Source organism: Aphelocoma coerulescens (genome assembly GCF_041296385.1).
Source record: "Aphelocoma coerulescens isolate FSJ_1873_10779 chromosome Z unlocalized genomic scaffold, UR_Acoe_1.0 ChrZ, whole genome shotgun sequence".
Classification (NCBI taxonomy): Eukaryota; Metazoa; Chordata; class Aves; order Passeriformes; family Corvidae; genus Aphelocoma; species Aphelocoma coerulescens.
The window spans coordinates 61,797,979-61,942,157 of record NW_027184085.1 but is presented as its reverse complement, the minus strand read 5'-3'; the positions used below and the strand labels follow the sequence as shown (position 1 = coordinate 61,942,157).

Below are 144,179 nucleotides of genomic sequence, written 5' to 3'. Positions count from 1 at the left end.
ATTCTCTATCCAATAATTCCAAACTACTTTTACTGCAGAATATGGAGTAGTAGAAGAAGGAGAAGAAGGTTTAGAGAACAACAGTCCTTCATTTTGATATGTTTTACTCTTATCTATTTACTATAAAGAGAAGCCTAAAACCTCTAAATTTTTCACCCTGTGACAATCTTACATAGTAGTCTATCACCTAATTCACACCACTGTATTTTCTAGTTCTTGTCTGACTGTTGGTAATTTTTTCCAAGGTTTGAAGCTAAAACAGTGTTGTTCAGGGGGGTAAGGACCCTTAAAAACAGGCAGAGAAATATTCTCGTCACTCTGGGTTCCTACAGGGAGCACATCTCTATCCTAAACAATTTGTGAGATGGACAGCTGGTTTTACCACATGCAAATCCAGTGATCTACACTGGCTTTGCCGTGCAATGTCATTCACTGCCTTTGTGCCTCTTTGAGGCCACACATCAGCCACAGTGATCTGAGCTGAACAATTGCCCACAAGGTAGCATTTACTATCGGCTACTATCCCAAGGTGAAAGGCAACTATAGCTGTTTCCAAAAATTGAAATCTCATGACTCAGCAGTTCTTTCCCATATCCCTCATGGGCATTTATACCTATTTCTATCCTGTATCTCCAAAGCTCTAACCCTTAGCTGAGATAGTTTGCCTTCACTGCTCAGTCCTGCTGTGCTTGCACTTTCTCTTCTAGTTTACATCTCAATTAAACCATATCATATTTGGTATCCAACTGACCTTGTGTGAAAATAACAGAACTTTGTGACAGCTGTAGAAAAATCAAGTAAAAATTAATTTAGTGTTACAAAGATAAACTTCAAATTGTGCAAGGTTCTAAAGCAAACACATCAATATTCAGAAAAAAATTGGACAAGAACAAGTTATTTGATTCACAAAATCATAATTGAGTTAGTGAAACTCCAGTACAACAAAGACAAACTAAGCTGTTTACCTGAAGTGCTTTTATTTGCATCAGGAAGATGGCAACATTAGGAGAAGAAGGGTAAAGTTACTAGGCTGCTAAATGTCAGAGTTCCTGCAAATTGAGAACAAACAGTGTAAGGAAAAAGAGAAGCAGAGAGACGGAGAAAGAAACTATTGTGACTCGACATGGAAACAAAATTCAAAAATAGAAATTCATAAAGTTATGCCTTCTTAAATGGTAAGAATTATCAGTGACAGAGATATAACTCTCAGAATTAGCCACATGTTTTGTCCTTGCTATTTATTGTAAAATCCTCTCAAGTCAAAATAAGAGAAGTACAAGTTATGCTCATAAGCTCTAGGTAATATCAGTTTTAAAGTCAGTAAAAGTCAATAGTTTGAGTACTGTCTTTTTAAAATACTGGAATTTATGTGCACTAAAATTATTTTGTTATTGGTAAGTTTTTATGTTCTTTTAATTAATTGCTTTCACTGTCCAGCCATTTGAGCATCCATGAATTTCAGTAAGGCTGAATGCAGAAAAATCTTTATTTCTTGAATGCATCTTATAGCTGAAACAGGTAATGAACCACAAATTCAGGTAATGGTATCTTACAAAAGCATTTATAGAGCTCTAGTTCTTTCTAAAACATGCTGTTACAAGAGGAATTTTTACCATAATATTATGAAGTTTTATGTTTTAATCAAATCATGTCAGTACTGTCATTAATAATTACTGACAGATCTAACTACCATTCTGTAGTTAAATATATTACTTATTTACATTAAGTGAGTAGAGTATCATTTTACCTGACAGATCAAAGTAGAACACTGTTGTGGAGACAGCAATGGGAACAACATACTTAAAATTTTGTTTCATTTGACACTTGAGTTAACATGTCAATATCTGACTTCTCCAGAAAAGCCTCTGTTTTTAATCCACACAAGTGAAACTACTGGAAAGCAACCATTGATTTAAACTAGTTAAATGCATTTGTCTAAATAGGGCTCTACAAAGTAAGCGTTCCATTTTGCCTTTCTGCATGTTCATTTAAAATGTCACCAAGTCAAAACAGAGTTTTCCTGTGTGTTTAAAATACTGGTGAGCATATGCTTTGTAAATATTTTTCAAATAAACACATTGTTACTAAATATTTTAATTATATTTGCTAGTTATGTATGTATTCACCATTGCAGACAGGGAAAAGTTTTCTGCTTTACATTCTACTGATACCTGGTTTGTTTAGCAAAATTTAAAAAAATTTAATTACTATTAAGAAGGCATTTTGATAATAAATAGAAATGTGTGGCAATAAACGGTGAATAAGGTGAAAAGCTGAATAAGAATCAGTTGTTTTTCAGAGCCTGAAATAGCTGGAAATCTTGGCCATGATAAGAAATTTGTAACTTAGCTGTCTGGAGTATATAGCGAGAATAAAGTGTTTCGTATGTTCCTATTCCGTGCTACAACACCTCTGGATTTCAGATAACAGATCTTTCAGTTGATGCCAAGAAAATGAGAAGCACAGGGTGGCTAACCAGGGACTTTTTGAGTGATTGCTCATTGTCCAGCTTGGCAGGCAACTGCTTGGCAGAGGCACAGTGGAATTAAGTTCTTCACTGTATTATCCTCATCATGGCTACATCACAGAGGACATCCAGTATTTGCACTGATTAGAAGTTCAACAATGTGTGTTCTACAGCATCAGCAATCTGGTAAAAACTGAAAGTCCTTTAAAAATTGGTTGAATTTTGACAGGATTTTCAGTCTTAGCATTCCTTTAGCCCGATTTTCTGAGTTCAGTTTACAGATATAATAGAAATACTTAAACACGCTCATAAATTTTCCTAATTGATCTTTCTCTTAGAATGTGTACATTGAGTGGTTGGAAAACACATTTTATCTTACAGTTTGTTTTTGCTCTGTAATGCAGGATAGAAAGACAGGGATCTTTGAACAGGATACAGCACAAATGCGAACCTTCCCAATGAACTAATTTTGTTGTTTCCTCACCTGAAGTAAAGAAAAAACAGTTTCCTTTAGGAGATAGTGCTCCAGATTGTGCTAATTGTTATCCACCCTTAAAACTTCTGGAGCAGTTGGATGGATAGATGGACACAATTGCTTTGTAGACATATTCATTTGGTGATGAGTTTGCAAGCAAGCAAGTTTGCAGACAAATTTGCATGGATTTGTTTATATATGCATCTCCTAATTGACATTAAAAAAAATTAACAGACTAGGACCTGTGGCCCAAATTTATTTGCTAATTGTAGGGACAGTCTCAGACAGAAAGGAATGTTTTCTCTTCTGCCTCACATACCTCAGCTGGTAGCAACACTCAACCTTAAGATAGTAATAAGTCAATTATCAAAAATCACTTGAAGATGTTTTGTGTAATCAAGAGCTTCAATATAAACATTTTGATTAGTTTTCAGTAAAATACATGTTTATTTCTGCTACCTGGCAAGCTGACACTGATAAATTTCATAATTACTCTTCAGTTTTCAGCTATAAATACAATAGGGATTGCATTCATCCCAGTGCAATCCAAAAATTTCTAGCTGTTTTTCTGTGTGTAAACATAAGATGTGCCTGACATAATCACAAAAAAAGAAATTACTGATTAATAGTAACTTTTGTTCTATATTCAAAAAACATTCCTGAATGATGATATAATTCTAACATATATGCTATTTTCGTATTTTGGGAAAATGATTGCATGCATACATTGCATACATACTGAGTGCAAAATACTTCTGTACTCCTTCTGTAGGAGAGCTGAGGGTGCATGGTGAGCTGATAAGTCCTGTGCTGTTCTCTGGCTGCTGATTGGATGCGTTTGTGTTAACAAAAGCGTATCCCTAACATTTTTTTATACAAACAAGATCAATTTACACAAGCTTACAGAAACAATAAGAAAGAGTATGAGTCAGCTGAACTAAGGAACTTTTGATACCAGATCAACCACGGTTTAAGTGCTCTTTCAGTAAGTTCAAGACATACATACTCAAAATTCCATTACTTGAAAATTAGTAGTATGCTATGGAGATTTCCCTCCTGAATCCTTAATTTTAAACCACTGTAATTTTGTCTCATCATTGTATTTTTCTGTTATTCACTGCTGACACAGGCTAGGGTTTATTTTGTTTTGTTGTTTTGTTTTGTTTTGTTTTAATAGCATGACTCCTAGCTAACTGACTTCCAGTAGAAATAACATTTTTTGTCCTCCTTGACATCAGTGTTGCAGAAACCAGAAACCCTTGCTGTTGGGTTGCAAAACATCATTAATGTAGAAATAGCTATAGACAATTATGCTTCATATGACAAGGATATCTTATTCAAGTTGAGAAATGAAAGCAGATAAAAAAATGCAGCTCTTCTCAATTACTCTAAATCAAGCATTACATTTTAGAAAATGTGATTTAATGAAATAAATGTTATTCTTACATGAATTATAAAATACATCTACTTGACTTCTGCCAAATTCTATCCCAGCATGTTTATCACTTTTTCTCTTTATTGAAAATATGCAGTGCATCAAACGGATCAGAATTTTGTTTGAACAGATGAAGGAATGAGAATTTGCTTTATTATTTTTTATTTACCTTAGTAAAATTGTATCATTATTTCAATCATGCACTAGTCTTGAGTGTATGAACTCTTCCATGGAACTCATTATTTCCAAAGTTATTTTCAAAGTTAACTTATTTTCATCTGTTCTGTGCACTTACACCAAATCCTACCTGTTTATAATGTGTATGCAAAGAGAAGTTTAGCGAGATGCCTTATCAAACTTAAATAGAAAACCTGATTGCAAAGAACTGCTGTAACTTCTTAGAAAGTCAGTTAAGTATTTGAAAGACAGCTGTTAGTAAACCTCTATTGCCTTCCTTACCTTACATTCACTTCTAGGTGTTTTTCGATATAATCCACATAAAAATCCTAGATATGAAGATCCATGTGAGGGTTCACATTTGTCAATGAGACAGCCTAGCCTGCCTGCCGACTGTCTGCCTTGGACTTAATGAAAGCCCACAAAACAAATGTATCTTCCAATATTATTTCAGACTCCTGCTCCGTTTTCCTGTCCTTTCAACTACTCACTCCCTGATAAGGAGCATTCCTCGATGCATATTTTTCATCTTCAGTAACTGCCAATCTATTATTTTCTCAAGGTAGTTATTACTATGAATATCATAGTCTTCTACCTGGCAAAAAAAGTCTGGGAGTGAGGTCACTTGAAGGGGAACCTGGAAAAGGCTCTGACATGGGGAACCTGAAGCTGTTCAGATGGATGAAGTCAAGGCTCAAGAAAAGACAACTTCTAAGTAACAATGTAAGTCACAGAACAAACATGTTTAGTTGTTTAGTTACTTGAGGCTGGTTAACCTAGAGTGACCTAATCAAAGAAGACAGCAATTACTTAAATATTTCTTCTCTATTATTGCCTTTCTATCATCACATGTTTGATTCCTGCTAACTTAGTTCACCAGGCTTCCAATTTTCTTGCATGAATGTCAATGAAGGGAAATTTAATAGAGCTAATAAAGTACATAAGAAATAATTACAAGAAATTATTTTCCTGTAAATAACTTTTTGTATATATTGTAATTTTTTTTTTAGGTCAAATGTTGATATCTTCCAATATTTGATATCTAGCTTTATAATTTTTACCAAGAATTTCAGAATTTGCTAATGTAAATATTTGGTAATTATTTAGACATTGCTAAAAGCAACCAAATTACATTGCAGATATGGCATATATGATTCTTCATGGTCTTACAAAAAAGGCTTTTTAAAAAAGTGTTCCTTGAAACGCACTTTTCAGATACCAAGAACAACCCCAGTTATACATGTTCATCATGTGAGGGAGCAAGGGAGGAGGTGGGTCTGTTTGGGCTTTTTTCCTGGTTAGTATTGGTCCCACATTAGTCTACCAATATTAATGGGACAGCATCAGTGAGCTTCCATGCCCTTCTAGTTGAATCTTTCCTGCTTACAATTCCTGCCTGCACAATGTTAAAACTCATCAATTTATACTTTTCCTTGGTATTTAGCTTCTGGAGGAGAGATGTCATGTACAGATTTATACCAACAAACCTGTAGTCATAATTAGATTTGGAAGCACTTGATTGATGTCTGAACTTGGATGCATGCACTATGGTTCAAAATGTTCCCAGACCACTTCTATATTGCACAGTTGCTGAGTGTATTGTACAGATCAGAGAGGTGTCTGGAGAGCATGTCAGCCTACTGCAGTTCTCATTTCTAACTCCTTCACATGCAGGAGGAAAGGAAGGTAAAGGTGGGTCAAGGAGGATGCAAAGCAAAGGATAAAAAGGTACTTTGCTGAGGAATTGGGAGCTGTTAAGAAGCTCAAAATTATTCTTGGTCCACTTGCAAAACCTGGCACCTCTGTAGTCCTGGTGAAAGCTTGGCTGCCTCCACTCTAGAAGAGCCATCCCATGAACACTCTACATCAGGAAAGATTAGTATACTAGAAAAATCAAATAGCATATTTATTTCAAACAGTGATCATACAGGAACTGCTCCACCTTCACACAGAACTTTCTCTGTTGTTTGGTTATAAAGTACTAAGAAGTTCAGAGTTACAGCCTCCAAAAGTTGGTCATGAGTAGCTGGCATTCATACAGATGGAAAACACTGACCTGTGGGGATTTCATACCTTCACAGAAACACAAGATAGATAATGAAACCATAAAACCAATGGTATGCATTCAGAACAAATAAAACATATTAATTTTATTATGCTATGAAAGGTAAAAGAACCACTTGGAATTAATTTAATGATTGGCATTAAATATACTCATTTATTCATATGGCCCTCAAGCTCAGATTATTAAAGCAACAATGAAGGGAATATTTTTCAGGAAAATGAAGTAAAATTCTTCAAAAGAGCATGTAGAGTGCATTTTTTTCACATCCCAGCATAAAAATTCCTGTATTTAGGCAGTGATAAAAGCAGAATAGCTGCAAGGATGTGCCTAGGGATAGTTTTTGGACTGAGCTGCATGGAACAGTAGCTCAGTAACACATTCTCACTGCATATGTCATATGTGAATAAATAAATCTTATAATCTGGTTAATGGACAAAATTATCGTTTATTTTGTACCATGGTTTCCAAGAATTTTAAGCATGTAACAAAACTTCACAAGGTTGACATCCAGCGTATGCTAAATAATTTCTCTGACACTTAAGGTTTTTTACAAGAATCTAACTCTGGTACTTACATAATTTCCTTCAAGATATCTGAAATTGGTGCTTTTCTTAAAAGACAATAATAAGCATATGAGTCAATAAGTTGCTGCAATTTATCATAATTCATTTCAGTAATGTGTGGAGAAAATATGCAAAACTCCGTGTCATCTGGTGATCTGATAAAACTAATATTTTTGATTGTTATACTTTTGATAGTATTCACGTTTTACTCCACTTAGGGCATCACCACAGTCTTTTCCATATTCTACCTTCTAAAAGGCCTATATGAATATAGAGCTTTCAAGACTTTACAGACTGTAGTTTGAAATTGGCATACAAGGATAATTAATTGAACCTTGCAGCTTCAATGAATATGCTCTTGTACCTCAAACATATTGCATGGGAGTGTTCTTGATCTCCTTTGGTCTTCTGAAAATACTGCATTTTCTATTTTGCTCAACCAGATATGGCAGTCCTTCCGGTTCACTTTTGTATGATTTTGATCAGGATCTGAATGTCCTGATTGTAAATTTTCATTGAAAACATTTCATCCATTTATAAACAAGTACATGTATACTCAGATAGATTTTCACTTACGACCAAAATGCTGTGACATGAGTGTTGTCTCTAAAACATAAAACAGAGAGGCCACTGTGCCTGTCTCTGACCTGCAGTTGTCATTTCATAGGCTGTAGCTTATCTAGTCTGTGATTGTTTTCAAAGCAATTTTAATTTCATTTTCCTTGTAGGACTTCATATCAAATATTTTATTTTAAAACATCTAGGCTCTATACCATTGAATTAATTTTAGTCAAGCATTAATTTATAAATATTGACCCACCTAAATTCAAGTGGAGAAAGTCTGAATGCCACCAATAAAGTCAATGTGAGTCTCAAATAAAGCAGAAATCTCATAATTTGCTTAGAGGATTTTGCTTGTTCGGCTCTCGGTTTTTTTGTTTGTTTTTTTTTTCTGACCAGTATTTGCAGCTTTTGGAAAATGAAGGAAGGCATCTGGTTCTTAAAAGGTCTTATGGTCTTTTAGCAGTGATTCCCTGGGCACTTGGTGTTTGCTGACCTGTGACGGTCTACCTGGCTGAGTAACACCGCTTTAAGTGCTCTGGATTTTTAGCTCCTCTTTAAAGATAAAAAAAACTCTTTAACATTTTTAATGCTGTGTAAAGACTTCCTTGCTTCAGATGTGAGGGTCTTTTATCTAGGTGCAGAATAGAGACCATGCAGTCCCACATAGTGAGCTATTAACGTCTTTCTTACTTTTTTTTCATTTCCTTTGCTTTTTGTCATCAAATGGAGAAGACACTAGTCACCAGGATACCATCTGAATCCCAAGTATCCTTTAAGCTTATTAGCTACTATTTCCCAGCAAGGTGTCTCAGCTATCCATGTATTACAACAACCCTACAGCAAGGAAAGAATTATGTAAGTCAGTCAAATAAAAAATAGTCAGCTGAGGTTAATTGCAAGTAAATGCCATGATTTTCATGTCAACATTATCTAAAGAGGGGTTTTGGGGAAAAAAATCTGAAGAAACATCGACCACAAATTATTATTTTCATATGAATCTGTACCAATTTTTATTTTATGGTGGTCATGAAAATCATACACATATTCTCATTTATGAAGAAGTTTTTTAAAAAAAATACTGTTTTTAAGGGATATTAATTTGACATGTACCAAATAAAAAAAATCAACTAAGAAACAAGGAATAACCATTATAAAGTGTATTATAGTCCTGAGCCTTTAGAAAGCTTACCACTTTACTTTGATAAAAACATGTAAGGATTAAAGCACTCCCATTTGCTTTAGTCCTAACAATCAAATTATGTAAGCAAATGCATTGCTTTATTCAGCAGTACGCAGTGCATGTTATGTTATGATAAAACACAGGTTTATCATCTCCTTAACAGATTTGAGTGTCATCAGCACCAACATGCAAATGAAGTTTGTTGACTGGTTTAATATTATGTCCCTGTCTACACTGAAAGTGTATCCCAATTATATGCTTATGTTGGCAGAGCTATAGTGAAAAACCTGAAAATGCAAGTGCAGTGGATATTGTCTTTCCTAGTCCATAAATTGCTTAATACATACTTAGAGGCTGGCATTTTCATATTACTGGAGAGATATTCCAAAGCTCACACATCATGTCCTCTTTTTCATTTGCAATGGTTTTCAGCAGATGTTTTTTCTAACATTGCATTAATTTGCAGGAACTCTGACTCTCTGGATGGTAAGAGTACATGTAGCTCTGTGTCTCTTCATCTGTAGATGTAGAAGAAATAGGAGACTATGAGAAATACAGAATTTTGTTTGCTTGTTTCCAGTGTGTTATTATCACATGAAACTCATTACGTGTTGTGCAATAAATAAAATTTTAGGATAATTCTTTCTGAAAATGCTTAATAGTCATTATTTAAAATACATGATGGAAAACTTCCGGTTTTGAACTGAGAGCCTCAATGAAACAGTGAGAGGACAACAGCAGCAGTAATGTCCTAAGATGTATAGCAAACTGTCATTCTGAGGTAGTAATATAAAACTGTCACTCCAATAAAATAAATATTTTTGATGTCTAAAGGGTTTAATCTCAATTAGATGTTGCAACAAATGTTATACTTTATTTGAATTATTTTTCTTTTTGTCTCTCTATTATCCCTTTCCTCACTCCTAATTTCTTTCCCCTCTTACTCCTGATACCCATCTGCCCTACAATGAAAGTATCATTCTTCAAGATCAGGATTATTAGAAGCATTAATCCTTACAGATGTCTGTGAGTAACACAGCCATGTCTGTGTTTCAGAGTCATTAGTAGGATTAGTCATTAGCAGTAACTTAATGGTTTATCCAATGTTATTAGGATAACTCCTTAACAGTTTTGACTTCTGTCTTTCTGAGAAAAAAGTGTTCAGCAAAAGTGAGTAGCAAAGTGTTAGCAGAACACAACTTTTCAATAGGAAGGATGAAAAAAAGATTATTCCGAACAGTGTGGGAAATGTAAAAGGTGACAATTAGCTGTGGAGAGTGACAGAAAAACCACAAAACACAGAACCAAGACAAGGAATGGAGAGAAAGAGAAAAAGAGTAAGTCAGGAAAATACAGAAGGTTGCAGTAAATGCATTATTTTGAAGAATGAGAGCGATTTTAAATTAGCTTCTGAAATGAATACAAATTCAGTCAAAGGGGTAGTGAATGAAGGTAGAAGATTCTTATCTCGTAAAGCTTAAGAATAGCCTGGTCACACATGAAGATCAGAAATACAAATATCATGAATATTGAAATTATAATAGCTGGCATGCGACATGATAAAATATATTAAATACAGAATTCTAAGGTGAAAATGAGAAAAGTATCTATAAACCAAATATGTAGGCAGAGATTGCTGATCCCAAGTAGTTAGAGCAATATAGTATTTGTATCAAATTAAAGAAAAAGATAAAAAAACCTTCTTTTTAGAAGTAAATTTAGAATATAAATAGAAGAAAATAAAAAAAATTAATCATTATTATTAAAAAAGCAGTAATATATAGAGCTCCAGCTAAATTACTTTCAGTGACTTTCTGCAAACAAAAAAACCTGAACAGGTTTTGGTTGGGTTTGTTTGGTTTGCGGTTTTTGTTGTTTGTTGGTGTTTTGCTTTTTTTTTTAATTACTACAAAATGCAAGTAGAATCAGGTGGTTTTGTAAAGCATGACGAGTGTAAAAATTATTAAACTTTATTTGTGTGATAGAAAATCTTGATATGCTTAAGGTTTCATTTTTGTCATCACAGAGGGATTTACTGTGGTAATTTTCACTGTGGCACTCTATTAGATGAAATCCCTAATGTGTATTAAGCATTGTAAAGAATGCAGTTAGAAAGGTTGAGGATTTCAATGTCAAATGTATATTTGTGTAACTATTGAAAGCACTGGATGAGAAAAAAAGAGAACTCTGCCAATTAAATACTCAGCTATACTTTCAGACAGAATAGAATGAAAATGGGAATCGTTATTTGTAAAAGGCTTCAGGATTTGTCCAGGCAAGTATAGTGATGTTTTCCTTCATTTGACAGAGCATGTCTGTTTCTGTAGTGAGAAGAACTTGCAAATTTTAGGTTTTGTATTTATTCATGAAACTCAAATGATTAATGCAAAACCTACTCTGAAGAACCATGAGGTTTCTTACGAGGACTTCAGTTTGTCAGTAACAATCCTTTTCAATCAGTAGGAACTCAATCTGTATATTCTTTTCGTAATACACTATATATTCATGTTTATGTTATTTTATATACTATTAGAAAGTAGTTGTTCTATTCAAATTAACAGTTATATTTTTCAACTCTTAAAGAATTTACTTACTCTATCTCACAGCACTAGATGATTAAGAAGCACAAAGCTGCCCAGTTTTAAAGAATTTCTTTTCCTGGAGCAGTGGTGGTTGCACTTCTTCCTGGCAGATGCTGCTGCTGGTTGGGTCAGTACTGAGTGGATAACAGACCTGCAGCTGTTCACTGATCTGAACTCACAAAGCAGCTCACAGTGACAGAGAGGTCATGTGAATGACATCTAAGGGACATCTTACAGATCCTGGTTTTGCTGGACAAAGATGCCAGAGTCATCCTGATGAGAAAATACTGTAGCATCCAAGGACATAGTAAAATACACTTTTTGTAAGTTTCAGCTCTGTTTCACTGATTCCTTTTAAAGTCCTGAAGAAGATTGCCACCATGAATTAATCATTTTAGGGCCCTCTTCCAACATTGTCACAGAAGTTTCAAAATGTGTCCCCCTGGACAGAGTCTGAGCTGTCTACCAGCAGTCTGGTACAGGCACATAAATTATCAAACCTTGTTATTAGATGCCTCTCTGCCCCACCTGTGCTTCCATTTTCAGGCTTCAGGATAGCCTTAAAGATTATTTATGTTGTCTTCAATTTCAGAAAGAAGCAGGAGAGTTCCGTGTCATTCAGGACAGCCGTGGATCAGGATGTTCTTATGAGCATCTTTGTGAGTCAGAATACAAATGCATGTGCTTAGACTCCCAACAGCTACAGCAAAAGCTTCCTCCACGAGTGACACAAGGGAGCTCCGAAATCCTTAGCTGGAAAAAAAAGTCTTATTCTTGCAACCACTCTCTGTCCCTTTGTAAAACAGTTCTTTTTTTTTTTCCTAAATAGCTTTATACTGGGAAGGGAAGGGAAGGGAAGGGAAGGGAAGGGAAGGGAAGGGAAGGGAAGGGAAGGGAAGGGAAGGGAAGGGAAGGGAAGGGAAGGGAAGGGAAGGGAAGGGAAGGGAAGGGAAGGGAAGGGAAGGGAAGGGAAGGGAAGGGAAGGGAAGGGAAGGGAAGGGAAGGGAAGGGAAGGGAAGGGAAGGGAAGGGAAGGGAAGGGAAGGGAAGGGAAGGGAAGGGTTTCAAATTAGCAGAAAGAGCTAACCAAAGGTTAGGACAGCCTAGAAAATACGTCCTGTGCTGATAGAACTGAGGTTGAGTCAATTGTAACAGAAAAAAGTAAAGAAGAAACAGATTTTATATGGCAGAATCTCTCAGCATAACAACAGGCACTGCTTGGGTAGGCAAAGTTAGATGGACAGAAGCAAAATAGAAAATACGGTGCAAATTCTTCACAGTTAGTGTATTTAAATATTGGAATAAATTAAGAAGGAACATGATAGATTCTGCAACTGCAATACTTTAAATAAAGCTACATGTCTTTCTAAATCGTATGTTCTAGTTCTGGACAGAGCTATAGGCCCATGTTAAGCAGGTCAAACAGGATGACCACGATGGCCTATTTGAGCCTTGCATTCTACAAACAGATGAAAATGAAGTCATTAATTTCTCTGTCATAATAGACTTACACTCTCAAACATGTCCTTTTACCTGTCAGTTGTTCCTTATTTATTTATTTATTTGGTTGGTTTTGGTTTTTTTTCCTCTCCATAGTTATCTTTTTTGGAGCCTCATTGAACAGAATGGTCATTAACTGTGATGGAAATGCCAATGTTTCCATGGAAACCTCTGTCCACTACAGAATATACTAGAGCAATATTTGAACCATTTGTCCATTTGATTAATTATGTCTTTGTGCTGAAGGTGGCTTGGCTTGATTGTCTCATCATGTATTAGAGAAGCTACTGCTCTAACAAATGGAGCTATTGTTTTGGGTCTATTCATCTTGGTACATCCCTGAGAGCTGATAGACATGTCAACAAAACGACTGTCCCTTAATGAGCTGCAGCTTGTCAGAACTGTTTAGGGCTTCATGCTAGGCACAAACTACTGTCATGACAGCTTCAGTTATTATGGCAATGAGTAGGATGTCTATAAAAGAGTCTATAGAAAAGAATGACCCTGGTTTTGATATCACATAGTTCGCAATTATCAGCTATATATACGCTATGTGATAGATTAATAATAGATTCCAAAGCTTTGAGACAATTTACTGATGAACTAGTTCTTCAGTCACAAAGAAAGAAGGTATAAAATATTTTCCCTAATCTCTTTATCTGCTTTTTAGTAAATACAGGAAACAAAACCCACAAAACAAAACAGAACAAAACAAAATCTCACAGAAAATATCAGCTAGTAATTGTTTGCAATTTTGCTTTGTGGGTAAATCACAGACATTGTGGCTTTCTGTAATGAGGTAATTTCCATCTCAATAATATATTTTTAACTTTCATTTTACTTATTGCCTGTACTGAAAATTTACTAGGAATGACAAACAGTTTAAATGCCATATGCATAGCCTAAAAGGAATATATTTTCTAAAAAAAAAAAATATGTAAATCTACACAGAATTTACTCTGGTTCCTTCTCAATTTGCATCAACATTTTTGCAATTTTTGTGGACGCATCTGTCACTGTGTTGTTTACATTAGTGCATATCCAGCTCTAAAATGTAAGCAGCTTTGGTGGCATGGGATAATGTCATACACATACCTGCTTATTTTTGGCAACAGGTTTCACATATTTTGAGTAATAATGGAAATATTAGAAATCTGCATTGATTTTCACAGTGGTCTAGAATTTCGCCTCATAAATGTGCACTTCTCAATTGAGAAACACACTCAGAATCAACAAAACAGGAACTAAGCTTACTCAAACCAGAAGCTAATTATGAAAATCAAGGTAGACTTTCTACATATTTTAAAAATGTAGATTTATAATTTTCATTCTTAGATGTTACATTCAATTAACAAGCATTAAGAGTCACTGTATATGACATTTGCTTTAAATATTTCCCTGTGCAGCATCAGTGATTAAGCTGTGTCCCTAATAATCACAGATGGAAGTCAGCACCCTGTAGCTACCAACAGCCACATTTAATCAGTTAATAACTGTGGATTAAACTTAATTCAGATTAATTTGTATTAGTATAGAATTTGTAACTCAATTGCTTTCATATTAATTTACATGTTGTCTAGACATGACATCATATTGACTCTTTGTTTGGCCCAAACACTAATTATGAACCATGTAGCTAATGGATGCGAAACTTGCAGTTTAAAAGCAAAACAGAATTTCTGTCTACACCATACTGAGGACCGTTCAATATTACAGTTTAGTGTTGTAGGCTGGGCATTGCCTGGGAATTGCAGTTCTTCATTTGCACTTCAACCTTCTTAACAAAGTATTTTGTTCCTATGTGAAGAATAAGGCTACTGGACAATGAAATTACTATCCTCCATCAAAAATTGTTAGCCTCAAATTTTTCTGGGAAAAGTTCATGGGGAAAATGAGTGATTTAAAAAACCAAACCAAGCCAAATCAGACCAAAGCAAACCAAACCAAACCAACCAACCAAAGGAAAAAAACAAAACAAGCTGCCCCAAAAGACCCACATCGGAAGAAGGGGAAAAACCTCACCTGCTAGCGTTAATAACTGTTGTGGTACAAATTGGACTGAACCACTGCCAAGATTATTTTATCATTTTTAATTGTCTCTGTTCTGCGGTGCCTTTCACACAAAGCTGAGCTCAGTTACCATTTCTTGTCATAGTGCTTGACCCACTAACTTTCAAAGCACATTTTCTGGTAAGAGAAAAACAGTAGAAAACATCCTCGGAATTCATTAGCATGATATGTAATGATTTTCAATTATTTTGGCTTAACTAGATTATGTGTTTATATATACACACACACAAGGTTGAAGTTTACTTAAGATAGACTTTACAGACAGAGTGTATTCATGATTATTTTTGTGCCCATTTGTAAAACAACATTTTTTAAAAGTATATTAAAAAAAAAAAAAAGATAATCTCTCATTTATTGCATTGAAAGTTTCATTAGTAATATTGGGAATAGTAAAAATATCTATTTTTAAAAAGTGATTTATATTACTCTGAAAATTTTACTTTCTTTAAATTTTAGTCTGTCTGTAATACCTTCATAAAACCCACCCTGGATTAATGTTTCAAACAAACAGCAAAAAAACCGTCAGAATAAGAGGCTGAGTTTACAACTCTGAGCTGAAACTTTGTTATTCCCATCTACCCATTTATTTCAATGGTGGTCAACAAAAGTAATAACTGAGCAATAAAATAGGGCCAAACACATTTTGATTTGGTTTTTGATTTATTTCTTTAGAATCTGAATATTCTACACGTAGTTTACATGGTTTGAAAAAAGGAAATAAACACAATCTTTTTGGTTTAAAATGGCTCTGATGGATGCTATCCGCTATAGGGAAATCTACTACTCTGACATATTTTTTAACCTGCTGTATAAATAATGTTTGGCTGGCTCATCTGTGGGGTCGTAGTGTCACCTAGTGGCCTCTCCTGGCCTCGCCACTGATTCCTTTTCCCAGGCTGTGCGCTCACAGCAAATCTCCCATCCATACAAAACCAACGCCCGTTGCAGCACTCACTACCCTTGATGCCGCCGTAAATCATTCAGCAGTCTGACACCTCTCTTTGCGCAGAGAATGGCAGGGATACACCTTCATACAAACCCTCCCACAATCAATGCTGCAGTTGGGTGTCGGTGGCACAGCTGAGAGGCAGCGCTTTCAGTCTGTGCCTGCATAAACCGCGTTCTGTAGGCGCAGGTTGCACACACGCAGACTGAGGAGATGCACTTCCACGAAACACACCTTAGCGTTGAGCTATTTGAACTTGAAATAGCAAAGGACATTTACCATTTATGACTTGCTGTCAGACACATGTTCTGAAAGTATATAGAGGGTGAGCAAGATACACAGATAAGCTGGCAAGGTAATTCTGACATGTAAGGTCTGTCGTTATATTTTATTTACATAAGTAAATGACTAAATTAGTATCTACTAATGAAGTAGTTACAAGATTATAGAGCTAAATTCAGATATTAAAGAAATATATTTTATCTCCTTTGTAGACATAATGAAAAAAAATCTTTAAAAAATTATAAGATGAACTAATTATTTTAATATAAAATGCTTTTATTATCTGTGAACCCCAAGAAATAGAAATTTTTTAGGACAGATGAGTGAAAATTCTTGAATCTTCTTTCTTCATATCATAAATGAGCTAAGCAAGTGTCAATTAAGCTTTTGTAAATTCATAATGACTCATTCAAAAGTTCTACAAAAAGTGACAGAAAATACTGGAACTCAAAATTATTTCAATGAATATCTGTAATCAAGGCCAATGTTAAGCATTTTTTTTAAAAAGCAGAAACAAATAAAGTGGCCTCTGTAAAATTAAGACCAACAAAGCCAGAATGACATTTTAGCACAGTGGCATTTTTTAATTTCTTTTTCTAAACAAATAAAACTTTACATCATTGTTCCATTCAAAACACTTATATATTTCTAACAAAGTAGATCATGCTCCCTCCCCTTCCCCCCTGGATTTTTAAATTAAAAAACACCAATCACCTGGGACAAAACCAATCAGAAATTTTTAGACCTATACAGAAGACAGATATTGCAAACCACAATGTTCTGCAGACTGAAAAATGCCAATTTCCCCTCGTATTAAGAGTTCCTGAAGTTTTTTAAAGAGGTTATTTACAACTAACAGTGCATATTGACTTTAAAGCTAAACTCCATAAAGCAATTTCTAAATTAGTACTAATAAAAGGTCTTAATGCTGCCAGCCTCGATCTTGGTGAGTTAACTAAATACTTCAGCAGCCTCAGTAGTTTCAGAAGCATGGTAACATTGGAACTCTTCTTAGCATCCTGCTTCTTTGTTGCATAGGGTCAACACAACAGGAGAGTAAGCAGTTTCTACATGATTAATTAAATGTGAGAAAAGACTTCCCCAGATGCTACTGAACTGCTCTGAAAACATAATTTATTTACTGTCTTTACTTCTGCTTTTTATATGGATTATATTAAATTTCTCTCTTTGCAGTTGTCTGCTCTTAGCATCTGCTAATGGTTTAGTATAAATATAATGATTTACATTAAAACACGTGTATTTCTTGAACAAATTTATAAATTAAAGGTATGATGATAACATTTAGGTTGGCATTGACGTAGTCTGGAGATTTTTTTTTTTTTTTTTTTTTTTCCCATGCCTTCATCAAAAATAAATGAAATAAATGAATTCTCATACTCCCATTTTCCCTCAGATCTCATTGCTACAGGTATTGGCAGTGATCAAGATATGGTAAGTCATACCCAGCTGTTAAGGCCAGGCTGAGGTCAGAAAACACAGCCTGTGCTAGCCAAGGGAAGCAGTGGATCAAAGGGCAAAGCTAAGGACATTGTGTAATAGCAGGCTTATGCTTGGAAGCCCATGAATCACAATGGAAGCAGTACGAGGGAAGGGACTACAAAGTGAGGATCCAAACTGAATATATTGGACATTGGAATTCTTTGAATTCTCTCCAAACAAATCCTTACAAAACCAAAGCCTTGAAAAGACCAGCGCTTTGATAATTTGCTTTAGTCAAAAGCAACTGGTAAGATGTTCACACAGATTCAGCAATCAGATTCACAAGGACACACCTGATCTCCTGGGAAGTTGACTGTGGGGACAACTATCTTGACTCTGCAAGAAGTGTCTGAGATGGCAATATCTCTAGTTGTCGACAAGGAATGTCCGAGGTCACAGTGTCTGTCAGTAGATTTCTTGTGAAATATTTTGAAGAGCTATGGCAGAAAAAATTGTATCTGGGAAATGTAAATCTTTATTGTAACTTTTGCTGGGATGTAAAGGATTTGTGTCTCATCATTCCAGTCTACAAGACCTATATCTTGGCTATATGGCCATCTTCAGTCTGCAGTGCCACATTCCTCAGCTGGGGAAACCTGAAAAGTGAACAAAAAAACCCACAGGCACTCATTTTGAGATAACAGGGAAGAAGTTTGCTCTTGGAGGCAGCATGGCATCTCTTCTCACTGTAAACTGTACAGACTGCCCATGATACAAGGACTTGCTTGGACAAGAAGTTTGCTCTAGGAGTGCTGCTTATTACCTTTCTTCATTCGTTTGCCATCTTTTCCGCACTATGGCAGTGGGAGTAAACACTGAGTGTATGCCCAGACTTAACTGATATTAGCATGAAGCTGAGCACTGAGACCAACTCCACCAGGGCGTCTAACTGCATCTTAGGACCTCTGTCACTGGTGTGAGACAGCTCTCACAAATGCATTTCTGATAATGCTGCCTTTGAGAGAGGAGGAACGCAAAGGAAGAAGCAGCCTTGAATGGAAGGAGCCCAACAAGTTAAGCTTTGCAGGTTCCCAGGACACAGGTTATATGATGCATGAGCTGGCACAGAGACTCTTCTGGGGCAAAGCAAACCTGATTGCAGCTAAGCACATTGTGCTGCCCAAAGCCCAGGTCTTCTCTTTTTAAGGAAGATGAATAGATGTGAAGACCTTTGGCAGGAAAGGGGGTTTTTTTGCCCTGCAGATCCCTGTCTTGATGGTCCTGCAGAGCTTCTGCCAGCCCTGCACCTCAGATCCTGCAGTGAAAACCATAAAGAAACAGAACCTCCACCGTGACGGAGAAGTTCTGCAATGAGATACAGCCACTGTCTCAGTAAGGATGGGTATCACTGGGCTCCTTTCCTAGGCTCTTCATCTGCATATCAGCAGGGGAACTGTGCACACAGTACCTGAGTTCTGCCTGTATTCCAAGAGAATAGTACATATTCAAGCAAGCAAATATTAAAAAGCAACTGCTTAGGTCCCCATGGCAGTTTAGTAACTGCACTCTTCACAGGTATCTATACTTGCTAGCTTCACTTGGAAAATTCCCCATTCTTAACATTGTTAAATCCTCATTTGTTTTCCAATCTCTCATGAAAAGAATCATCTGACATCTTTCTTTATCAGATCAGGGACTAGTTTGAAGGTCTTGTAGGACAACTCTGACTCTCTCTACAGGCTTAACTAAATCTGTACCAGAAGGCAGGGGCATTTGTCTTCTTCAAAATGAGAGTGTGATGGGGTTTGGGCTTGGATTTTGGGGTTTGGGGGTTTTGCTTGTTTGTTTTTTTGTTTTCCCTTTGGAACATGAAATCACATCATATTTTTATTTATATTTGTTTGGTATCTTTTGAAAAACAATGCTCTGGTTTCCTGTTGAAAAGAGATCTGAATTTGACTGCAGCTTCAGCCACAATATAGCTATTTGAATGCACAGAGATATGAAATACAAGATGTTTGACATCTTCTAACTGATAAATTATTTAGAGCATTATTTCCCAGGAGTCCTGTCCACCACACACTAGCTATTCTGGCATAGATGCTTCTAGTATACACGTTCTCTGTAAAATAGCACTATAAAGATGATCAGAACCTCTGACTCTGGTGATTTCCACTCCTAGATCACCCTAGATCACTCCCAACAATAAAGCAAAAAACCTTCTAGCCCTCTTTCTCTTGCTCAAGATTCACAAATGTGTTTCACTTGATAGCAAAGTTTAAAGAATTTCTCTCTGAGGATACTCAGCAGCCCAAGGGAGATGGCATTTGCTCAAACAAACAGAGGTCTGAAACCCTGCTCTGAATTACAGTGAATTTCCACTTTAATCTCCCACCTCATCTCAACTTTGTTGAACCTTTTCTGAGTACTGCTTAAGTAGCAGATTTCATTTCCATTTTTGTATACAGTACTTATCTTTTCATAATCTTTTCCCACTTAATTCCCCTCTCTACAGAAAATATGCCCTTAACTACATTTCTGTCAGCAAACAAGTCTTTACATTGTTTAGTATGCTACTAATCTTGTCCTGTAGATCTTCACTTCTTACTTGAAGTAAAAATAAAGCCCAACTTTTTTTTTTTTTTTTTTTTTTTTTTTTAACCACAATACACACATATTTACAGACATAAATGGACACAGAGACATACATTTTTGCAATGAAATTTTCATGGCTGCATCTTAAACAAAGCATGCATAAAAATGTCCCCAGATTAACCTCTTGAATTGGTGACAATTAAATTATTTTCACAGTGTGGCAAAATGCAACTCACCAAGGGGGAAAGGGTTACCTCAGTATTTAGCATTTTTTGTTCTGTTGTAAAAAGGGTGTAAAGGCTTGAACATTTTTTAAACTGTGAAAAAAAAATATATATATGCATAATACACATATTACATGTATTATCTGTTATATACACATATTATCTGTTATAGATTTTTTTCTGAGGAAGCTGCATGGCAACCACAATTTTAACTCTGTGTAAAAAGTGTTTTTATCACTTTCTACTCTGATACTGCAGAAGGGTATTTCAGGGAGACTAATCTGTATTTATGTGCCTGACTTTCTGCAGCCAAATGTCCTACTTTCAAATTCAATATATGACCAGCCTAACCAAAGAAATCCTCTGGGATTTACACCTGATAGTAGATTAGTACTTTGACTGATTTTCAAACAAATGTACAATGAATAAGAAGACTGAATGAAGCTTTCCTTTACAGTTCTGGGAAAGGGGGTGGGAAGCCATGGGGGGAGAGAGGGAGGAAGGACCACAGACTCTGTGTTTGGAATTTATCTTTCACCAGTAAGTAGCTGGAAAAGCAATAGGGGAAAAGACTTTAAATGCCCTTCAGCTGAAACCGGCAGGTATGGGAGACACAGGATCCTTTTGTTCACATCTTGCACAGTAAGATGTCTGTTATCTCTTTCCCATACTTGTCAGTGTCAACTTTGATCATTAATATATTATCTTGGCAGAGAAATAATCTAACCTCAATGCTTGAAACTTTGTGCTTACCCTGTGCACATTTTCCTAATGCTGTCTCAATATACTAACCCAGCTTCACTGTGTTTAATAAGTAAATTAATTAAATCAGCTCTTCTTCTGACAGAAATGTTAAGAATCAATCAAGAGCCATTTGATTTTCCTTATATTAACATATCATTTTCTCATATGATATCTTGCAGCAGAATTTCTAAAGAGTTTTCATCTACTTTGAAATTATGATTAAAATATTTCACTTACAGGAGCATTCTGCTGTTGGTTTGTTGATAGATTTTCAAGGCTATTCTGGAAGGGTAAATGTTTATACTGATAGCATAGATGTCAAAACACAGCCAGTAATGACCATGGATTAATTCATGTAATAGGAAGCATAATCTGGTATAATTAAGGCTGTCCAATGCTTTCCGTTTAAACCTCATGATTTACATATCTTGGTCAGACTTCAGGGTTTTGGGTTAAAAAAGACTGTTTGCCTTAGGCTGACCTTTTTTCAGTGTCTGCAAAACCAGATGAGTCATTTCTCAAAACAAAATTAGGAAGCTGTTTCTTCAGTTCAGACACTTTTGAAACAAAAATAGAGATATGCTTTGGAAAGGACTCAGCTACCCTTGAAAGGGTCACAGGACCACAACTGTAGCACACACCAATTTTTATCTCTATTAAACAGGTAAAAATAAGAAAATATCTTCCTCAAAATTTGGTCTCCTAGTTGGAATCGAGTCCAGTCATGTGCAGTTGAAATCCTTCATTTAAGAAATTAGGAAAAAAGTACATGCATGGCTGGTGGAAGGTTATACTGAGAAAATCTTCATCAGTTCCCTGGTGAGTAGCACTTTCCGTTTCAACATAGGGTTTTATACTGACGAATTGTATTCTTAAGAGTTGCCAGTAATAGTGAAAATTTCTTGTATTTCTCTGTTACAAATACGTTCCATGAGGTGACGAAGCTTTCAGGGATCCCTCTTCAGGAATCTCTTGCCTTATCTCAAGGTATAGGTACAATTTACACTAAGTACAGGAAAATCCCGAAATGTTGAAATATCTGTCAATTAATATACCAGAAAATTCTGTTATAAATAAATATTAAAAAGTGTAGAAAGTAACTCAGCAATTCAAAATACTCCATATGCAGTGGTTAAAGCCATCAATAGCTTGACAAAATAACTACTATTACATTGAACTGATATCAGGAAATTCAAAACATGCAATGAAAGCACTACTATCTTAGTAAAACTTAGTAAAACAAGGGATGCAATAATTTTTTTATGCAGCATTAACACAGGAATATACTCACATTCGACTTTCTTCTACAAAAGGATTCAAATGAGCCAGAAAGCATGCAAAAATTAAGAGAGGTTAACATGGCGTACTCCAAAAAATGTAACTGCAGAAAAATCTTGAAAAAGAGATATGAGGAAAAGATATCAAAATTAAGTACCAAGGAAATATGATGGTGAACTGGTCAATTGAGCAATTTTTTGCCTTAGAAGCTCTTGTCACAATGGATTTTAAAACTGGAAAATCCTTAGGTGCTGTCAGACAACCAGACCGTTTCTTACCCATTGTCAAAAAAAGGCTCTCCAAAAAAAATTCTTAGAGGTTTCCTGAGCACCAGTTCTCCAAGGTAGAAGTAATTCTCACAGTGAACTCCAGTTTATTAAACAAAACTTTCTGGTCTCTTTTATCTTAAATTGTGAAGAACTTGATAAAACTTGGGTTTGTTGCTAACTGCCATTTTTTTTTACAGATACTGCCAATGAAAGTAATAGACAAAATACTGATTTTCAAGAAGCTATAGTATCAAATGGCTCTGCAATCCCATTTACTATGAAGTTATCTAATTACATTCAGCTAGGTTTAATATTTCTGTTTTAGGAAGCTTGGTGCTCACTAATTTTACCGTAAATGTTCATTTAAAATATCCCAAAGAAACAAGGGTGGTGACGAGGGGTGTTGGTGTTCTCAGGAAGCTGGAGGCTTAAACTTGGAATTATCCCAAAAAATGATAGGTTGGCAGAAGAAATTCAGCTTTGGTCTCAATGGGTTAATGCAGTCACCAACAGGGAAGTCACTAAAGCTCCATCAGATGCGTTCAAAGAGATGGTAGATGTTACGTGAGGAAACTTAATGCATAGGTTGAATCTTGCACCAAATGACCCAGAAGCTCCCTCCAACTATAAGCTCTATGAACTGTGAAAATTGTAATAAGTGGTGGCACTTGTGGAATTCCTTCCTGCCATGAAGGATAAATTATTATATAAAGGCTGTCACAGGCGATACATCATCTACAAATTTTTTGAGTTCTTACTGCAGCTGCCATTTGGGAAAAAACCCCACTAAATCAACAAAGAACACTTCCCTAAAAATACATGAAAAAAACATAGAGCTACTTGGCATGATAGAAATTAATTCTGAGGCTCTCTCTGAGTACCATCCTCTTTGTCATATTTGCCATTGGTGATGCGAACATCCATTTGACACCAAAAGTCATGAAAGAAAAGCCATTCTACAGTTAAGTGGAAAAGTCCTGGCAAGATTTGATTCATTCTGCTTACTAAAACATAATAAAGAGGACTAGGTTAACACTAAGATGTTGGTCCATTTCTCATCACTGACAAAAGTGAAGGAGATGGTATAATCTAGATGACAAATCCTTGAATTCAGCAACATTTAAAAAATGTCAACACATTTATTGTGTATTTTCTAACAGAGTCTTGAAGAATGGAACAATATTCAGAGGCTGTATACTCTAATGTTCCATCTCACTCATTCCCAATTTTCCCCTCCTACCCCACCATCAACCCCATCCCATTCTATTTTGCAGGAAGACTACAACACAGACAAATATTTAATCAGTCTTTAGTATTTTCTCAGTTAAATATTACTTAATTAAAGAAAGACAAAGGAATTGCATACTTGATACTTCTGTAAGATTTCTTAGGAGTTGTACTGAACTGAAAATTCCTACCTGACCTTTACATTGTTATTGCAACTCCTGGTCACATATGTTCACATCATAGTGACAGAGCATTCATTACAGTCATTCTTTCTGTAATGTAATTTTCCAAATTCATTAAGAATAAGATACTGCGTAGCTGATGTCTGACAAAAGGTCAGACTTGTTATACAAGAGAGAAGCAAAAAAGTTTGTAATGGCTTATCTGCGTTCAATAAAATGTGATTTATCTGTTACTCTTGTTTAATAAAATTACATTGATAATGTAGAAAATATTCTTTAAAATATGCTTTGTCTTCACAAACTCTTTCAGCATCAGCATAATTATATAAAATTGCAAACAATTTAATTAATGTCACCATTTTAGCTGAAATTTGTATATAATATATAGTAATTGTATGTATTATGTATTATATAATATGTAATATGTATATATAATTTTGATAAAATTAGAAATTAATTTTCCAGTACTTAGAGGAAAGGAAGCTGTTCAAAAAATTATGGTCAGAATAATTCTAGTTGTTATCCATAGTTGTTGGTTGCTTTTTTTTGTACAGCATGTGCTATGGATGAGTGATAAGAAAACATGAGCTACTGACATATGTTCTTTACTTTCCTGGACAGTTGCTTTTGTATAAAATTTATAATTTTCTGTAAATAAAAAAGTTCATTTTGAATTGAGAAAAATACAGAAATGAATAAGATATTCTATTTTTAAACTGACAGGTTTAAAGCTATTTCTTTTAGCTCACATAAAAGTAGTATGAGAGAGGCATATACTGTCTTCTTCAGTTATTAAAGGGAACAGCACAACTCAAACTTTTCTGACTGAAACCGAAAGACTTAAGAGAAAATAAGGTAATTAAACTCGTGCTTAGCTTTAATGTTGTACAGCCCTCAATGGGTACCATATTGTCAGTGTTGTCATAAATTTAGTCTCTGAAGGTTATTATTTATGCAAAGAAAGGCTAAGTTTTTCACTGAGAACCAAATTTCAGTTTTTATTTTATTGCTGTTAAGCATTTTTAATACGGTTGTAGCTGTAAAAGCTATAAAATAAAATATGTAAGAAAAATTACTTGATTTTGATTGGTAGTATTAGTTCAAAGTAGTATTAACAGAAAATCCACAGAGGTATCATGGTATTTTTATCGTTGAATAAGTACTTATAAAAGTACTCCAGTGAAACATACCAGTCAGCAAAATCACAACAATGCAAGGGAATAACCGGGAATTTCACCATCTATATCAGAAATGCCATTGGCAAGCCATCACCACTTGTCCTTATTTCTCTTCATTTCATTCATTCATGCTTTGTCACTCTTATTTCTCATTAATTTAATTGAGGTTTTTTCCTTTTTCTCTACTCTTTCTACTCAAAAGAAAGAATTTTTTCTTTTTCTCTTGCTTTCCATACCTTTCGTCCCCTCACTGATTCTCTCACTCTTTGCATTCCTCTTGTTTCACATATCTGCCATTCCCTTGCCCGCTAACAGTTTTTACTACCTTGTTATGCACACACAAATACCCACATAGACATTTCAGGATTGTTGTCAGAAGTTGTCATGTTATCTTTTATTATATCCAGAGTGGAAGCACTCATGGTAAGTAATTTTAAAAGGAATTTCTTCTTGAAATAACGTAATCCAAATATGCTTTGACTCTTAACTGTGAGCCAGTGGGCAAGAAATCTTTATTGTTTATTTGACAGTGGCATCATATGGTATATCTCTCTTCACTAATGTACCTAGTAGGAAATACCAAGCTCCTTTATTCATCTCTAATTATGTAATTTGCTAATCTGTATATGAACCATGCTTTAATTTATACAAGATATATTTTTTTTCCTCTGTATATATGACCCAATCTCCCTCTCACTTTTCTAGTGGTACATAACAAAAAGCCTTCATTACAGCAAAATTATATCCTGGGTTTACAGCTCCTATTGATGCCTTAGGATTTTAGCTTTTATATTTTTCATATCCTGTAATTCTTTATTGTATAACTCTAAACTCCATATAGCCTCTTAGCTACTGTTCTCCTGTTTTGGTTAGACAAAACAAATCCTATCTTGGCCTGAAACTCAAGGACACCTTACTGACTCAGGCCCCAAGAAATGTAAACAGAAGGGGGCTAGGGGGGAGCAAACTTGGGGTAATGACTTCATTATCTGAATCTGTAATTGGAGGATTGACCCCTAATCTGCAAATGAACCAAATTTATAGAAGTGTGAAAACCTGTGACCCCATTGTCCATTTTGGGTGTAGCCCCCGGTGGGCTTTGACTGTCCTAATGTACCTGAAGGTCATTCAGTAAATATAACCACTTTTATTCTCTTAATTTTGTCTAGCCTCTGTTTTTAGGTAGCCCTAAAGGCACCATTATCATGTCACTTCACAACTAGTCATGTTCAAAAAAGGGTTTTTTTCCCTATGAACCATCTTGGAGTCCATGACCAGAAACACCAGCTGATTTTACCCACTGTTCATCTGTTGGTGGTCAACGTATCTGTGTAGTTACTGTCATACTGTGAGGTGGAAGACATTGTAAAAAAAAAGCATGCCATGTGGACAACAATAGAGCAGAAAAAAGGAATAAAGCACAAAAAAAAAAAGTATCAGATTAAACTGCCTTTTCTGACAGTATCAAATGAGTATTGCATTGTCAGTCATCCACAGCATTCAGTCATCTTTCCAGGACTGCTTATCTGTAGGAAAGCAGGATTAAAGTCTTAACATGTGGTAGAAACCATACAAAATGCATTAATTCTTTGAATCAAAATATGCCAGTATTTCACATGGTTAGATTAAAACCTGTCATTTGAAAATGAATGCAGAACTGAAGTAGAAAATTCAGCACAGATATATGGACCAGCCTTATTGCAAGACCTTGTGACATTAAGAATTTTTTTACTGAGCTAAACAGTCCTCTTTATTATGGCACACAGACCCTTTGAATTTGTCTGAGCTATATTAATGAAATTAATATTTTAAATATTCTAAAAAAAAGAAAATTCAACTTCTTATTAAGTAATAATGTTCTTTGGACCTCTACCTACTTCTTTCTGCTTTTTAGAGTATCTTTTAGGTTTCAAAGAAAGTTTGCTATTTATCTGTTGCTAGCTATTCACTGTGAACTGATGACCTACAGAAGACCAGGGCAATCTGTAGTCCCTCAGTGTAATCCACCTTCCCCTTCCTCAAGTTTCCCACTGAGGAATAATCTTCTCTTCTGGCTATATGGTTGGCCAGATGAGCTATTACAGTTACACATAAGCTACTCTCAGGCTTTTTCTTTTTCCTTATCTGTGTCAGGTTCTGTGAGTAACATTCTTTAACACAGAAGTAAGTGTTATGAAATTCTATGCTGCTCACATTATTCATACATGTGGATGGTATGGTCACTCCAGCCATATCCAGTTCAGAGAGAAAAATAACATACTCTCATCTTTAAATTTAAGAAAAGCAGCAAATAACACATGGACAAATAGTATTTAAAAATCCCTTAAATTACAGGTTTTATCTTGCCATTCCAATCAGTTCAGGTCCTGTTCTGCTAGGAAATATAAAGACAGAAATATAACGGGTTTTCTGCATCATTTTTGAATCATAAATAACATTCCATAAAATGAATAAGCCAGTGATCAATTTTATATTTTATTTTATAAATAAAAAAGAAATTATAGCATTGATTTCTTTTCAAATTCTCTGTAGACTGTCCTTTTCCACACAGGGTCTTAATAAAATACTTCAAAATATAGATATTTTTATGTATTTTTGCATTCACTTAAAGTAAAAATAAAAGGCATATATTGATATATATTGTGTGTTAGTTAAATTTTATTTGGAAAAAATAGATTTGTGGCCATAAACTCACATGAGACTATTTGAACATTAAACATTTGAAAATCAATTTTTTGTGCAAAATAGGTAGAATATTTTAAACTGCTGAAGGTATGAAATACATTGCAGAGTTACCATTACTACCATTATTTTAGCTATACTTAAGGTGTAGGGCAAGAACACCAGTATATTTTGTGCTAACCTTCCATTTTCACTTAGATAAAAAATTTAAAAGAACAGCAATTCCTAGCTCTACAAATATAAATTGGCAAATTTTTAAACTACAATTAGAAGATATGTCTAAATTTTAAAACTTGTACAAACAAGCATTTCTGGTTGTAGATCCACGTTATCAGTGTTTCTTGAAACCTGGTTAAGAAATTCAGTTTGTACTTATGTGCTCACTGAGTGCAATCCAGCTGGGTTGGATTCATTAGTGCTATAATTCAGTAAGTTTGATTCCTTCTTGACGCTTATTGAAGCCATAGTAAACTTTCAGAGAGATATTTGAACCCTGTATACTGTTGCCCCAAAGACTTTGTGAATTTGAATAATTACATAATTATAAATATTTTTAAATAAATGTAGTTATCTCTGACTCCATTTAATTCCCCATCAGAACCTTGGCTGAATGTCAATTGTAACATAAGCATATAAATTTAACTTGTATTTCTCACTGATATTACTAAAATATAATCAAGATAATTTTTAGAAATCTGGTAGAGGTATTTGCTCCCAGGCAGAATATTTTTTTTGCTTCAGCCTCAAGCAGAGTTTTCATGGCAGATTTCCGAAAACAGAAATTTCTAAGAGAACTGCTGACACAACCTTCACTCCTACATAGTAGTGTGAACTTGCCACTGTAATAATTAAGCAATTAGGCATGACAGAGAGTGTGAGTTTCCTGAGATAATCACACCCCTGGGGTATTAGAAGTCATGATCCAGAGATAAGTGGTTTTAATCCCCCAAGGGTGTGATTATCTTATGATAACCACACCCCCTGGAGGAGATTTATAAGTCACATAAAAATCTTCAGTGTAAAGTAAAAAGTGCTTGTACTGCAAGAGTAGGAAAAAGTCTGGGTATAGAGAGTGCTATGTGACTTCCTCAAAGTAAGGAAGAATTTCAATACACAATACCAATTCATACAATTACCCATCAGTCCAATCCATTTTATGGGACAGCATATCTAACAATCTGGGATGGGCCAGCCATGGGTATATGTACAGACTGGGAAAAAAGAAGTTGAAAAATGGTGCTGTGGAAAGGGACCTGGGGTTTCCCTGGGTTGAGGGAAAATTGAACACAAGTCAGCAGCGCTCTGGCAGCCAGGAGGGCCACCCGTGTCCTGGGGGGCATCAGGGACAGCATCACCAGCCAGGCAAGGGAGGGGATTGTCCCACTGTGCTCTGAGCTGGGGCAGCCTCACCTCGAGTGCTGTTTTGGGTACCACAATATAAGGAAGACATGAAACTATTAGAGAGTGTCCAAAAGAAGATCATAAAGATGGTGAAGGGCCTTAGGGGGAAGCCATATGAAGAGGGGCTGAGGTCACTTGGTTTGTTCAGCCTGGAGAAGACAAGTCTGAGGGGAGACTTCATTACAGTCTGGAACTTTCTTGTGAGGGGAAGAGAAGGAGCAGACACTGATCTCTTCTCTTTAGTGACCAGTGACAGAACCCAAGGGAATGGCTTGAAGTTGTGTCAGGAGAGGTTTAGGCTGGATATTAGGAAAAGGTTCTGCTTGTGTTTGGCCACTGGAACAGGCTGCCCAGGGAAGTGGTCCCAGCACAAAGCCTGACAGGGCTCAAAAAGCATTTGGATGATGCTCTCAGGTACATAGTGTGACTCTTGGGAATGGTGCTGCGCAGGTCTAGGTGTTGGACTCGATGATGTGTGTGGGTCTCTTTCAACTTAGCATATTCTGTAATCCATTTTAGTCTTTCTCCAACCTCTAATGTAGCAAATACCACTTTGAAACTTTTGAGATGATCTCAAATGTAATCTCTATTTGAGACTGTTTTACTTCCAGGTTATGACAAGAATGGCCTTCCCAAAAGTTATTTGTAATTCCATCCTGAAATGAATGCACTGCATAAGGTAGCAAATAATATATCATCTCATACTTACTTCTGAAAGTCATATTGGATGCTCAGGAGTGATGCTGAGCCGCAAAGGGAATAAATTCCTTCTCATGAGTTGATTTCAAGCAAAAGTGAAAAATATTGTTACTTGAAATACTGTAGTAGTCAGACATTAAAATAGCCTCATCTATTATTCACCTTGCCTTTTCCCTTTGACAGTAGGATTTGAAGACAAAGGTTGCCTCCCCTTTCTGTTGTGAAGAGACCACCACTTATTTCTAAAAGACCCCTGATGCTGACACTGCTCCCACTTACTTCCCCTGAAATGGCATTCAACATTTGTGAACACTGATGTTTGGTTAATAAAATCAAGATGTTTTGGAAATGACTTCTGCAAACAGTTCCAAACGTGCCTGCGCTTACGCTGACTGATGTATGAAAGTTCTGTGGCTTACAGGAGCCTTACACACACAGATCTTGATGGCACCTGCAGGGCATTACGCATTGATGTTTCTTCTGGTTTACATTACACTTCTACACAATGAAATGTTGTATACAGTTATCCCACTATTAATTCAAGATAATGAAAACATCATATACTCACAATCAGTTAGCAGGTACTTTTTCTTTGTAATATCTAGCATTATGGTGCTGAAATTCCAAAGACTGAAAAAAAATAACCGAAAAGTTTTGGATATTTGTCAGGTTAAATTTAATTTTATTGTTCCATCCGTGTAAATTGATACAGACAAAAGTTTCCTGCAAGGAAGATTTTTACACTTCTAGCTATTCTGGAAGTTTGCTGTCATGTATTTATTGGAGAGGTCAATATTGGTAGAAGCCTGGGCTGCAGTGATTGTGCCTTCGTGATATTCACTATTTCAAGGTAAAGCCAAGCAAAAAGTATAGTCCAGACCTTAAGCCTTGGGAAAGTAGTCGCTTAAGGAACTGGTGGATGGGACAGACCTTCTTCAAAACTGCCCTCAGGAATAAAGGAGCAGAAGAGATCTGTCAGATACTTAATGACATTTTTCTTAGAGCACAAACCTGTGCAAGAAATCAGGCAAGGATGATTGGAGACCAGCATAGATGAATAAAGATCTTTTGGTTGAGCTGAAACACAAGAGGAAAAAGGATAGGCAGTAGAAGCAGGGACCTCCTTTGAAGATTATAGGGATATGGGTTGGGAGTGTAGGCATGAGATTGGGAAAGATAAGGGACAAATTTAGCTATAACTAAATTTAGCAGGGGATAAGAAAAGTAATAAGGGTTTCATACAGGTACATGAGTGAGAAAGGGAAGACAAAAGAAATTGCACCTCCATAAGACAGGGGATCTGATGACAGCTGACATGGGGAAGCTGAAGTAGTCAACAACATTTTTTTCATTTTTCACTGGAAATTGCTCTTCTTGTATCTCTTGGGACCTTCAATCTCAGGGCAGAGACTGGAGTAAAAAAGTCCAGTCCCTCTTTGCATTACATCATGCAGTCATACGCAATATCCCTTGGATGATTTGGGGTCACCTGTCACAGCTTTGTCTGCTCCCAAAACCCTTGTACCACCCCAGCCTCATCACTGTTATTATAAGGGTATAAAATAGAAAATGCCTTGGCTCTTCGTAAGCCCTGCTCAGCAATAATGAAAGCATCCCTGAATTATCAACGCTGTTTTCACCACAAATCTGAAACACAGCCCCATCCTAGCTGCTGTGAAGAAAACTAACTCTATCCCAGCTGAAAACGGCACATCATTTTGCAATATGGAGAAAGAAAGGGCAGAGCAAACTGGGCAGTTTTCCTAAGTCATTACAGAGTTCATTAGAGTTCTGAAGCCTTTTAGCACCAGTTTTCTGTGTTTATCTTTTGTTGTCAACATTATGTTCACTTATGTTCTTGCTGAATTAGAATACAAGATTCATTATGGGATCCAAGACCATGGGTAATTACAAGCAGAACTGAAAACTCTGTAACTGATTTCCGTGGTTCTTGTGGTTTGATTTTCAATGGCATTAAAAATCCAGGGATTCTTAATCAAATCATCAAGGAAATTAAAAATTATTTGTAGAGTTTAGGCAAAGATATAGCACAGCACAGTGTCTGCTAGATTACCTCTTACTTACCACTCCATGAAAATAAAATTAGTATATCTAGACATTAATAATGATTTGGGGACCCATTGCTTTGTGTTTCTTCCATGTAGTTTTGGTAGCTTATGTACTTTCTAACAACCTTGGGATTTTGAAATTGGAATGGAGGAGAACTACCTCTTCAAAACACATCTGAGAATTTCCAATTACCATACAACTCCATTTTGTACTCCTTTGTGCAGTAAGTGAGCACAGAATAAAAGGGAAACTAGGATTCCCTGTTAATTTTAGACAAGAAATTAAATATTCACTTAGAGCTGATGAGCTCTTAGGCAGGGATTAGTACTCATTAAATAAAGTTATTCTTTCTTAACCAATTGATAGCAAGATTTTACTGGTATTTATAGACAGGATAAATTTACGTAGCTGTAGTATATTTTTAACTCCCTTATTACACCATGTTTTACACTAAAATTTCCTTTGCATCACCTTGCAAAACTTATACAGAACAACTCACTAATGTCACTGCAAAGAAGGGAAAAGACAACAAGCTGACTGATGATAAAATGAAACCCTTAATCAAATTTCATTGTAGGTATAGCTTTAGAGCTGTAGAAGCAATGCAAGCTGATCAACTTGTCAGTCAGTCAGCATTTTCATAGAAAAACAGACATGATTTAGTAGAAAGGCAGGAATCTTTTTCATATTAGTAGCTAAACAGGACAGCCTCAGAGAATTCTGAAGTGATCAAAATAGTGGTAAAGGAAACATTTTAGGAAATAATATTAAAAATTTTAATCATTTTTCATCCTTATTCTTGCAAATACTGAAAAAATTATCTACTAATTTTACTTATATAAAGAGCTCATGCTCATTTAGTTCTCTCATTTCTCATTATACATGTTTCCATAAGGTCTTCACAGTTCCCAGTGGAAATGGGACACATTTAATTAAATTTGAAGTTTTTTCTTGTGTTTGTTGGTTTGTTTTTGGTTTGATGGTTTTTAGGTTTTTCTTAGAGCTGGTCAGCCAGATGTCACATCCAGGGTTTATCTAAATCTTTCTTGCTTTCTGAACTAAAACTGTTGGGTTGCATACCTTCCTATCCACCCATTCAACTGTAAATTCCAAGAAGACTCTATATTTTCTATCCCTTCTAATGCACACATCTCTATCTTGTGCTTTCCTCTTAGCAATATAGTTGTGATCCCTACAGATTTTAATAAAGCAGATTGTCTTTCTTATCTTTTCTTAAAGATAAGAAAATTAAGTTGCTTGTTGTTTTTTGATTTTTGAATGAATTTTTTTTATCTAAACTGAAACGATGTATTTTTTTTAATTTGGAAATTGTAGTGGGAAACAGTCTTTGGCTAAAATGTTAGAGAAAGATACAGAAGTAATGTGAGAGTAACCATAGAGAAAACCAAATATTTTGACCAGCAGTATATTTATTTAAGCTTTGGAAGCCAAAGCAGAAGGAAACCATTAGCTGAAGTACAAATTTTAGAATTCAGAGACATATTTTAGAAGCATTAGAGAAATATTCAGAGATATATTTTAGAAGTATTTTTGTTTAAGCTTCAGTATAACCTGCCAGTTATCTGAAACCAGAAGGAATTAACAACAAAGGAAGACATGCCTACAAATCTTTATCATATAATTGAAATAGAGACAACTCTCACCATGCTCACAAAATGGAACAAACTGAAAAAAGTTCATTAATTTGGAATTTTTTCAGAATGACCACTCTACACTTAATGAATACAAAGTTTATTTAGTTCACAACTCTTCTCAAAGAAAATTCAAGATATGATCAAAACATAACCTTGCTTTGGGTTCCCCTTCCTTCTCTTTCCCACTTCCTATTCTGTACTTCACTAATGATAGACTTTATTATTAAATAGAGTCCAGCTCACTTTCATATACCTCTCAATCAAAAGAAATCAAACTGTTCAAATCCAGATAGTTTTTAGCATTCCTTCTGAAAGGTGGATGAAGCCTTTAAAGAAAAAGGGATAAAGATATATATATATATATATATGTTTTTATATTTTAAAAACTTTCAATGTTTTCATTATGCATTATATCATATATGCACAGGAAGTCTCCTCCGAATATGAAGAAGAACTTCTATATTGTGTGGGTGACCATGCACTGGATTTCCCAGAGAGGTTATGGGTTGTCCTTCACTGGAGATATCCAAATTCCATACGCACACAATCCCAAGCTATGTGCTCTAGGGTGACCTTGGTTGAGCAGGGAGGTTGGACCGGATGACCCACTGTGGTCCCTTCCAACCTGACCCATTCTGTAATGCTGTGATTATTCATCATAATGGGTTTAGTAATTTCAATAAATAGGTGCTTCCAAAGCTAAAAAGGACACTATTGAAGTAACTAAATTAACTCTTAAATCAGCAGATAAACAATTCAGCACTTACAGTGCCTTTTTGAAAAGGTTACCACAAACATAATTTCTTAACCGTCCATTCAATACACGCCTCTGATTTTGAACAGGCTTAGAACTGACATACAGATCTGTCAAAACACAAATTGATCAGTTTGATGGCACTTTACTAAAAGCAGAATCATTCTGCAAAGTAAAAACACAAATCACCTATGAGAACATTGACAACTTTGATGGCTTCCTACAACCTCATATAGTGACGACTTTAATTTTATGCCTGAAGACTAATAATGCTGGAAAAAAAACCAACAAGCAAACAACAACAATAAAAAAAATCATCAAAACCCCCAAACCAACTATAAAAATTTCTAACTTTGCATTAGATATCTTCTAGACATCTTAAGACATGACTGACACTTCAACTTTGCACAACTTTCTGGAGCTGCTGCAAGTATTATGCTTTTCATTGCTGGCACAGCAACAAAAGTCTGATTTCATACCATATGGAGTCTGAATAACTTTATCACAACTCCAGTATTCATAGATTCTCCAGTGAGTGGCAAGATTTCTGTGGTGGTTTTGGAAATTACATTCACTGATAAAAATATTGAGAGTGAGTTTGGTTTGATTTGTACAGCCTCTTTCTGACCTGCCATAGCTAAATGGAGATGCCAAACTTTAAGCTGACACATCTAACCTCTAAAACTCAGCATAATATAAGAATCCCAAATTTAACACTGAGTGAGGTACTGTGCTGCAAGTGTTAGCTTGTTAGTTGGGTTTTGGGGAATATAGCTCAGGGCTCCTGCAGTCTGTTTGCTTCCTGTACTGGATATAGGTCATGCAACCCTGCATTACACCATGGAAACATTCACTGTTGCTTTTCGTTCAGCGTGAAGGGATTTGTCTGCTCCAGAACATTTATTCCAGTGCTTACATTCACTGTCATTAATACTGGTTAAGGTATGTCCACAGTGAACAACTGTGACAATAAAGCCATTGCAGAATTTATAAGACAAATACACTTGGATGGTTTATCCATCTCAGAAGCAAAGCATCCCTCAGGTAAATGTTGGTCAATTCTGTGGCTGTGTCTGCCTAGCACTAGAAACTGATTATATGTTGCAGATTCTGACATAAATATGAAAATCCTGGACATCAGTTTAACCCGCCTGGTTTCCTTCACTGAGAATTGGCCCTTCCCAGAATATCCAAGAGGCTTCTATATAAATGCACAAAATCTTCATCTTTGCATGCTGCTGATCTCTCATATATCAAAGCCAGCAAGAAAATATTAACCCTGCTGAAATCTCCTAAACTTCCATAATTCTGGAAATTCACATCATATTCATCTGAACAAATATATGTATTTAATATATTGCTGGTTATTTTGAAAGCAGTAATACACAGAAAACAAGGTTATTTTCTATAATTAACATAAACTATTATGTAATTTATTGTATACTTCATTTCATTATTTGCAGCATATTAAGATACCTTGATTTTACATCTCCTCAATAATCTTTAGGTTCTTTTCTTTTTCTTATTTCCTCTTTAGTTATCTTTCCTCTCCTCATGTCACACCTTATCAAAAAATACTTTGGTTCCATCCATTCCTTTGCATTAAGCTTACCAAGTTGTTTTATTTAATCACTTTACCATGTACAGAAAAATTACTGATTTTCCAGACCAGATTCCCATAAAACCACCTCTACAGCCAAATCTGTCAGATTCCAATATTTGTTTTCAGATCTCTTTCAGTAAACTAAAATGCTGGCTGTTTGTGGCATTAGGAATAATTAAAACAGCACAGGTTTTCTGTATAATAGCATGGTGTTTTAAACTCATTTACTGGGAGCCTTCCAATTTATTTGCACCAGTTTATATTAAATGGCATAATACTGGCTCCAAGACAGGGACATTTAAATGTAAGCTCAGGCCAACTAGAATCAATAATGACTGGCATAATATTCCAAGGAAAACCAAATGAAAAAAGTATTTATTTATATAATAATTGATTCATTATTTTTTAAGTCACTGTTATGGCACATGTGGGAAGTTAAGTCCAGACCTTAATATAAATCATGACCAACTAAACACATTGTACTTCTAGGCTTTAAGAATCGCTTTCTGATTCAAGAATTACAGAAGAAAATAGGAGAAAGAAAAAAAAAAAAGAAAAAGAAAATATTTGTGGAATGAGGCAGAGCACAAGTTATATTTCCATATATTTCTTCAAAGAAATATAAGTGTATCTGTTTCTTTATGTGCTTGCATGGCTGTAGAGGTATCAGAATCCCTAAATGTTCCTGTAATGTGACAAAGTCCAAGTCAAATCTGAAAAAGTCTTCCCAGAGGGGTTATTGCCCTAGTTATCTGGCTCAAAATTAATTAAATTAATAGATATCACCAACTTTTTTGTCTCCATTTCCTCTTGGTCTCCACTGCCTTCCTTTGGTATAAGACATGAAGTGGGTGTGGGATGTGGGATAAGTAGTAGGAGAAAAATAATTAATATTAACCAAGCTTTTTTCCATCTCTGATTGTACAGGCACTGCTAATGAGCTGAAGCTAAAGAATAAATTGACCATAGACTCCATTTAAAAGACATTCTTCTTCACTGCTGCTGATAAACTGGTCTCTGCCTTAAGTTTCTGGAAAGAGAGGTAGCACCAAAAAAAACCACAGCACTTATCCCTAAGTTCAATAGCAAAGGCTGGAGGAAGGATTGTCCAAGGGGAGTTATCAGGAGAACTAGGGAGATAACATCCAAGTAAATAGAACAGGGAAGAGGTCAGGGAAATATCATGAATAACGTGTAAAGGTCACTAGGAGACTAAAAAAGTTAAGTTATACCTGGAAATAAATGGGGGAAAAGAAAAAAATATGGAAGGTTAGCAAAATGAGAGAACTAGAAGAAAAATAAAAGTAGTGAGAAAAATTAAGGAAGAAGAAAAACAGTTTTAATAAAAATGTGTTACACAAGATAACTGACACAGTACTTCCTCCAAGTTCAAAAAAAGAGAAACCATTTTAAAGTTGAAAATATTGAGCTTCTCTCTTAGTTTGTGGAGTATTTTCTCTCTAGAAGTCTCTCTCTGTCTGCCACAGCAAATCTGTCCTGTCTTGGGGTGACTTTATGATGTGTATCCCATATCACTGCCCTATGCCCAGAAATTAAATTTGTGCCTTTCTATGCCTTTAAACTGAGTCTGAGAGGGGGAAGGAAAAACTGAGCAAAACTTTTTCAAAGCAGTTTGCAGCTTGTTCAAGGTCACACAGAGATAGCGACTTTTTTTTTCAGCTGCGGCAGGGGAGCGAGAGGGAAGGGAAGCACCCGGCTTGATTTTCTTTCCAGCCAGCTTTCAGCAGTTTTTTTTTCCCCAGCTCTTTTTCCTTCAGAGAGTTGAACTTTTGTTTTCCTGGGACTACATTTTTTTTCCTTTTCTGTCTGCTGGACGGTTTCAACATCAGAATACATTGGGAGGACTTTCCATCGAGGCCTTGGTGGCCTTGGTGGCCCTCCCAGCGGTGGGCCCACCACCCCCTCCCAGCTCCAAGGAGGGGGGGAGAGAGATCTACGGAAGGAGTCTGAAATTCTCCCAGGTTCCTCTCAGCAGATCGAGAGGTTTTATTATTTAGCATCATTATCCCTTTTCCTATGTGTTTGCTAAAGAAATAGTTTTTATGTCTTTCACTTTCCTTCAAGGAAAATTTATTTTTTCCTGAACCTGGTGGGGGAGGGGTGGTTGTAGCCTGCCTTCTCTCAGAGGATCTATTTCTAGATTTGGCCAAACCAGAACACCTTCTCACTCTCTACCTCTTTTGCCCATCATGACACTCATTGCACCTGTATCTACTGACTATCTGTAACACTCTGAAAAAATCTTTGTATTTATACAGTGTGACACAGGTGAAGACAGAGAAAAGCTCCTTAATAACATCAATGCTAGTAAATATGTTTGGATAGAGCAGAAGGGAAGGTTTCTAAAAGCTGAGGCCTCTTAACCTGAGCACATAAGAAAGAGCTATGCAGGAGGCTGGGACCAGCTTAGGGCAAAGCTTGCTGAAAGCAGCCCTTTAAGGGACTAGAGGTAGTTTCAGTAACAGGTTGCACCTGAATGGACTGAGCTGCAAAGCAAATTGAGTCATTGCCCGAATTCCCAGTCCTCAGGACAGTAGATGAGGAAAAGTTATTGGTTATATTTCCAATCCATTGTTAACTTTTACTTCCTCAGGCTTTGAGGATGTTAAGTATCATCTGAGTAGGCATCAACATACAAGTAAAAATACCAAATCAGGCTGAGAGCAATCTCTCTGTAGATATGGTGAACTAGATGAAAAAAACCCCCTTGTGGTAGCAATGACCACATGGTATTTGAAGTCAAACTTAACTGGAAATAGAAATTAGCCTAAGGAAATTTTATGATTTCAACAGAAACTCTGGGATAGGGAATAGCACACAGATACCTTTCAGGACTGTGCCTTGTGTAGTTGATCCAACATTAGGCAGGGAAATGAACAAATGATTCCTTCATCCAGCCCTACAATTAAGGCACAAGCAACATAATGTTTATGTACCTATGCTCTTTTCTCCTCTTAGTACTGCTTCAGTCACAGTTCAGTACATTTACTGTAGATTTTGTTTTAATCATAGTTGAAGGCTGCACTTACATGAGTTTCACAGAATATGTGTGGCATAATTAGACTACGGTATCCCAGGAACATGCAAGTTTTTCTGGCTTTACAGATGGGTAGCCTTTTTAATTACTTCATTATATAACATCATGTATTTTAACTAGTTTCCTTTCAGAAGAAACTTTGAATCTTGTGAATCTGACTTAATGTGATTTTTCCTCTTTATACATGCAACTTTTAAAAATCTGCCAGATTGGATAACAACCACTGCCTGCAACATTCGAATTTTCTGCCACTCCCCCTTATTTGAGAAAGATTTCAGAAGCTTTCCCTTAAGTAAAAACTTATATTTCCCTTGTATTTTGACATTTTTTCTGAATGTAAATACAGTGCAATGGCAAAATTTCTGACCATGGAATATCAGTATCTGATTTTACTCTTCAGATTCTACAACTTCCTCATAAGGGGAAGCAGAGGTCCAGGCACTGATCTCCTCTCTGTGGTGACAGTGTCAGAACCAGAGGGAATGGCCTGAAACTGGATGAGGGGAAGCTTAGGTTGGATATTGGGAAAAAGTTCTTCACCCAGATGGTGGCTGGGCACTGCAACAGGCTCCCCAGGAAGGGGGTCACATCATCAAGCCTACCAGAGCTCCAGAAGTGTTTGGACAATACTCTCAGGTTTGTGAGAGCTGTCCTGTGCAGGTCCAGGAGCTCAACTTTATAATCTTTGTGGGTCACTTCCAACTCAGAATATTCTATGATTTTACAATTCTATGATAATAAAACCCAGATTATTTCTTTCAAGCTGCTCTGCATTCTTTGTGTGAGAGGGACAAGGTGGAAAGGAAATGCAGATATTCAAAATGCAAGAGGATCGCATCACGGCCCCGGTAGCGTCTGATCTGCTCTGTCTCTGAAGACTCCTCTTTCCTTCTCTTTCTGAGGACACACAGTGGAAGAAGAGATGAAGTAAACAAAATTAACGAAATATATTCAACAAGATGAGAGGTCCCAAGAATATGGTATAAATTTCCAGTGCATAGGACAAGACTTCCCTCTGCCTCCAAAACCCCTCTCAATTAGCATTTTTTAGAGCATGCACTGAATAATGAAGACACTCCAAAAGCACAGTGTAAACACAAACATAAAAAGGCTTTGTCTCTAAATAAAATTGTTGTGTTGCCAATACTAGACAGTACAGAAACAGGCCATATAAATATTCAAACATGATAGAAAAGGCTAAGGATGAAATACAATCCTCCACCCAGTTTTTTGGGTTGGATTTTTTTGTTTGTTTAATGTAACCCTGCAAATTGTGTTTTAATATAGTTTCTTTTAGGATAGAAGAAAACATAAAGCTGAAATACATGATAAACTAAGTCATTGAGCATGATCATTGTTGTAAGTAAAGCCAGATGCTCAGTGATTACTGCTGTGGCTTTAGAGGGAAAAGGATGTGTTGGTTGTAGGGGTGATCAAAGAGAGTTTTCCATTCCCCTGATTGAAAGGTTCTTTAAAACCAGCTAGAACAACTGGCTAGCACTAAAAAACTCTCTGGAGCAGCTCATCTTGAACCACGTACCTCAGATAAAAGGACAGCAACATGCAGGTCTACAAAGACTTCAGGTTCATGAGGGGATATTCTGCTTTACAAACTTAATTTCCTTTTACAACAAAGTAACCCACCCAGTTGATCAAGGGAAGTTATGTACTCTTTTTGAATTTCAGTAAGGTATTGATACTGTCCCTCATAGTGTCCTTACAGACAACATGTTCAGCACACAGCTGGCTAAACACATTGTGGGATGGATAAGAAACTGGTCATGGGTTGGGCACAAACATTACAGTGAATGGGGTGACATCAGGCTGGCAACTGGTCATTAGTGGGATTTTCCAGGGCTCCATCCTCGTCTCTGTGCTCTTCAGCATCTTCATTAACAACTTGGATGCAGAACTCAAAGGTATATGGAGTAAGTTTGCTATCAACACTAAACTGGGAGAAGCTATTGACTCCCTCAGAGGCAGGGAGGCCCAGCAGAGAGACTTCAACAAATTAGACAGATGTGCAGTCAGCAACAATATGAAGTTCCACATGGAAAGTTCTGGATCCTGCACCTGGGATGGGGCAACCCTGGATGCATGGACAAACTGGGGAATGAGATGCTGGAAAGCAGGGACAGAGAAAGGGACCTGGGAGTCCTGGTCAGTGGCAAGTTGAATATGAGCCAGCAGTGCCCTGGCAGCCAGGAGGGCCACCCGTGTCCTGAGGGGCATCAGGCCCAGCATCACCAGCTGGGCACAGGAGGGGATTGTCCTGCTCTGCTCTGCACTGGGGTGGCCTCACCTCGAGTGCTGAGGGTGGTTTGGGTGCCACAATATAAGAAAGATATAAAGCTATTAGGAGGACTATGAAGATGGTGGAGGGTCTGGAAGGGAAGCCATTTGAGCCTCAGCTAACATCACTTGGTTTATTCAGCTTGGAGAAGAGGAAACTGGTCATGGTTACAGCTTCCTCATCAGGGGAAGCAGAGGGGCAGGCACTGATCCCTTCTATGGTGGCCAATGACAGGACCCAAGGGAATGGCTTGAAGTTGTGTCAGGGGATATTTAGGTTAGACATTAGGAAAAGATTCTTCACTTAGAGGGTAGTCAGGCACGGGAACAGGTTCCCCAGAGAACTGGTCACAGGATCAAGTCTGTCAGCGTTCCAGAAGCATTTGGACAATGCTCTCAGACACTTAGCGTGATTCTTGGAGTTTTCCTGTGGAGGGCCACAAATCAGACTCAATGATCCTTGGGTGTCCTTTTCAACTCAACCTTCCCTTTCCGGCTGGCGATGCTGTGCCTGATGCCTCCCAGGACACGCTTGGCCTTGCTGGCTGCCAGGACACTGCCGACTCTTATTCAACTTGTCATCAACCATGACCCCCAGATCCCTTTCCACGGCACTCCTTTCCAGCCTCTCATTCCCCAGTCTGTATGTACAAACAGGGTTGCCATGTCCCAGGTGCAGAATCCGGCATGGGCCCTTGTTAATCTTCATACAGTTGGCCATCGTCCAGCCCTCTAACTCATCAAAGTCTCTCTGAAGGGCCTCTTTGCACTCAAGGGAGTCAAAAGCTCCTCCCAATTTTATATCATCTTCAAACTTGCCAAGCATTCCTTTGAGCCCTGCAGAAACCCACTAATGACCATACAACAGACTGATGTCACTCCATTCACTATCAGGCTTTCTGCAGGACCTGTGAGCCAATTTCTCACCTATCACATAACGTGGTTATCCAGCTGTATCCTGGACATTTTGTCCAGAAGGATCCTGTGTGAAACAGTATCAAAGGCTTTGCTGAAGTCTAAAGAAGACTACATCAACTGGCTTCCCAAGATCAGCTGTGTGGCTTACCCTGTTGGTTTAAGAAAATTTAAGAGGCACTCTTAAATGAGTTGCCTCCCCTTATGGTATTAACCAATCCCTTTCCACACATAAGGAGCAAATACGAGTCAATGTAAGTGAAAACCTAACAGTTTACTGTTAACAAGTGAAACTGTAACAGGCAAACAATAACAGCAAATACAAACATCAGATGAAAAATTGCTAAATCTTATTAACTCCTCTTGAGCAAAGAGAAACCCAGAATGGTGGGGCAAACCTGCCCCCCACTTTCCAACATGGTGGCTGACATGGGCAACCTCATGTAGGGAGACAAAAGGAAAATGGCATCAGCCTCTCCGCCTACTACTTATGTTTCCAGCAGCAGCAGCTCTGCCCAAGAAAGCAGCTGGCAACTGTGGCAGCTGGTGCTCAGTCAGGGGCTGGAACTCTTGGCAGGACATTGTCTTTCCTCTTGGCAGCAGAGAGCATGTGTCCGGCTGGGGTGTCCAGCCTCCACTCCCGTTCACCTGGGCCGGCCGTTCCCAGAGGCTGCAGTGACCACACTGACCGGGGCTGCTCCGCTTCTCCCACTGTGGTGCCGCAGATGCAGACAAGTGTTGAAAAATTCTCCCTTGAAACAAGTTTTGATTGTGAAATGCAGCTTCTAGAGTTGGTACTGTTGCGAGTAGAGGCAAGAAAACGACAAGAAACAAACCAAGCAGCCAGAGAGCCAAAAGCCACACGGCAGAAGAGAGCAAGCTGCCTGGAAGAGCCAACTTTAAAAGCGACCATGCCATCCTCCCCCCCATGTCCCCCACACCCAGCTCCGTTTTGTGGCTGCAGGCGCTTAAAGTGATAGTAAAAATTTTGGGCACAGAGAGATATGGAATACAATAACATTTTGGGTTACCCACGACACCTCTTGAAGAAGGAAATCAGGTTGGACAAGCAGGACTTCCTCCTCAAGAATTGCTGGCTGTGACTGATGACTGTGTCCTCTAGGTGTTTTTCAAGACTTCCGAGAATAATCTTTGCCATTGCATTGAAGTGAGACTGTAGTTTACAGGTTCCTCATTCTTGACCTTTGTGAAAATTGGGTTGACATTAGACAGCTTCCAGTCAGCTGGGACCTCTCCAGAAGCCCAAGATTGCTCAAAAATCATTGAGAGAGGCTTTGTGATGACAGCAGCAACTAGCTCCTTGAGGATTCTCTGATGAATATCAGATAGACAGTTCCTCATTTGTTATAGTTTTGAGGTTTATCTGGGTATATTACCACTATATTAGCTCTGCTTAATACAATGTACTAAAAACAAATGTGTTCAGGAAGTAAACATGTAGGTTATCACAAACTTTTAATTCTTGCTTTAAAAAGTAATTCTTGAGTATAAACAATCTAAAACAGTGAATCACTGGATTTTGTTGTTTGGGAAAGTCATGGAAGAAGCAAGAGTTGAATGGAGGAGTTACACTAAACTATATTAAGAAAAATCTCTTTTAGCAATCAGAAAGAGTACACGTCAAGAAGTGACAAAAAGCATTCAGTAGGAAGTGTGTTTTAAAAAACTCAATGTGAAAAGCACTGTAGAGAGCTGTAAGGTAACACAGGTGTGCCATCTAGACAGATTTGTTGAGCTATTTAACTATTGTTTAGAGACACTGGAAATCATTGCTCTGAATCTGTTTGGGCTGGTGTTTCCAATTAAACAATATGATTCTTGCCAAGGGAGCAGCAAAGTGTATTGCTTGTTACTTATTATGGTGAAATGCTGTGAGCCTGCCCTAGAAGATTTTTGTATGGTACATCTCTGTTCCAAAAAATGGGTGTGAAATTCTGACACAAAATTCATCATGAAAGCTACCTCAGAACTTGTAAAGTATAAGTAAACACATTTTAAATATTTTGGGTTTTTAAAAAGATTGGACTTTTCTGTCTAAAAATATGGGAACACCAGTCCCAAGTATGTGTTTCCTGAGGATAGACAATTGAATCATCAGACATGGACCTCACTAGCCATCTCAACAAAAGCTGATGAAAGCATCAGAGATGAAGAGGCTGGGACAGACCTTGCAAAAGGCCAAGGACTGTCTTCTCGTGCTCTGTGTGCCACTTTTAAAACAAGCCTCTTGCTCTTTGCCCTGGCCCTCACTCTCAATGTCCTGAGAGTCACATTTCACCATGTTCAAATATGCACAGACAAATTTCCTAGGGAAGTAATGGTCTTAGAAACTTAATGATGTGATTTTAAACTTTGCTTTCTTTATGTAAAATAAGTCTAGTTGTAATTACTAGGCTTGTCTCATTTCAAAGTTGATTCAAGTTCTAATTGACAATGTACAACTTCAAATAGCCTAGATGGGATGTAGAAGTTGGCAAAGTACTTACAGGGTTCTTATTCTCCAAGCAAGATCAAAAAATTAAACTGAAGTAATTGCTGTTAGTGAAATCCAGGCCTTTCCTTTTGTAGAGAAAGAAAATATACAGACCTCTTATAATACTTAATGATGCAATATCCTTCATTACAATGTGCCCTGCTTAGTGCAATTCCTCTCATTAAAATATGTGTATGCTGAAAAGGATTCTTATTTATGTATTTATTTATTATCAGATTTAAAACATGTAACTTTCAGGCATCTCTTTATATATGCCACAACTAACTTTTTACTTGTCTTTTTATAATCTGTGAAGCAGATACATGGGACAAATGTTTGTGAAGAAATCATTAGTATTTGCTAGATGAAATAAATAAAGTGGTGTCATCACGTAAGTCTAATATAGACCTCCTAGTCAGGACAATGATGCTGTCAAATTACTCCTTGAGGAACTAAGGGACACTTCCAAGTCAACTGCTCTTGTCCTTATAGGGGACTTCAACTTGCCAGAAATTAACTGGGAGCATCACACTGCTGATACTAACCAGGCCAGAAGATTCCTAAAAAACTTGGATGACAACTTTATGGAACAGATCCTTAGGGAGCTGACTCAGAAAGATGCCCTCTTTGATCTACTGCTGGTAAGAGCGGATGTTGTGAGCAAAGTGGACATTTGCCACAGCCACTAGTGTCTTGGCCACAGTGATCATGAAGTGATCAAGTTTAAAATCTCTGTTGAAAGAAGGAAAAGTGACAGCAAAACCTCAACTCTGGACGTGAGGAGAGCAGACTTCAGGTGGCTCATGGAGTAAGTAAACAATGTCTCCTGGGAAAATGTTTTTGCAGGTGCTGGGGTCCATCAGTTCTGGCCACTTTTTGAACATCACCTCCAAAGGGCACAGACCAGCAATTCCCAAATGTCAGAAGTCAAGCAGGAGGGGCAGAAGGCTGGATTGGCTGAACAGGAATCTTCTCTTGGAAATAAGGAAGGTGAAAAAAGAAGGTGTAAGCCCAGTGGAAGCGAGGTCAGGTGACATGGGACTACAGAGATGCTGCTGCCACTGTAGGGAGAAAATTTGTGCAACCAAAGCTCAACTGGAGTTGAAGGCAGCCAGAACTGTGGGGGGCAGTAAAAACAGTTTTTTCAAATATATTAATGGCAATAGGAAGTGTTAAAGTTACATTGGCCCATTACAGGATGAGAATGGTCACCTCACAAACAGGGACAGGGACAAGGCAGAGGTGTTCAATGCATTCTTTGCCCTGGTCTTCAGCACAGACTACAGACCAAGGGGGTCTCAGTGCCCTGAGCTGGAGGACCATGACTGCGAGAATGATCAACTCCCAGTTGAACCTGAAATTGTCCGGGATCTGCTGCTAGAACTGGATCCCTACAAATCTATAGGGCCTCATGGGATTCACCCAAGAATCCTCAAAGAGGTGGCTGATGTCATTGGAAAAACTCTCAATGATTTTTGAGCAGTCTTGGGAATCCGGAGAGGTCCCAGCTGACTGGAAGCTGGCAAACGTTGTCCCAGTTTTCAAGAAGGGCAAGAAGAAGGACCCCAGTAACTACAGGTGTGTCAGTCTCACTTCAGTGCCTGGTGGAGTTACGGAGAAGATTATTCTGGGAGACATCTGAAAGACAACGCAGTCATGTTGTTGCACTTACGTATTAGAAATATTGGGACTGTGAGATACCATGTCAAATGGAACTGTGTTCATACAATATGAGTGATCTGAAGCCAGGCTTCTGTATTCTTGTGCTACTCATGCTTGTCATTCTTATAGGGCATCTATGCTGTGAACATAGCATCAAGGCAAAGAACACAATTATTCAATGTGTAATTGAGACTTTCCATAGAATTTTAAATGAGGAAATGCTAGGCAACGAGAAACCTGTAAAACTTAGATTTGTCTTCATGGATAATCATTCTATGACCTTCCTCCATCTGATTTTCTCAGAAAAGATATAATTACTATGAACTTCACAAACAGCTAGACAGTGTGAAAAGCCAAAAGAATACCATTAAAATAGGAAAGGGATAAATGCATGCAAGGTAGGATAAGTTAATTTTCTTCTTTTTCTGTGCTAAAGCATGAGTCTGTCTCAAGATAACACTGTTATAATTCATTCATTCAACTGTAGTTAGTTAGTGATCTTGTTAGATTTATAAATGTCAGGCTAAAATTTCAATCCATGTAAGAAATATTTTCATTAGAAGAATCCCAGGTACCTAAATGGACACCCCAAGAGACAGCCAAGCTTCAAGGATATATGTCTTTGCCATATCCTGGCTCCACAAGCAACGCCAGATCACACAACTGGGTTTCAGAAGAAAGGAAGTTCTGACACATGGGATGAAAAACAACAGTGCTCCATGACATTAGATCACAGATACAGATGACTGAGGCACCAATCTTCAGGGTGTGTTGCAGTGATGAGTCATTTTGAGAGGAGTTTGGGAGTTTGGTTAAAAGCTGTATTCGTAAAAAACGCTAGAATTTAATTTTCCTAGAATCATAGAACAGTTTGGCTTAAATTCTCAGTTCTGTGATTGCTAAAGAAGAGAGCTATAAAGATGATTGTTCGTTGACATCTCAGTTATTGTATCTAGCCGCCCAAATGGTTATTCTGCTATATTAAATAGCTTGTGCTTGTTGTTGCCAGTTAGCTGTTGTTGAGATACAGCAATGAGAGCAAAGTCAGAATTTTTATTTATACACTACGGTCTTTTCAGGGCAAGGTTTCTACAACCGTAATCAATCTGGCTTTCTCCCTCTGATCTCCTTCAAGGAGTTGTTATTTCTTAGACCTCTGAAAGAAAAAGAGGATAAATTTGTGAACAAAATGTATTTTATCAGTCTTATGTGGTCCAGATGTCTTATTTTCCATTCTGGCAAGTTCCTATTAGTTTCCTTGTTTGACTGATGCTTGTAGGAGGCAAAGATGAATAGGCATAGAAGACGAGGCTTCAAGAAGTTATCTGATCTGTTCTCCACTTACACTTAAGCAGTCCCTGGCAGACTTTCTTTTGCCCTGTAGTACACATTGTCGTTAACATGATCCTTTCAAAGTAACCTCTCTGAAAATTTATAGGCTTGAACAAGAGGGTTGTCATACAAGGACCTCTGTAGCAACATAAACAAAAGCATCTTTAGGTTTGACAGTGACACCCCTCTGGATACCATGAAAATAAGCAACATTTGTGATGCTGGAGCTAATTTGTTCACCCTGTAAGACATTTAATGTAATCTCATGATCACTGTTATTACAACTGAGAACAAGAAATCCTTTATAGCAAGAAGGAGGCATCAATTCATGTGGCACTTGTGATAAAATGCCATATCAAATCTAAACTAGTGATTAGGACCACAAAACATAAGCATGGGGGGGAGTGGGGAGGGGCAACCAACCACCTCATCGTGTGTTTCCTGACCAGAGATTTTTCCATAGCCTAATTTTTTCCAAAAAGAGAGAGCAGTCAGGTTATTGGTGAGTCACTGTGCTGTCAGAAAATTTATTTCATGTTAGATGACTAAATTTTACCTGTTTTTTTAGCACTGATGGGAATATAGGATGTTATCAGACTCAAAACCAGGTATAGACTTTTAACTGTTCTCTGCATTTTTGCTGAAATAGCGGGTAGAGATCAGTCTTGTTGGTGGTTTTCCTTGACCTCCAGGAAAATCAACAGGTAATTCAGGGTAATCACAAGCAGAAAAGACTCAAGTAATTGTTGCCTTTCACATATCTGGAAAAATGTTATTGAGCTTCTTTTTAGAAAGCATCATTCATTTATACTGTATTTCTTTCTCTTACTGAGTCACAGTGCTTAAAACAAATGCTATCACAAGAGAATATCCATTAGCTGTGTTTACTATGACTCTCCAAGAGTATTCAGAGCATCCCTCAAACCTGATGTTTAGTTCTAAAATTCTCAGCATGTTCAGCAGAATGTTCACAACACAGCTATCTGTTTTCAGAGTAAGTGTTTCTCCCTATTCCAGTTAATTGAAAGCAATTCTCAATCACCCTCCTGTGTTTAAAGTATCTGGATTAAGTTATAGTGGCAGAAAAGTATCAGGGTTTTAAAGACTTATAAACAACATAGTTGTTTGAACAGTTGACAAATAAATTCAAGCTCCCCAGGATACTCTTGTTTAGGATTTTCCCAATTAGGCATTTTATTTGATCTCTGGGTCTGGGTGAGCCACAATTCTCAAGAACTGAAGAAGAGATTAATGGACTGGATACAATGGCTAATTCCTCTCCAGAGTTTTGTTCATTGCTTGTCTTTGCTAATTTAATACCTTTATATTCAAAGCGAAATAAATCAAAATGAGAATGAGGCTTAGTGCAACCAGTCTTTGAAGGGAGTTTACGGCTTCCAGATCACAAGAGTTTTTTACAATTCTAAGCAAAACCTTTTTTCCTATGGAATGTCACAAAGATAGGCTTGCAAGAAAGTTTTTGTAAGAAAACAAAAAGTTGTGATTTTACATGTTAGACAGGCATGTAAAATCACTTTAAGACAGAGACACTTGAAAAAGGAAAGTGAGAACTGAGGCTCTAAAATCTTAAGTATTTAAAATATGTTTGGGGAGCTGGAGCACCAGGAAAATATCTGAGGAAAAGCCAGTGCAATGTAGGGCACAGACAAAGGCAAAAACAGTTTGTGGTTTGTTTGTTGGTTTTTTTTTTCCTTTAATGACTGCAGTTGAATCTGAAATTAAGCACAGCAGGTAGGAAGATACTGCAGGGATTTTAAAAGGTATTGCACATCTGTATGCTAACAGAGTTTGGTTTTTACCCATAGAGATGTGGACCCCACAGTGTTTACAGTCACAAATGGGAATTGTGTGTTTTCTGCAAGTATACTGCGTCCTGTTGACCCACTATTTAGAGCAGATAACTCCTATTTGTAAATTGCACTTGTCTTTGTTTTAAAAAACAGGTTGTATTTCTCAAAGGATGCATTTTACACAGGCTGTCTTCCAAGATAGAGTATTTTTCATTTCTGTGACTATATCTGTCTGGACAGTAAGATTTATATTCTGGGGGACACATCTTCAGGTGTATAAATAAGCCTAACTCTACCAGAATCAGATATGTATAATAGATTGGTTGTCATTGCAAAAAGGCTACCTCTTTCTCCTGTTCTGATGTGGTACCCCACTGAGCTATAACACATGTAGTGTGTATTTCAACAGCTGTGGTACATGTGGTCCAAGCGTTTGCAAATAAATGGTCAAAATGCCCATCCTCCCAGAATCTAAGTTTTCTTAGAATTCTGCAAAATGTGATGAAATCAGAAAGGCTATGATCCTTTCCCAAAATGAAAGTATTACGGGGATTTTTGTTCTCCAGCTTTTAAAACAACCACATTTTACCACTCTTGATGTATTCAAAAATGTCCTCATTATATTTTGGGTAACACAGGACTACACTCAAATCTTATTGTTAGTGTTAAAACAGTCTAAGAACTTTTCTTCATCATCAAGCATGTGGTATTTGATGAGGGGCATTTGCACATTCAGTTCACATCAACAAAGCATAAACTGATCCAAGCAGAAAAATCTCAAAAACAAAAACAAAAACAAAACAAAACAAAACAAAAAAGACAGAGAGAGAAAATAAAAAGTACAAGAGAAAAAAAGTAACAAAGCAGTCCAAATACATTTCATTCCTTTTGACACCATGAACAACCTACAGGCCAGCTCAAGTTCTGTGGCCTGGTGCTCACAGATACCAAGCAGAACAGAACAGAAGGTCATGACCACTTTTTCCTGAAAGTCTTCCCAGTCTGATAAAAGCCACAGAGCAGAGTTAGCTAGGCTGTGGGTAGTCATACACAATTTGTAAATGAACAACTTCAGTAAAGCTGGATCATGTAGAAGGAGTGCAAACATGTTTCTTTCAGCTTCATCTCTGGGGAAGTGTGTAGAAACAGTTTAGTCCAAACTACTACAGACAGCATACATCACCAGTCCAGGAGGAGATTCTCTTTCTTTTCCAGGCATGATAGGACAAATCTCTAAGGCCAGGACTGCACTGGTCACTGCTTGTCTGGGCTTTTTTTCCCAATACCAGTCATGGAGTGGGAAAACTTAATGAGTTCACTGTGCTGCGAGATTGTGTTTCCCAAGACCCGGGAATATAGTTCACATGGGGCTCTAAATACCATTGGAAGTTACAAATCTCTGTCATTTAGGTGTCTTTTGCATTTGGAAAGTAACTTAATATCTCTGTGTTTGTTGAAGGGTCTGAAGAACAGGAGCTGCTGAAGACAGTAGACACTTAGTAGCTCTTCATTTCATGAAGACTTGTCTTTAGCTTTAGGTGGCTGACAGATGCAACTGAGGCTTTGCTCATGGCATTATGAAGATTTTTCTGCAAAGGGTGGTCAGGCCTGCTACACAAGACATTGCTCATGCGCTTGAAGAAAAATTATCTTCTTTCTTTAGAAATCCTCTTCCTTCTCAGGAAGCTCATGTCAATCCTTGAAAGCTGAGGATTATCCCCAACTCAACCAACTATCCGCAGCTGTATCCCACCTAGCTTGCCACTGCCACCTCCATTTTGGAGCTTCTCTATCATTTCCAAGGAAGGGGCAAGACTTAAATCCAGACCTCACCCACCAGCCCCTTCCAGATCCTGTACACTTTAGCGGAAAAAAACAATGAAAATTTGGTCCTAGCACACCCACCAGTTGTGTCCTTGCACATGGGGTCCTGTGTCTTGCTGTATTCAAAGGAAACTGAGAAAAAATTCCCATGTTTCACAAGCTTATTTTGTGGATAAAGTGGCACCACTGATACTAAAAAAAAAACAAAAAACAAACCCAACCAACCAACCAAACAGAACTGAAAAAACCCAGACATTCTGTTTCACTGAAACAGGGCATTCTGCTGGGCACACTGCTTAGCCATTGTCTCTGTCAGGTGTTATGATAAAGCCAGTAGTTATTTTTTTGAACAATATTGTAAACCAAACCTTCGTTAGGGTTTTCTTTTTCTGAAGTTTCAATTGCCACAATTTTCAGCATCTCAGGTCACTACTAATGCTACTAGTATAACAGGTTAAATGCATCTTCTCAGGAAAAAATTGTTGAAAATCTAATGAGAATTTCGTAGTCCTGTCAGTAAGCAGATGAACTTTGGAGACAATTTTTTAACACTACAGAAAGGGAACTTTATTCCTGCATCATATATGGCTACCAGTGTGATCCTGAAAATAGACTGAATTCAGACATATTCATAAGCTGTATAATAATAACTATAACCAAAATTAAAACTTCAAAACTGTTTATGGAAATGTTTTATTATTGTTCTCTTTTTCAGAGGTAAAGAGAAGGAAAATAAAATCATATTTGTACACAAAAAAAAGATAATGGTCTTACGACCATTATGCAAGTTATCCCTATCTGTTTGTGGCACAATTTGTAACATCTTATGAACTCCTGGGATGCCGTATTTAAACTGTGGTGCTTCCTGCTGGCTGTTGTCAGCACTGCTTACATCTTTGAATATCATTTTGACTCCACACCACATTGTTGTAGCTCATATATTTCTCTGCACATTTAAATAGACAGGCAGACCTAATCCAACAAAGGCAGCTGTCAGGATTGTTGAAGGAAAATCTTGCATTTAGACCAGATCTTTGGAAATAGTCAAGATATGGGGAATGTCACTGTGCTTCTCATTTTCTGAGAAAACAAAACACTCAGTTTCTACAAAGGGATGAGTACACTAGGGATTAAGTCCCTGTGCTGACATCATCAGTACACCTCCAGATTCCACTCCTTTACTGCTTTACATTCTCTTTTGTAACTCTAGAGAGACTAAAATTTTCAACACCGTAAATCATATGAGTATCCTATTTATCTTAAGCAGCACTTTTAAATAATCCACTTTTTATATTTTTTGTCAGTACTGTTTGATGCCCAAAAATATTTACTTGAAGTTAAAACATTATCAGATACCTACTGTTCCTCTGTAGTACCTCAGGGGGAATTCAAAACCAGACAGCTTAGATCTCAGCACTTCAAAGAATTTCCCCTGAAACCTTGTTTACAGCATAAGCAGAAAAACAAGGTCCCTTTCACCTTTTGTACTACCATTAAACAGATTAAAGCACAAAACTCCACTAAATAATTCTTCCACAACATACAGACAAACTCCACCGTCGTCTAAAATTGTTCAGTTCCTTTCATTTTAGCATGCTAATTTACCACTGCAGAAACTTATACTGGAGAGACAAGAATGTTTTACAGTAATTTCTGCCCCATCCCCTGCTGCTGTTATTTCACAGCTTCACAGAACTCTAATGTAAGATACAGTGAGATCTACATTGCATTAAAAAATTACATCAAAATAAAAATTTTAAGAATTTCCTCCCCTGGCCTCATGCCTTGAATATGTCAAAGAGATTTATAGCAGTTAATGAAACCTTTTATTGGTCACGTCTTTCTTTTAAGTAGGGGTTTTTTTTTTATTTAATAAAGGTTATGGCTGAATTAAACAGCACCTAATTATGCTCCAATAGCTTTAACCAGAAAATGAGAGGTGCATACATACACTGTACACTCCCACCATGTGTTCAAACTCTCCAAAAGCCAACTATAGTTTAACTATTTGTAGTGGGTGATCTTCGGTGGCTTTCAGACCCCAACCCAGATGCTTTCTCACGCACTCTCCTCAACACTAAAGAGACACTAGGATGGACAAGCTCATTGGCTGAGATAAAGGCAATTTAATAGTGAAAGCAAAAGTTACACATGGAATTAAAGCAAACCCAGGAAATTTAGTCTCAACTTATCATCATCATCAGGCAGATTTCAAGCAGCAGGGCCTCATCATGCATAGGAATTGCTTGGGTTGACAAACATTATTAGCTCCTAATGCTTCCTTCCTTCCTTCCTTCCTTCCTTCCTTCCTTCCTTCCTTCCTTCCTTCCTTCCTTCCTTCCTTCCTTCCTTCCTTCCTTCCTTCCTTCCTTCCTTCCTTCCTTCCTTCCGTCCTGCTTTCCTTCCTTCTTTCCTGCCTTCCTGCCTTCCTGCCTTCCTGCCTGCCTTCCCGCCTTCCCTCCCACCTCCCTGCCTGCCTTCCTGCCTTTCCCCCAGCTTTTATTGCTGAGCATGATGTTGTATGGCATGGGAGTACCTTAGGTCAGTTGAGGTTCCTCCCAGACTCTTGCCCAGCCCCAAGCCTTCTAGTGAGGAAGTGAGGGGTGTTTGGTCCAGCCTTGATGCTGTGTGAGCACTGTGCAGCAACAGCTGAAACACCAGTTTGTGACAAACACTATTCCAGGCACCGACACAAAACACAGCACCACATGGGCCCCTACGAGGAAAATTAACCATGTTCCAGCCAGACACTATTGAACAGTGTCATAAAGTATGTTACATTTTAGCAACAGTTTGAAGCCTGCTTTCTATCCTCTTGTAACAATCCAAAATTATTCTGCTGGATAAACAAGACTTTATACCACTGTGTACAACTAAGGTAATTTATAGGAGCAATGAAGCTTATATAGCTAGTTTTATAAAAGCCTACAAAAACCTTCTAAAAGGTTCTAAAAAATGGGAAAAAAAACTAAAAAAAAATTGTTTTTCTTTATTTGATTCATAAGGCTAAAAAGTGGAAACACACACGCAAAAGGAGATGCATTCAGAAATTTCCCTTGCTGCTTCCAGTTTTTCACAGCTATTTTCTCAGTTGCAAATACAAAGGTAATTTTAATGAACCACTTTGTTTCAGCAGTGTGTAAAGTCTTCATATACTTCAGTATACTTAATTATAAGTGACACAAAACCTTTGAAAACCCCATTACATTAAATATTTCTGCTTATTTTTTTTTAATTTTATATTTGATCCATCCCTAAAAAACATTTGTCTTCTACCAAGATGAATATCTGTTGAGTTTATCTGGTTTCCTTGTTTTGCAAGAATAGTATTTTGACATGCATCAAACCCAATGTCCCTCTCTTACAGCATGAAAAACTTGAAGTTAGGATATATCTGTACCATTTCTCATTAGCCAAAATATTATTTAAAAGTTAGTTTATACTCTTACATAAGAGCATAAAAAGAACTGTAAATGGAAATTAATGTATTCTATTAAGCAACATAAAATGTAGCATAGATGAAACACATCATTCATTTATGGCAGATGACAGAACTTGAATCCTTTCCTCAATGCTTACAAATGCTTATGCAGGTCACTGTCAAGTAAATAATCTCATAAATAATCTCCTATGACTCTTCCAACAGAAAAAATTGAAGGATATGTCTCCGTGTCAATGTTTTTGTCTTATACATTTGTATATATCTAATCTAATATAATCAAGCACTTGTGGTCAGTTGTTTAGTTGTTCAGTTTTTCTAGAGGATTCTCATTTTAGAATGATTTTTTTTTACCCACTACTGAGATAATTTACCCTATCTTTCATGTATATTATATAACATGATCTCAAAATTATATTTTAATCCAAACTTCATATTTAAAAGTAACTTCTCTAGACATCTGCCTAGAATACTCAAAATTTTTCCTTTAGCCATTCCACGTAAGATTCACTTTAAGACTTCCTTGGATAAATTTAATTCTTCACCTCTATTCTCTTGTTTTGTTGTAGTTCATTTGAGATTTTGTTTTGGGTTTTTGGGTTTTTGTTTTAACTGCTGTTTGGTTATTTGTTTGTGGGATTTGGTTTTTTAAATTATTATTTCCAGCCAGGATAGTTTTTTTATACCCTCAGTTATATCAATAGGAATAATGGTTTCTTTGTCTAATTTAAATCACAAGGGAGGAAAGAAAGAAAATAAAAAAGATCTTTTCATTCTCAGATTAATTTATGAGAAGACAGCAGGCTGTTCTGGTCAGTTAGGAAGATCATCCTCACTAAAGAACAATATTAGTATTTAGTTTTGTGAGTTGGGGGACATACCATGTGTTTCACTCTTGGTGAAATTAATTGAATGTCACATGCCACAGTTCAGGGTCTGTTGTCCCACAGCTTCTGAATTAATGACAATGAAAGATGTTTTGCTCTTGGGAGAGCTGACACAAATTTGTAACTGAAGTTCTCACAAATGAGAAGCAAACAGGGGTTAATGTCTTGACCTCATGCATTCATCTGTGCTCTCAAACCAGAGAGGGTCTTTTCACCCAGTTTGCAGCTATGAACTGCTGCTAATCTTTGATGAAACAGTGACATTTTACCAATCCCAATAACAACTAATAAGTGCCTCCTGTTGACAGTAGTACTGTGTTTTAATGAACAAATAAACAGCTTATGTACCATTCTTGGCAAGAAACCCCATTCACTGAGGCAGAGCACCAGCTCTCCCAGTGTTGCTTGGGCTAATTGACTCATTGGATGAAGTTAAATCACACTATCCCCAGTGGGATGTTTCCCAGTAATCAATAGCTCAACAAGATCCACATGGCAGGTAATTAAGTGGAAAGTAATTAATACCAATCAAATGTTTCATTAAGTTTGCCATTCCTTCACTCAGAAGTCCCAGTGTACCATAAATAAGGCTCTGAAGAAAGGAATAAATACACTGTGTTTCCTAACAAGCTAAATATTATTGCTAAATTCTTCACTGCTCTGTGCACCATTTCAAAGTAGCATCTCATGCACACAAATGTCCTGGTATTACATCCTAGAAGAGATTCTCAGCTCACACTGTCTTAAAGATTTGCCTGTTGCCTGAAAACAAGGTGGTGCTTCAGTCCAAACCAAAGCAATTAGATTGTTGTGGAGAGCATTTGGAGTACTCTGTTTTGCAGTAGTGTTTTACCTGTCTTATAAGTGAGTCAAAAGGTGTAAGAAAATGTAAAATATTTCATGTTCACAAAGAGAGCTGGAAAGAAACTGTCAAAGCAATTACTCCCAGATATACAAGCAGATGACCATCTCCCACACTCTACGCTGCTGGTACTTCTTTAGTGTTCCTTGAGTACATTAGAAGAGGACTTTAAAAGAATTGATAGTAGTTTTCTATATAGAGTAAGACAGGGATAGATTTCTGCTTTAGAAAATTTCCAGAGTGAATTTTCACCTGGTCCTATGGTCTGCAAAGGTGGAAGCCACCACAGGAAAGGAATCTTTCCCTCATCACAAGAAGCCTGACTTCCTTCTCTTTTACCAGCCTTTTTAGCTGCAAAGGTTAGTCTTACCGTTCTTCTCATATGTTGCTCAGCTGGGTTTTTATTCAGTGTTTTCCCCTAATTCATTGTTTCCACGTACTTACATATAAACCAACAAGCACTGAGACAGAATTATCCTAGACCACTATTGTAACAACAGGAATGCACTTTCCTTTCCAAGCCCAGGAAACCTTTGCAGAATATTTACCTAGTGCTATTCAAGGGATACAGTTTGGCCTGTCACAAGATGTTTGTAGAACTCAGCTAAGAGAGTACTCAATATTTGACATTTGTGGAGATATAACTATAGCAGTTATTTTCCTATGTTTTGATTTTAAATGGCACATTCTCTACCAAATATCTCTTCTGAATTTAAGTCCTGAATTCAGGCTGCCAATTTAATTCAGAATCTAGTGCTGACTTTTAAGACTCGTGCTGGAAACACACTTTCTCCCTCAAAATATCAAAAAAAGTGTAAGTGTTTGAGAGTGAAGGTACAAGTAAACAGGTAGCTGTTGAGTACACTGGTGGGTGTTACCACTGCCTTTTATCAAGATGCAGAGGAGCAGAATTCTTCCTTAACTATGGTAGGGGGTGCTGCTAATCTATACTCTTCTGACTACAAAGATTTTTCCATCTTTTCTCCCCCCCTGCTAAATCTTCCTTTGCATCTTTTCCATCACCTTAAGATACTGAGAAATGCTTGTCTTTGTCCTCCTTCTTTGCAATGATATACCCTTTTTATCAGGTATAATAGGACACTGCAGACTTCTCTCTGGACAAACCAACTTTTTATTGTGGGAGACAACTTCCAGTTTGGATAGAACTTAGCATCTGAAGAGAAAGTCTCCTCTATATAATAACAGTTTACTGGTAGCCTGTTCAAAAGTGCCCTCAATTATGGGGTGAAATAGTGTGAAAACATAAAATGAAGGCAAAAAATCAGTTTCTTACTTTAGCAGTAAATAGATTTAGGAATACATTCACAGACAGCATTTGTAAGCGCAAACAAATTCCCTAAAGGAAGACACAGTATTCCCAGATTGCCTAGTGTTTTATTCCAATTTAAATTTTCTCCTTGCTCAAAATCCACACTTTTGGCACCAGTTTAATCTGTTGCAAGTATTTTCTCTCTTGCAGGGAGAAAATAAGAAAAACCAAAGCCCAGGTAGAATTTAATCTGGCTACTGCTATAAAAGACCCAACAAATGCTTTTACAGACACATCAGCAACAAAAGGAGAGCTAAGGAGAATCTCTACCCTTTACTGGATGCAGACAGAAACATAGAGACAAAGGATGAGGAGAAGCCTGAGATACTTAATGTCTTTGCCTCAGTCCTGAATAGCAGGAACAATTGTCCTCAGGGCACTCAGCCCCTAGGCTGCAAAACAGAGATAGGGAGCAAAATGAAGCCCCCATAGTCCAGGGTCAACCATTGTGTCAGGGGCCTGCTACACCACTTAGACGCACACAGGTCACATGGCATCCACCCAGCGGTACTGATGGAGCTGATCGAGTAATTCACCAAGCCACTTTCCATTTTTTACCAGCAGTCTTGGCCAACAGGAGAGGTCCCATTGACTGAAAATTATCAGATGTGATGCCCATCTACAAGAAGGGCTGGAAGGAGGATCTGGGGAACTAGGGTCCTGTCAGCCTGACCTCAGTGCCAGGGGAAGTCATGGAGCAGATCATCTGGAATGTCATTACATGGCATATGCAGGACAAACAAAGTAAGTCAGGTCCAGACAGCATAGGCTTAGGAAAGGCAAGTCCTCCTTGACCAACCTAATCTTCCACTATGACCCATTCAGTGGATGAGAGAAAGATTGTGGATGTTATTTCCTTAGACTTTGGTAAAGCCTTTGACACCATTTTCCACAGGATTCTCCTGGAGAAACTGGCTTCCCATGTGCGAGATGTGCACAGTTCACAGGCTGAAAAACTGGCTGGTTGGCCAGGCTCAGAGGGTGGTGCTGAATGGAGCTGCATCCAGCTGGCAGCCAGTCTCCTGTGGTGCTGCCCAGTCCTGGGGCCAGTCCTGCTTACCACCTGTGTTGATGGTCTGGATGAGGGCATGGAGTGCACCCTCAGTGAGTGTGCCGTGACACCAAGCTGGGCAGGGGTGCTGATCTGCTGGAGGGCAGGAAGGCTCTGCAGGGGCCCTGGAGAGGCTGGATTGATGGGAGGCAGCCAGTGGTGTGAGGTTCAACAAGCCAAAGTGCTGGATGCTGCCCTTGGGCCACAACAGTCCCCTGCAGAGTTACAGGGCCTGGGGCACAGAGGCTGAAAGCTGCCCAGTAGCAAAAGAGCTGGGGGTGCTGGACAACAGCACCTGATCATGAGCCAGCATGTTCCCAGGTGGCCAAGAAGGTCAAGGGCATCTTGGCTTAGATTAGAAAGAGTGTGGCCAGCAGGAACTGAACCCCTGTACTTGGCACTGGTGAGGCCACACCTCTGATCCTGTGTTCAGTTTTAGGCCTCTCACTTCAGTGAAGACATTGAGGTGCTGGAGAGAATCCAGAGAAGGGCAACGGAGCTGGGGAAGGGTCTGAAGCGTAAGTCATATGAGGAGTGGCTGAGATGCTGGGGGTGTTTATCCTGTAGAAAAGGAGGCTCAGGGAAGACCTCAACCCTCTCCATGACTACCTGAAAGGAGGCTGAAGAGAGATGGGGATCAATCTGTTCTCCTGGTAACAAGTGACAGGATAAGAGGAAATGGCCTCAAGTTGCACCAGGGGACGTTTAGATGGGATACTGGAAAATATTTCTTTTTTGAAAGGATGGCCAGGCACTGGAGCAGGCTGTCCAAGAAAGAGGTGGAATTACCATTCCTGGAAGTTTTCAAAAGGTGTTTGAGTGTGGCACTTGGGGATATTGTTTAGTGGTAAACAAGGCAGTGCTGGGTAAATGGTTGGATTCAATTATTTTCGAGGTCTTTTTCCATCTTAATGATTCTATGATCCAATGAACTCATTCTTAGCCAAAATGAACTGAGAGAAACTGACACAACTAATGAACTGGAGAAAGCAGACACAAATAAAAGGATTTAAAAATATTTTTACTGTTTCATTTCCCTTATGAGTATTTTTTCAGACATTATAAGATATCTAAATAAGGCTGAATCTAGTGTCACTGTGCAAACATATGCAGAGCACAGTACAAGTGAGGGGAATAATGCCTCCAATACAAGTACAAGAATTGGAAAATGCAAAAAATGATCACAACTGAAATAAATGGTAAAAACTCATCCTCTATTTTCTGCTAAAAATAAAACTTACATATTTTACTTACAATGTAAGTAAAATATGCTGTATGTATTTATATGTATGCCTATTTTAAATCTATTTTGATCTGTATTATACACATGTTAAGAATGCCCTAGTGCAGTCAAATACACAGAGCAAGATTAGCTGGATTTACAGATAATATTATTATTATGAACATTTCAGATTTCTTATAATCTCTAGATCTTCCTATACTAAGTACAAAGCATTTGGTTGAACAAAAAATCTGCTCTGATACATGCATACAGAGTTCCCATTGATTTCTGCACTGCTGACTTCAATGGGACTTGAATGTGTGTACTGGAGGGCAAAAGACAGCTATTTATAGTCTATCATTTCCAGGAAAAAAGAGCAGACTGGCTGTCCATTATACTCTCATCTACAGTATCTCCAACATTTTCTGAATCATCTTTTCTCATTTAATCCAATTCATTGTAAAGGAGCTATAGTAAAATATATCTTCTAATGAGTCAATTTAGCAACAGAAAAATAGAAAATTATGTACTTATCAGCCAGAATCAAAACATAAAAATTAAAAATTTTTTCCTTTTTTTCTAAATTATGTTGTCTAGTTATCCTCCACAGATCTCTTGGAATGTCTCTTTTTAGTAGAGAAGAATGAGTAGACTTTAACAAAAATCAAGGCATCCTCAACTTTGTAAAAATAGCAAAAAGGAAAAAAAAAAATCAAATCAATTAATTTCATTTATGTGTATTCCTTTTTCTTTTTTTAGAAAGCTATGCAGCCACACAGATGGTCTGCTGCTTCATAATGTTTTCTTTTTATGTCTGTATATTTCAGAAAAATACAAAAAATAATATTTTATTTGGCTTTAATTTTTTTTTTAAAGAAAGGGAATATTCATTCTGAGTTTCAAAGTGAAACATAGGAAACCTTTCTTTTCCTGTGTGAAAATTGTTTCCCACTTCATTTTCCAGCTGAGAGGATCTGATGCCTTTGCAATATGAAATTAGAAAGGATTTGTGGGAAAACACCTGTCTATTTTCTGTCCTAGTTTTGAGAACAGGGTATGAATTTGAACTAGGCGTGGGTCACATCAGACATGCAGTCCTTGTGGAAATGGGAAAATTTATCTTGGGCATAGATGTAAGAACACAGAGGTTCAGAAAAACACAGATATAAACAGTCTTGAAACAAGGACAAAGTCCAGTTCAGCCTGGTTGAACTTATCCCTTTTCAACCTGACTCAGCTGCTTGTTCTCTTAACCCAAGAACATCTTCCCCATCTTCCCCATAACTGTTCTGGTAATAGTTGTGTTTCTAATTGTAACACCTTACTGAAACAGAAAAAATCTTGTTTAGGAATTTGGCCACAGTCATTGAAAAATGCTATTTGTAAAATTCTGACAATCTCTGGGGAGCGGTTCCACCAAAAGCTTCAAAGCCGTATTTTTTACCAGACTGGATAGCCTGACAAATAAAATTCTGAGGTTTGATGCTAGGACATAGCTTCTAAGAACAGCAGGGCTGAGTTCGAAGATCCTTCCTGTAGCAGCTACACCTTTGTGTGTGCTTTCTATAAGCACACAGTACGGGGAGAGTTATCTCCATCCAGAGTTGCTAAGAAAATCATGATCATACCTTTAATGTGAGGAATGGTCACTGGATAGTGGTAAAAACAGGTGCATGGGAAACAGAGGAAATATAAAACTCCTTAGGAAAAAAACAAACAAAACAAAACCCAAAATAACAAGTAAAGAAGTAACACTGCTAAAAAATATGAATGAAAATGGCAGAAGGGGATTCTCTCTAAAATACTACAATTGTAGAGAAGGTGTTCATTTCAACCCTGACTCCTTCATTAATCTCTTGGCACAGGTAAAATAACAGATATTTAAGGACTGACCCTTCTGTCAAATTCTCACCAAGGTGAAAAAAAACCCCGTTTGCAGTCAGCTCAAGAACTAAATGCTTTTTGCAAGAACTAAATTTGTTTTCTTGGAAATAAATTGTCAATATCAAGTATTCCAGCTGTCATTGTGGGGACACAGACTGTTTAAATGACCTTTACAATGGCTAACGTTCACCAAAAGCATCTTCGTTTAATCAGTTTTAGGATTCCAAACAAGTATATTTACATGGCAAATATTTTCTAGCACCTCATTAAACAGAAGACTCTGTAAAAGTAATTTTAAACCCAGAAACTTTTGTCTGAAGAATCAACAAATATAATAAACACATATACATATATATTACTGAAAATGTTGTGTTCCAGGATCATATTCTGATTTAAACAAGAAGAAAGACACATAAACATTTATATCCAGTGCCAGAACTAATATTTTAGGCTCATTAATGTTTCAACCAGCAGAATAAATCTTTGGTAGCAGCCTGGAACATAAAACTTCCTGTAAATTAAATTAAAATGATGAGCTGGAAAATCTGTGCTTGAGGCCTCTTTCACCTTCTGTTTTAAACATAAAGATAATGCTCTATATAAATTACCTATATGCACACAGCGAGGGTACTTTGTCTTGATTGACTGTGTTTCCACAGCTGTATTTCCAAATGAGGGAAATCCAACTAGCAAAAAATGAGACAAACAAGCTACGCATGTGATTCTTCCTACCAGGCTGTTGAGGATGATGGAGCTCAGGACATGCAAAGAGTGTCGAGAGCTAGATTTGTTTGGCCTCCAAAAAAAGAGAAAGGTGGGGAACAGATACCTAATGAATAGGATAGAAGGAGAACAAATCTGGAACCTTTGTTAGGAAATGCTGGATAAATCCTAGGAAAAACTTTTTCATCATGAATAGGGTCAAGCAGTGGAAGGGATTGCTCAGAGAGGGTGTGAAATCACCTTCTTCGCAGACCTTCAAAACTTATCTGGGCATAGACATGAGCAAGGTATATTATTAACCAGGCCTGTATTGACTAGGGTTTGGACTGAATACCCACCTTGATCTCCCCTGGAAACTAAAATATTCTTTGTTTACAAATGTTTACATTCACTATTCTCAAGTCTAAATAGAAGCTCCATTCCTAGTCCTCCCTAGGGAGTCCCACTACTGAATACCAGCATAAAACAGGACTTAACTTAGTCTCACATATATAGCATCTGGTTACAGCTTCTCATGTCTTTTATCTTTATGAAGGACACCTCCCCAGTTGATACTATGTCTGCACTAAATCATTATAAACCTACAATAGTTTAAATTAGCAAAAAAAATATTTTAATTAAAAGAGGAAAAATCTGTGCTTCTTTTTAGTGGAATTTTCAAGCTGTAAAACAGAGAAATATTAAGAAGTCATACTGTGGTTGTGCAATATTCAGTCTGGTGAAATGGCAGAGTCTGAGAAAAAAAACCCTCCCTTGTCTTCATAATATGAGAGTCTGGAGTGTCTCTAGAGGACAATGCACCTAAGTCAAGCTAAGAGACAGATTTCTTTGCCCAGGCTCTTCGTAGCGGTTTGAAGTCACTGTTATCAAGCCTCCTAAGTGAATCTTGGGGGGAAAAAGGGGGGAAAAAAAAGCCAACCATAACAATTACCGCATTCTGTTATCATTTTGCAGAATGAACAATGTTACCAGGTCACAAACATCAACCCTAAAAGCAAGAATGAGCAATAAAAGTTCTATTAAATTTTGTCAAAAAAAAGAGGAAGTGGATAGGAATTATGCTGGAATTATTTACTAAACTCTCATACTCTTCATTGCTAGCCTCCAATTCCTTCTGCTAAAACAGAAAAGCTAAAGCCCACTAAAGTCCATGTACTGGCATGTAGCACTGTCATACCTAAAGCTTGTCCTAATTTTTATATGTTTACAAACCTTGACCAACAGTCTCTCCTGGTTTTCTGGGGTTTATTGCTGAACACATGTTTTTCCTCCCCTCAGAATAGCAAATATTAATATCCAGCTGAATAAAGATAAAATAATGTGCTCATGTATACAGCCAGAAGTATTTTTCTGGTGGAAAAAAAAAATCACTGGTTTTCTGTAGGTGTCAGTGAAGTTCAAAAGACATTGCAAGAATATGTTGCAGTGAAAAAAATTAATAATTATTCTACTCTCTACTTTGGTTGGCATACATTGGTAAATCTTTTCCCAGAATTACAAAGCTAGAATTTTTTAATCCAATCTGTGTTGAAACATAGGCAAGTCATGGATCAGACGCAAAACAGCATCTCTTTTAAGAGAAGGTCCTCCTGTAGCCAGGCTTAAACCTCTGTAAACCATTAGGAGATTTACATAGATATTTCTTAAAAATTTATTTACTTGAGTAAGGTGACCTGAAAAAAAGCCTTTAAGTGATTCTTCCAAGTTTGTCCACTCTCTGCTCTACTGAAAGTGAAAATGATTTCTTGATGTTTCCTGATGGGAAACTCTTACACAGTCAAAGACCTACAATCACGTGCCTTTTTTCTCCGCTTCCCTTTCCCTTTCCTTTTCCCTTTCCCTTTTCTTTTCCCTTTCCCTTTCCTATTCCCTTTCCCTCTTTCTTTCCCTTTCCCTTTCCGTTTCCCTCTCCCTTTCCCTTTCCCTTTTCCCCCTTCTTCTTCCCCTTCCCCTTCTACTTTCCCCTTCCCCTTTACCTTCCGCTTTGCTTTTTTCCACTGCCTTTTTCTTTTTGGTTGAGGGGTAAGGACAGCATTGCAATTTGGGTTTTCTCAGTAACACTGAGTTCAACAGTGAGAGCAGCAGGAGGAAGCACAGTGGAATCAAATTCTATTTCAGTTTTCTTCATGTTTTAGAAGTCTGTGTGGGGTTTTACATGTTGGTTGTGGCCAATTTTCTCTTTCCCTGATTTCCTCTTAGTTGTCTTCCTGCCTAGTCACTGAGCTTTGGTGTAGATCTAAAATCAAAAGTTCTTTTTCCTTCTGTTCTTGCCCTTGACTACTTTCAAATCAGATCAAAATATATACTGTCACATAGCAAAAAAATAGGAAAAGGTACCAAAAGACATAGAGAGAGAGAGAGAAAAAAAAAAGATGAAAGAACTTCCTCTTTCTTTTAGATAGTTTCAGAAAGAAAAAAGGTTTGGAAAATATTATTTGGGATTCTTCCATTGATGAAAGTCTCTTACAGTAAGTGCTTTTTTAACAGTGAGAAAGCATAACAGAGTATTTCTCTAGGATCTGTGTTAGCTGCATGCTTTTGCCTGTTTTTCCAATTTTTTCTGTTCATGAACAGAAAATCATTTTGCTTGGGGGTTTACCTGTCAGCTTTGATTACATGCTGCTGTTGTACAAGATAAGGCACAGCATGCAGAGTACAGGTAGTTATCAGTCCTCACTGAGAGGGGGGAGAGGAATAAGATGAGGAGAAAAAGGAGTTCATTTGGATTTTAGGATTTTTTTTTGGGTGGGTGGGCTTCTTGGGAGGGAAGGCATTGATTGCTTCTTGTCATAGGTTAGCAAGCATAGTCCCAGAAGGGATGTCCTTGCAAAAGGGTGCTTACAGCTTCCTCTGTGACCTGACAGAACCTATCAGCTGGCCAGTTTGAATATGGACAATTCTTTAAGCCACTTAAAATTGTGACTGCCTCTGTGATACACACTTAAGGATAGACAGACTCCCCCCCAGCTCTCTCTCGTTTCCGGCACTGGGACAGGTGGCTGCAGGCCCCGTGCGGGGGCCAGTGGGCCTGGCCAGGCCCTGCTTGGGCCAGGTCGGGCCGGGCCATGGCCATCCTGGAGCCGATGGACTTGTTCCAGCCATGGAACCCCCCCCACTGCCTTGCCGAGGGCAGCCGGAGCGGCTCGGCTCTCCCTCCTCTCCACTGCGATAAGAAACATTCAACATTCCAGCTGCAAAGCTGCAAGGCCGAGGTGAGATTAACCCTTTTATTGCTGTGAAGAGCTGAAAACCTGAGGGAAGAGAGAGAGGAGATGCTTAAAGCTGTAATTCTGTTGTGAAGCTATGATATATCAGACTATCCCGTTGTAATTTCATGAAGATATGGGGGGTGGAGTGTTCAGCTTGTAAGCAAAAGCACCTGCACTGAGATAGGCAGATGCTGACGCAGCTGTAATTTCATGAGAAGTTTGGACACGGAGAGATGGACCAGATGAGGACTTTTGCTCCAAACGGGAAAGGAGAAAACCTCAGTTCCTAGAGATGCTCCCAGAGATAGTCCTAAAGATGAAGATGAGGAAGACCCTTTGCTCCCAGGGAAGGAGAAGGGCCTCTGTTTTTTGTTTCTGAACAGCTCAACCTTAAAATTGTACCCCAAAAACCTTCAAGAGTGGACCCTTGAAAGCAGTTGAGGGAAAAGCTGCAAGTCAGGGGAAGGGGCTCACATGCGAGCAGAGAGACTCCTCTTCCTAAATGGACTGAACAATATTTGGAAGTGGGCGGCTGTCTCGGTGTGATAATGTTTTCATAGCACGAGCAAGAAGAGACTTCTCTTTCTAAATGGACTGAACAAGGTTATTATGGAAGTGGTAAACAGACTGAACATCTTAAGGGTTGTCTTTTTCCATTGTCAGTGGGAGAAGGGAGGAAGGTGGGGGGGAGGAGGAGAGTTCTGAAGGTGGTATAATTTTTTTTTCCCTTCTTTTAGGTCTGTTAATAAACTTCTTTGTATTCTTTCAAGTTTGGTGCCTGCTTTGCGTTTCTCCTAATTCTTATCTCACAGAAGATAAACAGTAATGAGTATTTTAGACCAAACCACTACACTAAATTGGTGTTTCTGCCCAGTTACGAACCAAACCCGCTACACTTCTTAATGTTTAAACAGAAAGTATCTGGATTCTTACAATCACATTGGAATTATATATGGCAAAAAGATAAATATAAGTGGTAACCAAGAACATTGCTAGAAAGCTCTCTGGCTCTTTATCACAATGTGAATATTTAAAGATGAACATATGTAGAAAACCTGAGACAGACCTCACAGGATCTCCACAGAGGAGTCTGGCTTGTGAAACACTTACGGTGGGAGAAAGGGGGTAAACAAGGCTGATGTAATTCATTACTTCAAACTGTAAAATTAAAACCACCAAGCCATAGTTTACAATTAAAATATCTAGTTGTCAGAACGGTCATCTCCCTCCATCATAAATACCTCTTTTATGCATTCACAGCCCTCTTTTTTTTTTTAATACAATAGACTCAAACTTTCAATGTCAACTAGAAAAATTTCCTCCTGCTGGGATATTCTTACTCTTAACATTCTGCGTTATGTCATTATTTTTGTTAATTTACTTCACTGTTAATGCAAGTCTGGAATTATTATTGTCATTATCACTGTTATTACTATTACTGTTACATTTTAAGTAAGCATTCTGCATATATACTTTTTATTGTGGAAAAGAATCCAATAGGTAAACATTAATGACTACTCTTTAAGATCAAATATGAAAAGTACCTTTTCTGTTATTGCGTGATAAGGCTTCTGTCTCCTCTTTAGTACCAACAGTAGCTGGAAATATCTCTGTTAAAAAATATCCATACTAAGGGTTCACAAAAAACTTTTTTTTAATAACCTCATTTTCATATAAGATAGTAAAATATTCATTTAGAAAAACAAGTTGTTTAATTATGAGTTTTGTGGTTTTTGCAATTTCTACCTTCTTTCCCTTTACTTCCAACAAAAATGGAGTAGAAAAGCACAACACTTTATAATTTTTCTTTAACCAACTGTAACTTCAGGAAAGAAACTTCAGGAAAGTTAAACATACAAAAAATAAAATTGAAAGTGTTGGGTTTTGGTTCTGTTTCTGCTTCTCCCACAGATGTACTTTTTCTGTGAAGAAAAGCAAAGGGATGGATGCAGTGGGAGAACAGGAAAAAAGAAGTTGTGGGGATTTATGAAAAGAAATTGAAAATACAAAAACCAGTTTTGGTTGAAAAGAACCCTAATCAAGCTAGACTCAGTCTCAAAGAGTTATAGTGAAAACATATTTTTTAATTTTGCAGACAGTTTTTTTTCTAACATATATATATTTTTTATTGATTATAGTCATGTTGTGGCCATGCCAACTCTCCACAATAGCAGACTGTTTAAATGAAAGCAGAGAGAACAGAACAGGAATAGTCAGCAATTTTTTTTTAAGAGTTCTAGCAAGACTCATTAAAATATATGATTATGTCATATGTATTTGATGCCAAAATTTTTTCATTAATTTACTTTTTTTTCCCTGATATATCTAACACATGAACCCTTTATGGCTGAAGGATCTTCAGTTTCACTTTATTTCTCTTCGTCATTGTATATATTTTAATTTTTAAAAGACTGATAGTCTGAATAAAGTAATGGTCAGAAGCCAAAAACACACTTGGAAGCCACATCTGTAGATATTCAGTAGGCTAAAAAGGTGCGTTCAGGGGCAGACTGTCAACTTATATTCTTCAAAAACTAGATTATTTTTAAACATTATCTGTAAAATCGTATGTGAAAAATCTGCTGTATTAAATAGTGGATCAGTGGCATCATCAGCTTTCAGGCTGTTTGCACCATCATACTTAGGAATACAAACTTAAAAATAGTGGTACCATTAGAGCCAAATATTATGCTAGGGACAAGTGAAGGTAAAGGATAGTTTTACATGTTGCTCTAGCAGGGAAAAAACAGATGAAAACAGTGATAGAAACAGGATATGAGGAAGGTGAAGAACAATCTTTTTTTGGATTCCTCTTTAGTATGTTGTCTCAGTCATAAACTAAAGTAAAATTTCAGCTGGAAAAGCAGCATCCTAGAAGCGACCACACAAATAGCAGCAACTTCTGAACGCTCCTTTTGAAATGATGTGTTGCCTGGAGGTCAAAGGTGTCATTCTTGCATAAGCTTCGTTAAATGTTATTTACATAACAGCAGGAGACTCTTCTCTTAGGTTATGACAGGCTCTTACCAGGACCAAACCAGCATTGGTCCTCAGAATGAAACAGTGCAGTTCAAATAATTACTGTAATACCATAGCAAAAGACAGAGAAATGCAGAAATTAGGGGGAAAGTATGGTAAGAGAAGGCTTTTATGCAGTATTTAGGAAGGCTATGGATTGCATTAGCTGCAACTTCTAATGATTATTTTTGTAAACCTAAGAGTCATACAGACTGTATCATACAGATTTTGACAATTCCCATAATATAAAATGGCTCAAACTACCATTACAATCAACAGCTATTACAATCAACTGCAGGAAATGGTAGGAAGATGCTGAAATGTCTTTTCTGCCAAGTTATCGTTCACTGAGGCTGACCTCAGACCATTTTATTCCCTTGCTGATTAGACCATCTCTTACTGCAGCCAGGACTCCAATTTAATACACAAGAATAACACAATATTTCTTTGTTGCTGGGATTTTTTGTTGTCTTGTCACTTTATGCAGAATTCTAACATTTTAGCTATGTCAAGAATGCAGATAAAAGATGTTCAGGGTGTTAAAAAGATTTTTGGGTGCTGACTGACTACCACTGTCTTTGATTATTTTATGTCACTGTAATTACAAGCTGAAGAAAGAAAGGACAACCTTGGCCCTAAAGACATGCCAATAAGGACGTTCTTTCATAGGCACCTGAAAGAAGCTGCAACTTCCTCCCCAACCCCCACTGCCCCTCATTGTCACATTGCAACCTGATGTTCCCTTGCTTTGCAAATATTCCTGTTGCTGTGTCTGAAAACAACTTAGTAGTGACAGGCTTACCTGTTACCGCCCGTTGTATTTTGCTGCTAACACTTTCTGCCCACTCATGTTTTGTTTGCTTACAAGTACTCTCACTTTGATCCCTGTGAGAGCAGCAGTCCAGACACAACTCAGGACAGCACAGTACAGTGTTCCCCTAAGCACCGTTCAGAAGAGTCATAACCAGATGAACTAAAACCCACAACAGACTAGAATGTGGAGTCTAGTGCTTTTTTAGTAGCAGCAGAGTTACACAAATGTAATTCTGTTGATGTCAGTGAGCTCAGAAGTGGGAACAGAACTGTGAATTTCAGCTTTAAAAACAGAGCTGGCTGTTTCACCTCTACAGATATTACACTGGAGAGTGGAGACTTCTCTGGTGCTTACTCATTGCAAATTAATTGCCATTATGACTTGGCATTGGATTAAAAAAAGCAGTTGGCTTGAAAGAGAGAATAATAATTTGAGATGATGAGAAAAGTCTGAGATCGGTATTTTTTTTTTCATTTTCTTTCCAATCAATTCTCATTCATTAAATATTCTATAACTTGCAAGAACATGTGCTTGTTTACCGATATGTTGTACACAGTGTCTGAATATGTATTAGAAGTAGTTATGCTGACTTTCTTACTTCAATACAAAATTAGAAAAAAGAGACAGATTATCTCAAAAAAGACTTGAACACCTTTTTAGTGGGTAGGGAGAGGGCGGAGTATTGCATATCCAGAACACAGCCATACAAAGCAACATACCTTTCTCACAGTTCCAGTAGGAATGTTAGATATGTATTTTCTATGGGCTTTATTGGCATCCATTTGTCTTAAGCTTTCCTTCAAGAATGCGGGAAAATTGAAACATGACAGAGATCCCTCCCAGCAGTTTTTATCTCCACTAGGTCATTTTTAACTATTGTTCTTCTGAAAAGAAAAATCAAATTTCATGAGATACATTTCATAAGCAATAATACTCGCTATCACATTTTTGCTCATTTTCTGGTTTTGTTTATAAAGGACCATAGAATTAAGATTCTTGGCTAGAGGGACAAAATTAAATGAAAATTAATTTGAACCATCGTCCCTATTCATTAGCACCTGCTGAATGGGAGTAGTCATATTTCTTCGGTGCCAAAACATACAGCTTCATTTAAAAAAATTAGACAGCTGTTGTCTCTGGAATGTACATGTGCAACACAAATTAGCCTTTTAACTCTTCTGCAATTTCTAGAGGATGACATCCTGGAAGGACTGGGAATTCCAGAATAAAGGCTGGGCACTGTAGGACTGCAAGGAGGATTTAAGGAAAATTTCCCACGAGTCCAGAACAAGCGTGAAAACGCAGCCCCTGCTTTGGAAGTGGCTTCAAATTGCTTCTGGATGTGCTCCAAAACTGTCAGTGGAATTAGAAACCTATTTGAAAAGGTAAGTGACATAAGAAAGCAAAAGACATATCAACAGCCATTCTGGGCTCTTCTCATCTACTGCACTACCTGTGTCATGGGCCTCAGCATCAGCCCTGAGCTGATGGTTACAGAGTATGTGGTGTCACTCTTCTGTATTTTCTGGATTTGGGTGTGTTCTCATGCTTGCATGAATATTTCCAGTAAAATGAAAGCAACTACGCTTTCTACATCCCACAGCAAACAATGTGCTAAATGGCTTCGTTATTAAAACAGTGAGATGTTTTAAAGCATGAACTATGGAGACTAACAGGAGCCAATGAGCTGGCAAGGCATCTGCTGGGGAACTCTAAGGACATTCCTGTGTTAAATGATGACTGATAGCCATTTTGGGGATGCAATCTGTAATGCAACATCAATGGATAACTACTGTGTAAGAGTACGTGCTTAGATGTATCATTAAGACAACTTGATACTGTGTAGCTGCACTGATCTTTCACTTGTTTCTTGGATCAATGTAGGAATACCATAAACTGTGAAAATATGTTCTTATAAAGTACCCACTTAACAGACTATGGTAATTTTAGGTCGGGTGAAGAATGCTAATACTTGTAAAAAATCACATATAAAGAAAAATATCATTTTTATTTTGGTTAAAATATCATAAAGTCCATGTCTACCAGCAGACAAGTCCATGCTAAACACCAACAGCTTTGTGCTCTTTTTTTTTTTTTTTTTTTCCCTTGTGAGGCATTCTCCTGGGGTGATCCACATTGTTATTGTATTCCATATCTATATGTGCTCAAAAAATCGCTACTGTGTCTGTAAGACCCTACAGCCAGGTATGCTGTGCGTGTGTCTGGGTGTTTTTAAAATCCTCCCTCACGGGCTGCTTCTGGTGCTTTGCTGCGTGGCATTTGCTTTGTGGGCTGTTTGGTCTTTGCTCAGGCAAAGGCTTTTTCTTCCCTTTTTGTATTCTTTTTTAGCTTTTCCTTTTTTCCCATCTCGGAGAGGCTGCAGTAGGGGTTTTGGGCCGCCCTGAGGAGGATTCGGCAGGTGCCTGCCCACAGTGGAAGCCCTGGCCAGCAGCAGCGCAGCGGCCCCGCTCCGGCCCGAGCCTCGGAGCCTCAGCAGCAGCGCCCGCCCGGGGACAGAAAACACCGAGTGCCCCGGGCCAGCGGCTTCGCCTGCCGTGCCCGCCCTGCTGGGCCCTCTGTGGGGAGGCTGCCGGCCCTGGAGGAGCCGTCAGGTCTTCGTCTGCTGCTGGAGCTGCTCCGTGAGCTCCTGCCTTCCCGGGAGGGACCTGATGCCATCTTGTCCCTTGGTCCTACAAGCTGAGGCTGTCCCTGCTGGGCAAGGTCTCAGGAAGGGCATTTCCGGCATTTCGGGTCTCTGTCCGTGTGGCAGATCGTGAGTTTGTAGCAGTTTGCTATCTAGCAGTTATTTACTTTTCTTCCCTTGCCTGTTGGCATTCTGTTTGCTATTAAACTGTTGTTTTTCACTTGTATCTACTCATATTCATCACTGGTGGGAAGATATTGGTTGGAATCAAGGGGGAGGTTACTCATTTCAGAGTGCCCACCTCTTTAAACTGTCTCAATCCAAGACAGGCATTTAAAAATTTCCAGGGTCAAAAAGGCTTTTCACCTACTTGAAGATTATTAGGTCTAAGCAAAAGGGGTGTATGTGGCAACAGGCTATTTGAGACTATAACAGTAGTCTAGGTTTGTAATTTAGGGCTGCTTTTTGAACCTGGACCATTCCCATATTTCTGTTTGGTTCTCCAGATTGAAAGCATTTATGCCTGTGTCTCACAAGCTTTTTATCAAGGGTCAGACTCATCATAGTGGGTCAGGCACATGTAACTTTTAGACCAAATCACTTTAGCACTCCCTACGACATCCTCAAAAGGCTATTGAAACTCTGATGCTGGATGCAGCTGCCCCTCTATTAATCTGGGACAGCTGTAAATAGATCACACTCCCTGCATCCTACTTTTCTCCACCAGCAGTCTTAAGCATTGACTGTGAGTCGTATATATGCAACTGGGATTCCTACTGTAAGTTGCAGGTGCCACCAGTCAAAAGACTAGAAAGTTAACAAGGGACAGAGCATAGAAAGTTAACAAGGGACAGCCATATTCAGACTTTCTCTGTTTCTTGGTACATGAAACACAGAGCAACATCTGTTTTGAACTGGATCAACCAATTAATTGAAATCATAGCAGCCTAAAAAATGTTGAAGGCATTCTTAGCCAGTAGTCAAAGTGAGAGCAGACAGTTTAAACAAATCAAGAATGTTTGTAATGCATTGTATTTGCAACTCTTTTCCAAGTAAACACGTTTGTGTGGCAGCAAACAACTCAGTTTCAGAATCAACTTTGTAATTCCTTAATGAATTCCTCAATGAATTCCTCTTAATTCAATGGGAAAAAAAAATACACAAAAAAGCAGACAACCCCCCCCTGCCAAAACCCCAAAAAGCCAAACAACATCCCTCCCTCCCCCAAACATTTGAATGGGGTTGGTTAAAATAAACGTTACTGTAAAGTTACTGTAATGCAGGTGACATTGGTTTCAACATTTGGGTTTTTTCCTCTTTTTTGTGTAAAATGACTGAGTCATTGCTGGAGCTTTAAAACTGCAGTGGCACTTCCAGGTATCTGAAGAAAATATGAAAATTAGGCACCCTAGACTTTAAAACATGCTATGGACTATACAAAAATGGTACAAACATAGAGAGCTTGTTTTCATGACCTTTTGTACCATAAACATACAAATTAGAATTGTTTTGTTGTACCTTTGTGAGGGGCAGCACAGAGTTCAAAACTCAAGCAAAGCAGATCCTTGTTATAAAGCACAGATTAAGTACAACGGGGAAAACAGAAGTAAAAAATTTACTTTTTATACCCTGATTCACATCTTTTGCTTGATAAGACAATTCTGTGGTAGTTTCTGTACACTTTCTTTGGTCTGTGTACACATTTTGTAATGCAGCTCTTACCTTTAAGACCTAGACTCTCCAATGGCAGCAGCTACCCTCAGCATGAGGGGAGGGGAGGATTAGGAGGGAAGAAGAGGAGAGGGGAAAAAACCTCTCTTGTGAGACCGAGAGAGCAAAACTGTGTTGAGGTAGCAGCAGCAGGAACTAGGTTATTAGAAAGGGTAAAAGTGCCGCTGTTTTTCTCCTGGCTCAGAGACTGCAGTGAATTTGCCTTGGCTGAGCAGGGAATGATGCTTAAGAAACCAGTGTACTTCATTATTAACTTAATTCTTCAGGAATTAATTTTACTCTGAGTTCTAGTGTTTCTCATGGCAAAACTCCTGTAGCTTTGCTTCTAGATTTCCTCTCACTGTGACCATCAGATGGCTTCTTGCACTGATGATCCACTTGCACTGCTGCCTGGACCAGGTGTTTGCCATGTGATGTCCAGAGAAGCTATCAGGGCTTCTGTGCAGATCAGCTGTGCGCCATGGAATCAAAGTACCACATACAGATATACAAATGTTGATGTAAGTGTATTTATACCACAGTAGGCACCCTAAAATCTGTACAAAGTCACAGAAGCACAAGTGAGAACAGGAGATGGGCTCAATGGACAAGTGCACAATGGAGTGCATGACACCCTGTATGACAGATCTTTTGTATCTGCAGGGTATTCACTTTCATTCAGGTAGGAGTGTAGATGCCAGTCTTCTACCAGTCATTTGTACGTATAACACAACTTATGGTAATAATAAATAAAACACTTTCACTAACAGTAAACTAAACCCAAAAATTCAGGCATCTCTCCCAGTTCTTCAACATTCATAAATGTACAGGTATGAGTGCTTGCCAACAGTCAACCATTAACATTCTTCCAAAACTGAAATTTTATTATACTAAATATTTGTTTGCATTTATCAGCTAGAAATTAGTAGCAACATTAGACCCCTAGCTTCAATACTTCTTCATTCACAGGGCATGAATGAAGTATGACAACCAGAAAAATGCATGACTGTCTCCACTGCCATATCCATCTTTTCTGTCTCTTTCTCCCTAAATGTACATTTTACAATTATACTCTAGAAAAGCATCTAAATGCAAATACATTTGGCTGCAAACATAGTTGTCTTAATCATTTCAGAAGAAAATGATATAAAAAGTTTTGTATATGCTTATATGTGTACCTTCTTTTTATTGATAAGGAAATTGGTTGGGTTTTTTATTTTATATATAATTTAATTTTTTTTCATAGTTTTCCTAATTAAACTATTCTATTTAAATGCATTTCCCACAAAAATGGTAAAACAGGACACAGAACATTTATAGATATAGCTGAAAATAAAACCTCATAATCTATTTTGATTCAGTTCTACAAGCATTCCCTGATATATTGCCAAGTGGCTACCGAATTCAATAATTTAGACAGATTAGTACAGGACTCCTATTTTCAGGGATCCATCTGGTATTGTGGCAATTGCAGCTCATCAGATTACTGCTACATCCCAGCTATGTAAAATGCATCAATTCTGCAAGAGAAACCAGTCTAGTGCTGCACCACTCTAGTCACAATGTCAAGCCAATTGCTGGAAGCATATGTTAACTTATTTTCAATGATCATTACTTTATAATTAATTCATCAACAGTCATGTCATGTTTAAATTTTACACTCCACCTTTTTGTATCATGTCTAATGGAAGAGGAACTGATACATTCAGACTGTGAAAAGACCTAGGTAATATTTTAAGGAAAGCCACAACATGAAGATTTGCTAAAAAAAAAAAAAAAAAAAAAAAAAAAAAATCCAAAACATCACTTACCCGAACCAAGAAATACCCAACTGGGGAAGGGAAGGAGAAGGGGGGCAGGCAGGTGTGGGTGTGTGTTTGGGTGTGTGCGTTCTTCCTGCTGCAAGCATCAACAGCTACATCTGGTGGTTTTAGGCAGTATGGACAATTTATCTGCAGCCAAGCCATGTCCTCGGAATGCATTTTGTATTCTGCATTAAAAAGAAAAATAAAATTCTTCTCCAGTGTAGAGCTTTGTAGCAGCACTGATGCTTCACTGAAAGTATTTTTATTTCCCCCAGTTCATTTTGTGCTACTAAATCTATGGAGACTGGGAGTTTTTATTTTTGTAAGTTTTGAGTATTTGTAAGAGTTTCATATACTGTATTTTTGTATTTTCCTTATTAGTAGGATAAGTATACATATAGATAAAATAAAATTATAAATTCCAAATCCTAAGATTTAAATTTTGTGGAGTGGAATTAAGGAAGTTCAGGTAACTTGCCACATGTTCATATCAAAGTTTGATAAAAACACTTAACTATAACACTGTTTCTAGACCTGGTAGATAAACCATGGATTAACAAAGTCTTCAACTTTCCATAATATCAAGTATCCTGTTTTTCAGATACTTCAGAAGCATTCGCCTCAGTCAATTAGAGGCAAACTTTATATAATTCAAACAATTCCACATAGCAACAATTTCAGATTAGGCAACAAAAAATCCATACAGAACCGTCCAGTCTTATTTGAAGAACTGGATAGTGTTAGCTGGAAAAATAAGGAATGCATGGTATTTATTTATATCCAGTTATTATTTCAAATAAGCAAGTATTGGAAGTAATATTACCAATTCAGGGATCAAAAGCATTAATTTGCCAATAAACTAACACTAATTGAAATGTTAGATACGAAGAAAAATATATTAAAAATCTCTCAATCATCCCCATAATTCAAGATACATGACTCCACAGAGAGTGAAGAGCTTTGCTGTAAAATGGCAGAAATAGCAGAAGAACCTTTGCAGTTCAACTGGACTTCCTGAAGCCTGACATAACCTCCCAAGAAGCTTCTAAGAAATTTGCCAGTAGTTTAGCAGCCAAGTTCTAGCATAGGTTAGAATATGGCAAGAGGTGGTTGTGGAAGAAGAAGAAAGTGTTGAATTTTAAAATGGATAAAACTGAGCAATAAGAAATTCAAAATTTTTCTTCATACATTAATTTACGTTCATCAGCTATTTGGAAAAATCAGCTGGCAATTTTTTATAATGACCCATGATTATTTAATGTGGATAAGAAGGAAGGACTAAGCAGAGTTTGAAATAGGCAGAGTAAGTTTAATTGCCAAGGTAAGTTATTACTGCAAATCACAAATGCATATGATCCAATACTTATTAGCCACAACTGTTCAGGAAACCTCTATTAGTATCACAGTGAACGATTTAATGTACAGCTCTGCATAGCACAATCAAAGAACATACAAGATCTAATTTCTGTCCTTCTTTATTCAGACAATTCTAGAAATATTATGATTCATTGATTTGTGAAGAATAGCATATAAAGCAATAACAGGTATGGTGATGGGCACCTACTATGATAGCTTACCACCACTTTTGTAAATCTGAACTCCTTAGAAGAAGTGTGTTTAGCTTTTCTATATTTGGTCCAGCTGAATGAAGGAGGCACTTGAGTAGATTGAAAAACAAGACATTAAAAACTAAAGCCCAGATTTTTAATTTGTCTACATTATTCCAGTCTTTCGAAGCAAAATGGGCATATAATATAAGCACAGAGCAATTGATAGAATTGGGCACAGGCCACCTCTGGAATGGAGATAGAAAACCATCTTAATTTCCCAAAATAAATTTATGTAGTTTTATCTTTTTAGCAGTATCACCTTGCCATAGCATCTTGTATAATGGTGTCTATTAGAAGTTCACCCATATTTGCCCAAATCTGCTGAATAAGAAAGACATACTGCATAGTGGATGAGTCTTTCAAGTACAGGGCTTGTTGTAAGCACCTATACATGCTTGCTATGGTTTTAGAAAGGTTTGGTGATGTGTTGGGTTCGGAGGTTTTTTTCATACTCTACAGCTGTCTGTCTCAGTGCGGTGAGAAACTGCTCTTTGCCTCTCCCCTTGAGAATACATCAGCCAGTTCTTTTTCTCTACTTGTTCTTTTTTAAACCAGTGTGGGGAAAAAGGAATGCTGGAGAAGGGGAAATATAGGAAAATCCTCATTTTCCGTAATATGCTGAATTACTTTATGTCTCTTTATTCTGACAGCCCGGAAACGGTGTCAGTATAAAACCTTCGGCTGTTTTTAGATGGAGTTTTTGTTCTAATACTATTCCTTGTCGTTGTTCGCGACAGTCACAAGGTGGCATCAGAGCTCAAATTTTTTTGAAACGCCATTTGGAAACTCGTGTACCTTTTTCTAGCCTCCTGTACATTCATTATCTGTTTTGTGAGGGCAAATCCAAAAGGGTCAGAAAAGCATTCACAGTACAAGAGAACCTGAAGAATCTGTCCAATGCGTGCAGCAGATGGCTGATCATAAAGGAATAATAAGTTAAATGTGACAAAAGTAGCATTTCCAGTGTATTTTATCAAACAGTAGTGAAAGAATTAGTGCTACTTGAAGGAATGGTTTTCCAATACTTTTCTAAATTATTTCAAAACTACCAGCCCTTAAGAAAGCTTCTCCTGCTTAGTATGGAGGGTGATATTCTCTCATCTACGTTTGTGTTGAAGCTATTCCCTCCCAGTAGTTTTCTGCTGATAGACTGCAAGTGTACAATGATGAAAAATAGCATATTTCAATCTTCTTGCTGCCTTTCTTGTGACCCTTTTTCTCCTCCCCTCCCACCAACTTACAACAAAGCAAGGAAGCTCTTCTCATGAATTTCATTATGGCCATTTCTGTAACATATTTACTGACATTTCGTTTCCTCGAGTTCACCACTCACCTCCCTTCCATTATCTTTAAATGGCTGGATGGCCATTCCCCATCGAGTGGGTGACCATTCCTCACAAGTTCTAATAAATGACTTTCCATTTGAAACATGAGAGGCTACATTCCTTCTATCCCATGTTCACGCTTGAGTAAAGCCTTCTTTATTTTTGTAGGGTGTTATGAAATACCTGCGCCATCTCAGGGCAGCTGTTGTGTTTCACTAAAATAGTGGTGAAGATTCCAGCTCACTGACTATGCCCCAGCAAGCCTTCCTCTGAACAGTCTGAATAAGCAGCGAGAGGTTCTTTCCAGTATGACTTTGTCGTGGTGGACTTCTTGATTTTGAGATAAGTTTAGAAAAATACCTATTTTATTTTGCCTCTCGTATTTTTCCTTATACTGGTACTTAATTTCTAACATTGGTTGGGAAAACAGCTGCAGAAAATTTGTAAACATACCTCCCAGGTACAAATCTGTGGACTCATCCCATGCTTGAAGCTCAGCACACAGAGAAGGATGCTACTGAATGGAGTCCTTAGGGACTTACTAAAATTCATTTGCAGTGATTTTATGTGACATTTTCTCTTTTGATGCAAAAAGATGGGAGCAAACAAAATCCAAATAACTGGTCTTCTGTGGTAACCCATCTTATCTTAATGACAACCTGATTAGAGTCAGCATTCTTAGACTTTCACTTACATTTCATTGCTGATGCTCTTATTACTTTGCATAGAAAACAAAGATTACTTGTGCTGGTCCATTTAATTCTCTGTCTCTCTTCTTTACTGTGCAGCATATCTCTTTAAGACAAGGACTGTGCTTCTTAATGCCAGGAAATAACCTTTTCACTTATGTTAGCATACCTGAAAGCCATTTTTTTTTGGTCTTTTTTGTTTTTTAGAAACATCTCCCACTTCTACTCAGACCATCATGGGGCCTTCTGGTAGTGAAATAGATGGTGCAGTCTCTCTGTTTCACAAGTATTAACCTCAGTCCTACTTCTTGCAGCATTAAAGTTTCCAAACTATAATGGGCTGCAATTTTCCATGGCAATAAATACATCATAACATTCAAAACAATTGTGAAATAGCTGTATGAAAGAGCCATATGAATGGAATTTTTTAAAAAAACTTCTGTTTTTTTCAATGTTTAAGGAAGTAGTTCCCTAACTGTGCAGAAACCTGTGCCTCTCAGAGAGAAGCAAATAACCCCGGGGAATTGAGCTAGCTTGCAGTAAACTCTGACTTCTCCTTGATACAGCACTACACAAACCAAACCCTCCTCTTCAAAAAAATCAGCATTTGCATTTTAGAAGTAGACAAGAATAGAATACAATCAAAATGCAACTACTCTTGCCTCTAGCAAAGATGCATGCATAAAATACTTAACAATGAAATGCCTTACAATTAGAAGAACTTCTTAGAATACAGCAATACACAGTAAACATTTCCTCTGTTGCATTGTCCTGCAAAGCCCCTGTAATCAGATTAACTGTTTTTATATTACTAACATGTTTAACTCTATATCATCTTCTCCTTTACTCTAAATGAAAATTTTAAGTGCTCCCTCATTCCCATTTTGAAGTTGAATAGCTAGGCTGGGCTCTCACAAAGGACATGTTCCTGCTGAGACCCTCTTGCACTCTGCCAAAAAGAAGTCTTCTGCAGATCAGAGGATTTGCCACTCCACATTGAAAAACTCTCCTCCTCCCTTTTTAAGTTGGGGGGGGGGGAGTGCAAACCTGGCCTCAGAAAAGCACCCAAAGCTTTTGCAAACAGCTTATTGTTTGAGCCATTAGCCCTTATCATTTCAGTCTCCCATAATGTCCTATGAAGAATTTTAATTTTTTTTCCAGTGTACAAAACACAACAGGTTTATTCACCCTGAAATTTAAATAAGAACAAGACAGAGACATCATTGCCGTTTTTCTATTAATTTTATATATATTTTTTTTTTAACAGGATATCCTTAAGTGCTTTTCTTATATCTGGCTTACACAAACCCTAGCTGAAGTGGAATTGAAAAGTACAGACTCAGCTACACTTGATATTACTACATTATGTTCTGACTTTTCCCTCACACACTGTACTCACAGAACTTGAAACTAAATGCAGAATAGCAACAAAAGGTATACAAAGTTACACATGGCTGAATTTTATTTTTAAAAGTTTATTTGCTTAGCATAGATGAAAACTTTACCATTTTCATATGCAAACAGAAACTTGGGGGCATTTTTTCACTTTGGATAAATAATGGCACCCAGAAATATTGATGCCGTTCAGAGTAAGGATACTGAAAAAAACATAATATATATGCACTAAGTACCCTTCCACAGAAACCTCCGTGTGTAAAGCCTGTGTTTTATATAGACATGCAAATACAAAGACTTTCAGCAACTGGGCTTGAGTGCATTTCAGGAACATGAAACTTAGTTATCACTTCCACATAAAGCCACCAGGATGGTTTCATAATCCCCTTTGAGTTCATCCTGTAAATTTAAGCATGAAAACCGCACAGTTGTTAGAATAATGGTCTCAAGTAAAATAAATTCCAATTAACATTCAATATACATTGATCAAATATCAGTGCTCCATCTATATGAATTAATCACTTGATAAGACACCGGTTAGCCACAGACTGAGCTCGAACCAAGTACCCTCACTGAAGTTATCTGCATGACCTAGAAATAAATACATGCATTTCCAGAGTGGAGTATAGGTAGACAAGGCTAGTAAAAATGCTGGGAGGTCTAGTGATGTAAGTGAAAAAGAGAAGCACAGAAGATTTTTATCTACCCAGGAGTTTAAGCTTTTACTCTAAATAAAGTAAAAATTTCTTTCTTGATCAGTGTTATCCAATGCTTATTAATATTAAAATACTTCATGTGTACACATTGCTTCTAGAAGCATCTCAAACAAAGGCTAACAGTACAGTGACACTTTACTCACCATGGGATTGCTTATTCAGCAATTATGCATTAAGTATTCAGTGCAATTATGACATGCATTTCTTGTTTTCTCTCATTTGAATCTAGTTTTCAGAGATACATGACTTGTTTTGCGTAGCCAAGCTATACCTCAAGACATTAGGATGTAATCACCACTTTGGAACATGATGAGGTGGTGTAATTACATATCAAATTACAGATCACAGACACGCTTAAGGGAAGATTAAAGTGACCTTTGGCACCTAACTGAAAGCATAGCAGACACCAATAAAAATCCAAAAGGCATTTTCATACATGCAGGGAGTATGTTTCTACTCCAATCAAGACATCTCTTTTTTTCAGTTATGTCTACTACTCTCCACAAAGATGCTTTGCCAGTTTAGCTTTCTTCAAGTCCCCCACTGCTTAAATTTTCTGGAAAATACATCGGGTAGTCAGTCCCTTTTAACAAAATGTTTTTGTTAGTTTAACTCATTTAGGTTAGGTCATAGGGAAAACAGGCCAAATAAATGTTAACAAAATTAAAAATTCATTTGCTGGAGTACCCCAAATCTTAAAAGCCAATATCCAGTTATGTCAAGTATCTCCATTAGAGCTGTCACGGTAATTTTCTTCACTCTCCTGCCAATGTAGTGCTTAAGTGCAGGAATTTGGGGATACTGTTTCTCCATTCAGCTCTTGGCTTCTACTCTAAGGTGACATCCTGAGACATGCATCACTACTAACAAATTACTGTAGTTCTTTTGACATAAACTTTGACCTGGAAAAGGAATTAGTTCTCCCAGCCTGTGGGCCATTGGAAACATGAGTTACTCATCTACAATGAGCTACTCAGGATGAACTGGTGACTGAGGAACAGAAAAGTGAATGGACCTCTACTGGACTTCAGAAATAATCTAGTTGTTCTGCATTTCATATGTCAGGTGGGAGAAAACCTACCATAATGGCTTGGCGAAGAGAGATGCCATACAGACTCTTGTAATAGCCTTTGATCTCATTCATATCCACTTCATGGCGCGAAACCATGATTCTGATGAGGTCTTTGTGCCGAGTCCCAGCACCCTATTAAAAGAAACAAAGTAAAAAGGGGGAGAAAAAAAAAGGGAAAATAATTATGCTACTTACACTGAAATATCTTTAATCAAGTTCTGTGTGTTAATCTATCAGACTTCTTTGTAGATGGACATACTCCTTTCCTTTTCCTTTAGTATCTTGTAACAGGGAGGTCTCATACCTGTCTGATGTTCCCTATGAGCACAATTCACTTTTGACAGGCTACCTCCACCCTGTTTGGGGTTTTTTAAACATTTTTAAACATTTCTTTTAGCTGTTTCCTAAAAACAGACATCTCCTTCACTGTGCCTGCAAGACATTAGGGACAGCCTAGACTTCACTGCCTTTTTTCATTACTTTTTCAACAGTGTTTGCCTTTTTCCTTTTTTTACTATAATCGTTGTTTCATAAGTGAGAGAAGTTCCAGTCACCTTCCTGTCACTGTAACAGTAAAAGATATGTGTGTATGGACAGATGCCCTCCTGAACACACTACAGCAAACACACAACTCCTCCAATGGAAAATACTCAGGTTTCAAAGGAAAGAACAGAAGGAGTGAGAGAAATACACTGAATTTCCTTCTGCAGTCCCTTTCTATCACACACAGGGCCTAGAGACCTCTAGCTAACTTTCTACTTTTCAGCTTATATAGCACCTCATGTTTACAAAGAGGAGATTTTTACTGAGATTACCTTCATTGCCAAATGGAGCTTTTCAGCAAAGAAAGCTGGTTTGCTTGTGGCACACTTCACTGTAACAAAGCAGTGAGATAAGGTCACTTCTGCTATACATGTAACAAAAGTCTAGCAATAAAACACTTTAAAAACAGTCTCATTTTTCCTACCTGCAGACCCTATTTATGTACTTCTTTGTTACCTTATGTCAAAATATACGAGGATGAGAAGTTCATTTCCTCTGTTTACAATTCAGTCAGGGGAGAATAGTTACTATAAAAACAATGCTGTTCTCCCTAGTTTACTGCCACAAAATTACAGAAGGTGTTGCAGCTCCCAAAGAGAAAAATGTGAAAGCATTTATGCCTTCTACAGCAGAGCTGGAGCTTATAATCTGGTATTTTGTAAACTAAGTTATAGTTCAATTTTGATAATAAGAGGGATCTGATGGAAATTATTCTTTTATCCAAAATACGCTTGACAGTGATATAAAAGCTAAGAACAAGATGGGTGTCTGGCTCCCAGTTACATCCCTCATCCAGTGGTAAGAGGGAGTCCCTTCCTTACCTTATTGTTCATGAACAACAATTACTAGATTTATATTAATATTTTCATGAACAAAACCACAGAAAAGAACTTGTTATATTTTTAATAATTGTATATTGTCAGTATCCTTGCAACATGAAACTTAAGAGTCAAAGAATGGGTTTTGGTTGAAGACAGGTTTAAAACTATTGGATTTTTAATAAAAAATGTGGCTGTTCTGACAGCTCTTTTTGGCATATTGATTTCTTTTAAAGTTCTTGCTCTGTAGACAACTCATCTGTTCTCCTTGAATGACCTTTCCACATACCAGGAGAGGTATTTCTACCCAGTCATCAACTTCAACTGATTTTAGATGTCAATTAAATCACTATGATTGGATTAGGTTTTCCAAGGCATTATTTAGCAATCTTCTCAATGAAGCAGGGTAAGTAAAGAATAGTTTCTGACCAGAGCAATTATGGCAGAAGTAAAAGTTTAAGTTTAGTCAGTACACACAGTAGGTTTCAATCTGCAGAACCACTTACCAAGGGCAGTGAGGCAGTTCTCAATATCACCTTTCAGCTCCAAATCCAGTACCTTGTTCATGTCATGCTTGCTGTATTTGGTGTACTTCTGAAAGACTAAATAAGGGATGAAAACAGTATTCTCCCTGCATTGTCTCTGCTTTATTCTGTCCTCACTGCTGCAGCAGAGGACTGTTTATGGGTCCTCTTTCTCACTTTCTTCAGACTGCACAATGTGGAGCAGCATTACTGCACAGACTGGTGGAGTCAGCATACGGAACGGGACTTTGTTAGGATGGAAGGGTTCATTTCCCATCAGCAGGGGTAGAGGTTGCCAACTGACTACACCAGACCCTGTGATGTTGTGTGATAGCCCTCTGTCTAGGGCAACCTGGCTAAAAAACAAGGCAATTTTGGGGAGTCCTCAGAACCTCTTCCACTCTGATTGCTTGGCGTTGTGATCACAACCCAGTTGAGACTTCAGTTTTGTTAACAGCCTAAATAATATTGCTCATCTCTACTATGGAAAGAACAGCCAGGCTGCCAACCACACCCCTAGTCAGCAAGCATGCTTCCAGTTGGGGTCATGTCTTGATAACCTGTATATTCGCTGAATTCATGAGCAGGCCATGTTCAAAACCCATCCCAGAGAAGCATGAATCTTTGTTCAACATACCCCTTCGAAGATGTGGGTAGCTTCTTGTAGTAAGAATAGTAACAAACACACCGGTATCTGTTCCTTTCCTTTTCTCTCCTGCTTCATACAAGGCCTGTCATAAAGAAAAGAAGGTGGCAAAGTCAATATGGGAATAATAAAACTCAAACAGGAACACTGTACTTTTGAGGGCCATTGCTTGTTAGTAATGAACACTGTCCCTTGACACAATCCAGATCAAAACTCTACCCTACCTCAGACTAACTCCAGCTCTGTCAAATAATGCTTCATACTTCACTTATGTCATAACAGTACCTAGAGAACACTATGCAGCTAAAAAGCATATTTTCAGACATTTTGCGATCATCATCTAGCTTTTCTGGGTATACTACATTTTTGAATGAAGTTGTTTTTCATTTTTCGTGATAGCAGTCTGCATGGAAGTTCAAGACTCATAGGCTTTCTTAAGACTAACAAAACTGTTTCTTCAACTAACTGGTCCGATATACAGGAGAAGCCTATGTACCAAGTACTTCCTTATCTTTCCAGGAGTGACTTTTACTTCCAGGAAAGTAAAAACCTTATCGGTCTCCTCCATTTTCCTCACTTCCTCCAACCTCTCTAAGAGTAATAATTAAAGACCTCCACACAGCTCAAAGATTTAACACTCTGCATCAAGATAAACAGTACTGAACTTTTGAGCTCAGACAAAGTATTAGTTTACTTTCATATCCAGGGCAGATAACAGAACTGAACTCCTTATGTACTAGGAATTAAAGCAGTATTTCTCAATGGCCTACTCTTTGCTGGATTTTTTTTAAAAATCAATTGGAAGTAATCTAAATTTAGATTGTAACTGTGATGTAACATTTTATAGGTGAAAACTCAGGAAAGACTGCTAAGTTTTATCAAGATTTTATCAAAAATAGTGCCACTAATGTTGAAAGAAATAAGAAAAAGATCAGATGTTTATTTTAGAATTATTAAGAAAATAACTGTGAGGTTTACCAATAATCTTAAAATGTTCTTCATTGTAAAGCAATAGCTGTATCTAATACACCGCAGAGTTCACACTGGTAAATGTAGGGTAGCTAATTCTGCACATAGATGAGCACACCCTTGTTCCTTAATTCAAGAACTGTTTCATAAACAGAAGGAAGACTGGGTCTGACTCTTCTACTTGTGACCTGTACTTCAAATGGTCTGCATGCTTCACATGAACTAGATGAGGTCTCGCAGAAATGTTTCTGAAGGTAGGTATTAGGGTGAAGATCTAATTTCCTTCATATAATGAACTTACATGAACTTTGTAAAATACTATCTTCTCAGAAATGACTGCTGTATCACATTGAAATCTTTGTTAGGTCTGCAATATACAGGATTCAGCCAGCATAATCTCAAGTAAGTCAGAAGAACTGCAAAGTGCCAAGTATGACCTTACCCTGGCATCATTGTCAGCAAGTTCATCATTCACATGAGGATTTTCACATCGATCAGCCTACATAAAGAAATAAATAAAATTTCACTGTTACTCACAATCATTCAGTTCACTAAAGCTCAACAGTTTAGAGTTGTGCAGTACCACTCAAACTAATATATAACTGGAAATAGGTGCAGTTATGTCAAACATTCTGTGAATAAAACTGTTGCATTTGTTATCAGAGAACATACTTCTGGAGCCACCAGCAACTTATTTCTTAATTCCTACCTAAAAATCCACAGAAGTATTTGTTTCTTAACATTGCTCCCTGATGATCGTTCAATCAATACCTTTCAAGCTGACTTGAAAGTTAAAACTGAAAATCCAAACCATGTACATGGATGTACTAAAAAATCATCCTGTGTCTAAGTACAAGCTTCATATGCATATACTCAAAAATAAAATACTTAGTCATTTTAAAAGGGTCGTTTTATTGGGGAGGTCCAGTGTTTGATAACTCCCTGGCTTTGTCCCATCATCTACCTACTAGAAATATACCTTAACAGGAAAAAAAAGTTTATTTTACTAATTTTAAGCATTTCTTCTTTTTCTACTTCTAGGCCATTGACATGACATTATGCCTGTTACTTTTTCTAGTACTTAAAGATAGCACAAAAAAAGTCTTGAAAGCATAACTGATAAAAAGGAAATATGTTTCCCAATGCAGTTTTTTAAAAGGCATTTGAGATAAAATCTCACTTCAGTTTGTTTAAGAACAGTTTATAATGGTCAAGGATGTGAAAGTGAAAAAAAGCAATGCAAAGAAATAAATATTACCTAAATCTTTATTTATTACATGTCTCTCTAAAATAGCCTTGACAACATTGATTTTTTGATAATAGATATTGCCACTGAAAATGCTTAAGCATAGCATACCTTGGCAAGAGCAACCAAAGCCTTTTGAAAGTCTCCAGATGTGTCAGAGACGATGTCTTGTGTCAGATCTCTCTTCAGCACTGAAATCAAATCATAGTTTGTATTGTATCAACTAAGTTGACTAGATAATTTTTAGAGGCCCTTCCAAACCTTTCTGTGATCTTTTTGAGTCTTTTCCTAATTTCCCGCTTAAATATGTCCACTAGAAATGTAGTTTTCGTACTTTTTCTCATTTGATTTCAAGTGAAGGAGTTTATTTTTAACATATCCTCTAAATCCTGTGAGATGTGCTGTGAAATTGGAGGTTAAACCCAAAATGTGCTGAAAAATATCCTCTAAGGCCTTGTAGGTAATATTTTCTTGGGTTTCTGCTTGTGAAATACAAAAACCTCTTTCTGACCCTTTTTCTTTTTCATTCTTATTTGTGGCTGTCCTTATCAGTACTGTACTCAAACACAAAACTCTCCCAAAAACTCAAGCTATTAATATGAGCATCTAAGAAGAAATGTCTTGGTCAAAGTTACCTCATCATCTCAGAAAAAAGGATTTAATTAGAAAACACAGTAAACTCAACATATAAGAGAGACACCACACTACATTTTAGTAATTTCTTCAAATATTTTCCCCGTGTAGTACACTGTTCCTCCTACTGCTAACAAGTCTCTGTTGCTAACTCAGTAAGATTCCTTTTTCAAGTCTATCCATTTATCTTAAAATATCAGCCAAGGTTTAGTTACAGGGGAAGAAAAGCAGCTTTGTTTTGCATGCATCCTAGAATGCATCTAAATGTGTGACTCAGTCCATGAGACACCCACAATTCCAGCAGTGGTGGTGTATCTTTTCCTGCACTACTGGGATCTACATAGGTCAGCAAAAGTCACCGTGACCTCCCTCCGCAGCAACTCTGTCAATTTTCTGTGAAGTTTCATTTGCCTCCCATACTGTTCTCAGCTCCTTATTTTAAGAGGTGAGGCAGTGTCTCTAAAGTGTTGGCTACAGGGTTAGACTGTTAATACTTCTTTCTTGCTCTGAACTACCTTCTTTGTAGTATCTGTTGGCTTCTTTGATCTCTTGGTTGGTTCTTGAGGCCAGAATCTCAATCAAGGTATCTTCATCAGTTCCAAGCCCCTGATAAAAGTGATTGACTTTTAGAGATGTTGTTCAATAGAGCAAGCTTAAAATTCATAACAGAAGTAAAACGTAAATCATTGGCTTGGCTTTGAAGGCACCACATGGAATGAGAAAAATTAAAAACATGCTTCCATATAATATTGTAATTTCAGCCCTTTTGGAATTATATTCTTATCACATTTAATATACTGGTCCCCAAAAGAAGCGCTAAAAGGATCAAACTGTGCACATAAAAGATAGGAATGTAAAATCTTTGAAGAAAAATACCTCCTCCCCTTTTTTCATTCTCTTATGTAAACATGTATGTAAACACTATGCTCCCATCAGCAACCAGTTTTCAAAAGACAGAAGGAGTTCATTCTCACAGAAGAATCCCCAACTCTGAAATTCAGCAGAGATTACTGGGTCTTGTTCTCATAAACTGAATTACCAATACAGACTTATTTTACAAAATGAAATTTAAATAAAGATAATACACAAGCCTTGAAATCTGTGTCCAGTGTCATTTACAGGCCTTGATAATTACTGATGTTCTCTACGAAAGTTCTTCTCTGAAGATTTTGCCTTACCTTCATAGAGGCTCGTAATTCTTCAGCATCAAATTGAGCTGGAGTTTTGAGCAAAGCCACAACAACATCTTCAAGGTGGCTTTTCAGAGCCTTTTTCAAAGCATCTTCTAGACTCTGTTTCAGGAATAAGAAACACACTAAGCTTAATGAGTGGTAAAAGTGTAGCTGCTGTTCAGCTGCAGTCCAAAAATTAGTCTGACCTCTGATCATTCTTAGTTTACATCATTCCTTTATCTATAATAGTAAGAATTATGAAGCCCTACTTCAAGTTTCAAATTGGTCACCTTTATGTTAACCAAATCATCAGGGAGGGTTTTTCAGTGAATATTCAGGAGTGCCTTCACACATTGCAGTTCAGCTAGTTCAGGTATATTGAACCATTTACAGCATGAGAAGAAGACTCCAAATAGCCTGCTTGTTCTTCAAGAGAAGATAATGCCATATTGCTCTTACAATTAGGACTGAGTTGCTTATTTGAGTAACATTTGAATTCATCATTTATTGCATGATGGATACAGAGTTTGAAGTGAAAATATGTAAAACCACCCTAAACAAAACCACAAGTCCTGAAGACATGAGCTATATTCTAATTTGACCTAAATTTAAGAGGGGTGAAAAAAAAAAATTTAAGTCTGCTTTATTCTGCCACCTATGTAAAAATGTTCACTACTCTTATTCTGTTTGTGTCCAGGCTGTAGCTGTAAGAGTGAGAATGTCAACCTGCTTTGTCAGGATAGCTAAACCAATGAGATTATTTCAGAAATAAGCACTATGTCCATAGCTAGTTTTGTTCTGTGCCAGGAACTAAGGCATCTGATAATCTAACAACATTATTGTTCTTTAACCCTTGACATTATACATTTACTACAATTATCTTAAAATTATAATTGCAAAGCTGGAGCTTCCTCTGAGGGAGGAGAGGGTTGTGAAAATCACAGGTGAGGTTTCCCGAACATAAACAGGAAAGTTAGGCTAAAGTCAGATGTTAGACTTACTTTCTAAGTTGGCCTTTAAAAGTTACCCTCAAAGGAATCCCTGTCCAAGGAACAAATGCTCACTATGTCTGGTATGCCAACTGTGAAACTAATTTCAATTTGGAGTTACAGGTCCAAATGAAGAAAATCTTTAATTGAGAAGAGTAAGAGCAATTTAAACACTTTGCAGAAACATGTAGTAACTTCCAAGCTTCTCAATTCCAGGGACAAGCAGTTTTACTACTTACAGGTGGGAGAACACTAGAAGCCCCTCCCTAGACCAGTGTCGGTATACTTGGGGAACAGTGTTAAGGTCCTACAACTCTCCTATCCTATTCAGTATTCTATCTTTACTCATATATACCATTTGAGCCAGGAGAAACATATATATTCTGGGTGAAAATTTAAGATTGGCTTGAATATACCTTACCTTTCCTTTAGTCTGCTGATAGGCAGCTTTGATCTGCTGACGCTGAGCATTTGTTCTTTTAGTCAAGATGTCAATGATGGTGGCTTCATCCACACCTATGAATCACCAATCAAAATCCCAAAATATTCAAAGTCATTTAGCCAGTTACATTTTTTGTTATTATGATCTGCTTTATGTCATATTTTGGTTTCTAGACAAACTCAAGATTAACCAAAGGAAAAGCTGTAATCATCTACAGACTCACAAGATTAGTGATGTAGCTAAGAAACCAAATAAATAGACCCCTCTAGGACACACAAATTTCATACAAAAAGTCTTAAAGTGTTCTGAGTGTAGTCTTCCATTATACTGAAAAAAAACCTAAAAATCCCCAAGCAAACAGAAACCCACACTAAAAAAGAAAATAGATGGCATACTCATTTAATCTCAGTATGTCAAACTGGAAAACCTTTTTAAGTACAAAGTGCCAAATGTGAATTTCATTAAAAGCGAGAAATGTAGCAGAAACACACAATACATTATCAGCATAATCACTACCTCTTGCAGGAATTTTACAGAAATAAAGCCAAAAAGTATTAGTATGGTATGTTGCAGCATTTGTCCTTCCCTAGAAATTGAAATTTTACAACACTTCCTTCAATATATTCAAGAACTTTAATATAGCATTAAGGTCTGAAACTGTAATACACCACCAGGCTATCAAAGAACTGAGATACTTCACCAAGTGGCACAATTTAAGGTATTGCCAAGCTTTTAAAAGCAGAGGCCCCTCTCTCGCTTGCCATTGCCTCTTGCTCTGATATTTTATTCAGTGTTATTCTCAAAATTTCCTGTGAGTCCTAATACAGCAAGTTAAATATTTACTCCTCTTACCCTTTACAGTAATAGCTCTGTCCAAAGCAGCAACATCAGCTGACGGATCAAAATTTGGGTATGACTGAACTCCATGGCCACCTTTTGAACTTTTCTGCAGAGGGAAAATAAAAAATGAAATTTAAAAAAGGAAAAAAATTTCTCATACCAAAGAATATTTTTGTAAAGAAGCAGTTTTGGATGCCCAAATAAACTATGCCTTTGGGATTGCCTTTTATCATTAAGGAACATACAGTTTTGTAGCTACAGATAATTGAACAGGTTCAGTAATGGGTACGTATTGGATCTATTCCTTTCACAGCTCTTATATTAAACAGAAAGTGCTTCATAAATTGGTTTAGGTACCTGAAGACCTATATCTTAATGTAAGTTGGATTGCATAAGAAAATAATTAACTGTCAAAATTAGGAAATTATGCTCAAATTTTAAAGGCTCTAAACCCACAATTAAATCCTACAGGCACTTCCAGTGAAGTGCTAATTTCTATTGTTCATCTTATGCAAACTGACTGTGCATCACATTAAGGGTCTCCTCAGCTGACTCATATCTAAGCTTTCAAACACTTCTTGCATTTAAGATCTTGGGGAAGAGTTCAAGCCTAACCCTACAAGGAAGTGGAGACCTGTTGTCCAGCTTCTTTGAAACTTAAGCCACAGTCTTCAGAAAGCCACCATCTGGTTTTGGTGAATCTACTCCTGGAAGGGCACTCTCTAATCAATGTCTGAGGGCCTCTGGGAACTATACAACAGATCACATAGCTTGCCTTATGTCAGCAATATGACATATCAAATTACTGGTAGGACCTATAACTCAACAGCACCAAATAACTGATGCCTGCTACTATTACAGAAGTTATAAAATGCTCCAAGATTCTTGGATGAAATTTATACTTGTTTCAAAAACTAGTGTTTGGATTTTTTTTAATCCTTTGCCATTAAAATAACACATCCCAAGAGAAATGGCAAGGTTTTATGGATACACGCTTTACATACAAGACTTTGTATTGAATTTTGCATGATTCTAGCATTTGATAATTGAATGTTCATCTCCCAACACAATTGTATTACTAGGAGCTGTAAGAGAGCAGACAGACTGTATACTTAAATCAATCTCTCGCATACTTTTTAATAGATCATTGTGCCTTGTGTGCTAAGCCAACAAAGGAATGGGACTGTCTCATTCCCTGTTTCTCAGTCTCACAGGCTAACATTTGTATACTGGTTTCCATGCCAAACTTATCTACCAGCAATACAAAACTGTCTGTAACCACCACAGCCAAGAATGTCTCAGGACCCTGGGAATGGAAGGGAGATAGGATGATGGAGCCAAAGGTTTATGCACAGAATGTTGTGGAGTTGAAATTACAAAATCCACAGGGGTCTAGAGAAGAAAACTTTTGTTTACGGAAACTCCCCTTATATAATTTTGTCTTCAAAATGTAAGCTTTTTAGGGAACACCACGTGACTTCAGCTTTACCTTTGCTTTCATTTCAGTATCTTCACCTCATTATCACAAAGACTCTCCACATCATCCTAGCGCAGTAACTCTTGATTCCTCACTACCATACCCCTCCCTTCTAATCTATAACAGCCTCATTGTCTGAGGCTTTTTGTTACGTGTTGTGGCTCGTTGGCATGACATGTGATATGAAAATTTTACTTCCTCCTTTACACTCCTGTGTTTCAACTCATGGCTTCCTAAATTTCTGCCAAACAGTCCCTGTTTTGTTCACATACATTGCCTGAACATGTTTTTACACGTTCACACAACTCAGCATCAGATTAGTACTTTAAAGAAGCCGATATTAGTGAATCAGTGACTCGCCATTGGGAATTACAATTTATCACACTATCTAGTTCTGCCTAGAAATTGGTAACTAGACTGATAGGTGCAAACAGGAGCATTTTTTCATCTGGTAGCAAACTTCCTAGATTATATGGTTACATTAGACTGTACACTGCAATAAAATTGGGTTCCAGTTCTAATCTGCAGGAGTTTTACGATTATTTTTCCTCCATTTGTAAGTATGAAAGATGTTTAAATGCCTTTAAATGCCTTCCTGTAAGAGTACAGGAAAATAAGCATGATGCTCTCAAAGTTGATAATACTTACAATACATTCCTGCTCCTTATTGTCCATGAACCATGCCTGCTTCAGAAATTCTGATACCATAGCCATGTTGACAGAGTTTCTGGGAAGAGATGCATCAAGATACAAACCATTTCTCATCATTTTGAGCACCAGTGCAACTCAAGATTTCCCACCCCCAAAAATCACTTCTCTAGCACTATGACATGCAGTGGCTAGTGTCCCACATGGTAACTGGCCTGTGCTATGGGAAGCTTTGATGTTTCTCAGGTGATGTGATGCTCCACAACTGCTTGCTCACCCCTACATTCTTAGCTACTTTGAGAAGTTTTAGATTAGAACAGCAGTAGTACTATTTGCCTATAGCAACACACTAGCATTAGCACTGACTTACAAAGGGAAGTTACTAGAAACCAATTAGCCTGTCTTTCTCATTAGTTAATCTATCATCTCTGCCCATTTTGAAATTCACTGGTTAACAAGTGCTCTTGTCTCATCAGTCACTGAGGTTGGAGTTCTCGTGTATTAGGTTAGGAAAAAAAATATTCCCTTGTTAAATATACTTTCATGTAATTTCTTTGACTAGACATTTTCTAAGGAAAATGAGTACATCTGGAGAGTTTTATATACATTACTTTTTCTTGCATATTTCCTACAATTTCTACATGATAATAATAAAGCATTACCAGTTTAAGAAGAGGATTTAAAATAATTTTTTGCTTTTCACCACTCAAACAGAAAATCAACCCAGATTTTCCATTAGTCACTATGCAGAAAAGGAAGAAACGAGTGGTGATGTGACACTAAGTACTCAAAAATAATAAACAGGTTGCTTCGTAACAACCTCTATTGTTGGTGTGAGGAATTTTCTGTTTGCTAACAGAAATAGTGAGGGAACAGAAAGAAGATATCAATGGTTTATCAAATAGTTATTTAACTAGATTTTTCTTTTTTTAAATGCTCTTCCTCAGCAAACTCTAGGGATGAGTTGGTTTTAAAGCATACATACAAGCAGTAACTAGAGGTACTGTTGCTGAGTAAACCAGACTGACCTTGAAACTGGTGTTAAGAGACAAAATTCTATTTGGAGTTTTGGGGTTTTTATCATTAAAAAAAATGATGTTAGTTATGCTGCTAGCACATCCCCTCTGTCCCACAGGAAGGGCAGAGACCAATCTTTTGAACCAATACAAGTTTAGCACCAAGGAGTGTAGCTACAGTCCAGGTCTTTCTGTCTCTCACAGCAAAACTCTAAAGCTTACTTCCACATTCAGCAACCAACAAAGTGACAAATACCTCACACAGCCTGCCTGCAGCTCTCCTTACCACCCCTCTCCAAGGTAAGAGCCACCCATATTCCCTTCTTCCCCAGAAAACTCTTGCTTTTGTTTCCTTCCCTTAGGAAGGAATTTAGCTCTGCCTGTGCTGCCAGAAAAACTGAAACTGATTTAAAATCTGTATTTGTATATTATTTGGAGTAGGCCTCAACTGGGTCAATAATGGACAGAATATTGAGATATATTTAAAGACCAACTTTTATGACCTGCTATTTAGTTAGGACGAGAAAAGCATGCTTACATCACAACTGCAACCAGCACTTTTCTCAAGCTGTCAGAGTGACTCCTGCACTCTTCTTGTATTGACAGAAGTTAACAAGGGCAGATGAAGCACTGTGGTACCTGAAGTTCTGCTGCATTTTATAACACCATAAAATGAAGGCCATGTGCAGCAGGATGAAAGCACAGAAAAATCTCCATACTGGGTGCACTGAGTCATCAACGCTGACATGTACTGGTATGTCTGCTGACTAACTGGTCCACAGGGCACAGAACCACTTCAAACCGTGAAACGAGATTCAGTCTCCCTGCACCAGATCTGAGAAGAGGTGGGTTTTGCTTGATAAAGGAACACTTATCAGGGAGAACTGGCTTCGGAAAGCACTGCGTTTCTTCTACATATCCCCACACCCACCCTTGACACCAAGCTCTAAAGGTTTTGCTGCCCTTGGGGCTGGCTGGAGCAGAAGGCTACTAGACTACACTAAATTGTGCTTATTAAGCCTCTAAAACTTTATGTCTTTTCTGATTTAAATTATACAGTAAGAAAAAGAAAGTCTGTGCCTCAAAAACTTTAAAAAGTTTCTTTTTCTTTTGAAATAAAGACACTGACACGTAAATCCATCTATTTCCATCTAGTAAACAAAAAATGCAATTTTAATATAAGTCAAAGTAGGCAATGGCTCTGTAGAGGCGTTAAAGACCTTAGTCTGCTTAGTCTTGAGAGGAGCTTCACAAGGTAAGAAACCAACTTACATATAAAACTTCTGCTTTGGAACAAACTACAGCTGGTAAGAAAAAAGCAGACTGGAATCTAGGAAGATAGCCAGCCCCCTGATGGAGACAAGGTCTTGCCCAATACTTTGTCTCCTCCCACTCTAAAATGCAGAGAGATCATGTAAACGATACCTAGACCCAGGAGGGACACATTCAGTCCAAGCATTACTTCAACACAGTATGAAAAGGACTGAAAGAACTGATGGCTTTCTGTCATACATTTTTGGGTACTTTTATGCTCAGAACATAGACTGTGAGCAAGGAGAGGAAAAAAACCCCATGTTCTTACTGAGAGGAGCAAAGAGAATGTACCACAGAAAGGTGTGGTGCTCCTTTCTGGTTACTCCCTACCAGGTACCTATTCAAGTGTTATTCTGTTTAACAAAATACTGTCTAGGCTACATGTCCCATTTCCCAGTCTGGAATTTGTAGATGTTCTGCTGAACAGGAAAGAGGATCAAAAAGTTAATGTCTCTCAGCTTGAAAAATATTGTGGGTTTTGTGCATTTTGTCATTCCCAATTGGAATGATCAACAATCAACTGGATTGAAGATTCAGACAGACATCCAGACTGAAAGTCCTAACTGTTGTTTCACAAAAATCACCACAATATTTCTTTCTGTCTGGCTCTTAACCCCCTGAACTGGACCTATCAAAACTTTTTAAGGTTTTGAGAAAATGCCTTATTAAAAATATTTAAGGGCACAAACTAGATTTTTACACTACAGTCTGTGTCAAATGACAGCATTTATCTATGCTTATTTAACCATATCATGAAGCATGTCAGATATGGGGTTATTTTCAAAGGCTTGATATCAGGATCTTAATGTAAATTACAGCCATGTAGAAAAACAGGCAGAAGTTCTAACACAGTAATTTACTTTGCAGTGAAAAGTCTGCTGAATATGAAAACACCAGAGGAAAAAAAAATATCTCATCCTTGTAAAATTCTATGGAAAGATTTAGCAGAACAAACCCCAGATGATACAGCTTTTATGTGGCTTTGCCAAGTTCTTAGTCAGAAAACCAGGATTTTGCTCTTACGTTTCTAAAAGATTGATTTGATTTCTAAAATTTTATTTCTGATTTGATTTCTAAGAGATGTGATCTCATCCCTTTCATGAGCAATGTCTCTTCTAAGTCCTAAAGCAACAGTTGTTGAATTAACAACAGCTGTTTCTATTTTTCAAGTTTACACACAAAGCATAGTAGTTTCCTAGGAACTCCAGTTTTACTGCACATTTCTACAGCAGCCTACTAAAAAGGAAAAGTATATAAAATGGTCAACTCCAAAGAAGTTTGTTTTTGAAGTTTTAACCATTTTTTATTCCCTTTATTTAATTGCATTTAATAAAAGCAGTAATTGTCCAAGCCCTTGTGTAAAGTGTTCCAAAATGGAAAGAATTTCTCCTGCCCACGCCCATCTTTTCCCCTTACAGCAAATCCAACCCACAGAAAGTTTGCACCAGGTCACTTGACAAAGTCAGCACACAATTCTTAAAGTGTGCTCGGTCTACAGAGAGCAGTAATGAACTACAAAATCCTACCTTACTCCTCACAAACACTGCCTTGCAGGGCTGCACAGTCAGGAGTAAAGGAGCAAAGGGCTTTCAAAGCTTTTATAGCCTTTGCAGAAAACCCCACCTAGCAACGAGTGTTTCCACAGCCCTGGTAATCATCTGCGGCAGCTATATCTGGGTGCCACCCAAAATGGAGAAACATTAAGGAAAAAAAGTCATTGCGAAACTATGTGCTGGCAAAAGTATGTGCAGATTTCTGAAGGGAAAAGACAAAAAATGAGCAAGCCACGGAAGGTCTCCTCTCCTCTCCTGCCCTGACCACATCGCCTACTTTAATAAATTGCCATAAATCTTTTGGGATCATATGATTAAATGTTAAGAAAACTAAACTTGAGTTACTCTCTTCACATTTTTGTCATGTCTGATACCATTTCACAGTGAATATATTAAGATTTATCTTTGCTCAGTGAAACTTTGAGAGAAAAAGGGTGAAGAGTCAAGGCAGCATCCTCACTTCACTGAGATCTGGTGGCTATCAGCTCTGCTTCTTTTACACATAGACCAGGGGTAGAAATGGCCCAGGAATGAAACATGTTTAGTATTTAATATAAATAACTTTTTTTTCTTGGAAAGAAACTCATGGAAAATGGCAGGCGTAATATAAGGGCAATAATTGGCATCTACATGATCAGAAAGAGGTTGAAACCATCAGATTAAACTCTGAACTTCAAAGTGAGAGTGGTTTGCACAAGATGAGGGTATATCTGCTAGAAGTGGTTTTCTGCAAGCACTTCCTTGCCAAGCCAGCCCAGCCTGGCACAATGCATATCACTAACATCTCAGACTGGCCTGGAACACAATGCCCAGTGAAGAAATACCTCTTGCTGAACCAGAAGTGTTTGCAACGGGCGGATAGCAGACTTTCATGCCACTTCTGCTGACTTGCTGCAACCCACCGGTACCTTAGGTATGGGTGGTCATCCTCACATGTACATGAAATGCAGTCTGATCTTGAAACCCATGTCTAACAGTCAATTAAATGAGGAGGAAGAGGAACAGACTGATGGCAATTATTAGAGGGGACCCTCACAAATGTCTCAAATGTAATATAACACACATGCACATCTTCCTCCGTACCCCCAAGTGTGTGGTGCTCAGTAATCTACGCATCACAGCCAAGGAGGTCCCCATCCCACCAGCCTAGGGGAGAGTTTCTAGTGTGCTGAAGGACACAGCAGTCAGGCCACCCCAGCCCTGGGATCTGCCCTCAGCAGTGGCCTCAGCCCTCGTTCCCCACTTGCGTCACTGCCCTGCTGCCTTACAGAGGGCTGGGACTGAAACTGGAACCCAGCCTACGGGCTGATGGTCTGTCACGTTCCCATCCCCAGAGAGGTGCCAAGTGCCTGGAGCTGGAGCTGCCTACAGTGCCCACCCCAGCTGTCCTGCTCCTGGCTGGGGTGATGGGATAGGAGGGGCTGCCAGGCCCTGCCTTGCTGGCCCCCATGGGAGCACCTCTGGCTCCCAGGGAATCCGCAGCTTGCCTGACCCTCCAAGAGCAATTTTCTCCTATTCTTTGTTATTTCCTTTCCCTCTGTACATTTAATATATCATTTGACCAAAGTATTTCAGATGTTATTCAGTAAGCTGAGTAACTGAAGGGGCCTACTAGCTGACAGTGATACTGTGAGCAAGTTGTCAGGTTGTATTTTGATTTGTTTATTTAATTATGATGTGTGATGTTCAGTTTACTCTAGCCCTCCTGAATTCCATGTCAGAATGACACTAGCAGTCTTATTTCACTTGGGTCAGTCTTACTCACTTGGCCAAAATTTCTGTTTATATGCTTTTTCTGGGGCTGTTGCCCTGTCTATTAATGAGCACAGCTAAGGGCTACAAGTGTATCATAAAACACTCCTTCATGATGACTTTTTTTCAATATAGTTTTCCTTAATCAGATTATTATCCCATTTTTATCACAGTAGTTTTTCATGTCTGATTTAGTTATTTAATTTTTTTTTTTTTAATCTAATTGTATTGTCTTTCAGGCCCATGTTTCCACCTTCAGAGTGATCTCACAGGAAGGAATTGTCCTGCTATTCATTGCAGAAGCTGTTTGCATTTGCTTTTCCTCCTTCTTAATGCATGGACAGATGTTGACTCACTGCCTTCCTGGAGCTCAGCTGAGTCACCATCTGCACTAGAGTGCTTTATTGTACAAAATGCTGCCACTTAAAAAAAATCAATTAAATTGGATGGAGCTCCTAACAGTTGTTTATTGTTAAGTTTTTAACTGTTACTCCATCATTTGTTTCATAAAGCTGTAACATTTTGCATATTGTTTATTGTTGACTTGTCATTATTTATTCAGGAGTGGCAAAGCATGCAGCCAACTGTCATAGAGGCTTGAATGTCTCAAAAGTGACAAAAAGAAATATCTTTGTTTACAACACTCAATGTACTATGGAATGCAGCTGCTGCTGAGAGAAACAGAAATGTTCAGTGAAAATGGAAAAGAAAAACGGTCACTTTTGATAAACTGCCAGATTTGGCCATGCCAAATATTTCTCTTAGGGCTAGTGATGACAGCTCAGTTGGGAAGATGGGATTTCCCCACGTAATTCATCCTACACAAAATGATAGCAAAATGAGTCAGGAATTTTCATGGAGTTTGAGAGTGAGAGCAGCAGCCCTTGCATCTGTTTCAGAGGCTGCTACCAACCTGCTGTAACTCTGTGTTTATTCTACTCAAGGTGCCTTAAAGCAGAGTTAAAGTTGGAGAAATTTTGGAAATGACCATTCTACCTACAGTAAGCCAAAAACTCAATTTTACAAATGATCTTCAGACTGCCTATGAGATAAACTTTAAGTGAAAACTGATGCTCACAAATTGCATTGTTATGAAATAGCATTATCCTGAAAGAGCTCCTGAGACTTCTGCCAGGCAATAAATCATAAAACCGAGCCCTGCCTGTTTCACACCAGGACAGCCATCCATTTTGAACCATCTGATAGCAATCCAGAGTCAACTGGAATCTTCCTCTCTCATCTTTTGCACCTTGTGACTTTATTTATCTTCAGTAGCTTTTATCCACTTCCTAAAAAGCTGAGGTGAAACACATTACTTGATTTACTTGGGCAGCCAGGACCTGCAATGTAGCACCTGTACTCAGGTTTCAGGGAACAGAGAGAGTCCTATCGATGATACAGATCTAAGAGTGTGTGTGACTTACAGCAGGCCTACTGAAGGCAGTAATACTTCCAAGAAGATGTTCCAGAGATAGTGTTTTTACTAACACATATTTACCAAATCCTGTTTCAGGAAGCACGTCTCAGTTACATTATTCAGAAAAATGTCCTTCCAGCATACTGAAGTGTAGGGCATCCTCAGACCTTCATCTCTTCCTTTGACATTACAAGAGATTAATACCAAATTCAGTGAGAAGAGCTACACTATCTATTCATTTTCACCTGATCTGCATGATTCTAGTGAGGTCCACCTAGAGTCAGGTTGTGATTCTGGGTATACCTGTGATCCTATATTATGGGCTGGATGGCTTCAAATCTAGACATATAATTTCTTTTTTAATTTCATGCTTAAAAAAATATATATATTCATCAGACACAATAGGACACATTCAAAATTGTGTAATATCTGTTACGGCTTCTCTCCTAAAGGTTTTATTTCCATTAATATGTTATTTCCCATTCAGATCATGTTTCAGCACTGAACCTCTTTGCAAGCTTGTAAATAGGGAAAAGATTGGACAACATACATTTGTGTCATGATACTGATTCAAAATAATCAATAAATATTTTTGAGGAATTTTCTAACAAGAATTAAATGTATTTGCACTGTATAAAAAAACACTTCTGTCTTTTAACATGGATTTGCATTTTGTTATTGCCTCATGAAATTAGCAATAACTCTCAGGCAGCAGTAATTCCATGCTTTAATCAAACATGCACGTGCTTCCATAATTAGCTTTAATACTTATTCTCCCTTAATTGCAGTAAATATCTTTCTGCAGTTGGATAAATTTTTAGAAGTGTAATGGGATATTCTGAATCTCATGGTAAAACACAGCTTGGCTATCCAGGAGACACAAAATGCTAGTGAACAGCCCAGAAATAAAAATATTCTGCACAGAGAAATAAAAATAGCCCATCCTCTTGTGGAAACAGGCAGAGTAGCTGCATGAGGAATCATGTTAAGGTAACATCATTTTCATGACTAGAAATCCCATTCAGTTTAAATGAACTCAAGTTCTGCCTCTTTAACCAGGAATTCATCTTAGGGGCACAAACAGGGAAGCACTTCCAGAAGCTTTTCACCATCTCAGACTGCCTTCCAGAACAAACCACTATAACTGTGTGCCAAAGTAAATTGTATGAGGAAAATGTGGACCTTCTAGGAAGCTTCTAGGAAAAAAACTTCGGAAATTCTTGTTATACAAATCTTCCTCTAAATCACAGTAGAGCAAAACAGACCTGTTTTATGATGAAGCTGTGACAAAAATAATAAATTACAGTGGAAGGTAAAACTCACTGCACATGCAGGGGAAAGTGCTAAGGGGACAAGACAAAGTGGGAATGCTAAGATTTTTACTGTCCTTGGAAGTGTACAATGCTAATTAGAGGGTGTAAATAATAACAGAGGTCAAGGGAACACAAGTGACTTTAAATAGTTGAACTGTGTATCAATGCTGTGGAAAGGTTGGTGCCCTTAACGGAGAAAACCTCCAAACATCCTCCCCCACAAAACACCAAACCAAAACAAGAGAGTTGCTGGTATGTCACAACTGATCTTAGGAGGAACCGAGCTGGGAAGTCTCTCCAAGGGAAATCAAGATGCAGGATGAGCAGTCCCCTGATTTACAAGAGACTGAACCTTGCTGCACAATTGTGTTGTTGTAGCTTCAAAGAAAGAAGAGACAACATTAATTAGCAAAAAATTATTCAGCAGATGAACCACCTGTGGTACTGCAATATGCAGGTTAAATTTAGCCATCTGGGATTTCCCAGATTATTTGGCATTCTGAAATTGATTCTTTGAAGTAGTTTTACATTTACTGCTATTTCTTGTGTTGCTTTTTCTTTTAAAGAAAATTAGTATTTTAAACATTTACAAATATGCCCTTTGCAAACCATGCTGCTTTGCTTGTTTCTGTTGAAATACATACCACTGAGCGGATCTATTGACAGAATGTATCCAGATTAAAACAATAAAGCATATCTTATTCCCTATCTACAACAAGGAGCAAGTGTCATGCTCTAAATCTTCAGAATCACTTCAGTCAAGGTGATATTTTTTTCTGAATGGCATAGCCCTGATGTGGGTGCCACTACTATGAAGAAACAAGAATTACATAAGTGCGGAATAGTAAATCATGTTTTGCTCATTGTCTACATTCAGGGTGTGGTAAGAACAGTCATAAACCCTGAGGAAACTATACATGCCATTCACTCTTGTAATAGCTTGTTCCAGAATCAGTGGGGGTGATTTGTGGTTAGGAGAAGTTTTTGGATACTGCTTGGCTGTTAGTATTTCACTCAGTAGCTTACTTGCCAAAATTAGGAGAGAGAACTAATTCACAATTAGTCACTGATTTCATAATTGATTTGCTTCTATGGAACATTGGAATAGTTTAATGTCAGACAAAATGAAGCTTTTCATGTACCTTTCCCTCAAATCTTAACAAAACCAAAGTATTGATAGCAAAAAAATCTAAGCTGCAGAATTCGATTTGAAAAAGTATTTTTTCTGACCTCCTCCATTGTATGTGGTTTTTTCCTTAATTTAAATATAAGTTTATTGTTGACTTTCAGCAGAATAATTTTTATCCAGAAGATTTCATACAAACTTCTGTACTGTGATGTTAAACAAGAATTCTTTACTGTGTTTCCAGCTAAAACCCCAGAAATCTCCTGTTCTTTTGTTTCAGTTTTCCTCTAGACTGGATTGCCTCAAGACTGCTGTTTGAGAAGAAATACCACTAGAGCACAATAGGTGACATGGTGCAAGTCACAGTTATTAATGGGAAATTTTAAAGAGTTTAAGTTTGTTTCTGTTTTAAAGAGAAAAAGGTTCCAGACATATTTGTATTTGTTGTAATTTGTTCCACTATAGAACTGCCTAAAGGTACATAACTCAGAGCTTGATTTGCATTTGATTTTCCTCAAAGGAGAAAGGTGCAGGGGCAACATTTCAAATGTAGGCCAATTCTATACTAGAGTAAATTATTTATCCCTGGAGCTGCTATAAGTTTCTCAAGAGAATCCAAGTCATTGGGAACATACAAAGAGGAACATAAAACACCTAGCCATAGAAATTTATCTTCACATAATTATGCATGAACTATTATGGATAAATAAAATACAAGAGACAAGAGTGGAAGAGTGAGTCCCAATGATGTTAATTTAAGAAAAAAATATATCATGTAATTGATTACTGTAGGGATTTTTTGAAGAGTGTTTTAAGTAAAAAGGTAAAGAAGGTCTGTCAGGTGTAGATTCTTCTTAAGTAAAATTAGCAAAAATACCAGCCAAAACAAACATACTGAAAGGAGTGATCTCAAGATATCTGCGGCACTACCAATCTGTTTTATTGTGTTCGTTTAATAGCAAACACAGTCACATTCTAGTTCAAGACTGGGACAACTACACACCCCTCAAAGACTAAAAAAAGAAAGAAACATTACAGTGAACATTAAAAAATTGAAATAGAAACCTAAAATACCCCATTAAAATACAGATGGGTATTATATATATATACATATTTAAAAAATAAATATATATTTGCCAGTTTCTTCATTTAACAGTAGTTGTTTTATATCATTGTATGTTTTATACAATATAACATATATGTATATGTTTTATACAATATGCAATAAAACAGTATATGTTTTATATCATTTAGTACTGTAAAAAAGAATTTGGAAACATGATCTGTCAAATATGTTTTTATTTTTGTAAGATTATGAATATTTAAAAACCAAACACCCTTATTTGTTCAGATGGTAGATTTTCTATTATTTCTTTTTCTCCTTTTCCATTCTTAATTCTCTTTTTTTTCCCCTGTGATAAAAGAGGAAGGAAGGCAAAAACACCCCCTTACATTTTTGTTATCCTAAAAAGAAAAGTCAAAAAATAGTTCCTTTTTTAAAAGAAAAATACCCTCTTAAAGAAGCCTTTTATATAGGTCCCTATACCATGCTGTGTTCTTTACATCCCAGTGGAGCGATAAAATATTCAAATTAACACAGCAGAGAAAATAGTCCCAGAAATTAAATTAGCTGTGGATTATTTGTGCAAAGATTCACAGTGAAGCTGCTTCCTGTAATCCCACAGTGAAACTGCTTGTTGAGTTAGTGATACCAAAAGCCTTCCTTTTGTACTACGATCTTAAGGCAAGTTCCTGGTTTAGTCCTTTTTGTCATAAGGGTGGGGTGCACAACAATAGCGACGAGGTAGAAACCCTGAGCCACTGGTCTCACCTGCCTGGGCTGGATCACACCAGCCTGCAAGCACTGCATTCTGTATTTTCATTTGAAACTGCTGAATAGTACTTGCTTCTCCCCATTTCTGCTGCTGTTTTGTTCATATTAATATAGGAATATATCAGAAGTTTTGTACCTGGAGTTGTTCCAAGAGAACCGCATATTGCCTTACAGTTCATAATAACCTGCCAGTCTCAGCTGAGGCCAGTCGCAGCATAGTGGTACAGGCAGTGATAAAATGTGGACTTGTTTTACCTTTAATTAGGAGAGAAGGGAAATGGCAATAGACTTCCTTGAAAAAATCGTGAAAAGCAGGGCAAAAGTTGTTCTAACGTAGTAACAGCTTCATCTGGAACCATTTAATCACTCCGTTAATATGAAATTAGAGATGAAATTGCGTAAAGTAACACTTAGATCTCTATCAATTTAACTACTACTGGAAGTGTAACAAGAGAATCACATTTCACATTCTTCCAGCTAAACCAAGGAAGTGCGGAGATTGTAAAATATTCTAATGAAACCATTCTCATCTTGTGGGTATTTGTACTTTCAGATATATAGCACCAGCCAGTATTTGTTTCACTTATAGTTACGTTTCCTACGCCTTTGACTTTCATCTAGTAAGTTTTAGTCTGGTGGCAAAACAGACATTGCCTGCCACAGGAAACAGTGAGAAGAAACCTAATCCAGTAACAGTATTTTTCTTTCTGCAGGTATCTTGTTGCCTAGTGAGGCTCTTGCATTTTTTGCAGGTTAAATATTTATGTACACAGTGTGGGAGGCTTTCAGAAAATACCAGAAGTTAACTCTCATCTGTCTGGAAACACTGAGAAAGAGACGGATAAACATGGATGAAGGTAATTATTTAGGACTTAGGATTTATTTAGTAAAAACAAAAAATGTTTGCGTATGTTACATTCTGGTACACAGCTATTGAGAGTGGAAGGGTGGAGCCAGGCTACTATTATATCAAATAAGTTAAGTGAAAAGTGGGAAGAGGACAACTATCTCTTTTTCAGCTTCTCAGATGTAGAAAAAGTCAAGGAAAGGAAAGAAAAGAACTCATCCATACAAAAGACATACTAAAAGAGCTAAGTAATTTACATAGCAGAAGGATAAGCACAAATAAATGATAATAGTTTTAAACAAAGATAATTATTTTTAAAAAGCTGTCTTGCAAACCTAGGAAATATGTGTTCCAATGCTAGGGATAATTTGGAATATTGTATATGTGTCTTCATAAACATTTAGAAAGTGTGATAAATTAAGGTCTTCTAAGTAAAGACACAGCAGGTTTTACAAATAGTTTGTGATTTTTTAGAAAAATAGGCCTGACTTTTCACAGTTCAACAAGTTATTGAGTATGTCAGGCATGATACTCATGTCATTTCAAGAAATGCAATCTTAGAAGATGAGCAAGACAGAGTGTACAAGGGAATCATCAAAGAGCTGATGAATGTGGCTTCTAGTGAAAGTCTGAAAAGTGGGATGATGGGCTAATAGTGTAAGAATCTTTAGTTATTTCTCAGAAGATTGAGTTCAGAAAGCTTCAAAAATCATCAATTTGTAGGACAGGAAGCAATTAACTTAAACTTAAGGAAAGGGAGTTTCAATCGAACTTTAAACATAAACCATTTTCACTAATAAGTGACTAAAAATTAGTTAAGTAGGTCCTAATTTATTTTCTACCATTATTTTATTTAAGACTATTTTTTTGTAAACTTAGACCTTTGCTCAAGGTCTCACGTGCCTGCTGCTTATTTTTTCCCTGAAATCCTAACTCCTGTTTGCTGAAATAATTAGTCTGCAAGGCAATTAAGTTTTATCAGAGGTTTCTGCCTCAAAGAAGAGATGATGATGTCTCAAAAGAAAAAAAATTATATTGACAAAAGTTGTGGGTTTCCTCCTAGATTTTCCACAGTGATAATATGTATCCTAACTGTGACATCTTAAAATTGTCTTTAAATTGCACTTGTACTCTTAAAATAATTTTTGTTATGTAGATTACCTCCTACAAAAACTATGGTGACTGTTCAGGCTTCATTTCTTTTCTGATACATTTTTTTTTCTGGCCCCAATGTGGCCATATTTGAGGGCCAGCAGGTAACCAAGGTTGGGTCTCAAAAAGTAAAATATTCAGCATCTACAATCATTGATAGTTTGAGACTTTTATTAAGTAAGAGTTTAGGGTTAGGATAAGTGAAAGCAGAAGGCCAGATTCTAAAACTGCTTTTCAACAGTGTATAATTAAAAAATAAACGAGCAGTTATGCAAAGCCTGTAATAAACATTGAGGGTGGTTTGTCTTGCCCCACCTTAGGGAGCAGGGTGCTGAAAAACAGTTTGAGGGAAAGATGAGGAATATTTGCAGCTTCTTCTATGCAACCTTGAGATACTGTCCATAAATCATAAGGGAGCAGTCTTCTCTTACCTAATACTAGGCCTTCCCACATGTATTTGTAAAAGTAGTTTTTCTTCAGATGTCAAACATACTTCTCAAGCATTATGTTTAGAATTTAAATGGAATATTGAAGATTAACACTGAATTGCCATATCTGATTTAGCAATGAATAGCACCATTAGTGGGGCATTGTGGTCTGTTTGTTGTCTCAGGCAGCTGACTAATATTGAGCAGACTGGGAATACCATGGAATGTCAGGTCTAACCAATATGGAGGAACAACTTTATCAATAGACACACAAACACACATCATTTTCCAAGGAAAGTTAAATCTAGATTCTTGCATTTTCTCCAGCATGTCTGTGACTTATAATATACAACACATGCCTTTATTCTTATTTTCAAGAGGAAAGATCAACAAAATACAGCAAGAAAAGCTTTGCTGCCTGTGGTAGCAAGCTGGAATATTAATGGTTGACACAGGTGTTTTGCTCCATATTGGCAACTTATTAGGTGATAGCTGCCATATATTGTCTTCTTCTTGCCAAATATATGTATATACACATATATCCTGACTGACTGTTTAACCTTCTCACCAGAATTAAACATGTTTGATTGTCAGCTCTGTTGGGCAATAAAACTGGGCAAGGTTGTTACTTCAGGCAGTGTAACCTGAGAATATTAGAGAGAAAAATGTTGTTTGACCAGGCAGAGTAAAAAGAAAATGTTTGCATAATGAATTTCCATCTGGAAAAGAACTGAGTTGTAGCTTGTAACAATGTAAACAAGCCTTTACTTGTAGTACACTGTCGAAGTTCATTGCTAAATCACTTTCAAGGGATGAGATGGAGTTATAAAAGATATCCTGGTATGAATCTTCATACCAGCTGATACCAATGTGATGTAGTGCTAATGAGGAAGGAATAGACTTCAGTAACAATCGAGGCAGTTGGTAAATAGGAGAGGAAGCCACTATTCCATGCACAAAAAAGAGATGAGGCTTCAGAAGGCCCATTTTCTAACCACTCAGTTATACTGAATATTGTAACTTCATTGCTACATTCCTGATTCTTGGAGTGATCAGCAGCAGGGATAAAAATTACAGTTTCCACTGTTTTGTAAGCAACAAAGGGAAACAATTTTCCCCATGATGAAGGAGAAGCACTCTGTACATCTGCCCAAGTCACAGAAGCAATGGTCTTCTCTTTCGCTCTGGCTGTTCTAATGAACCACACTTTAAGGACACTCCCACCAGTCCTCTCTCACTCTGCTGTTCTTTGTTTTACATCAGAGCACAGAGGGTGGGACAGGCCCTGTTCAGTCCACTGGTGTCATTATAAGAAAGCCCAGTGCACGCACTTGCACTATGGGTAATATTGAATAGCAGAGAGTCTGTGCATCGACAGAAAATGCTGTAACAAGAAGCAAAAAAAGAAACTTACTCTCAGACAGCCTCTCTACACAAAGGTATTAAAAGAGAGTTTGTTTTGTTATGAGAGAGTGGTGTGTGGTTTAGGACAGTCTTGGGGCGGGCACTGAACAAGGGAGTACCATTCCTAAACCACAACACTGTCCCAAGGGATATCCTGTGCCATACGATATTGTGCACTGCAATAAAAGTCTAAAGGGAAAAAATAAAGGATCTTTGAGTTACGGAATTTGCTTTTTAAGTAACAGTTACATGCAATGGAGCCCTGCTTTCCTGTAGTTGAGTAAATATCAGCTTGCCAATGGGAATTAGTGAATTAATTCCTTATTATGTTTTGCTTGTATGTAGATCTTTGCTTTACCTATTAACTTTCTTTAGCTCAACCCATGAGTTTTTTCACCCTTCTGATGAGCTCACCCATCACTGTAGGGGAGTGAGGAAGTGGCTGCATGGGGCTGAGCTGCTAGATAGGCTTAAACCACAGCAGAAGCTGATTTCAGTCTAAGAACATATTCTTGTGCTGCTTCTTTGGGCAGCACTACTTACTAAACTGATTGGGGAAACATAAAAAAAGTTTCAAACTGTAGTGACAGTGGGATGGAAGGATTAGTTAAACCAGACTGGTCTTTGTTATTCTGCGTTTCTGAGCTGCATTTCTCAATCTGCCATACGAAAACATTCTGTCAGCTCCATTAGCTATATAGACTTTCAAGTGGTCCATGGTCATTTCAATGAAAACTTTGCTATGATCATAATTTTTTATGACCACTTCTACTTCTGCAAGTGTAATGTTCAGGTCTTTTCAGTGAGCACAAACCAAGTGTGAGCAAGTGCCAATGCTGACACCCCTAGCCAGATAGCTGAAATCTCTGCTGTAACAGGAGTTCAGTTGCTGAGCTTATAGGCACCTACATTTTCATTTCTGTGCATGTGCTATGAGCACAGGCAAAAAGCCTGTCATTTGTATTTCATATTCAGAATCAAGTATTCATTTTCCTCCTGGCTGTTCCATAAACCTTGAAGAGCTAGAAAAGCAGCATCTTTCTCTATGGAACTTACGAGGTTGGCAAGGTATTAAAAAAAAAAAAGGAAGACTTTTCACTCATAAATATCTTTGTTTTCTTTAAAATTCATCAAGAAAACCTTTTTCTAGGGAAACAAAAATTGATCACAAAAAGAGCAAATTTCTTAGAGATATCCAGAGGAAAAAAGCTGACCAAGAGTTATACATTGAAGAGTGTGTTTGAGATGTGCTTTTGGATGGAAGCTGCATGAGACCTGACATGTTTTATTCAGGATAGATGGTGAATTCTGATTATTTTATTTCATGGACCTCGATGTGCTTTACTAATTCAGATAAATCTGACAGTCAAGCCAAGATTAAATCACCAAATCATGTTAGATTTCAAAAAAGACAGGAAGGAAAGACCCAAAGCTAAAGGTTTCCTGTAATCAGTTTCTGAGAAAGTCCACCCAGGTTTAATTAAATTGGCTGACAGTTTACAGTATTTTAATCTTAAATCTATTCTGAGGTGTAATATTACAAATCTGGTCTTGTTTAATGAAATTTATTTTTAAGACTCTCAATGGAATGCCTTGTCCTAGTATTTTATTAAAAACAATTATGTTGCTTGTTCTTCCAGAAGCATGGGTGCAAAGTGTTGACCTTTCAGGCTGGCAAGTCCCCAGAGATTCAGTACAAACTGATCCTGAGACTAAACCACAGACCGCCATGCACTCCTCTGTTCTTCTACCAGGCAGTGTTATTGATTCTTCAGAAGACATACAGGAGCATCCTTCATGTGTGATTGAAAGTGTTGTGGTGGAAGACACACCTGAGGAGGGTAAGTAGTAGTTGTGCCTCAGATGTTCAGAATGAGACTGTACTTTCCACAAAAGTTATTGGTAGATTCTGAAGCAGAACTGCATAAACATTACAGTCCACCTTGTCATCAGTGCTCAGGTAGTTTGAATAGGGATAAAAATCAGTATGGACTGAGTGGAAGGATTCCTGTCATGATTCAGTTTATAGGTTATGGACAGGATCTTCAAGCTCCTCATGTACAACAGCTGCATAGTGGCTTTGTACCTGTCAAAACTAAACCCATCAGAACAGGACTAGATTTTTTTTGCGTGGTCTACATCTGTAACTTCTAAAACAAAGAGTGCAATCTCTCTGAAAACCGTTGAAAAGTACAGTTGTAGTTATTCATAAATAGTAGTATGTCTGCCTATTCTGTGCTGGATGCTTTCATTCTAACTGTAATCTGAGAAAGGAGAGACCTCTGGTATGAAGAGCCTTACATTCTAAAGGAATTAAACGGTAAGGAGCTGTCATACCCAGAGTGCCTTTTGAGAGCAGTCGGTGGCATTGGAAAGAAATGGAAAAAACTGTTGCAGATGTCTCATCCCTGCCAAGCCACAGAATTCTGTGTGAGTTAACCCACGAGTAGTGTGAAAAAGGATGTTTAGTAGCTTTGAGTCACAAGCTCCATGAAATGCTAAGTTAAACAGAAGACATATAGACTAATTTTTAGCATTCATAAATTAACTGGTTGGAGTTTCAAATATTTTTCCTCTGAGGGGTCTGTCTAGGCTGAAGACAAACTTTGCAGTCGCATCAGTATGTAACAGTTGTAATAGTATGTAATTACAATATAGTTATGCATTTTTTAGTCAGAAATTAAATCTGGATGTCTGATTGATCTTTATCTTAAGGAAAAGATAGACCCTATGCTCTTGCGAGCATTGATGCACTAGTGGCTAATTTTGCCTAAAGTAGGATTGTTAAGTGAAGGGCTGCCAAGAGTCTCCAAGATGGCAGAAAGAAAGCAAACTGTGAACCAAAAGGATGTAGATGTGAGAGGTCAAGTCTTTTCAAAAGTACCTGTTCTATATAGAGTTTGTGTCCTTCAATGACCTAATTCACAGAACAAAAGCTTTTAATATATGTATAATATATATGTAATGTACTGCAATGAAAATACTGAATTCATAAAAAATAATAGCTTGACCCAAGGGTACTCTTTACAACATGTATTTTAGTTATGTAATTTATACATCACCAAAATTGGATCTTGAGAAATAAGACTTTTATGGCTGTACCTGAACAGGATCTGATGACTCCATCTAGTAGCTGGACAGATCGTATTTGAAATGGTGCATCCACTTACAACACAGCTAGTAAAAGCAATGTGCAGAGACAGATATTTTTTAGTATAAAATCACTGCAGTATGTAACTAAATTAGTATTGTTTTAGGAACTCAGGAAAGGTGTCTATACATATAAATTTCCTTAGTGCACAAAATCTCTTAATTTCTGACAATTGTTTTGACCAATTCAAAGAGTCAGAGGACTTCTTTGAGGAACTTTTTTCTCTTTCACACCAGAACACTTGAAGGTGTTGTGTCTTGGTTTTCTCTCCTCAGGAGTGTTTCATGCATCCAGAGTTCCCAAATAAACCTGAATCAGACACACCTCAAGTAACAATGTGATATACAGCCCCACCTCTTAACACACAGACACATTTTCCAAGATACTGAGCAAAATCCAGTTTGCTTTTTAATTTTTCAAAATAACATTTGGAAAACATTCTTACAGAAGATGATAAAAAAGTCCAGAATATAACCTTTGCACTCAATATCTCTATTTTTAGGATCAGGTGGAACCATTCAAGTCTCAAACAAGTCCTCACACATCCTTCTTATGCTTGTGGCTTTCTCAATTACTTCCCAGTCTCTCACATTTTGTATCACTTTTAATTACTTAAAACACTTTTTGTCCGAAAAGAATCAGTCCAATAATGTAAATGATTTAGCACTTGAATTTTGTTAACAGATGGAGAGGGAAACTCATGGTTGCACAAGCTTGGAATGAATGTAAACAAGTGGTCATTTCTGAATTCCCTGATTGGATGGAGTGAAGACAGAACTCAAGAAAAAGGTATATTTACAAAGCAAGAATTATTTGTGCTTTCTTGAACACATAATACATTAAACAAAATGAGGAGGTTCTTTTTTTCTCCCTTGTATGTGAGCTCTGATTGAATGAAGTTGTGTTGCCTAGATTTTTGAATAAAATTCTTCAGCTCAGATATACATAAGTCACTGTTCTAGGTAACTACATCAGTATTTTTGACCTTATACTCCAGTTAGTTAATTATGATAGTGGGTTGAGGATCATGATACTTAAAATAATTTTCCAATAGGAAGTCAGCTATATTATTAAGACAGAGAGATATGATTGGGGGGAAAAAAGTAATTTTATGATCTTATTTAACAAAAAAGGAAGATTTAAAAAATAGTAAAATATATTTCATACTGTCATAAAAAAATAGATCTATCAAATAACTTGTAAAATGTCGTTTCCAAGGACATAAAGTGTCCTCTTAGTTGTGGTAAAAGCTAGTTTTCTTAAGAGGCAACATGTTTCTGCATGGTTTTTTGTAACCTTGTTTTTAATTTTTAGTTTTAATTATATAAATATATGTAAGTAATGAATATCAGAGTATTCTGGGACAAATAATTGTCAAACAATATAAGTATGTGTGATGGTGTCCAGAAATCAAAGCTGACAAGTCAGAGTTGCTGTATGTCTCCTCCCAGGAGCCTATTTTGCTATCAGGAAATACATATACACACATATATATATATACATATAGCTGATGCCTCTAAAAAAAAAATTAAAATATAATATGCACATGTCAAGTTGCTGTGCATTTTAGTTGATAACATAAATTTTGTTTTACACTAGATCAGTTTACCACATCTGGAGTTTGTTCTGATGCTGATCACAAAGCAACTGAGTTGGAGGAATGTACAACCAAAGTGCCATATATACCCTACAGCTTAGCTACACTGCATATCATCAAGGTAAGAAAACCTAAAACAAACATCCCCTTCCCTCAAAGAAAGCCCCCAATGATTGAATAATTTACAATATTTTAAAAATTGATAGTTTAATCAAGCATCTCTTTTCTTAGGATAAACTGGATGAATTGTCATAATCACTGTCATTGAACTAACTCAATTAATATAATTCTTTTGCCCAGTGGGTTGTTTTTTTGATTCAAATTTGGAAGCCTGCATTTAAATTTTGAATATTGATATAAAAATGCAAACACTAAAATCAAAGTGCCATCTTAACTTAGATCAGATTGCAGGTTGCTTAAATGCCTTTCGCAGGTAGGTGTGTAAAGACAAAACCTCCCTTGTAAGTGTGTTTGGAGGAAACCTTTGTCTTCTTACATATTTCTCATCGTGATTCTTGATTGCTGGATGTGGTATTTGACTGGCAGTGTGAGGTTTTTTTGCTATTACAATATTTCTGGTGCCAGTAACTAGAAAAATTTTTGATTTTCTACTTAGCCATTTTTAAATTATGGACCATCATGTGTGCGCATTCATATGTATATATATAAAAGAAATACAAATACATATATACCATGGTTTACTGGGTTCATTGCTTTATTTATTCCACTAAATATGGTCTTGTATGCTTGGTCTTTTATTATGAGTCAAAAAAGTTCAGTGGTGACTTCTTTTGTACAGGCTGCATACAGACTGTTGAGCTCGCTGTTAAGACACAAGTTAAATACCTGGAGCAAATTACTGAGATGACTCTGATCTCTGTGGGCGATGAGAGGGATAAACCCATCTGTATCTTTTCAGTCTTCTCCTCAAAGAGACTTTTCTTGTGTCTTAACCTTTAAATTGTGTCTCTTTAAAATTCCTCTACTTCCACAGTAATTTTCTGGATGAGGGGTAAATAGGAGACTATATTTCAAGACTGCATTGGTGCTTTGTTACTTTTATGTCATTTGAACTGTGACAGTGTCAGATGGCAGAGATTCCTCACTCCCGAGTCAACTGCCTGTAAATATTCATAAAGATTTAGAATCTAGATCCATGCTAACAACCACAACTATTTTCAAATAATGCATCAGCCACAACAAATAATCTGAGATTTTATTCTTTTTGTTTTAATTTGGCTGAGCTGCTCAGTGTCAGCAGAATCTACATCACACAAACCTTAAATGAAGAACAGAACCCAAGGAAATCTCAGGAACAGTTCTAGATTTTTAAAATTTATATATGATCACATTCATTACTGCTGTAATTGAGTGGTATCTGTTAGTGTCAGTCACGTATCAGTGCTGTAGGTGTAATTTGACATTGCACCTACTAGTCAAGTATGTCAAAGAAAAGGTGGACAGTTAGGACAGGAGGTGGTGGAATTTTCCTTTGGTGACTGTTATGAATTGGATTAGAAACAAAATTAATTAAACAGATTCACTAAGTAACCTGATGCAATTTAAAGCTTAAATGGTTCATTTTCAAACAGGAAAATGCTCAAGTTGTCCATCCTTCATGTATACATCTCTTCTTATTAGTCATTAAAAATTCCAGTGTACCTTAAAGTTCTATCAGATTTCAAATTATTTTAATTAAATACAAAATAAAATATATTCTGTAACCACTTTGTTCTTCTCACTCTTAAATGCAAAAATGCAATCTTCCCCACTGCTTCTCCTTTTTTTCCCAGTTATAGGTCTCACAATGCTATTTTTCTTTTTCTAGAACTTTAGAATGATTATAATGACTATGTCTTCCATATTCTATTTAGATCATGACATTAAAAAGGAAGAAGTGGAGGTGCAATGCCAGGACCAAAAGAGAAATGCCATTTCAAGTTATTCACAGGTTTTTATTCAATAGCATAACATATTTTCTATTATTGAAGCCTAGAAGTTTTGGCCTGCAGTTTTACTGGATATTTATCTCTGGTTCATTACAACTGGAGTTGCTAGTGCTCTGAGTTTATAATTTCCTTCATCTTCTACAGATTGTAAAAGACATGCAGCAAATGAAAAACAGACACATGAAGATAATCAGAAAACTAGACGATATAAGGAAAGAAAAGCAGGTAATTATTCTGGAGCATTAGCACTATTGACCATTAACCAAAGTGATACAGAGGGATAAAATCTACTCCATTCACAATTACATCTCCATTCATGTACCATTCTGTAAATAATGTCAGTGTATCTTAAAGTGTATTTTATCTCACAATTTTGTGAAGTCTGGTTTTACGTTGCGTCTGGCACAATGGCAGAGATTTTTCTAAAATTTATTTGTTACTAAAGTTTTTTCTTAAATAACACTTTCCTGTCATGACTGACACCGTGGTTACAACATTAGCATTTCTGTAGGCTGTGCCTCTCAAGAATGACTGCATTATAAAGGGCTGTGCCCAGCTGAATTGCCTTTATGGCTTTTTTTTTTTTTTTTGGTGGGTATTTTTTGTCTGCTTTGTATTTAGCTTGGCTTTAGCTTTTCAATGTTTTGTCAGTATAGTTTACAGAATAGCAGAATCTCTCCACCTGTAAAATCCTGCCAGGTGATGGTGACAATCCAGAGATGCCATTCCTGTGACCAGAACTCTTTCCTTAGTGGAAGCATTTCTGCATTCCATTAGTCAATAACTCTCCCAAAAGATGGAATTATCTACATCATCTTTGATCATTAGCTACATCATCTCTGTTCTGGAATCTGTTCTTGCAGTTACAGCTTCACCTTTCTGTTTATTTGTCACATCATTCTCCTTTTCTGATCCAGAGTAATACAGGCACTTAGCTTCTACAAAGAGGAATCTTTTCCACACAATTAAAGTTTACTCTGGGCACACAGAAAGAGGAGATTCAGAAATTCCTCTAAAGCCACCAAGGGGAAGTGAACAAACACTTCTGACTGTCAAGTAAAATCAAGAGAACTTCCTGTGTGTAGTATACAAAGGCTAAATACCCTTTGGTAGAGAACAAGACTTCATCTTATTCTCGGGTTGTCACACCGGCACAAGCATTGTAAGACCAGTGTAAATCTATTTCTGAAATTTGGTAGGAATGTAACCCTGGCACAGTCACATCTTCCACTTTCAAATGACTGCAGATCACTAAGGGAAGAGAAAGAAAAGGGAAGAACACAGATGCATAGCAAGAGACAACAGCCTGCAAACACAGGGACTGTAATAATCTTACTTCACAGAATCACTCTCATTTTGGTTGCTGTGCAGATTTTTTTTTATGCTACTTCCAAACTTTCACTTTCTGACCTAAGTTTAATTTCTTTAAAATTGCTTAGCTGCGCTTCAGGTGAATTCATTCTGATCTGCTCTCAGAAAGGCTTTGGCTTTATTTCTGCAGAAAAATACACAAAATATATATTATTTTAGCAGTAAGTTTTACTTGAAGTCTTCAATGAATGATAGTACAAACCTCCTGGGATCAGTAATAAATTTTTTGCAATAAAATACATTGAATAAAAATAAAAAACATTGAATAAAGAAAATGAAGAGAACCTGTTGTGGAAACTGTTTTCTTTATTGTGCCTGACTTTCTATTCTCACTCACTACTTATTTTCTCAATAATATTTTGTTATAAAGGAGGAGACTATAACTACTATAAAGAAACATTATAGTGAGAAAATGAGGTGTCTGAAATGCCAGTTAGAAGCTTACCAAGAGCAGATGAACGAGAGCAACATACACTGGCAAGATACAGTTAAGGTAACCAAGTATTTCTGTTTTACATGGGGATAAGCACGGCAGGTACTTACAGAGGTTGCAGGAACAAGCCTTATAAGACTCTCTTCTTATGGACAGACAGTTAAATGAAGACACACAGTTTGTAAAATTGTATTTTAAAATAAGCTGTGTCTTTCTCCTTCTGGAGATGAATAAAGCCTTCCGCAGTACACTCCAAATCACTTGGCCCAGCTATGCACTTGAAAATAGCCTTCCTTTCATGTAAATAAAGTGTGAAGGATATTCCTAGAATATACAGGATGTGTGCTGCTTATTTGGTGATGAATAGATATTAAGGTTTATCCTGTTCCTCCTTCTGTTCTACTACTGAGGAAAAGATTCAGAGTGTTCAAGCCTTTAGAAAAGGTTGTTAGAATCAGACTACCTCTGGCCACAGATGGTCACTGCTAAATGAGGAATTTTAATTTTTTGGTGCAAGATCCACAGGCCTTAGCAGCCTGGTCCAAATGTTATGACTTTTCAAGGTGTGGAACAAAAAACCTCAAACTGTATGCTTTCTGAAAAATAGTGTCAAAATTGTAATTCCTTTTGCCTTATTTTATTTCCTTCAGAACCTGAGAGAAAGAAACAGACAGCTGATCCAACAGAAGGAAGAGGTTCTTCAACAAATGAAACAACAAACAGAGAACTGGAAAGAAGAAAAGGTAAAGAAACATAGTGTGTGTTTTCTTTTTGGAGTTAGATGGCATTCTTGTTATTGTTTCTAGTGTGTGCTGTTTGCCTGTCTGCCTTTAGATATGTACATCTAAATCAGCAAAGATTGACTGCTATGTACTTGCCTTCCTTTTTTGCAGAGAATTCATGCAGGTTTTCACCTTTTAAACAGCAAGGAAGATAGCATATGCTGTTTTGTCTTACTATATTTTGCTTTCCACTAAAAACTATTAGATGGTCATTTCTCTTGCATTCCACATTTTATGTCTTTTTTTTGGAGAATTTTAAAATAACAGTACAGCACATTGCTTCTTCTTTATTTAGCAGTTAGAATTAAAAATCAACAAAAGCTTCTCATTGTCTAAGTTATTGCAATACTGCACTTCAGCTGGCTGACACAGCAGCAAAACTACCTTATTTGGCAGTTCCCAGGAAAAACTGCCTAAAGTTCCCCCAGGTTTTCCAAATTTCTCTGCAATAATGATACTTTAATTTATTAACAGCATAAGTGTAAAAAAATTGTTGGGTTTTTAATAGATAGCATTGGTAAGCATGACCTGATATTTATTATTTTCTGCACAGGGCTCTCTTCTGTTTAACATGTGCAAATCTTCCTCTAATTTTGCGACATTGCTTTGTTACAGGCAGTTTTCACTGCAGTCCTTCAAGACACGTATTCAGGAAGATCTTACCCAACTTTGTGGTGGGGAGTGATGGGGGAGGGAGGGGGGCTGGGGGCGGGGTCTGTGAAACTGAATGCAGATTGCTGTACGATTTCTGAGTGAAGATCTCAGGCAAGAGTTTTAGTTTCTTTTTTCAAGTGACGTAGCACCACCTTCCGTTTAAGTTCTGCATGGCATCGGTATTTAAAATAAGGTTTTCACTTTTTAAACACTTTGAGCCATGCCCACCGCTATAATACCTTGTGCCTTATTGACAAATTGCAAAAAAACCCCTGGGGCTTACAAATCTTTTGACCTAATTATTATGTATCAAGGAAATGTAGCAAAAGTATTATAATAAAGAGTTAAAAGAGATGACAATACTATGTTCTAAGACTTGTGGAAAGAAGGAATATTTTCTGTTAGGCCAGATAATGCAGGCACACACCTTTTCTGCAGGGCTGCTGTAGAAATCCTTCCAAAAGCTTTTGTTATTCAACTGTTTCAGGAGAATCAAATATTTTTGTCTCCATTATCATTTCAGTAATGTTAACAAATGCTTAAGAAAGGGTAAGCACAGGACCCCTTGACTCAGGCTCTTGTGGAAACACTAGCTCCAGAGCAGTGTCTGGTTTATTTCTGTGGTTTTTTTTCAAGAAAATTATTGGTCAATAGCCCATTTGTGTAGGTTGTACACAGAAGTAGCAACAACATTATTTATGTATTATTGATTATTCTCCCCAGGGAAATATAATGAAAAATGGTAGAACATTGATTTCCTGTTATTGTCCTTTTCTTGACTTGCAGGTCTGGATTCTAGAAAATCTGTGTAAAAAGCTAGATTATCTTTATACCCAGCACACACTGAGTGAGTGTTTCAAATGCAGTTTCTTGATCTGTTTCTGTTTCTTTCTGATTTGGTTTTTTGTTTACACTGAGCTGCATACCAGTTGAAGTCAATATAAGTATTTCCATTTCAATATTGTGTGTGCAGGTGGAATAATAAAAGAATGTTGAAGCTACAAGTACTGTCTTTAATGACTCCAAACTCCTTAGCACACCAGGTTTTTTACTGTCAGCATAATTTTTCAGTAGGTTTATTTCAACACTTGTAGCCTATCCTTTAGAAATGTAGAGCATTGTATGTATGTAAAGCATAATTCTTCAAGTTTTAATAATTTAAAATGAATTATTGATTAAAATGAAATATTGATTATTAAAAATTATTAGTTCATGATAAAATCTTGATTTCTAAGGGGAGATAATTTCACAGAGACAGTATTGTTGGAATTGCAGATTAGAAATGCTGAAGTTATTCTTACCTGGTTTTCTATTGTTTTCAATTCAGCTTTACAGGAACTACACAACATGAGTCTACATGTGGAAAGATTGCAAGACCTCATGAATTTCCAGATAAAAATTCTTCAGCAAAAGTCTGAAAAGACAGAAGGAGAAAATTCAGATACGTCAGAGGTTTTAGTATTAAAAACCGAACAAGTGAGCATAAAAATGGAAATGTAACTGGTTGTTTATGGGATTACTGCAGGTATTTCAAAGGCAATCAGGCTGATGCTAGCAAAAGCTGAAATCAATCATGGGCCTAACTGATAGTAATATTGGTGTGCAAATATATACATGGCTTGAGAATGATACATTTATGATGAATGATTAAAACATGACAATAATGAAACAAACTCATTGGTTCAGGAATCACTGATAGTGTGCTGTGGCTGTCACTATATATTTGATAGTAGAAATTTTGCTACAAAATGCTTTTAAGTATCCACCTCCTTGATTTATAAAATCTGTATTGTGAATGCTGGAACCAAAGAAACTGTCTTATTCAACATTTCATTTGCTTTTCTCCATTTCTGCTCCACCTTGCTCATTATAATCTTGGGAATTTCATATGGAAGCAATCAAAATCTAGATCTTGGCTTGGTGTATAAGAGTTACCTTTGTTGCCTCCAGGTAGCTAATGAAGAAGAGAAGACTGAATGGTCAATGGAAAATGGATATCTTTGGCAAGCACGCATCATCCTGCAAGAGATGCAAGAATCTTTAAAGAAACGAGAGAGGGAAGTCACTGAGCTCCTCCAAAGTGAAAGGAGATTTAACAAGGCAATGAAACCTCAAATGACAGTGCTGATATTCTTGAAATCTCTTATCAAGATGGTAAGAATACTGTTTCTGCAAAGATGAAAATTTATTTAATGGGTTTTCTAGGAAGTTCATTAAGGAAAAAAAATGCAGGTTTTTTATTATTGTTATAGTCTTAAAAATGGAAAAATTTTATTTTGTATCCATTAATCTACAGGTAAGATTTTCAGAATAACACATGGAATTAAAGAACCATAAATACCCGCTGAAATCCTACAGAAAACTGATTAGACCAACTTGAACACTCATTAGTTGGCATTATTTTAAAAGATCAATTAGTGAAACATGACAATAGTATCATGGAAAAAACCATGTTTTTCTTACCTTTCAGTTATGCAAAACTGCATGAACTGCAAACAGATGCTACAGCTTTACAGGAAATATGATCTAATTTTTTATCCATGTTAGGTTCACACCATATATTGTGATGTCCCTCGGGCACAACAATACATCCTTCAGCTTATCAGGAAGAACGAGGAAGAAAGAGCTGATCAGAAAGAAGTTTTTAATAATGCTCAGGCCGACATTCTGTCCTATGAAGTATTTTATGGAAATGAACTTACGGATGACAGAAGGTATATTGAATAGCTAATAAAACAAAGAAATAACATAGAAAAATAATGATCTCTTTTCACAGAGAGAAAATATATTTTGAAGAATGCTGTTAAAATTTTCATGTCTATTTATGGGGGAAAAGTATTAAAGTAGAGTATACATCTATATTATGAAAGAAATCAAGTAACTTAGAAATACCTTGTATAAAAAGCAGAAAAAACTTTCAACTTAACTGGCTTGTGCAAGTTTTATCCATTGTATTATAAAATATGCTGAAATAAGCTTATTTGGCAGGCCTGTGCTACTACATCAACATCTTCTCTTCCTACTTTTTCTACAGCAAGTTCCTTACAAATTATCTTCTTTAAAAATTAACTTCTTTACAAATAACTTATCTTTTTCTTTTTCTTTCATTTTTTTTTCTTTTTTTTCTCTTTTTTTCTCTTCTTTTTTTTTTTTTTTTTCTTTTTCATGATAGGACACACCTCCCAAAGAAGCTTTTCAGAAACATTGGGAAAGCAAAGTATGGTTTAGAATGTGTTGAAACAGAAAAAATTGTGTTTGATTGCATCCAGACAGGAGAAATCCCCAGCTGGATTAAAAGGGATTGTCTTTTTGTAGCCTGGTCAGGTGAGACATCCTCTTGTCAATTCACAAAAGCCTAACTATCCTCAGCCAATGTACTTTTGAAACAACAGTGCAGCAGTAAAAAGCATGTTGTTGCCATGCCTTAAGGATTCCCATGACATATCCTCCATTTTGTGCATTTTAGTGAATTACTGTATGAATTGTAATACTGGGTCTTGGCTTGTAAATGCAGGGTTTCCAAATTTATACTCGACTGTTCATCTTTTCTTCAGTATCTTTATCATTTCAAAAATAGATGTCTTTGTATACTGTGTCTAAATATCTCAGTGCATGTTCAAGTTAGATACACCCAGAATGTCCCCAGATTTGGCAGACATGCACTGAATGAAATAACAATTAGGAAATTCAGAAGGCAGTAAGCCCTTTTCAAGAAAATTTTAAAATATCCATTGCATGAATCTAATACACTATGCTCTTCTAGCGGGACTAGCAGAAAAGCTTCCTTAAAATATTTGGTTGGCTTTTTCTGTGAGTCTGCAACACAAAGCCTGGTCTTGGTGACTTAGGGTGGATGGAAGGAAGGTGGATGCATTCTTCTACTTGAAAAAATTACTATTTCTAGTTTAGAAGATTTACTGGGTTGTATGTTGATCCTGCATAACTATATAATTATGGGAACTCTCCAGAAGACCCTGCAATAAGCTCTGAGGAGATAGAGTCATCATTCTGAGGAACTCATACAGAAGTTTAAAATGGAAATCAAGGTAATACATTACAATGTATCACCCCACATGGTTTTAAAGAAGTTATCAATAATGCACTCATTTTCCTAGATATTCTTAAGGGACTTGAGATTTTCCCTGAATTATATTCCATGATTTCTAAGCACATTTACATCCAAGCATAACATAGTTTTGCAAACTAGTGAATTACAGGATTACAGTTTTCTGTGTATGAAAGGATTTCCATGTTCTATTTTGCACCTCTATATCTATTTTGTTGTTCTTGTAGAAATCTTTGTGCATCTTAGTGGTCCTTGATGTCTGTTGCAAGTAAAATATATTAGAATCATAGAACTCTTTAGGCTTGAAAAGACCCTTACAATCATTCAGTCCAACCATTAAGCCAGCACTGTCAAGTTTTTTAAATACCTCCAGCTACGGTGACTCAACACTTCCCTGGGCAAACTGTTCCAGTGCTTGGCAACCCTCTACATGAAGAAATTTTTCCCAGTATCCAATCCAAGCATCCCCTGGCTCAACTTGTGGCCATTTCCTCTGATTTGTTACCTGGGAGAAGAGACTAATGCCCATCACACTCCCACCTCCTTTCACGTAGTTGTAGAGAGCAATAAGGTCCCCTCGAGCCCCTTTTCTTCAGGCTAAACCTCAGTCTATCCTCATAAGATTTGTGATCCACGCTCTTCACCAGCTTTGTTGCTTTTCTCTGGACATGCTCCAGCAGCTCCTGTTTCATATATTTAATGATTTTGGATGCATGGATTCCTTGCTTATTAGTAGGTTACAAAAGAAGCATTGCTGCATGTGAATTTACATCAGAGTAAATAACTGAAAAAAGTAACTGTTTGAATTGAGTTTTCTCAAACTGGGCAAATGACATCGGCAAGTCCATGGGCCCTGACAGGATGCATCCTTGAGTGCTGAGAAGCTGGCAGAAATCACAGTGAGGCTGCTCACCATCATCTTTGAAAGGTCAAAGAGTTTGGGAGAGGTGCCTGAGGACTGGAAGAAAGCAAATGTCCCCTGAGTTTTCAAAAAGGGCAAGAAGGAGGGCCCAGAGAACTACCAATCATCTCAATTCCTGGAAAGCTGATGGAGCACCACATTCCGGAGGCCATCTCTATCCATGTGGACAGGAGGTGATCAGGAGCAATCAGAGTGGATTCACTAGAGATATATCACACTTGACCAACCTGATAGCCTTCTACAATGAAACAACCACCTGGATGGATGAGGAGAGAGCAGTGGATGTTGTCTAACTCAACTTCTGCAAGGTTTTCCACACTGTCTCTCACAACATCCTCATAGGCAAACTCAGGGAGTGTGGACTGGGTTAGTGGGCAGTGAGGTGGATTGAGAACTGGTGAATGGCAGATCCCAGAGGGTCATAATCAGTGGCACAGGATCAGGCTGGAGGCCTGTCACTAGTGGTGTCCCTCAAGGTTCGGTAGTGGGCCCAGAATTGTTTAACTTATGTATGAATGTCTTGGATGAAGCTCCAGATACCTCCTCAGCAAGTTCACTGGTGACTGAGCTGGGAGCAGAGACTGCTGCCACTGCTGTGCTGTGCAGAAGGACCTCCATAGATTGAAGAGATGGACAGAGGAGAACTGTCTGAAGCTCTGCAAAGGCAAACACAGGGAAGGAACAACCCCAGGCAGCAGGACAGGCTGGGGTGACCTGCTGGACAGCAGCTCTGTGGAGAAGGACCTGGGGATCCTGGTGGATGGCAAGCTGTCCATGAGCCAGCAGTGTGTCCTCGTGGTCAAGAAGGGCCAATGGTATCCTGGAGTGCATTAGGAAGAGCATTGCCAGCAGGTTCAGGGAGGTGATCCTGCCCCTGTGCTCAGCCCTGGTGAGGCATATCTGGAGTGCTGTGTCCTGCTCTGGGCTCCTCAGTACAAGTGGGACATGGAGCTCCTGGAGCACATCCAGAAAAGGGCTACAAAAATGATTTAGGGACAGGAGCACTTCTCTTATGAGGAAAGGCTGAAGAAGCTGGGCCTGTTCAGCCTCAGGAAGAGGCAGCTGATGAGAGGGGATCTCATCACTGTCTCTAAGTACTTGAAAGGAGGGTGTCAAGAGGATAGAGCCAGGCTCTTCTTGGTAGTGCTGAGCAATAGAACAAGAGGCAATGGGCAGAAACTGATGCCCGGGAAGTTCCAGCTGAATATGAGGAAGAACTTCACTGTACAGGTGACAACAGATTGTCCAGAGAGTGTGTAGAGTCTCCCCTGTGGGAGGTATTCCAGAATCACCTGGACACAGTCCTGTACTATGTGCTGTGTGATGACCCTGCTTGAGAAGCGAGGTTGGACCAGATGACCCACTGTGATCCATTCCCGCCTGACCCATTCTGGGATTCTGTGCTGAAACTGATCCAACTATATGCATTAAAATGCATCAAAAGCCAGAGTCCAGTAATGCATTTACAATATTTTAGTTGTTGAATCTCAAAGTGAATAGACTCAAAATTGTATAATTACTTTCTCTACATAGACACTAAGACAACAACCATCATGTGGAGTTAATGTGGAGAAGTTCTTCCTTGGTAAATAATGAATAAAACCTGTTAATTATTCTTTTGCTAATTTTTAACTATACTGTTTGTTGCTTTTTTGTCTTTGGTTTTGTTTTGAGTTTTTAGGTTTACCTGATAATGAAGGAACACTAAAGAGCGATACCAATATTGAAACAAGCTCCCTGTTTTAGAGAGGAGTACTGGAGAGAAAGCTTGATGCAGAACACTTTCTGCAGTATTTGTTGAGTGGACAAAAAATTAGAAGCATCAAATACATGTGGTTCACTAACTATTAGAAAACTTACACAGGCCTTTAAGTGTTTTGAGAATTTTATGTTTTTTAATAAATATTTTTAAGAAATCTTCTAAAAGAAAGAAACAAAAAAACAGCATAACAACCTGAAAGAGTCTGTGAGTGAGCAAAGGTGCCTTTGAGTCAAACAGGCATAGTCCCGCTGCAAGTGGATGGGGTGTATAAGCTTTTGCTGTCTAAAGTGGGGCATTTAACATGCCTCTACAATCAGTATCTGCAGAGAGGTGGCTTCTAAGGCTGATTTTCATCTGTGAAGCACAATCCTCCAAAATTAACTTTGCTTTGTCCCACTTCAAATTATTTAGCAGTTGTTTTAAAGTGCTGGCTTCTATACCATGGTATGTGTTTCAACTTTTCACTCTCTCTCTCTTTTTTTTTTTTTTAATAAAATATGAAATTGAATAAATCATAGGTAGGAAGAAATCTTTAAAATTATAAACTTTGAAACCATAGTTTTAATAAGGAACAAATGAATGTGAAGATGATGGTTGTTGTTGAAGACAACAACTTGTCTCTAACAAGTGATTTTTGAAGATGATAATGCTAAGTAAATGTCAGAAATTTAAACACCACATGTTTGCTTTAACAGTTGGGTTGAGGTTTTTCTGTCATCTTTCAAGCATGTGTGCCTGAAGCTGAGTGGTTTATTTGAACTGCTGAGCTCTGTGAAGTCCCATCTATATCATAAGTTGAAAAAAATTTGTATTCCAGCACTGATCTATCATTCAGATACTAACAACTGCAAGCCTTACTTTTTTAACTGCCTGTGTGTTCATAATGTGCTTCTTCTAGGTTTGAATCACCTATCCAAAAAGAACACTCTGTATGGATAAAGCATCCCTATGACAGTGCTTTTGTGCAAACAAATTGATGTGTACTTATCGCTGTACTGCTGGGAACTATCCTTCTGGGAACTGTAGTACTGGGAACACAATGTCTGTTTCTGACTGCCATTAGTATACTCAGGGCCTTTTTCCATCAAATCTTAGAGCGCACTGTAAGACTACTGGAAGGGAATGCAAGAGAAAGGAAACAAGGACGCAGACGTCACCGAAATGTAGATGCATTACAGTAAAGATGCCTTAGAGAAAAACAGCTAGAGTGGACAGAGAGGATGATCTTGAGTGCTTTGCTGTGAACCTACCATCCCAGGATGGAGCAACACTGATGATAAGTCCAAGCTTTAGACAGGACTCCACCACAGACAGAGAAAAAACCTAAATATTTATAAAAGCTATATACAATCTATATGCACAATGTACACATAGACACAGTTTGATTTTTTGCTGCCATTAGAATTTTGATTTTTTGGTTATGAGACAGTTAAGGGCTGTTTTAAATCAGCTTTAAAGAGTGGAAGTCATGCAGTAAGCCAGAACCCTCTTTTAAGTCAGAGGAGACTTTTGAGCTGTGGTTCAGCTATTGATCTGTGTAGTGCAAAGCAACTGAACATTTTATGTATAGAAGTGTAAAATAAAATATCCAAAAAATGAATATTTTTATTAACTTCATTTTTCAGCTTTGTTAGCTATTTAAAGTCCTCATGTGAAAAGATTTAATCTACGAAGAAATGTTGGCACTATTCTTATGCTTTCTCTAGCCCTTTTGAATGCCTGACTCCAAAGGTTATAATTTAGCTCCTTCCTTCACTTAATCTCATGTCTATGCAAGTTTTCTGAAGCAATTTCATGGCTTCATATGCAAGTTGCTAGCTTTTATATCTGTTTTTAATTCTGTGACAAAGAGAAAAGGAATAATTTCTCTACTAGGTTATTGATTTTTACTTTTATATAATGTCAACATTAAGGTTCAGAATTAGATTTTAATTAAAATTATTCATAAAACATCATATTAAATACCATCCATTACATATTTTAAATGTAATTAAATTAATCAATGTACAATAAGTGATAAGAAAACAGTGTCATTTTGGTTCAGAATCATAGTCCAGCAGCAATGCACCCCAACAAGGTGGATAAAAGAGAGGGCTTCTATAGGTATGTTCTAAACAAAAGAAAGTCTAGGGATAATGTGGGCCCTCTGTAGCAGGAAACAGAAGACCTGACTACCCGGGACAAACAGAAGGATGAGGTTCTCAATGATTTCTGTACCTCAGTCTTCAAAAGGAAGTGCCGCAGACACACTAGCCAAGCTGAGAACAAACTCAAATTCCAGAACTGGGAGAATGAAGACCATAAGCCCAGTATGGTAAAGGATCAGGTTTGAGACCACCTAAGGAACCTGTACAAGTCCATGGGAGGACCTGATGAGATTCATCTGAGGGTCCCATGGGAGCTGTCATAGCTGCTAAGCCATTTTCCATCAATTTTGAAAAATTGTGGCAGGCAGGTGAAGTCCTCAATGACTGGAGAATGCAAAATATAACCCCTATTTATAAAAGGGGGAAAGCAGAATACCTGAGGAACTACCGACCAGTCAGTCTCACCTTAGTGCCAGGTAAGATCATGGAACAGATTCTCCTGGAAACTATGCTAAGGCACACAGAAAATGAAGAGGTGATTGGTAACAGCCAAGATGGCTTTAAAAAGGGGAAATCATGCCTGACAAATTTGGTGACCTTCTGACCACCTGGACTTATGCAAAGCAATTGACACTGTCCCTGATAATTTTACTTTACTATTCCTCTGGTGTATATAAACAAATAAACAAAAGATTAAAAAGTAATGTAATCAAATTAAAGAAGAGTATAATGAAAGAACAAATAATAATTATTTAGAAGAATCCCATTATCCAGAAACTTAAGAATTATTTTCTCTCTTCAGGAAGGAATCTTAGCTGTAAAAGTCAAGTACTCTTTAAGAAAACTTCTGTATAGCTCTAATTTAGCATATCTAATCTTTTGTCCTGAAAAAAAAAATCAAATAGAGTTGCTTCTTTATCATGTGAGATCTGTCACTAAATTAACTTTAAGTTAACATGGAAATCTCAATCTCATCAGACAAATTTATTGTTACTATTTTAAGTAATCTTAGCAGATGTAAAAAACATCCATTAAAATCAGAAAAAAAAGAAAAGAGTATTTTGCTTTCGAGAAACCCAGAAGTTTTAGTCACTGTCTGAGGAAATTGTGAATGGGCTCTGGAGGACCTTTTCTATTCTATTCCCAGTGGAATTCAGGACTGCCAGTATAGGGATCTTTTCCTATTAAATGAAATCAATTATCTATATAGTGATAACATCTGGTAGCATGAACTGTTGATAGCTGCTCCCCATCTATTTGTTTGGTCCCAATTTAATGAACAGAAATCAAATAAAGCTAATAACAAGTGTTTTTCCTCTTGTTGTTGCTGGTTATAATCTTATTTAAGAGCACAGAAAATGACCAGGAATCTGTCTGGTTTTGAGCCTGATTTTCTTATTTACCTGCTCAGATACTTTAACGGCCACAAACTTGGGTAGTACACAATTTTAAAAACTGTCTAGGTCCAAGTTTTATTCTATTCAGTTTATCCAGTAATTTAGAAGAAAGTTGTCCTTGTTTTACAATGCCTCAGCTAAGACTTGACACATCCCACACGTTCTTTGCTTGGTGATCAGAAATTAATATGCTGATTTCTTGCTAATTGTAAAAAGTTAAGATTTACTTAATTAACAAACAAAATTTTTTTCATCTTGTTCAAATACAAATGAGTTTTTGAATTTCTCTTCTCTGGTTGCAAAATATTCTTCTGTAAGGAGGAATAAATAGATCTGAAACGTGCTTTATGTTTAAATTCTCATGGGACCTATGATTGCCTATCAACATGGTGATGGAGCAGAAGCAGTCTCCCACCCTCTCTTCTTCTCCAGAGAGTGAGAATTGGAAGGACTGCTTTATTCATCTGTGAATAACTAGAAGAAATTACACTTTGAACAGACAAGGGACAGTGGCTCATGTTTGCACAACAGAGTCCTGTGTGGTGTATGTCCCACTCCTGGAAATGGTATAAAACAACTCGATTGAAATGTCAATGACAAAGAGACACTTCAGAATATTAATTCTAAAATTTAACCCCTTAGGGGAAACTTAAAACTATTCATCTTTCCTCCACTTAAGTATATCTCTATTAAGTAGTTTCAGCTGATAATGAAACTACTATCCCTGGGGAGACTTTACATTCAGAACCTGGCAGAAAGTATTTTTCCACTTTGCAGTACCTACTTTTTTTTCTTAATTTTACTCTACCTTTTTTTGTTTTCTCCCCTTTTTTCTTCATGTTATATTTTTTTTTTTCATCTGTGTCTAGTAATGATGTTTTTTACTTCATTGGCTAATTTTTGGAAATATGTCCCTTAATATATTTTGTATATGTTTATCTTCCTATCAGTGATGAACACTTATATTATGGTAATTGATTGAACTGATTATTTGATTTTTAAATTTTTTATTAGAGAATTTGTTCATTTGGTACTTTTTTTTTTTTAACCAATTAACTGATCATTGTAAGACAAATATTTCAAAATTATGCAGATGGCAGCACAACAAATGGAAGTGAGCAATGAGGGGCATGGCATGTCAGTGAGAGCATGGCACAGCAGTTTGCAGGCAGTTCCCACAGGCAGGATGAGCAGGAAGGGTGCAGCCACACTCCTGGTGGTGAGGTGTGTCTTTTGGCTGGTTGTAGGGTGCTTCCCCCCTCCCCCCCCAAACCATGGTTAGCAAATTATCAAAAGTCATTGCTGCTGCTGCCAGCAAAAGTGTGCTAACCCAAGCAGAACCCCCCAAGGACACAGCTGTCCAGACCCCTGGCTGCAGGGAGTGTCTGAGCCTGGGGGCAGTACCAGAGAACAGTGCAAAAGACACCTGTATGTGGTGTGAGCAGGTGAATGATCTGCTCTGTCTGGTGGCAGGGCTTAAGGAAGAACTGGGAAGGCTGAGGAGTGTTAGGGAGTGTGAAAGAGAAATAGACTTGTGGACTTACAGCCTTGCAAACCTGCAAGAAGCTCAGCGGGAGTCAGAGGAGCCCTGACTCTCTTACCATCAGGCAGAAGGAGGAGACCTAGCAGATGGGGGGAATGGAAATGGGTACCCAATTAGAGAGGTAGTAAAATTCCCTCCTGACCCCCATCACCCTCCCAGGTGCCCTTACAGAGTGGGTACGAGGCCCTGGGTCCAGAGGGTCAGGCAGATGATGCTAAAGACCTGGACAGGCTGGATTGATGGGCCAAATCCAGCAATAGGAGGTTTAATATGACCAAATGCCGGGTCCTGCACTTTGGCCACAACAACCTCCTGCAGTGCTACAGGCTGGGGACAGAGTGGTGGGACAGTGGCCAGGCAGAAAGGGACCTGGGGGTACTGACTGATGGCAGATTGACCATGAGTCAGCAGTGTGGCCATATGGCCAAAAAGGCCAAGGGCATCCTGGCCTTTGTCAGGAATAGTGTGCCCAGCAGGACCAGGAAGTCAATCTTACCCAGTAGTCAGCACTGGTGAGGCCACACCTGGAATGCTGTGCCCAGTTCTGGGCCTCTCAATTTAGGAAGGATGTTGAGGTGCTGGAGCATGTCCAGAGAAGGGCAACAGAGCTGGTGAAGGGTCTGGAGCACAAGTCCTATGAAGAGCACCTGAGGGAGCTGGGGCTGTTTAGCCTGGAGAAAAGGAGGCTCAGGGGAGACCTTATCCCTCTCCACAACTGCCTGAAAGGAGGACGTAGCAAGGTGGGGATTGGTCTCTTCTCTCAGGCAACAGCAACAAGACAAGAGGACACAGTCTTAAGCTGCACCGGGGCGGTTTAGGCTGGACATTAGGAAGAATTTCTTCACAGAAAGAGTGATGGGGCATTGGAATGGTCTGGCTAGGGAGGTGGTGGAGTCACCATCCCTGGAAGGGTTTAAGAAAAGACTGGATGTGGCACTCAGTGCCATGGTCTAACTGACAAAGTGGTGTTAAATCACAGATTGGACTTAATGATCTCAAAGGTTTTTTCCAATCTAGTTAATTCTGTAATTCTCTGATTCTTTCATTTAATTTTGTGACAGAAATTTCACATAATAATAACAGTAGTTCTTATTAATATGTCCTCTATATAGCACAGTCCTGGTCACCTTTCTCTCTGCTCACATTAAAACATATTTTTTACTATTCTAGACCTTTCTTGCTTCATGTGGGATGCTCTAAGCTGAATAAATTAGCAAATACTTCTCTTTTTTAGGATAGAAAAAGAGATAAACTATTAAATTGTTACTTGCTTATGATATGAAATATATACTGAAACCCCAGATTGCTAATAAATGAGAAAGCATAGCCTTCTGGTTTCATTCAGCACAGCTACATCTATTGCCTTCTCCTTACTTACCAAGGTCCTACTCTTGACTCTATTTCATTTCCACCAGCCATTTTATTTCTCTGTTTCTGCATTTCACCATCCCTTCTTCAAAAGACATTTATGCAGCTTTATCAGCATGAATAATTTTTAGTTCATTGAAACACACAAAACTTAATCCAATAATTTGAAATTGGCTAGAGTCACTTGGCAGTTAAACCCATCCCATTGACATGTGAGGACATTAGTAGCATATTCTGCAAGTCAGACAAGTCCTCCATGGGGCAGACAGAGCATTCTTGGTGAATGCTCTTGGTGAGTGTCTCAAGACATGGCGTACATCAGTTCTAAATTACAGGCCTCTTGCTGTGACAACTGCATTTTTTGCTGACTTTTAGTACGTCTCAGTCCTTTTAAGTATCTTTGATTGCCTCTTCTAGATACATAACTTCACCAAATGAAGGGGGGTTTTTTTCTGTATTCTTTGGTACTTACATACTAGTATAAAAATACATTATTATGTATACCACTTGTTATACATCATTGTGTGTACCATACCATTTGACCACAACCACAGCATCACACGCAGGATATGCATTCCATTCCCCATTTTTCTCCAGTCCGCATGATTCTATTGTACAAAAGGCCATGGACAGGTCACAGACATGTTCCAAAAAGAATGTTTCACAGTCTTCTGTGTGAAGTTCTGCCTCTGGAGTCCTTTAAAATTATCAGCTTTTCTCCATTGACTGTGAGAGAAATTAGGTGCATGCTTTAGAAGGACTTTGCTTCTGAAATTTGCATAATTAGATCTTGGATTGAAGTAAAGTTCTCAAATTAAAGAGATCATACATTATCTAGGTCTAAAATACTTGTATAGAGACAAATTTTCAGAGCATTTACCAGTTTCCTGCTGTATAGTTCTTTGAGTTTGGAAAATTTAATTAAACACCAGAATACTTCTAGATGTAGCAGTATCCAAACCTATAAAATTAAGCATTATATTTTAGATATATTAATACAGTTATTCTGTAAAAAATATTTGATTTGGCTAATGATACAAAAATCAGTTTCATTAGTATAAGCAAAGCTCAACACATATACAGGAAAAAAAAAGTCGAATTTCATAGACATAATATTAGCTGTGCAATCTAAATATCGAGGAAGTGAAAGAGAAAGAGAAGAAACGTGTCCTTTTAAATGACTTTAAGTTGTACCTTTATTGTATTGGTTTGGCACGGCCTGGTTTTGGGTAGCAGGGGGGCTACAAAGATGGCTCCTGTGAGGAAGCTGCTGGAAGCTTCCCGCTATGTCCAGCAGAGCCAATGGCTGATGGCTCTGGGCCAATGAGAGAGGTTGGTAATGCCTCTGTGATGACATCCTTAAGAAGAAAATCAAGACAGTCACAAGATTTTGGATTCAAGTCAGAGAAGAGGAGGTGAGAACATGTGCGGGAAAACAACAGGATGACACCAACATCAGTGGAGGAGGGGCAGGAGGTGCTCCAGGAGCCAGAGCCGAGATTCCTCTGCAGGCCGTGGTGCTGACCATGGTGAAGGAACTGTGCCCCTGCAGCCCATGGGGATCCACGGGGGATGCAGAGATCCACCCGAAGCCCCTGGGGGAGGTGCCCGTGCCGGAGCGGGTGGATGCCTGGAGGGGGCTGGGATCCAGTGGAAGAACCCGTGGAGAGAGAGGGCCCTGTTTCCAGGCTGGAGCAGCCTGTCCTTGGAGGGCTGCACCCTGTGGAAAGAGAAACCCACAGTGCAGCAGTTTTGGGAAGGCTGTGTGCCCGTGGGAGGGGCTCATGTTGCAGCAGGGGCCGTGTGGCTGCTGCTCCTGAGAGTAGACCCACGCCAGGGAAGTTCAGGAGAACTGTCTCCCATGGGAGGGACCCACGGCCTCCCAGGGGAAGACTCCTCTCCTGGAGCAGCAGAAGGAAATCTCGGTGATGGACTGACCAAGCCCCCATGCCCTGTCTCCCTGCGCTGTCGGTGGGAAGGAGGGAGGGGCTGGGGGGCGGAGGAAGGTGTTCTAAGGGCTTATTTTACTTTTCATTATCCTTCCCTGATTCTGTTAGTAATAAATTCACTTTGCAACTTACGCTGAGCCTGTTTCACCCTTGAAGTGTTTCTCCCGGTCCTTATCTCACTCATGAAGCCTTCTCTAACTTTCTTTTTTCCTTTTTTCCTCCTCTGCCCAGCTGCGGCAGGGGAGGGTGAATGAGCAGCTCTCGTGGATGCCTGGTGCTGGACCAGTGTCAAACCACAACACTTTACTATCCAAATTTGAATTTTTGGATATTACTAAAATATTGAGCTTTGATATTTAACCTGTAGGTAGCTTTTTAGGTGGATTATGTGGTCTTGGTAGGGAATAGAGTGTTCTGCAAATCTGAAAAGTATCTCCAAAGGTCAGATTTTGATACAGATTCCTATGCTGCATCTTAAATTAAAATTACACTTACAGTTCCAATTATTAGTGTGGAGAACCAGGCATAAGCATGTTTTTCTCAAAAACATTGACTGTTGCAACACAAAAGTTTTGATTGGAAGAGAGGGTGCCGTGGAGGTGGAAGAGTGCTGTGCCGAACCAACCTTGTTTGCCATCTTGAGAGTTGTGCTCTGTTGACATCCTCATCATGATCATTGTCATTGCTAACTCACTCCCTGGAGGAGTGCTCAAAGGGCTGGCCATGCATCTGTGAATGACAGACAAAATGACAAAAAAAGTATAGTTTATGTAAGAGGCTGCACTAGGTTAACTGTAAAAGGAAGCAGATCAGGCCCCCTTTCTTTTTCCCCTGTTCCCCTTTTGCTTTCTTCCTCACTACCTCAGCCCAGGACCACCCAGGCAGCAGGAGCAATGTGGGATCTAAGGACTTGCAAACTTCTTACTTCTCTTTTTTCTGCCTTTATTCCTATCTCCCCTTGCTTTGCCTACTCCGAACTGAGATTTGATGTGGGAGTGGGGAGCTTATGGCTTTGTGTTTTGGCTTGTTAACCAGCAAAGTTGAGCAGTTTGCTGGGGGAGTTGAAATCTTATTAAAGTACTGTAAAAAAATAAGAGTTTGTTAGCCACCAGTTTTGATTAAGTGTATAGTAAGATTTAAGGACTTGTTAGACAACATCTTTTGAGTGTAATTTATGGGCTAGTTTCCAGAGTTAGATGCAGTAAAATGTAGTATACAATAAAAGCTCAAGAGTTACCAACTATGTGGTCCATGGTCTTTGTTCAGCCTGACAAGAATTTTCAACAAATGTCATGCCCTGTACTGATGCATCATGACAGTTAGCAACGGTTCAGCAGGTGTTTCAAAAAAGTCAAAATAAAAGTAAAATTAAAAAATTACTGGCATGCAAATCTTGTTTGTATGTTTTGCATGAAAATAATATGGCTAAATTCATCATAATGCAGAATAACAGAAAAATTCATACAGAAGCACTTTATATGCCACACCAGCTATAAGCATATTTACAATTTTTAATTAAAATTACATTAAGTTTCAGCTATCAGTGAAAGAAAAAAAATTATTACTATTGAAAAAAAGTTATGGAATTAGTTCTTTAAAAATAGTTTTAATTTTTTTTTGCTTTAAAATGTAATTTTAATGGCCTTAATGAGTAATGTACTAGAATATACAGAGTGCAATAGGATATATTTTAAGATGCAAGTGTATTTTTAAATGTATTTTGTAGTATAGAGGCCAACTGAAAGTAACTGTGCTTGATTTACTACAATATAAATTACTTAAGAGGCTATTTTTAACAGTCTTTATGACATAAAATCATATTTTATCATAGAGGCATAAGTTCTTTTGTTTAAAAATAGACACTGATATTATATTAAAAACTGGCAGCTAATATTTAAAAAGATATGATGCCAAGATGGTAGTGACTAAATTTATTAAATTTATCTTTCTGTGTAAAGACTAAAAGTGACTGTAGTGCCTTCTTAACATTGTGTAATTGTAATTGCATGAATTAGTAATGAGGAATATACAGGAAAGAAAAGATTAAAATAAAGCTCATATCAGATGTTGACAAATTAATTTTACTTCCATGAGAAGAGACTTCTGCGTTTTCCAACAATTAGTGCTAAAATGGGCTCATTCTTTGCATTTTACTATTTCTTTACATCCTAGGTCATGAAACCAAATATTCCTAACTTTCTAAAGATTGACTCTGCACATAATCATTCAAATAGAAGTTGTTAACACTAACACTACAGTCTCTTTCCATGGAAAATTCTGACAGGCAGTTTCTGTGGGTTAGCGTAAGTTTGTTGCCTTCTTCTTTATTACATCTTCCAAAGCTGAAACACAAAGTATCATAAATCTGCAAATCCACAAATTCCATTGAAGAGATTTCTCTTTTAAATGGGGATAGGTTAATGTCATATTCAGAAGACTTCAGGATTAAATCATAGGATCACAGAATGGGTGAATGGGTAAAGCTGGAAGGGACCACAGTGGGTCATCTGGTCCAACCTCCCTGCTCAAGTAGGGTCATCCCAGAGCACCTGGCACAGGACTGTGTCCAAACGGTTCTGAAGTATCTCCCACAAGGGAGACTCCACAGCCTCTCTGGACAATCTACTCCAGTCACCTGCACAGTAAAAAATTCTTCCTCATATTCAGGTGGAACTTTCTCTGCATCAGTTTTTGCTCACTGCCCCTTGTGCTATTGCTCATCCCCTCGAAGAGGAGCCTGGCTCCATTCTCTTGACACGCTCCTTTCAGGTACTTACAGACATTGACAAGATCCCTTCTCAGTCAACTCTTCTTGAGGTTGAACAGGTCCAGCTCCCTCAGCCTTTCCTCATAAAGAGATGCTCCACATCATTTTCATATCCCTCCCCAGGATCCACTTCAGGAGCTCTACATCTCTCCTGTACTGAGGAGCCCAGAGCTGGACACAGCACTCCAGATGTGCCTCACCAGGGCTGAGCAGAGGGGCAGGATCACCTCCCTCAAGCTGCCCGCAACGTTCTTCCTAATGCACCCCATTGGCCTTCTTGACCACAAGGACACACTGCTGGCTCATGGACAGCTTGCCATCCACCAGGACCCCCAGGTCCTTCTCCACAGAGCTGCTGTCCAGCAGGTTGGCCCTCAGCCCTTCCTGGTGCACAGGGTTATTCTTCCCCAGGTGCAGGACCCTGCATTCTTAAGAAGAGAAAGGGTACATTCCATATTTTGAAAAGCTGACAGCTTTCAGCTTTGCAGATACTTCAGCAGGTACACAGGCTTAACAAAAACATGAAATTCAAAGTTCTTATTTTTGGAAAAGGAAATTCATCAGAAACTACAGTTAAGTACAGGCAAATTGCAGATTTAAAGTAATAGCTGAATTTGCAGATAGTATCTTTTTCATTTTTATCATGTGAAAACCTGCAGCACTATGCAGGCACCTCAGAAAGAAAAGTTGATCCACAGTCAGTAACGCATTTGTAAGAATTTTCAGCTACCCTCACATCTGAAGATGTTGCTGATGGGACACAATATCCATTTATTAATGAACAATGTGCTTGAATATTTTTCCGCTGTGTAACTCTGAAATGTGCATCAGAAACATGCCTGTTCCTATAGAAAATTGCCCCCCAAAAGACATATTATGTACTTTTGCTTTTTCTACTTTTTTTGAAAGAGCTAACTGAAATTGCTTTTCATTGCCATCACAATATCTTGCTTATCAAAAACATATGCAGCATATGATGTATTAGTATACGACAGTCCAGCAAAAAACCCCACAAAACTTATATAGCATGCCATTACAGAATTAAGCTTTTAAAAATATAAACAAATCTTCCTGAAACCTTCTTTTCTCTAATTGTATGTTTTTATATGAATATTTCTTAATTAATATACTATCATGCAACAGATAAAATGATGCAACTATATAGTGTTTAAGAACCGTGATCAAAAGTTTATCCAGAGAGAAACAAGTTACTAAAAACAAATAATTGTATAAACATAAATACATTATGTATACATACACAATTCTTTATATTAACAGTTTAACTTACCCATGCTGATGCCTGTATTTGTGTTTGCATACTCTGACTTCTAATTCCCTAAGAGTGAAAATGTGTTATTCCTAATTCTGCTTTCTTCAGCAAATGTATTCAGCTGAGTGAGTTGAGAGCCATGCTCAGCCTTCACCTCCACTGAGTGTACAACTAGTTGTAGCAGAGACTTTTTAATTGCAACAAATAATTAGCCAAACAGAATTTTATTTAATCTCCATTATTAACTGATTACAGATATGGATTGTCAAATTAAATTGCTACTAATAGCTGACTAAAGAATTCTAAAGTTTTAGAAGGGTAACCTTCTAAATGCACAATTCCTCCCTTTAAGAAGGCAAGGTCTCTCAATCTTCAGGCATTCCTCCGGGTGGCCTTCCAACCCAATAGGAGAGTTCCCAACTGCAGAACCACTGCTGAGAAGAGGACTGATCCAAGAGGCTCTCTGATGGGACTCCCCCTAGTCAAAGCTGGTCCGTACAGTTACATCAAAGCCTGGGGGGTCTGAGTTTCTGCCCTGCTGCAGCCACCATGCAGACGTGATGGGGTCAGTCTGCTCATGGGCTGGTCAGTGTTACATGACTGAGGCCAGCATTACATGGTCAGTCATGGTTCATTACTAGCTGAAGAGCCTCTAACTCTACTACAGCAGTGTGTTGAATGACCTCAACCCTCTTAACAAAATAGCAATCATTTGATATGTTCTCCAAAGGAGATTAAATCTTCAACCATTGCCAGGACAAGATCTCCCTCAGGAAACCCACAAAGTAGCAGAGTGACCAAGTGATCATCAATACATATGAGTTTGGCATGCTGATCAAACAATTAACACATACTTAGTGTGTGCTTTTTCCGAGGTTCACTTGTCAAGGAACAAAGTTGTGGTTACAAGGAGTCCCATGCGTACTTTTCCCATTATATGCATTTTGACTATGAGCCAACCACTTTATCCCAAAAAAAATGACAGCCTTAGTGAGCATTCTTTGAGTTCTCCCTGCAAGGTAACATGGCTGCATGTTAGTGTTCTCCTGTTGAGCTGGGGCAACTCTTAAAGTTGCTCCTCAAGGTTGACAGAGTTTCTACTATAACAGATCTATGGGTAAGTCCAGTTTGAGCTCTCTCTAAAGCTGCAACTGGATAACATTCCAGTGACTCTCCCTATAAGCTGGTATGCCTCTCAGAGTTTTGAGATTTCTTACCTGAGACTGAGGCATCCTTCCTTACCCAACGTGGAGAGAGTTCTTATTTGGAACAGATCCTTGGAAAGTGACTGATAACAAGCTAAATTAATATTAATGAAATCCATATAGTTGATTCCTGTAGGCACAAATCATTGTTCATCTGTGAGACTAAGACTGGATCTACCCACATCTAAGTTCCATTCTTGCTTTAGAAAGCAAGGGGTCCACTATGAAACTCATCATTCAAAGGGAGAGTCCCCCTTACTTTTATGCATCTTTAATGTCATTCTAACTCAATTCTGAATCGAGTTTCATCCATGTAGTAACAGAGCGAGCCTTGCCATCAAACTTTGTTAAGTTGCATTTTTATAAATTCATATTAAAACCATTATTTGCTAATATCTTTGATGGCGATTCTCTGAGTGACCATAAATGGCTCATTTGAGACAGGCATGTATACATGCCACACCAACATAAAATTTGACATAAATATTCCTAGACAAGCAAGCCATATTAAACTTTCCTTCACAGAAAGAATGAAAATACAGACTAATGTATTTCCTTCTTTAGTTTGCTCATTTTTTCCCTCTATAATAATGCTGACTTTCAAAAATCCCCAGTCTAAACTCTTAATAAGTCAATCTACAGATACAAGGAATATACAAAAACAGGGCAAACCAAAAGAGCTACAAAGACTTTTCTAACAATAGAGCTATGCACAGTGGACTGAAGTCAGTGTGCCAAGAGACACTGGAGGCAGGAAAGTTACCTAAATTTTAACACCTGAACAGTCCTTCAGTCTGAACAGTCAGGTAGGGTCTCATCTGTCTAAAGACGTATTTTAACCTCTTGAAACTCGGCTTAGGGTGATTTTTAAAATTGGACACAAGCAAAATTTGTGCTTTTAATTTACCTTTATGGCAGAAATGAAAGTCAACAAACTCCAACAAACCCTACTGTTCAAACCATAAAGAATATATCAATGTGTGCTTAATGCCCATTTAAACCATGGCCTGTTTGTGTATCACCCTGTGTGCAATCCAGCAGTAGTAATACCCACTTTCAGAAAGGCTTTGTCTCCCTCTAATCCTGGGGGGTTTGTACTTCCTTTGGAATGAATGGCTAGTGCGCACTTCACATTTTAACCACTTGAGTTTGAAACTAAGCATGCTCACCTAATGTCTATATACATGTATTCCACCAAACACCAAAACCTTTTCTTTTTAAAAGGAAACAAAAATAACACATGAGCCCACCTGAGGGAAAAATCTGCCAAGGATGCCATATTTTAAACCACCAGCAAAAAGTGCTGTCCAGGCTGTTCAGTTTAAGGACAGCCATTACATATTTGATGATTCCCTTACGCCTGAAGTGCAACTGGTATTTATCAGAACTTGCATTTAAGGCCATTTAGATTGCTAGTGAGAACCAAGAAACTCTCCTCAGTAGAACCAGTCTGTTTAGCAAATTTATGTTGTTTACAGGAAGAGTTTGTTCCTTTCTAGTTTGAATGCCTCATCAGCTTTCTTTTATGCAGATGCTCATAGATGCAGAAGAGTCTTCCAGGAAAAAACACTGCCAAATCTATAGGGACAAGCTTTGATAAGACTGCAGAAGGATCAGATATTTGCTATGAGAAGTTAATTTGTGCACACCATTTGTACTCTGACTTGCTACCAACAGTGTGTGTACCCTGAATAAATCCATTTTTGAAATGAGAGATATTTTCATAAAAAATTTATCTGTCACAACCCAGTACCATGGCTTTCCCACTTCATACTGCAGCAGGTGTCATTTAAGGAACAGAAAGGCTGACAAAAAACCGGCAACCTCACGCAGATAAATCTTGGCCAATCATAAGCACTAATAAATAATTGAACAGCATCCAAGCAGTTAAATTCTTGAATGGTGAGTTCTGCTGACACAGCTTTTCATTCTGGTATTGCAACAGTAGACATGGCTAGCTGGAGCCTCTGACTTCTAGCCTCTTGTCTACCACCCTACCCATGCTTTTCATGAAGCAGGTTACAACTCAGTCCAGAGGTGTTTTTAAGATCTTGTTTTACTTCTCGTTATCCTGCTCTGATTTTGTTAGCAATAAATTCAATTAACATCTCTAATTTGAATCTGTTTTGCCCATGATGGTATTTGATGAGTGATCTCTCACAGTTCTTACCTCAATCCATGAACCCTTCACTATATTTTCTCTCCCCTGATGAAGAAGGAAGGGAGAGAGCTGCTTTGGTGGGTGCTTGGCATTGAAGATTATATATTCAACATGCACCATGACATCCACTTTCTTACAAAATTTTTGTATGATTAACTTTGAATGAAGAGTTTTTCTACACATTGAAGTGTTTGATTCTTTAACGTAGAAACATTATCTTAGTGTAAACAAAGGTTTTCATCACACAGCCTAGTTCACACAAGGGGCTGCACATGCAAAAAGATAGAAATAAATGCTATAGACAATGAATTGCTGCATCTATCAATGCAAAGCAAGGTACTAATTTGGCACAATTAAGAGCCCACAGTTAATTAAGGCATTCCTAAATGTCACAGTGTTTCTACTGAAAGCTGCCCTGACTGCCTAGGTGAAAGCCGTATTCCCAGGTGTACTGGACATCAAATCCTACCATGACCCTTCCAGATATTATGTCAGGTCATGATAAGTTTAATTTCATGCCTAGGCAAGATATGATGGACTTTGCCCTCACCATTCCCAAGAAGCGTGATGACAATTGTATCTTCTAGACAGAAGTTCTGAACAGCTTCAGGAGAGATGAACAGAGCTGCATCACAGTGTGTAAATATTTCCTGTCACAGTCTGTGACCAGTGCTAAAGGCATCAACAAGCAGGGGTTACAGTGATGCTTTAGGATTTTAGCTTTTATATTTTTCATGTATTTTTAATTCTGCAATTTTTTAGTGTATAACTCTAAACTCCATATAGACAGTGTTAGCTACTGCTCTCCCATTTTGGTCAGAAAAAACAGTTCCTCTCCAGCCCTGAAACTCAAGGGCAGCTTGCTGTCTCAGGCCCCAAGAAATGTAAACAAAAGTGGGCTGGGGGGAAACAAGCTTGGGGTAATGACTTCATTACCTGAAGTTGCATTTGGAGGATTAACCCCTGATATGCAAATTGACCAAATTTACAAAAGTATGAAAAGCCCATGACCTGTGGTCCATTTTTGGGTATAGCCCCTAGGTGGGCTTCATCTCCCCAGAGTGTGCCTGGAGGCCCTTCAATAAATATAACCGCTTTTATTCTCCTAATTTTGTCTAGCCTCTGTTTTTAGGTAGTCCCAACAAGGCATCAACAGAAGCATTATGAATTTCTTTATCTGCAAGAGCAAGTTTTGCCATAGAACAAGTCATTCTCTGTATCTCATTGTTCCAACAGCAAAAAAGCTGGCATCCTCTGGCTGTGGTTTGACAATGAAGGTGTGGCTATGAATATGAAATATTATCTGAAAACTTTTAATGCTAGGCCATTTCATTCCCACTTTGGACACATAGACTGATAATTCAAGGGAGCTCAAGCCTTTTTCCACATTCTACGTTAAGCAAGTAGTGCTGTGGTATGCTTTCAATGGATACTGTTTCTGGAAATTAGGCTTTCCTTAGGTTTTCTGGTCGGGGAGTGAGAAATGACAAAAAGATCATTTTCAAAGCAAGCATTTCAGACTAAAGAGAATATAGAGGTTATGCAGGTGTTTCTTAGAAATGGACCTATATTATTCACTTCTGCTGGAAAAATTGTTTTGCAGTATTTTTTAAATAAGAGGATGGTTCAGAAAAAAACAGAGGGAGTATTCTGAAATACATTCTGCACTTTTCCAGGTAACAATATTTAAGAGTAATTAAAGAAAAACATCTTTATTAATTCCTTGTTTGTTTCCTAGTCCATGGAACCCACTTTCACGCAATACAGTTTCTATAAATACAGAAATCAATTTCAGAAAATCAAAATTAATTATGTTAGATATATTTTATCTATCTTAATATAATAGAAAATAAGGAGATTACTCAAACTAAGAATATATTACAGATTTAAAAATAACTCTGTATGTGTATATGCACATGATCTCGCGTGGAGTAAGCAAGCAGAGAATAGAATATTGCCATGGTCTTCCTAGAGGTTCCTAACACAAGGATACATAAAACTTAAATTTTAAAGCTCCTTACTCCTTTGTTTTCTTGTTTGTCTTTGTCATTGATATTGTAATCTCTGTTCAGAGAACTGTATTTTTATGGAGTTTTTTCAGTTGGATGTTTGGTTTCTTTGGCTTTGGGGCTTTGGGTTTTTTGTTTGACATTTTTGTGGGTTTGTGGGTTCATTTCATTTCATTTCATTTTTTACTGATAAATTTAGAGATCTATAATATCTATCGTTGCAAGTGGAAATCTTTTATTTCCAAGTAGAAGATTCTCCCATACAACTCCAGGGAAACACCTGGTTTAGTGCATATTGCTCAGGTTCTGCACAAAATCAAAAGGAAGTAATGGAGCTGTCTTGTTAAATGTTTGTTTTGTCCACAGGTTGGAGGATAAAACTGTACCAAAACCATGACTGTAGCAGATACAGTCTCTAAGGAACAGCAAGGTAAAATTAGTAGTGGATCCTTGAAGATCCTAGGGATGCATAAGCAGCCCAAACATAACTTTGAATGCTCTACAGTCACCTCTGGCTGGCTGTATAGTTGAACA

General features: G+C 37.6%; 2 protein-coding genes across 7 annotated transcripts; one reads left to right on the top strand and one right to left on the bottom strand.

The window, feature by feature from the left end:
* Positions 1 to 81,371: 81,371 nt before the first annotated feature.
* ANXA1 (annexin A1) lies at positions 81,372 to 105,528 on the bottom strand. 2 transcript variants are annotated; one of them, XM_069001957.1, is made up of 13 exons: positions 105,508 to 105,528; positions 94,047 to 94,125; positions 91,934 to 92,027; positions 91,061 to 91,155; positions 89,657 to 89,770; positions 88,994 to 89,084; positions 87,957 to 88,036; positions 87,042 to 87,098; positions 85,622 to 85,715; positions 84,967 to 85,062; positions 83,915 to 83,973; positions 83,109 to 83,231; positions 81,372 to 81,710 (listed from the first exon to the last, which is right to left on the bottom strand). In XM_069001957.1, the coding sequence occupies exons 2-13, from the start codon at positions 94,110 to 94,112 to the stop codon at positions 81,651 to 81,653; spliced, it is 1,029 nt and encodes a 342-aa protein (XP_068858058.1). In that variant the 5' UTR covers positions 94,113 to 94,125; positions 105,508 to 105,528; the 3' UTR covers positions 81,372 to 81,650. The 2 variants fall into 2 exon arrangements, with proteins under 2 accessions (XP_068858058.1, XP_068858059.1); XM_069001958.1 differs by lacking the exon at positions 105,508 to 105,528 and adding an exon at positions 97,903 to 97,989.
* A 428-nt stretch (positions 105,529 to 105,956) lies between these two features.
* On the top strand, positions 105,957 to 129,277 carry LOC138103656 (uncharacterized). Of its 5 annotated transcripts, none has more exons than XM_069002116.1 (15): positions 105,957 to 105,991; positions 106,085 to 106,228; positions 110,843 to 111,043; positions 113,038 to 113,142; positions 113,953 to 114,071; positions 116,044 to 116,124; positions 117,641 to 117,763; positions 118,354 to 118,446; positions 119,926 to 119,986; positions 120,467 to 120,615; positions 121,090 to 121,293; positions 121,687 to 121,853; positions 122,312 to 122,463; positions 123,108 to 123,185; positions 126,788 to 129,277. In XM_069002116.1, exons 2-14 carry the CDS (start codon positions 106,135 to 106,137, stop codon positions 123,149 to 123,151), a joined length of 1,593 nt encoding a protein of 530 aa, XP_068858217.1. In that variant the 5' UTR covers positions 105,957 to 105,991; positions 106,085 to 106,134; the 3' UTR covers positions 123,152 to 123,185; positions 126,788 to 129,277. The 5 variants fall into 5 exon arrangements, with proteins under 5 accessions (XP_068858217.1, XP_068858218.1, XP_068858220.1 ...); XM_069002117.1 differs by lacking the exon at positions 126,788 to 129,277 and adding an exon at positions 125,809 to 125,888; XM_069002119.1 differs by lacking the exon at positions 123,108 to 123,185.
* Positions 129,278 to 144,179: the final 14,902 nt, after the last annotated feature.

Bases quoted from the DNA above. Each gene is read 5' to 3' on its own strand.
- ANXA1 (XM_069001957.1), bottom strand. From the start codon at position 94,112: ATGGCTATGGTATCAGAATTTCTGAAGCAGGCATGGTTCATGGACAAT. The intron at 89,771-91,060 runs GTAAGGTATATT...TTCCTGAAACAG, and splicing joins ATCAGCAGACTAAAGGAAAG to AGTCTAGAAGATGCTTTGAA. The intron at 85,716-87,041 runs GTAAGGTCATAC...TCTTTATGACAG, and splicing joins TTGCTGACAATGATGCCAGG to GCCTTGTATGAAGCAGGAGA.
- LOC138103656 (XM_069002115.1), top strand. From the start codon at position 106,135: ATGTACACAGTGTGGGAGGCTTTCAGAAAATACCAGAAGTTAACTCTC. The intron at 106,229-110,842 runs GTAATTATTTAG...TTGTTCTTCCAG, and splicing joins ACGGATAAACATGGATGAAG to AAGCATGGGTGCAAAGTGTT. The intron at 120,616-121,089 runs GTGAGCATAAAA...TGTTGCCTCCAG, and splicing joins TAGTATTAAAAACCGAACAA to GTAGCTAATGAAGAAGAGAA.